The sequence below is a fragment of the Dermochelys coriacea genome, chromosome 10, assembly GCF_009764565.3.
Source record: "Dermochelys coriacea isolate rDerCor1 chromosome 10, rDerCor1.pri.v4, whole genome shotgun sequence".
Lineage (NCBI taxonomy): Eukaryota > Metazoa > Chordata > Testudines > Dermochelyidae > Dermochelys > Dermochelys coriacea.
Window position 1 is genome coordinate 69,145,060 of NC_050077.1, and position 138,133 is coordinate 69,283,192.

The 138,133-nt window shown below is 41.6% G+C and overlaps 3 protein-coding genes and 1 long non-coding RNA gene across 4 annotated transcripts; 3 read left to right on the forward strand and 1 right to left on the reverse strand.

The window, feature by feature from the left end:
- The first annotated feature begins 9,079 nt into the window (after window positions 1-9,079).
- TMC3 (transmembrane channel like 3) lies at window positions 9,080-46,976 on the forward strand. The gene is made up of 23 exons (XM_038420814.2): window positions 9,080-9,181; window positions 11,710-11,876; window positions 13,239-13,382; window positions 15,302-15,377; window positions 22,931-23,012; window positions 25,150-25,256; window positions 26,147-26,245; window positions 26,348-26,490; window positions 28,455-28,602; window positions 30,017-30,060; window positions 30,220-30,367; window positions 31,300-31,409; window positions 31,575-31,653; window positions 32,167-32,421; window positions 37,229-37,357; window positions 38,315-38,382; window positions 38,629-38,757; window positions 40,592-40,702; window positions 41,357-41,482; window positions 43,204-43,282; window positions 43,483-43,525; window positions 44,746-45,031; window positions 45,737-46,976. The coding sequence occupies exons 1-23, from the start codon at window positions 9,080-9,082 to the stop codon at window positions 46,605-46,607; spliced, it is 3,546 nt and encodes a 1,181-aa protein (XP_038276742.1). The 3' UTR covers window positions 46,608-46,976.
- A 1,704-nt stretch (window positions 46,977-48,680) lies between these two features.
- Window positions 48,681-57,453, forward strand: STARD5 (StAR related lipid transfer domain containing 5). The gene is made up of 6 exons (XM_038420764.2): window positions 48,681-48,871; window positions 49,840-49,889; window positions 50,031-50,163; window positions 51,088-51,205; window positions 56,276-56,369; window positions 57,033-57,453. Exons 1-6 carry the CDS (start codon window positions 48,782-48,784, stop codon window positions 57,178-57,180), a joined length of 633 nt encoding a protein of 210 aa, XP_038276692.1. The 5' UTR covers window positions 48,681-48,781; the 3' UTR covers window positions 57,181-57,453.
- A 6,728-nt stretch (window positions 57,454-64,181) lies between these two features.
- IL16 (interleukin 16) lies at window positions 64,182-113,222 on the reverse strand. The gene is made up of 18 exons (XM_043493619.1): window positions 112,838-113,222; window positions 96,285-96,393; window positions 93,293-93,435; window positions 89,920-90,030; window positions 86,906-87,020; window positions 84,061-84,134; window positions 83,758-83,974; window positions 82,613-82,730; window positions 80,031-80,163; window positions 78,990-79,077; window positions 76,986-77,464; window positions 73,864-74,002; window positions 71,560-72,727; window positions 69,791-69,974; window positions 68,108-68,209; window positions 66,674-66,926; window positions 65,243-65,368; window positions 64,182-64,687 (listed from the first exon to the last, which is right to left on the reverse strand). The coding sequence occupies exons 1-18, from the start codon at window positions 113,201-113,203 to the stop codon at window positions 64,482-64,484; spliced, it is 4,131 nt and encodes a 1,376-aa protein (XP_043349554.1). The 5' UTR covers window positions 113,204-113,222; the 3' UTR covers window positions 64,182-64,481.
- On the forward strand, window positions 91,820-101,780 carry LOC122456044. Its single transcript, XR_006274661.1, has 3 exons — window positions 91,820-91,842; window positions 94,543-94,721; window positions 101,074-101,780. It is a non-coding gene; the product is annotated as an uncharacterized LOC122456044 (long non-coding RNA).
- Window positions 113,223-138,133: the final 24,911 nt, after the last annotated feature.

Here is a 138,133-nt window from a genome sequence, read left to right on the forward strand (position 1 = left end):
AAACCAGTTGGAGAACACTTCAATCTCTCTGGTCACTCGATCACAGACCTAAGAGTGGCTATACTTCAACAAAAAAGCTTCAAAAACAGACTCCAACGAGAGACCGCTGAATTGGAATTAATTTGCAAACTGGATACAATTAACTTAGGCTTGAATAGAGACTGGGAATGGATGAGTCATTACACAAAGTAAAACTATTTCCCCACCCCACCCCCCACTGTTCCTCTGATATTCTTGTTAACTGCTGGAATTAGCCTACCTTGCTTGTCACCATGAAAGGTTTTCCTCCTTTCCCCCCCCCCTGCTGCTGGTGATGGCTTATCTTAAGTGATCACTCTCCTTACAGTGTGTATGATAAACCCATTGTTTCATGTTCTCTGTGTGTGTGTGTATATAAATCTCTCCTCTGTTTTTTCCACCAAATGCATCCGATGAAGTGAGCTGTAGCTCACGAAAGCTTATGCTCTAATAAATTTGTTAGTCTCTAAGGTGCCACAAGTACTCCTTTTCAAATTGCTGCTGGAAGCATTTCCAGACACGTTCCGCATTTCCGTTGATTCTGAGGCCTGGTCGGGGAGTTACTTGCAGTTGCACGGGCTCTCTAGGAGCCACTTCAATATTACCCCTCCCACTGAGGCTTCTAGTATTCTGTTGTAACTCCTGCCTGCTTGGTGTGGCGCTCTGTCCCCCTCTAGTGGCGCCTAGCCCAGCTAGAGATTGACGAGTCTGCTACAGGCTTAGCTAAGGGCCATGTGGCTTTTAGTTCATGCTGTAGTGACTCAGACACTAGGCTTCAGAGGTCCCACTTTCGATCCCGCCTGCCAGACTCTGTCAGCGTTACACTGTGCCTTCCACCACCGGTGCCACGTAGTATCTTACTGAGGAGCAAACCAATTTCAAGATAAATCCTTTATTGGGAACAGAAACTAAGTACAGCAATACGGTAACAAAACTTCCTTCTCTTCTCTGGCTGTAGCCTGTGACTGCCCTGTCCTGGGCTCCTTTGTTTTTGCTCCCCAGCAGGAAGTGTAGGACGGATAGCTCAGTGGTTTGAGCATTAGCCTCCTTTAAACCCAGGGTTGTGAGTTCAATCCTTGAGGGGACCATTTAGGAATCGGGGCAAAAATTGGGGATTGCTCCTGCTTTGAGCAGGGGGTTGGACTAGATGATCTCCTGAGGTCCCTTCCAACCCTGAGATTCTATGATCTCTGTTTCTTGGAGGACTTACCCTACAGCACGCTGTTAACCAACAGTTCTCTACCAGATGCTGTTTGCTGCAATGGACTGAGCACAGGGATGTGAATAGAGGGCCTGGCATCTATGCACCATTACTGTGCCACTAGCTTCTTTGCTCTGTCCTACCAATGTCAATGTTTGAGAGATGCTTTAAAAGTAGAGTTAGCTTTATGAATCTGAGCCACACCCAGGGCCAGTTTTAGGAGCGGTTGAGCAGGGTGGTTATCCTGGGCACCAGCTTCCACTGGGCACTGCCTTATTGCTGTGCTGCTGAGCTTTCCCGCCCCCCACCTTCCCCACCCCTTTGCTCCACTGATTCACTGGCTGTTTTGTATTTTGCTGAGCCGCTCGGGGGACTATCACTTTCTGTACTGACTGGGAAAACAACTAGGGCAGCTCCAGGCTATACCACACTCCTGCTGAAGTAAACTCCTCAGCTGTACTAAACTTCCAGACTTGAGTTAGTTCCTCAAAGCTAGAGCAAGACCCTGGCTATTCTGAGCTTCCAAACAGTCTTGACGCTCTCAGGGTGTGAGCAGGTTCCTGGTTAAACCGATGTTGCTCCTCCCTCTTGCAGCACCCGGTCTGGGAAGGCATGGGGTGGGAGGGCGGTTGAAGAGCCCCTGGAGCTGTCCCCCCTTTCTGGGAAGGAGGAGAGGGGAGTGTGCTGCAGTCCCCCAGGTCTGGGAAGTGGGGGGAGGAGTTGAAGAATCCCAGGAGGACCAGAAGTGAAGCTGGGACAGGTGCTGTGTGGTGACAAAACTGATGGGAGGACTGGGGACATGATTAATTGTTGGGCAGGGGACAAGCAGATGTGGGGGTGATAGTTCCTGCAGCAAGAGCCAAAATCACTTTACCCAGTCGATGTTAGAGAGCAGGTTACACTAATTTTCTCACACACACACGAAGTTCAAAAATCAAAAGACAGATTGAAAACACAATATAATTTTTATATATATATATAGTGATTTTAGGGGGGGCAATCACATGATTTGGTGAGGGGACTCGTGTCTTTTTGACGTCTTGAGGTTGGCAATACCGGTAAACCATTGTTCCAAACTGCCGGTAGTTTCTCTAGGCTAAAACTAGCTTTTCTAATCTTAGTCCTACCCACTAATGGGTTTTGGCGAATCATCTCCTTCCACCTAACCCAAAAAGGAGTCTCCCAAGCAGCTAGCAGCAAAAATCAGTTTTACTCAACTCCAAAAAAATGCCACTGGCACACTACTCCACTGTAAAGGTGTCTAAATTGCTATTATTTCTGAATAAGGGGAATCAGAAAGAGGAAAGGAGATACCCACCCTGTAGCACAAATCCTGCAGTTGGTTTCTATTTTCCTATTCCTGTTTGGGCCGCACTGAAGATTTAAATTGTAAAAAACACCCATTTACCTTTACACAAACCAGCTGTCTGGGCCTTCACTCGCCTTGTGAGGCCTGTTCTATCACACTGACTGTCAAAGTTAAGAACCCATTTTAGCTATATAAATCAGTAAAATCATCTAAGGATATGTTCTTCTGTGGGCTCTGGATCAAGTACCAAGTAAATGGAAGGACTCCCATTAAATGGATGGCCTTTAGATTGTGCCTGAAAGGAGCTGACTGGCTAAAGCAGTGTACCAATGGCAACATATGCAAATACAAAATAAACCTAATGTCAGTATTTCTTGATAGTTTTATGCAGTAAAGTTCCTACAAATGTTTAACAGAGTTTGTTTGTTTGAAATCTTTGCTTATGTGGTTTGAAGTTAAACCTGATAGGTGGTGTTGGACATTTTAATCATTAATGTGACTATATGTGGACACACATTTGAAATTTTTCTCATTTCAGAAGGTAGGTTTTATTGTGGTGTTCAAATTGTGCTCTGTCTTTTGCATACCTTTTTGAAAGCACCTCTACTTTAAGTTAATGTGAAACAAACAAAACAATTAGGTCATGAATTTCAAAATCCTAATCAGAGGTAGTGCGGCAGCAGTTGGCTATATCAGCATACTTCACAGAGAACTGAATCACATGTGACATGAAATCAAGCATTTTAATTTCTTTGCATGTAGTTATCTAAGGTGAACAGCTTGAAATCTATAATATGCTGCATGGAGTTTTGTGGAGGCTTAATTGAATTATGTTGGTAATGTGCTTTCAGAGACATATATGTGCAAATATTTTAATTTTCAAAATGAGAGCAACAGATAAATATCAGAATATAGCTGGAATAAATAATACTAATGGTTTTCAAATGCTTAGCTTGTGGAGGAAGGGGGGCTATTCAGCATGAATGAAAATGGCAGAATCTGGCTCCCAATAACTAGTCACTGACCAAGATGGTCAGGCAAATGACTAAACATAACATAGGAAATATACTTGAACTGACTTCTTATTGCCCTTAAATCATAAAATTAGAGGCTTATCTAGCAGCACTACAAACAAGTTGTGGCTCAGGCTCATTTACAATAATGTTTATGAGCATAAAGGATTTCATGGGCTTTTCTGGCATTCAAAACAGTCCTCTTGTTTGCTCATTCCAGCTGGAAGGAGGTGATAATCCTTCTAATAGCAGAAAAGGAAGTGTGTGTTTCTGTCCTGATATACTTGTGACTCTTGGCTGCTTGTTTTCATGCATCCGATGAAATGAGCTGTAACTCACGAAAGCTTATGCTCAAATAAATTTGTTAGTCTCTAAGGTGCCACAAGTACTCCTTTTTCTTTTTGTTTTAACCTGATTTATGTTCTGATACATAGCTATGTAGTCAGGAGATTTTGGTGTGTTGTGAATTAGTAGCCAAACAAGCATGCTGTCCCCAGGCTGGTGGATTTACGTGCAGTGCACATGGCTTGATGTGTCAGAGTTCTAACAGTCTCTGTTTTATAGATTTCATTATTGAGAATATTAAAGTGTAACATAAAGAAAGTCAATATAGACCTCTTGTTGGGGGTGCAGTGGGAGGGAAGATTATGGGAAACTAGCAAGCAAAATCCTAGTCCTCCAGAGGGTTTAGGGGAGGTGTGTATCAAAGACATTCAGGGCAGTACTGGCCCCAATAAATTCACCTTATGCAAAAGTAGAAAACTGCTACTTTCCTTTATAGCTTACTCAAAGTGGTTTCTGCACTACTGATTTTTATTGCACATTGGTGCACTCAGGTATTGTGGACATCTAACATGCATCATAAAAGGAGGATTAAAGGGGATGGAGTGGCATGTAGTGGAATGATTTTACAAGACGGGGTCCTGAATGTGGACATTTATTTACCCCATGGTGGGGATCCAGTTTGTGTGTGTGTGTGTATGTGTGTGTCGCTGATTTTCATGGGAGCGCCACACAGGAAGCAACTGTGGAATTGGGCCTCATTGTGGAAGTTTTTAGAACACAGGCAATCCTTTATCAAACCTGGTCCTTCCCTGTCTGGTAAAGAGTGTACAGTGAATTAAACCAAATTCATTTAAATTAAACCATAAAACCTGCTGAGTAACCCAGTTACAGACAATAAATTATGAAGCCTGTGACAACTTAGCATTTGGCTTACTTAGCTGTGTGCTGTGTTATGTTTGTAACAATGACCATCAAAACGTGACATTTCTCTGCAAGCCTCAACACTGTAGATTAGTCGAGGGCATGAATGAAAGCAGGCTCCATGCTGTACTCTGCAGCAAATCTAATGGAGAGAACTTAATGTTCTGTCTTGTCAGAGGATGCAAATAAAATGTAAGTACCATGGAATATTGATTTATGAAACTTGAAGCCTTACACCCCATCTCGTACAGAGCTTTTATGGAGAAAAAATACCGAGTTAGGAACCAGCAGTATCTTTTCCTGCAAGATTTTTTTTTTTTTTTAAGTGGAAGGGCCAAATTGAATCAGTAAAATCTATTGATTTCAGGGCCTGTGGGTTCTAGTTTTGTTCTCTTTTTATAATTTGATCCAGATCATCTGCCAAGCCTCATCTGAGTGCAATTCAAGGGAAAGACTATCAAGGAGCTATTTACAGCTCTCAGATCCTGTGACTAGTTTTTCCCCAGCCTTAGTCCCAGCAGAGTTTGGCCTGAGGCCTGTTCTACATTCCACCACTGGTAGAAAATTCCTAAAGATGCTAAAGGAGAAGTGACAAAGGCATCAGCTATGAAAGTTCTGCTCAAGCTGGTGGCTCTTCTGTGTCAGAGGAGTTCCCATCAGGGGAAATGCAACTAGCTCCTGCTCCTGTTGCATTGCTGGAACAGCACAACGGGATTGGCACAAAGTGCCAGCATTTGGTCCCTAGTTCCCCCAATATAAGGCTAAATTGTATCAGGGTATAAATAATGGGCCCCGACCTGTTCGTGTTCAAGTTACTTTAAAATCATTTTAAATAATTTTGTAAAAATTGTAAATCTATCAGTATAATGAATATCACTCCTCTTCCAAGTGCATGATTGTCTGTGACAATAAATGAACTGATCATCACTGTTATGAAAACTATGCCAATACAAAAAAAATGTAAATCGGGTAAAGCACAATGTATTTGTACATGAAAAGTGCACTATAAGAGCTGAGTGCCATATAGATGAACTGCTTTTTAAATAAAATGTAAAATGGGTAAAGGCTGTGGCTACAGATGTTTGGTTTTGATATCTGCCTTTGCTAAAGCCTGGGGTTTATAAGGTCTTGAAGTTCTTAAAGCAACAGCAACATCCCCATCTATCCCCTACCCCCCAATTATTTATGCTCTGGGAATATGACTTTATTTTAAAACACGGTGGTTCATTTCAATTGAATGGGTGGGTTTTCAGAGGCCATTTTAGATTCAGTTTATCATACAGGGAATATATTACATAAAACATTGTAGCACATAGGGAAGTCCAAAACAAAATCATACATGTGAATGGCCCTGAACATTGGGGAAAATGTGGCCCCAGAGTTAAGCTTTGTGCCTCAGGCCTATCTGTGGTAACCTGCCACCCTTGGAAAAAACATTTAACATTCCACCCTTGGAAAAACATGACACCATGGGGAGAAGGGGAAAGCATTTATTTCTTGAAAAAATTATACTGATTTCTGTCTAAATGTAAATTCTATGTGGTTATTATATAGCCCCCATTATGGTAGTATTTAAGCACTTCGCACTCTTTTTAATGGATTTATCCTCACAACACCCTTGTGAGGCCGGGCAGTGCTGTTTCCCCCATTTTACAGATAGGGAACCAAAGCACAGAGAGACTTGCCCAAAGTCGTACATGAAGTCTGTGGAGGATCAGGGACTTTAACCCAGGTCTCACAAGTCCTAGGCTAGTGCCTGAACCATAGGATCATTTATTTTAAGGCAGACATACATTGTCTACGTATCATATAGACAAAATCAGTAACATGCCAATTAAATGTATTTAAAAACTGGCTCACTGATAGATCTCAACAAGTAATTGTGAATGGAGAATCTTCATCAAATGGCAGTTTTTTCTGATGTGGGACCTTCTCAGCCCTATGATGATCAATATCTTTAGTAATGATTTGGAAGATGTTGTTTGTAAAGTCTGAAGATGACACAAAGATTGATATATCTTGACTTTAGTACGGCTTTTGATACTGTCTCGCATGACCTTCTCATAAACAAACTATGAAAAAAGAAAAGGAGTACTTGTGGCACCTTAGAGACTAACGAATTTGTTAGTCTCTAAGGTGCCACAAGTACTCCTTTTCTTTTTGCAAATACAGACTAACACGGCTGCTACTCTGAAACTAGGGAAATGCAACCTAGATAGAGCTACTACAAGGTGGGTGCAAAACTGGTTGGAAAATCATTCCCAGAGAGTAGTTATCAGTGGTTCACAGTCACGCTGGAAGTGCATAACGAGTGGGGTCCCACAGGGATCAGTTTTGGATCCGGTTCTGTTCAATATCTTCATCAATGATTTAGATAATGCATAGAGAGTGCACTTATAAAGTTTGCGGAGCATACCAAGCTGCGAGGGATGGCAAGTGCTTTGGAGGATAGTATTAAAATTCAAAATGATCTGGACAAACTGGAGAAATGGTCTGAAGTAAATAGGATGAAATTCAATAAGGACAAATGCAAAGTACTCCATTTAGGAAGGAAAAATCAGTTGCACACATACAAAATGGGAAATGACTGCCTAGGAAGGAGTACTGCGGAAAGGGACTGGGAGTCATAGTGGACCATATGCTAAATATGAGTCAACAGTGTGACATTGTTGCAAAAAAACCCCATAATTCTGGGCTGTATTAGCAGGAGTGTTGTAAGTAAGACACAAGAAGAAATTCTTCTTCTCTACTCTATGCTGATTAGGCCTCAACTGGAGTATTGTGTCCAGTTCTGGTTGCCACATATCAGGAAGGATGTGAACAAATTGGGGAAAGTCCAAAGAAGAGCAATAATTAAAGGTCTAGAAAACATGACCTATGAGGAAAGATTGAAGAAATTGGGTTTATTTAGTCTGGAAAAGAGAAGGCTGACAGGGGACATAACAGTTTTCAAGTACATAAAAGGTAGTTACAAGGAGGAGGGAGAAAAAAATGTTGTTGTTTAACCTGTGAGATTGGACAAGAAGCAATGGGCTTAAATTGCAGCAAGGGCAGTTTAGGTTGAACATTAGGAAAAACTTCCTAACTGTCAGGGTGGTTAAACACTGGAATAAATTGCCTAGAGAAGCTGTGGAATCTCCATCATTGGAGATTTTTAAGAGCAGGTTAGACAAACACCTGTCAGGGATGGTCTACATAATACTTAGTCCTGCCACGAGTGCAGGGGACTGGATTAGATGACCTCTCGAGGTACCTTCCAGTCCTATGATTCTATGATTAGATTGGTGGAGCTGTAAATAATGACAGCTCAGTTACACAGAACAAACTGAATTACTTGGTAAAACTGTGCTCATTCAAATAACGTGTGCTTTAATACATCCAGATGCAAAGTCATACATCTAGGAACGAAGAATGTAGGTCACCTTTACAGGATGGGAAGCTGTATCCTGTTCAACAGTTACTTTGAAAAAGACTTAGAGATCATAGAGACATCTAGGTCAGCTGAAGTTCTGGAACAGTGCTACACTGTGGCACTGCAAAGCAGCTGGATCTGAGGCTGAAAATCTAGCCCCATATTTTCAGTTTATCACAGTTATAAGAAATCAGTTTGACTGTGCTACATTTGTTGCAATGCATCACTTGTGATGCCTTCCATCTCTTTAAGTGCTCCTCTTCACACTCTTGATTTGTGCTGAGAGAAAAATGATTTCTAAGTCTGCAAAGCAAAGATACTGTAGACTGCCCCTCTATATTTATGTTCTTCATGGTGCCTTGACCCAAAGGAATTAAGGTAAAGAGGAGCTGAGATTTATCTTCAGTACAAAAAGCACTGAATTCTCCTCAGATACGTGTAGATGGCTTTCACGGATGGTACTGGAGGACTATACCCATATAAACTCAGGCACTTTTCTAGAGAACTGTGTCCTGCAGCTGTTAATGCTGTAACCCAGGGATCTCTTGGTGCCACATGGTAAAGGGCACCAGAGTGCATCAGGGATTCCCCTGGGTCTGGTATCCACAGAGTAGTTCACCAAAGAATATCATGAAATGTGTCTAATGAAAGCCTCTGTCACACTGGTCTTCATACTCAGGGTAAAATATATGTATGAATAAGTTATGTGTGTGTACTGAAAATTATGTTCTTAAGGTCTGCGACAAAAAGGTGAGAAATGGGTTTCTTTCAGACAAGAGATGTTTATGTATCTGTCTGTCAACATATAAATTGAGTATTGTATGGTTCACAATGGGCACTCATTTACAGTCTGAACAAAATGCTAACAAGTAATTGCACAGTCTCCAGGGTTGATGCTAGACAGAAAAGCACAAATGAGGATGGCGATCCTGGTTGCAAATGCAGACAATGGATTTTTGGACTATAACAGGAAGGACAGAGCAGAACTCTGGATCTTTCCACTGAGGAGGCAAGAGGGCAGCGTGCTTGTTTCATGAACAGAAGACCACAGCCAAACCTGGTTGTAATACACTGGCAGAATTTAGGGTGAGCTTTTGCTTTCTGTGACATGACAATGTCTTATTAGTTAAGTTTAGAGTCTAGAATGCATCCTATGATTTTGTTTTATTTGTCACCCTTTGTTGCCAGTATTTCTGCTTACTACCATTTGAATTTCTATTTTTTATTAAATAAATTTATACTTGCTTCCTCTACAAACAAATCTACATGCTGTGTGTTAAGCAGAGCTGTGTTTTGTGGTGTGCTGGTCCTTTTTGGAAACAGAGGATCTAGGAAGTCCGTGTGTGTCCAGTGGATTGGGGCTGGGCATTATAGAGGGATGGTTGGAGGACTTGGGGTTGATGTGTTGCTATCATTAACTTGTAAAGCAAAAGCGAGACCTGGGAGGCAGGCTGGTGGTGTTGGAGGACTGACACGCAGCAAGCACAGATAGGGCTTTCACATGGTAAGGTCAGGTAGTAGCTAGGTGTCTCATAACTGTGGCATCACAAATGCCATGTTATGTTTGTATGATATATTTACATATATGTATTGCACAAGGTGCTTCTATTAATGTATGTATTTTGTTAGGCTTGCTACTGTATCCTAGGTCTGTGCTGATATGAAATTGAATCCATTGGGTCCATGACTGATGTGATTCCAGAGGATAAATATCAGAGCTTACTTTTTAACAAATAGGCTAAATAAAAGGTGTGATCCTAGATTCCTGAGTAAAGCCCTAGTCATAACTCTGTAAGGGTAGGGTGGGACAGAATCCTCCCTCCTTCCCTAGTTGGGAACTTCTGGGCATTCTTCTGCAGCCACTGCTACAGCACACAGGCTGCTGTAACAGCCATGCCCAATGCACATCCACCTACCCAGGTGCAGGGATTTTGGCCAATGGATCCACATAATTGTCTAGGTCCATTCCACAACCATTGCTACTGTGATTACCATGGGCCGTGTTTGGTAGTTTTCTCCCAAACCTTTTCTGAAATTGTAAAGAGGCAGGAAGAGTGCCTGTTGTTTATAGGTGCCTTGATCGCTGAAATTACCTGCTTTAGGAGTCAGTTTAGTCATTGCCTAAGGCTTGTCAGACTGGTGAACTAGGTAATCCTCTCTCAGCTGTTTCTATCAAATGCCCTATAGACTTTTGTGCTTTGGCAGTTCTAACTCCTACACCCAACGGCTGTGTTAACATGATAGGTTTTTGCAGCCTGAAGTCCAGAAGAGAGGGAGGATTCTTCAGTAGATCGGAGTCTATTTCCATTTTGCTTGAGTCTTCCCCAATGGGAAAAGTTCAAGATCCATAAGTTATGTGGGAAAAGGAGATCATATTTTCAGCTGTTAGTAAAGACAAAGAAAAAATGTTGACAGCTCTATTTTGCCCGAGGCCCTCATGCAAGGTGGCGAGGCAGAGACTCTTGCAGCCTGTCAGTGCATTTGATTGTATTACTCAGATGTTAATATGAACTTGTGCTTTCACCTCAGTGCAGTGTTGTGGGTTCTGGCCCTTTAAGGGTATGTCTGCACTGCAATGTAAGCCCAGGGTTAGTAGAAGCCATTTGGTTAATGAAAACCAGGGTTCCAGGTGAGGTTTGAAGTCACAACTTCAGCATGTCTCTACTCAGCACCGCTCTATAAATACTAGGGGGTAGCCAGTTGAGCCACTGGAGCACCCTCACCCTTAGCAGACCCTGGATTTGTTAACCTAGGACTTGTGAGTCTACACTCATTTGTAACCTCAGGTTAGGAATTGTTGAACCCTGGGTCCCAACCTGAGGGTTCAGCATCTGCACTGCATTATGCAGGCCCGCATCCAACTACTCGTATCTCAGACTTCATAGCACCCTCCCAAAAGGAACCGTTTGTTCATGATCCAGAGTGGAAAAACTTGACTCTCCACCAAACTTGACTGTCCAGAGGACATAGAAAGTCGGGCCGTGGGATTGCAGAATACTTTTAGTGGACCCCCAGAGCATGAATCCAATGGGGCTGCATCTACACTGCAAAGCAACAGGGCTTGAACACTGGGTCCCAGCTTGACTCAAGCTCGGACCCTCTACCGCTGGGGGCTCCTGGAACCCTGGGGTCTGAGCCTAGGGTTAGCACAATTTGTGTGTAAACAAATGGGGTGGAAGTGGTTAGACTTCAACCTGGGTTTGAACCCTGGGTTTATACTGCAGAGCAGACATATCCTAGAGATTAGACACTATCATATGTGGCAATGGCATCTGTGCTCTGGATTTTGGACTGCAGGATGCCCAGACACACTCTGGGAAGCTAGGTAGAATGCCTGAAGGATACCAGACTGAGCATCTTGTGTACTGCCACTTTAAGACTATCTATGCATTGTCAGGTTTCAGGTCTTTCCCATTCTTAGGAGCACCAGATGCAGGCGAGTAGTGTTCTGCTTCTGCAGGGCTCGGGAGTCATTCTGTGCTCTCTAGTTCCAGATAATAAGGCTTGCTGTTTAAGGTACTTCACCCGTGAGCCTAAGTCTTCCTTCTAGCCTTCCAGAATTCCATCTGCTGCAACTGGAGCTAACACAGCTTCAGGTATTGCCAGAATGACAACAGTACGTGGGTCTGCTGCAGTGAAAACTACAAAGTCCTGCAAAAGGCAAAAAAGTGTGAGGCAGCATGCCAGCATGTACACATACAAGGAGCCACCTCACAGGTGAGAGATTTTCTTCTGTTCTACTTGTAATGCAAATTGGATAAAACTATTATTGATCTGGGTGAAAAGAAGCATCACCCCTCTAATTTTTCTGCTATAATCTATCCAAATGATGAATAAGAACATGAAGAGAGAGAGGAAACCTTTCATTATATTTTTCCTTAAATCCTTTTTTTTTTAATCGTGTTCCTTATAGGACCAAAATCATTTCCAGTGAGATGATTTCCAGTGAGGATTTATTTGAGTGATTCCAAAGGTATCACATTTTTCAGCAAAGCTGCAGGGAAGTTTTAGTGGGTGTCATTCCCAACAAATGTAGGAAGCTGATACAAAATTTTTGGTTTTGTTTCATGTAACATTGCAATTCTGTTTATATAAAAGAAAATCTTAATTGCCGGAGCTCCCCTGTAAGCATGAACATTGTTTGTTCTTCACTTACAGTACACAGTATGCGTTACAGACAGGGACTGAGATCCTTAGCTCCACTGTTTAATTTGTAATGAAAGAGGTGTCGGGGTTCAAGTAATTTTTTTAAACATTCATAACAGATGCAGCAAGCCCAGAGGTGCCAGGGCTATGAACTGCCAAGCCTAGAGGTGCTGAGGCTCAGTCTTGGCAAGCCCTAACACAAATTAAGCACTGTTTAGCTCAACAAATACAGTAACAACATCAGAAAAAGATAATTGTCTGCAGAAGCCAGTGTCTGGGTACGTCTCATTTTCAGGGATGTGCTACTCTTACGGTGCCCCTGTAACAGGGGGTCCCACAGTTAATCCCCAGTACTCGCAGTGTGGAGGATTGAAGGGCTAAAGCACTCTAGGCATTTGTTGTCCCCATTTTAACAAAGAGACACTGAATCCTAATCACAATCAAAGTAGAAGGTAGTGCTGTTTATGGCAAATACATTTGTATTAAGTGCACTTGCTGGAAATGTTTACATAGCACTTAGTTCCTGAAAAATATACTGAGGACAGGACAGCATGGTGTTTCAGCTGTATGGTTTGAAATGTGGGGAACTAGAGGGTTTGAATTCCTTTTGAGGGATACAAGGGTACCCCAAAATGCTTGATACTGAGTGCAAGCTGGTACATTTCAAAGGCAAAAAAAATTGCTCTTCAGAAGTATTTTTTTGAGCTACAGGGATAAATGTCATCTCTGGCAGTGATATTCTAAGAGTAGCCAAGGAAAGCAGTGACTCCATCTACAGCAGAGAAATCAGCCCAATCCTCCCTCCAGTTTGGTGGGCTCCTGATGTTATGCTGTTGTTATAGACTGGATTGTATATGTGTCTATTCTTTGCAATAGTTCTGAATGGGAATAACTTGTTTTGTGTTTGTCCCCCATGGGTCTGGGTCTCTTCAGTAACTCAGGTGATGATAATGGAGATTTAAATGCTGACAGCAATGACCCAGAGCAGATCTTCCAGAATATACAATTTCAAAAAGAGATCATGGCAAACATCCGTTGCAGACCATGGCCTATGAGACACAAGCTGAGGGCACTCAGGTAATAGAGTTTTCATGGACACTTTCAATCCTACCATTTATTGCTGCTTTTCCAGCTCTCACAAATTTGTTAACCTAAATTAGGTGTGAGCATAGGAATGGTTTACAATTGCCAGAAAATCATGCAGCAGCTATCTTTCCACTACTCCATCATAGAGTAGTACAAGGTTGAGAATCATAGGATTTTGAAAATTAAAAAGCTTCTAAAAGTTTATTACAGCTCATTTTTGTATGTGTTCATTGAACTTTGGATCAGGCCAGAATAGCTTTGTCTTTCTCTTTGCCCAGCATCTACAGGGTGCCATAGATATCACACAGCTCTTCATTCTTTACCATTTCAGCCTTGTTTCCGCTCCAAATTCAGAATCTTTGTATTGTTGGTTAGTGGTGATCAGAGATTTTCCTGAGCCATCTGGAATATTAAAACTATTCAATGATTCTGCATTAGAATGCTCAGGAAGGACCACTGAAATGTCACCCTATGTATTGTACATTCTGTCAAAGATACTCAGCAATATGTTATCAGCCAAATTCTGTCCTTGTGCTCTGTGAAACACTGTCAAAAACAGCAGAACTTCCCACGATTCAGGAAAGCTGTGTTTGAAAGTAATGAGGCGTTGGTGGAAGAGGGAACAGAATTTGGCACTTCCGCTTTTAAATTGTTTCAAATACCAGAGACTAGTGCCCATGTTTGCAGATTAATGAGGTACATGTAGACTGTTAACAACATGCAATGTAGTATCATCATGACAACAAAGTTTAAAGCCATAAGTGTTAAAGGTTCCAAATTTGAAACACAGTATAAAAGTTCATAACTTTCTCCAATATCTTATCTAAACTGCATCAGTCCTTTCACTGTGCATTCCATTTGACTTTTGTTTCCCCTTCTATGAAATCTCTCCCTTGTCACCTCACTGTGTGCTGGAATGGCACTTTACTAACAAGGTAGGTTCATTTTTCTGCCCATCTTTGCCTTGTCTTAGGAAGCAAAGGGGGAATTTTCTCATATCCCTGGAGTGAGAGTCCATAATTTGCAGCTAAACCCGAGTCGCCGTCATGGATGAGCAAATGCCTTGTTCCTGTCCTGTCTGACTGCCTATGGCCCCTATTCAGCTCCCACGAAAGTAAAAAATTCCCATTAACTTTAGTGGAAGTAGGATTAGACCTGTATGCATATCTTGAATAATACCTCTGATTAAAATGTTACCAGTAGTTTAATATTAATCAATTGCTATATTGACAAACCCCATGCTTTAGACTATACTTTCAGGAGAAGTGTTGGTATCCACATAAACTGAACTGAATGAGGTATTATAATGCTTTTACTCTGAGACAATTTAGGTTACATTATTACAGAAAAATTCTAAAAACCAGGGATCAGGGCACAAGAAAAAATTTTACTGACGCTCTCCCTAAAGTCAGGTTTCAGAGTAGCAGCCGTGTTAGTCTGTATTCGCAAAAAGAAAAGGAGTACTTGTGGCACCTTAGAGACTAACAAATTTATTAGAGCATAAGCTTTCGTGAGCTACAGCTCACTTCATCGGATGCATCCGATGAAGTGAGCTCTAGCTCATGAAAGCTTATGCTCTAATAAATTTGTTAGTCTCTAAGGTGCCGCAAGTACTCCTTTTCTTTTTTCTCCCTAAAGTGAAAATCTTACATTTGTTTTGCAAACTGTTGGGATCTGATCCTTTGGTTCTTTCTCAGACAAAACTCCCATTGATTTTAAATGGCTAGCAATACTCTTATTTTAAGGAAATGAAGTTTTGCCTGAGTAAGGACTTCAGGATTGGGCAGGTAGTTTGTTGTGACAATATTTCCCATTACTTGGCAACTTTCATTTATGCGTGGTATGGCCCATGTTCAAAGTGTAATAAGATTTTTGGTTACATGAAATGAAGATTCTGTTTTCCTCTGCAGACAAGCTAAGGAGATTGTATTGAAATATGAAGGCAGGCTCACTAGAACAAGAGGTTACCAGGCAGCTGGTGCAGAGGTATGTCTGCTTTTCATTAAAACTACAGCTCTTTCCTATAACAATTATCTGGAATTCTCATTTACAGAAGTACCTATTTTCTGTGAAACACTGCTCCCCAGTTCAAGAATTGTATGGAAGAACTATCCAGTTATACGCTTCTTTTTTCTATTAAGAATTTAGTAATTACATTTTTGCAAATTAATTTGATGTATGAGGGATGGGCCTCGTTCCGGTAACATGAGTATTTTTTCTTTTCAAATACTCCAGCAAATAATGAGTGTCTGCCAGAAGGTTGGTGACGGGAACAGGAGCCAAACAATTTGTATTCTATAAAGAGTTGTTGTGCTGAAGTAGGAGTCCGAGTACAGTTGTTTAGTATGAAGAGTGTTTCTGCCTTTTTGTTTTCAAGGTAATGTTATGAACACTTATGGTAGAGATCCTGTGGAAAGATAGTATGTGATCTAGGGTTGCCACCTTTCTAGTGACTGGTAACCAAACCCTCGAGGCCCAGCCCTTGCCCTGTCTCTTCCCCCAGACCCCGCCCCTGCTCCGCCTCTTCCCCCAAGGTCCTGCACCTGTCACTCACAGGGTCTTCACCAGCACGGCCGAGGCTGCTTTGTCTGCCACCTGTGGGCTGCACAGGGCCACGCGCCACCACCAGCTGCATGAGCAGCCTGGATCTGGAGGCGACAGCAACTGATGTTGCATTGCCTCCTTCCTTCCACTTAGGGTTGCCACCTTTTCCACAGATCAAAAAAAAACAGACAGCAGGGCTTGTCAAATGGCATCCAGGGACACAGGCAGAAACCCGGACTGTCCAGGTGAAAACCAGACAGGTGGCAGGCAACCCTAATATGATTGTGTAATTAAAGACTGTATCATAATGCATATGCACAAGGAGACTGATTAAGCAACATCCGTTCTGGTATTTCCTAACTTTTGAGGGCTTGCATTTACAAACTTAATAATGTGCTTGTACTTTGGGGCGGAGTGTGCATGAAATAGAATATAAAATGCAGTACAGCCAACTAAAATTTGTAAAGCTAACTATTTATCTTTTGTTCTATCAACACATTAACAACAGTACTTTAGCTTTGCTCTTATGTCATCAGAAAAAGTTGATAAAAAATACAACCTTCCTGGATAGTGGAGATTGTGTTTTATTCGTCTGTCTGTGAGGTCAGGCACATGAGTGCACGCACACACACATTAGACATTATGAGTGAAGTTTTGCCATTGACTTCATTGGGGCCAAAATCTCACCCGGTTTGAAAGATTTAAGTGCCTAAGGACTCTGAGCATGCAGACAACTGCTAAATTTCACAGGTTGGACTCATCATTAGTTAATACTTGCTATATTGTAACAAATTTTTGGCTTTCACTTTATACTTCACAATGCCTTCAAAATCGGTGGGTATCTCATCTAATTATCCATGTTGTGTGTTTTTACTTGTTTCTGTTCTGAATACATCTATATATTTCAGAAGTTAGTTACCAGTAATTATTGTGTTTGGCTTTGACGGCTATGAATTAGGGAAAGTAGAAAGTCCCTTTTTTTTTAAAGGGTTAAATTCAACAGCAGAAGCGAGAGAACTGAATTGTTCCTTAAACTAGGGAGACAGGTTTTTTTTCCAGAAGAATATTGACCGATGGCCCATTTGGCAAACCATGAAATACAAAATAGGAGCGTTACACCACCAAAATAAGCATTCACTGGTTGAATATCCTGAGAGAAGGATACTTAATTAGCAACTTGTAAGAGTTTACTAACCCTTCCGTAGGTTTTGCACCCATCACCGTACCCATATTTTTTAAAAAAGAGCTGGCAAATGGTATGTAGTAGTATTTTCTAGCAATTAGATGAAATCACTTCTAAAGTATTGTTCATTATGATTAAAACTAATAAATCAATGTTTGTTCATATAAAAATTATGCAGAGTCTTGACTATGAAGATGAAAATTATTATTCCTTTTTATTCAGGTGATCAATATGCAGGATTAGAAGTTATTTTTTTTAATCAATGCTACTTGAGGCTTTTTCACATTGACATCCAGATATATATAATTTAAATATCTGCAGTGCAACCTGTACAAGTTGCTTGATCCCTTTCTCTGCCTTCCAATTAAAGTAGCGACTTTGGTGCAGTTCATAGCATCTGTGAATTCTTGCAATAACACCTTAATAGCATAATAAAAATTAATTAACTTTGACCATGTAGATTGATGCATTTATTAATTAAAAGTTTGCTTCTGCTTTGGCTTTAGCAGATTAGACTATTTGTAATATATTGACATTGCCATTTGCTAATATATATATTCATTCAAAATAACAAGATCTACTGTAAATTTGTGTTTTAAAATGACTAATGTACATAAATGTTGTTGTCATCCTGAAATTCAATAATCAACAGAATACACAATATTTCTCTACTTCAGTCTAAACAGAAGCAGATAGCATAAGAAAATGTCTATGAAATTATCTTGAATTACCTGATAAAATACTGTACTTGCATATAGTCAATTTACAATAGATAGTAAAGTTATTATTCATTTCTGAATTAAATAAGAAAAGTTATTATAATGTTTTGTGAGTAGAGGTTACTGGCATGAAATAATCTGAGTGCATATTTAAGGTTATATTTTTATTTCAAGGACTTTCAAAATTTGTCCTCAGTTACACACACAGTGACTTGTGCAGTCTTATTTGCACATGCAAATGCCATTGTGTGTGAAAAATATACCTATTGTCTATGAAAATAATTAGCCACACACAAATTAGAGAGTGAATTGAGATCCCTTTGAAAATGTGTCCAATGCGCTCAAAGTAAATCATCATACATAGAGTTGAGACCGTGTGATTACGCTGCAGTTCAGTATTAATGATCACTGTCTCTAAGAAAAGGAGTACTTGTGGCACCTTAGAGACTAACACATTTATTTGAGCATAAGCTTTCATGAGCTACTCACGAAAGCTTATGCTCAAATAAATGTGTTAGTCTCTAAGGTGCCACAAGTACTCCTTTTCTTTTTGTGAATACAGACTAACACGGCTGCTACTCTGAGACCTGTCTCTAAGAAGAATTAGGACTTAGCTCACAGTTACTTGCTCTTATACATTTTAAAATTAGGTGTTGTATTCATTCATCCAATAAGAAATCTGGTTTGTTATTCAGTAGGATTCCTTAATAGATTACAGGTTTCAGAGTAGCAGCCGTGTTAGTCTGTATTTGCAAAAAGAAAAGGAGTACTTGTGGCACCTTAGAGACTAACTACGTAAAAGAATAAATGGACACAAATCAGACGTGAAGAATTATAATATTCAAAAACCAGCTGGAGAACACTTCAATCTCTCTGGTCACTCGATTAGAGACCTAAAAGTGGCAATACTTCAACAAAAAAAAACTTCAAAAACAGACTCCAATGAGAGACTGCTGAATTGGAATTAATTTGCAAACTGGATACAAGTAATTTAGGCTTGAATAGAGACTGGGAGGGGATGGGTCATTACACAAAGTAAAGCTATTTCCCCATGTTTATCGCCCCAGCCCCACCCCCCACTGTTCCTCAGACGTTCTTGTCAATGGCTGGAAATACTACATGCCACAAGGGAACACAACAGTGGTTCCCTTAACCCACCCAGCAATATCGTTAATCTATCCAACTATATCCTTAACCCAGCAGAAGAATCTGTCCTATCTCGGGGCCTCTCCTTTTGCCCCTCCACCCCCACGAACATGATACAGTTCTGTGGTGACCTAGAATCCTATTTTCGATGTCTCTGACTCAAGGAATATTTCCAACACACCTCTGACCAACATATTAACCCACAGAGACCTTCCTACCAACACTACAAAAAGAAGGATTCTGGGTGGATTCCTCCTGAAGGTCGAAACAGCAGACTGGACTTCTACATAGAGAGCTTCCGCCGACGTGCACGGGCTGAAATTGTGGAAAAGCAGCATCACTTGCCCCATAACCTCAGCCGTGCAGAACACAATGCCATCCACAGCCTCAGAAACAACTCTGACATCATAATCTAAAAGGCTGACAAAGGAGGTGCTGTCGTCATCATGAATAGATCGAAATATGAACAAGAGGCTGCTAGGCAGCTCTCCAACACCACTTTCTACAAGCCATTACCCTCTGATCCCACTGAGGGTTACCAAAAGAAACTACAGCATTTGCTCAAGAAACTCCCTGAAAAAGCACAAGAACAAATCCGCACAGACACACCCCTGGAACCCTGACCTGGGGTATTCTATCTGCTACCCAAGATCCATAAACCTGGAAATCCTGGACGCCCCATCATCTCAGGCATTGGCACCCTGATAGCAGGATTGTCTGGCTATGTAGACTCCCTCCTCAGGCCCTATGTTACCAGCACTCCCAGCTATCTTCGAGACATCACTGACTTCCTGAGGAAACTACAATCCATTGGTGATCTTCCTAAAAACACCATCCTAGCCTCTACGAATGTAGAAGCCCACTACATCAACATTCCACACAAAGATGGACTACAAGCCATCAGAAACAGTATCCCCGATAATGTCATGGCTAACCTGGTGGCTGAAATTTGTGACTTTGTCCTCACCCATAACTATTTCACATTTGGGGACAATGTATACCTTCAAATCAGCGGCACTGCGATGGGTACCCGCATGGCCCACAGTATGCCAACATTTTCATGGCTGATTTAGAACAACGCTTCCTCAGCTCTCTTCCCCTAATGCCCCTACTCTACTTGCGCTACATTAATGACATCTTCATCATCTGGACCCATGGAAAAGAAGCCCTTGAGGAATTCCACCATGATTTCAATAATTTCCATCCCACCATCAACCTCAGCCTGAAACAGTCCACACAAGAGATCCACTTCCTGGACACTACGGTGCTAATACGCGATGGTCACATAAACACCACCCTATATCGGAAACCTACTGACCGCTATTCCTACCTACATGCCTCTAGCTTTCATCCAGATCACACCACACGATCTATTGTCTACAGCCAAGCTCTACAATATAACCGCATTTGCTCCAACCCCTCAGACAGAGACAAACACCTACAAGATCTCTATCATGCATTCTTACAACTACAATACCCACCTGCTGAAGTGAAGAAACAGATTGAAAGAGCCAGAAGAGTACCCAGAAATCACCTACTACAGGACAGGCCCAACAAAGAAAATAACAGAACGCCACTAGCCATCACCTTCAGCCCCCAACTAAAACCTCTCCAACGCATCATCAAGGATCTACAACCTATCCTGAAGGACGACCCATCACTCTCACAGATTTTGGGAGACAGGCCAGTCCTTGCTTATAGACAGCCCCCCAACCTGAAGCAAATACTCACCAGCAACCACACAACACAATCACTAACCCAGGAACCTATCCTTGCAACAAAGCCTGTTGCCAACTCTGTCCACATATCTATTCAGGGGACACCATCATAGGCCTAATCACATCAGCCACACTATCAGAGGCTCATTCACCTGCGCATCTACCAATGTGATATATGCCATCATGTGCCAGCAATGCCCCTCTGCCATGTACATTGGTCAAACTGGACAGTCTCTACGTAAAAGAATAAATGGACACAAATCAGATGTCAAGAATTATAACATTCAAAAACCAGTCGGAGAACACTTCAATCTCTCCGGTCACTCGATTACAGACCTGAGGGTGGCTATCCTTCAACAAAAAAACTTCAAAAACAGACTCCAGCGAGAGACTGCTGAATTGGAATTAATTTGCAAACTGGATACAATTAACTTAGGCTTGAATAGAGACTGGAAGTGGTTGAGTCATTACCCAAAGTAAAACTATTTCCCCATGTTATTTCTCCCCCCTCACCCCACCCCCCACTGTTCCTCAGATGTTCTTGTTAACTGCTGGAAATGGCCCACCTTGCTTGTCACCAAGAAAGGTTTTCCTCCTTTCCCCCTCCTCCTGCTGGTGATGGCTCATCTTAAGTGATCACTCTCCTTACAGTTTGTATGATAAAACCCATTGTTTCATGTTCTCTGTGTGTGTATATAAATCTCCCCTGTATTTTCCACCGAATGCATCCGATGAAATGAGCTGTAGCTCACGAAAGCTTATGCTCAAATAAATTGGTTAGTCTCTAAGGTGCCACAAGTACTCCTTTTCTTTTTGCGAATACAGACTAACACGGCTGCTACTCTGAAACCTGCTGGAAATGGCCCACCTTGATTATCACTACAAAAGGTCCCCCCCATCCCTCCCCCCGCTCTCCTGCTGGTAATAGCTCACCTTAAGTGATCATTCTGGTTACAGTGTGTATGGTAACATCCATTGTTTCATGTTGTCTATGTATGTAAATCTCCCCACTGTATTTTCCACTGAATGCATCCGATGAAGTGAGCTGCACGAAAGCTTATGCTCAAATAAATTTGTTAGTCTTTAATAGATTACATAAACACTGTGATGCTGCCTTAGTCTGGTGGTAATTTCTGAATCTGTTTAAAATTCTTTGCACTCATAAATTAATCTATTCTTGCATTCTCTTTCTGATGCTTACTTTACTTCACTAAAGTGTTTATTTTCCTTGTCACAGGTTTAGTTTATTCTTATCTTTCTTATTTCTTGTCTAAGGGCCACAGGGTGCCCTCAGTCACTTTTGTGCAACTCTCCTTGAGTTTATCCCTGATGTTGTTCTGTAGATGGAATTTGAGCGTGAGAGAGAGCAATGTTTGCATCTCTCTAGAAGGAGAGTCTCCACAGAGTAGGCAGAGGGGGCAAATAAGGTATGATCCCCTACATCAAAGCAAAATAGATCTTTTTTGTTCTGTTGACCTACACGTTCCACAGCAAAGCTCTTACCATGTAGGAGATGCAAGTGTAACAATTCTCACCAGCAGTGAACTTGGAATCTTGAGCACTGAAGTTCAGGCCTCTACCATTTGAGTTAAAGGAGTAACTGCATTAGCTGAAAGCAGAGGTAGGGTGTTATCCTCATTGTGGACACAGACTTTAGAGGTATGTTACATGAGGAATTCCTTTCAACTTAGAATGTAACTCTTATGCAAAGCATTAAAGGTTCTGTACCGCTGTTAATATATACCTCTTCAGACAAATAAAGTGCTGATATATTAAAATATATCTCAGGTATATTTCAAATGGGTCTAAATTTAAAATATAGTGTATTTTTGTGTGGGTACCCTCATTGGTTGTTCCAGATATTAAAAGAGTGGAGGAAAATGCTCTTTGTATGTATTCTCTTAAGATCTTTAAAACTTCTCTCTCATATATCCATGTGTGGTTTAGTGGTTAGAGCATGCACTTGAAAGTTGGGACTCCTGGATTCTGTACCTGGCTCTCTGACTTCTGGAAAGTTTCTGAACTGTCCGTCCCCCTACCATGACTCAGTTTACGCATCTTACGTACCTCACAGGAGTGCTGTGAAACTTTTTAGTTGGTTTTTATAACATGCTTTCTGATGCTAGATAAAAGATGCAACACCTGGACAAAATACTCTGACACTTTTTTGATAATTATTGCTGTATGTGCAAAAGATACAAATCTCTTATTTCTGTGCCCTTTTCTTAGCTCTGGAAGAAGTTTGTTCGGCTTGCATATAACTTTATGGTAATCTTCATTCCTTGGGAAATGAGAATAAAGAAAATAGAAAGTAAGTATGGAGATTTAGTGGGATTGTGCAATGCAAACCAAGCTGAAATACTAGGCTTAAGGGTTATGTTTGAACTCACTGAATTAGTGAAATATATAACAATATTATAAAAACATTCAAAGTTTCATCAAAGTCATGTGGTTGTCATTATAAGTCAACATATTTATTACTCTTGATGTGTTAGATACCACATTCGTTTGTCAGTCATAGTCTTTAGCGATACTAGTATGATGTTACTACAGTGTGGCAACTATAGTTTAAAAGGCCCTGTAGTGCTATAAACTGCTGAAGTATTTTTGCAATACAGACATAGGACCAAATGTCTGTATTGGGTCTGGCCCAAGATGTGCTCAGCACAGGACATGGAGTGGGAAAGCTGGATCAAAGCCATCTATCCAGCCATTTGAGCTCTGGTATAATTTAGACAGTGTCAGTTCAGGCCACATTTGCTTTTGACTCTTGTCCATCCGCGACCTGCCTCTTACATCAGCAAGCTGGGAGCAGATGTCACAGAGCCAGCTTTGTAAGAGAAATTCTCCTAAATCAGAGAATCTCCACTTGCCCTGTCAGAAGCAAAGGGAATGGAGCCAGGAGTCAAGACCTCACATATAGTCTATATTTAAAAATTAAACTTTCCCTGCAGTGTAAAGTGCTTTGAGATCTGTGGATGAAAAGCACCATATAAGAGCTAAGTATTGTGATAGACCACCTGTAATAACTATATTAAAGGTGGTAAAAAATGGAAAATATATTTTCCTGACAATGTTCACATCTAGCTCTAATCTTGTTCTAAGTGGAAGGGATTTTTCTGTATTGCAGATATTTTCACGTGGATAAAAACTGCTCCATAATTATGACAATTTATTGGCAACTACTGTATTTATTTAGCTGTAAAATGAATGTTCAGATCAGACCATTCAGACTCTTTACACTGCTCCCTGTTTGTAGCAGCTAAGGGAGCCAGCAGTGTATGTACCAGTGAGCTCTTCCTGCTCCTTCCAGGTGATAGGCAAACATTCTCCTGTCTACATGGTGTAGTACTCCCTCCCAACATGCAGTGAGCACCTAATACAATCTGCCCCCACCCCACACTCCTAGTTGTTAAAACCCTTCTGACCTTCTTGAAATTACAAGCACCCTGACTGCCCATTTATCCGCTTCTGCATCACCTTAATGACCAACATTGCTGACCCAACCAGTCGTGTGCCGGGGTCCCTACTCCCACCTATGTAATGGAGATTGTGGCTGTCAGTCTGAGGCCCCATGTGACTTGCTTTGCACAAAGCCTGCAATACTTAGGACCAATTGTGATGATCTGGACAGTGGTGGAAATCATAATTTTTGTGTAATAAAATTGTAAACAAAGAGGGCCTGATTCTCTACTCCTTAATGGTGTTATGAATTATGAATAGTTCTGCTGTAGCCAATGAAGATGCACTGTGAAAATCAGAATTGGAACCACTATTTTCAGTACAGACAAAATCAGGAGATACTGGAAATATCACATTTTAAAAAAAGACTGATCTTATTAAATTTCCAGCCTGGTTTACAGACCAAAATGGTTTGCATAAACTTAAGATGAGAATTCTTAGATGCTGAACTAAACAGGAGAGATTAACTATTACTAATAGCTACACATGCATTTTGACACAAGTTTCTGTTTAAACAGCAGATAAGAAGATATGTATAGCCTGAACCAAGAAGATTCCTGTGATCATAACTACTTCACTGTAAATATTTATTGTGATTTTTAAACCTATGAATAGTAGGTTTCAGAGTAGCAGCCGTGTTAGTCTGTATTCGCAAAAAGAAAAGGAGTACTTTTGGCACCTTAGAGACTAACAAATTTATTTGAGCATAAGCTTTCATGCATCTGATGAAGTGAGCTGTAGCTCATGAAAGCTTATGCTCAAATAAATTTGTTAGTCTCTAAGGTGCCACAAGTACTCCTGTTCTTTCTATGAATAGCAGTTTATATTACAGTGCTGTATATTGATGCTATAGCATTTTCTCTGTCTTGATCTGTGCATTGCAGAGAAGGAAAAGTTTTTTTTAATGATCAAATAATGCTTCATTAATAAGTGATACAGCTTCTGACAGACTTCACATTTGATGTAAGTATTTCCTGTGGTTTCAGGTCATTTTGGATCCGGAGTTGCCTCTTATTTCATCTTTTTGAGATGGCTATTTGGAATCAATATTGTGCTTACCATAATGACAGGAGCATTTGTGGTCTTACCAGAGGTTAGGACATAACTCCAATATCTATAGGACTGTAGCATTTCCCTTCCTAAATTAAATAAATGTTCTGCTCAAAGGCATAAATGATTTTTTTCGAGTGTACAATTTAAATTATTTAAAATACCTTCCTCTGTTGAGCGTTATTTCTGCCAGAGGAGAAGAAACACTTGCCATTAATGTCTCAGATGACATGACATTATACCAACTGACCAATGTAATGTAGATGTTTCTGATTGCTGTTATAAGGGACCCAATCCTGCAAGGTGCAGAGCATGTGTTAAACACCCGAAGCTTCTTTTCACTTCATCTGGAGAAATCGGAGCTCAGCATCTCTCAGTTTTAGGCCCTTAGAGCCTGATTTTCAGATGTTCTGAACATCCACAACTCTGTGACACTTCAGCTGGAGCTCTGTGTGATTGTCTGTGCAAACCAGGCCTTTAGTGTCTATATTTTCTTATTTATAAAGAGAAAAATCTAGCACACCAATATAAAATATAATATAATATAATATAATATAATTAATTATAATTAATAGGAACCAGGTTTTAATGTACATCAGTATAAATTATTTAAAAATTGATCTTCTCCATACATTAGACTGTGCTTTAATAGCTCGTATGTCTATACAGTAATAACTTACCTAAAAATTAGACTTCAGGGGCTAAATTCTGCCATCAGATATACATGGCCAACACCTATTGATCTCAGCAGGAGTTGAATGCAGAATTTGTCACTATGCTTCTAGTTTAGGAGAGTGAATGACAGTAATAGTACTTCTGATACTTCCCCTCAGGTAGGCAGTTTGTTGCAGCTTGTTTCAGGCTGTGCTTGACAGACCATGTGATAGAACTGTCTGCTTTACACCGTTTTTAAGATCTTTCCTCTCTTATCAGCTCCTGGCAGGAGCACCATTTGGAAGCACTCTCAGCAAGACCATCCCAAAGAAGCAGTTTGCATCAGCACAGGACCTGGACACCATCTGGTCACTGGGGGCAAGGCTTGAAAGCACACTTCATTGCTTTGTTGCATGAATTCTTCATGTGTTAATTTAGTCAGGTGTGGGTGCTGATGTTGACTGTATGTTGTCTTTGCAGGGTTATCTCCAGTACTCTGTTTTATTTTACGGCTACTATGGCCGAGATCGGAAGATTGGGAAAGCTGGGTATCGGTTGCCCCTGGCTTACTTCCTTGTTGGAATGGCAGTGTTTGCTTATAGCTTCATCATCCTCTTAAAAAAGTAATGTTTCCCTTTTATTGGTGTTTGCTAGAGATATATATTCAGGCTATCTGAATGATATATTCTTTCCCCTTCCTCAAAGAGTTCCTCCTGTATTTAATTCTGTAATTCCTGTATTGTATCAAGCCTGCTAATATCAGAGAGGAATCTTTACTGGTAGATTAAGGACAGGACCGGGATCCAGGAACTCCTGAGCTCTAATTGTAGCATGTTCTTTTGCTGTCACTTACCCTCTCTCCTTCAGCTTCCCTGTCTATAAAATGAGGGTAATGTTTAGCAGACTCTAGGGGTGTTGGGAGCGTTATATAGTTAATGTCTGTACAGTAGACTGAAGATGTAGGGCGTGATTTTCACTGAGGGCTTTATGTGGCAAGTATTATGACAAGAAACTTAAACTGCTACCTGTACATTTTCTGTCCCATCCAGTTAAATACAAATATAAGAATGCTGTCATAAAACTCTTGGTATTGCTTGAACTGGAACACTGCACAGTACTCAAATGTGGGCCTATTTATTTCCTTTGTTATTTAGGTAGAAGGAATGGAAGTAACACAGGCAAGAGAGCCTGCCAGTGCTGATCATAAATCTAGAAATGTGCAGTACTTAGTGGGGCAAGGTCACTTTATCCTCTCTCCATTCAGTTTCCCTTCCTCTCAGGGTAACTAAAATTGTCTGATAAGTTGCAGCCCAGGAGGATTTTTAATATGATAGCTGTAATAGCTGTGTCAGACACAAAAATTATCACTCTTTTTTTCATTCGATGTGTTATTTTAGGTCAGGATGGTCAGTGTTTTGGACACTGGTTCACACAGTGATTACACATTCAGGTTCTGGATGAAGTTTGCTTTTCTCTACCTACAAAGGGTGCTGCCTTAGGTCATTGACTCTTTGTTTGCCCATCTGTTGTGACCCTTCTACCCTTCTACAGTTCTTATTAGCCTCTGGTAAGCCACACCAGATGCACATTGTATTCTGTTGTGTGAAACATCTGCAGAATACTACATAGTCATATGATAATGGCATACGCTGGTAGGCCCATATGGCTATTACATACCCAGATGGGCCAAATGTCCAGAGAAAAGGAGGAGGTGACTGAATTTCTGACTGCTACACTGATCCAATGAACACATTTGAACCAACTATTGGTTGTACAGTAAAATTCTACCTATTTAATTATTTTCTATGATACTTAGAGAGAAACATGGTCTCATTTAATGTATTGTACAGCACAAACTCATATTTAATATTCTGAAGAAAACAGAGCACAAATGTCTTTGATTAAAACAATTTAATTTATTTTCATTTGTTAGGGTAGTTTTTTTTTGTAATGATCACCTAACTTCTTTAAAGACCTTAAATTGATTTATTACATCCTTAAGAAGATCTACTCACCTGAGATCGGTGGGCTATTTTTTAAAACAGTAGCTGAGTAAAGTATCACTAGTTTTTTCATCTGACTATCTGTTGTCTTTTTACTGTGCCATCACTATTGTTATCTGCATTCACAATAAAGAATAGCCATCGATCCTGTGTAAGATCATCACATTTTTGCCAGGCTCTCTCGATCATAGTGATAATGCTCTGACATTGCTATGACACCTTTCCTCCAATCAGATCCTACACAGGGGTTTTAAAAGTGAATTTAGTCTGGTAAAAGGTATAAGATGGACAGCCCTTGAGACTGAAGTCTTCTGTCAGACACAGGCAGCAGTGCACGTTTTTCCATACTATCCAACCAATGTGCTTCAACTCTGAATTGGAGTATGCATTCCTATGGACAAGGAATAGTTCAGTCTCTGTATCTTTCTCTGTTCTTAGGTTCTCTATTGAGATTGCCAACAAAAATGCCAGTTAATTCCAATTTTAGTCATTTTTGTGGTATAGACACCTGTGAACCAATTCACATCACATAAACCGTCACACATTTACAACAATTAACATTTATTGTTATTATTCTTTTCCAGAATGGCAAAGAATTCAAGAATGAGTCTAGCAAGTGCCTCTGATGAAAATTATACTTTCTGCTGGAGAGTGTTCTGTGCTTGGGACTATTTAATAGGAAATCCAGAGGCTGCAGAAAGCAAAGCTGCTGCAATAGTTAATAGTATCAGGGTAAGCATTTAGACTCTGAACAAAAGCATAGTTTAGGTCTATTGCTTTGTAAATAGCAGAGTGGTTTTTCATCCGTTCCATTCCATACTATTTCTTTCCTATTGTGCATTGTTTATTTCTGACTCTGATTACCTAGCAGAGGGCTAGTATCAAATATCTTATTGCTGCTTCATGCACTTGATCTGTGCGCCCAACTTTCACTGATGACATGAGTTATGGTTAACAGACATGATATGTAAATTAGAGGTTCACGTCACTTTGTCACATGACATTTTGTCAACAGTGTCATTCCGTTTCATTTATTGTGTGATGTTCCAACAGCAACGTCTTAATCCCCATTATTACATGTGTTATTTGGAGTTAAAAACCTTGAGACAAATTCATCCTTGCTGCAACTCTAATGAATCTTTGAATCAGGATCCTTTTAATATCCTGATAATATGCTTTTATATTGTACTTTCACCAAAATAGTTCAGGGGCATTTTATAACTAGATCAACATTAAAAGCTGCATTACACATGAACCTTTTCCATTTAGATTTTTAAAAACAGACACAGCTTTCCTAATATCCAGAAGTAATTGATTCCATAACCTTGGCACATCATCACTAAAAGCCCTTTGTCCAAATGACTCCAAATTGTCTAGGACAAACCAATAAACAGTTTGATTTGTATCCTAAACACTGGGATGATTTATGCTGATATTATTTTGTAACATCTACATGTGGCTGTTACGTGCCTCATGGGAAACATGCAAGTGATGTATGCTGTGTTGTTGTAGCTATGTTGGTCCCGGGATATTAGAGAGACCAGGGTGGGTAAGGTAATATCTTTTAATGGGCCAATTTCTTTTGCTGTGAGAGACAAGCTTTTGAACTACACTGAGCTGTTCTGAAATGCAAGCTCAAAAGTTTGTCATTCTCACCATCAAAAATTGGTCCAATAAAAGATATTACCTCAGCCACCTTGTCTCACACAGGTGATGTGTCCTTTCTCTGAACAACTCATAATCTAAGGGTCCCATCCTACATTAATATCTGCTAGTGGGGACCTCAGGTTCAGTCCAATTGAAGCAAATGAGACAACACGACCCACAGATCCACATTAGTGAATCCTAGAACAGGACTGGGATCTAAACAATGAACATATTAGAAAGGAGTGAATACAGAATATGCCAGGAAAGAGAGGGTGATAAAGTTCTTAATGTCTTTGTTCCCCCAAAATCTCCTTTACTGCTTAAACCCACAGCATGCAGTACTCTTATTAAGTAAAGAAGCACAGAGCCGTATGTCAGCTGTTCCCTAATGCAGTGCAGGATCTGGCCATATTAACTTCTATGGTTTGTAACGGGTAGAGGAAATGTTTATTGATTTTATTAAATGCTGCTAAAATGGTAATTCTGTGTTTCTTTCAAGGAAGCTATATTGGAAGAGCAGGAAAAGAAAAAAAGCAAAAACCTGTATGTATACATGGCTGAGGCTATTTTCAAAACCACTGTTTAAATGCAGATATAACATAATGTTGACCTATTTGTTTTATGACCTAAAAAAATATGCAGGAAACACCTACTTGTGCAAGGTGGCCCATCTGTAGCATTTGCTGTGTGACTCTTTTCCAGGGCTGTGACAATATGCTTAAGGATTATTGCAAACATCCTTGTGCTTCTCTCACTTGCTGGAAGTATTTACATCATTTACTTTGTTGTGGATCGATCCCAAAAATTAGAGCGCACTAAAAAGGAACTGACGCTTTGGGAGAAAAATGAGGTACAGTATGTCAGCTGTATTTGACCTCTTTGTTAGTCTGTAACTGTGCATTCTGGTTAGAGTTCTGTGTTCTGCAAAGCCTCTTGGCTGGTTACAAATTACTGTTGATTTTGCTGATATTTGTCCATAGTATGGGGAAAAACTCGGCCCAGCAGCCCCTCAATGGGTATAGAAGAGCCATGGGATTACTCCTGGTAGTAAAGTTAAACACATGCATAATTGTTTTCAGAGTCAGAGCCTTAAACCCATGAAGGAAGTGTGCACTTCCTATGCGTCATGGAGCAGAATTCTGCAAGGGTTGATTGCACTGGAGTTTTAGGGCTGCGAGATTAGGTCAGGGGAGACGTGGGGGTGGAGCTTCTGCTACATGGATCCCCTGCACAATTACCACCTCCACTGCACAGCGAGGGGTTCTTAGTGGCCACAGCGGGAGTGAGGATGCAGCAGTTCCTCAGGATACAGGGCCTGCAATTCTACTTGACCCTTACATGGGCCGCAGAAGGAGAAAGATCTTTGTGCATCCACATTAAGAGCCAAGCAGATGCTGGTCCATGGGCAATAACAACTATTTCAAAAGCATTAGCTTGAGGATAGCAACTGATGAGTAAGATCTGAGTAAGATCAGAGAAAAACACTCTTCAGATTTCTTATTGTTAATATAAAAGTAATACTTCTATAATAACATAAACTATAATGTAGTTACTAAGGTGGGAAGCTTCTTAGCAATATTCCAGATCAAAAATCAAAAAAAGGTCACAAATGTCCTTACTCTTGTCAATGACACATTTAAAAGTAGAATTTGCTGAGTTATTGTAATCACCACTAAGTATTTCTAGTGCATCGTCAAGATTTCAATCAGCAAGCAAAGAATTCTTCAAATACCAAAGAAGGCTACAAAAAAGCATCATAAAGACTGTCTTTCTATTCTGTAGGTGAGTGTTGTTGTTTCACTAATTACTATGATTGCACCCTCTGCATTTGAACTTGTGGCAGCACTAGAGATGTACCACCCTAGAACCACTCTTCGCTTTCAGCTTGCCAGGTACTAGGCATATTCAGTATCAAAGCAATTTTTGGTTTGTTTGGTGGGAGGAAAGAAATGTACAGATGACACATTTTACTTCAGCCAGTGTAGAACATAAATAGAAATCTTCAGAATAATCCTGCTGGATGACTGTCCCCCATATACTATGCTTGTTGTTTTCAGGGTTCTCGTTTTATATCTGGGAAACCTCTACAGTTTAATTATTGCTCTGTTGGATAAAGTGGACAGCATGAGTATCGCTGTAAGTATTGCTGCTATTATTATGTGTCTTAAAACTAGCTAATTTGACACATAGAACTATTATTGTAGCATATTTAAAGTCCAAAATAAATTTGTTTGAAACCAAAATATACCTATTGAAATATAGTAGAACTCTGATTAGAAGATCAGTTGTGGTATTCATTTATAAATCTTTTCAGTCATCTAGAAATTCAGATCCATAGGGATGCTGATAAATAACAGATAGCCATTCTGTGCATCGTTTAACTACTTTGGTAAAATAGGCCAAATATTTCAACCTGGTCTAAAATCAACTTCCTGTTTTCTGCCTACAAAATTAGTAGATCATTTGCACATACAAATCAGGAAATTAGGTGCCTAGCCACCTAACTAGTCCATGAAATTACATGGCTGAGCACATAAATGGGTGCCTTTGCAATTTTGGACACATGGACATCTGCACAGTTTTGCAGGCAAATGGAGACCACAGCTGAAAATGTAGCACTTAGACTAAACTTCTGTTCCATTCTTTCAGGAAGCTGAAGCTAACAGCAGTGCAAGTAACTGGATAGATTCTACCAGCTTCTTAGCCACCAGAACCCTTCCCGAAGAAGACAACTTATCTACAACTATCCCTGATATACGAATTAGGAGAAACAGCACATTGACTCTGGAAAAGAGTCATACTCAGAACTACACTATACCTGTCATGCTGGTTAACCAGACAACTTCCTATCCCTACAACATGCAAAGTCAGAAGGATCAGTGCTGGGAAACATACGTTGGTCAGGTAAGTCTCTTTTTTCCCTATTAAGAAAAATAGACTAAATACATTGCTTTGCTTTACTAACAAATTAAAAAAATCACATGGTGGCGTTATATTCCTTTCCAGAGACCTTATCAAGGCCAGACGTAAGAATATACAGAGTGACATGGATCTAAAATAAGTAGTACCTGTTGTCTCTCTGACCAACTCTCCCATTCAATTCACCTGGTAGAACTTCTGCCCTTATACAACGACAGCCCACCTGATTTACTATTTATATGCCAGATTCAAAGACAGAAAATCCAGCTGTTGAATCAGACTTGACTTAGCCAGAAATTGTGGGGGCACAGAATGGGGGCTCTCTCATCCAAGCAGGGCATCTCTGAGCATGCAGAGGAGCATGAATCCCCCTGCATTCAGTCATCACCACAGCAGGGTGGCTGGGCGGAGTCCCTGCTGGGAATTCCCCTCTGGTATTTGCAGCCCTGCTGGGTGCCTGACAGAGATACATTAGTGGGAGCTGGAATGAATAAGGAAATCTCATAGAAAACCCCAGGTAACCATTGCCACTTACTTTCAAGATTTTAAATTAAAAAAGTAAGATGAGTGCCAGACCCCACCAGTCCTTGTTCAGGCCTCATAGTTCATAAGTGCCTACCCTACTCGGGCAACTGGCATTTCCCTGGGGGTAAAAGGAATTCCTGGGTGGCATAGAGGGCATTTTTGGACAGTCCAGGACTGGAAAGAGGCAGAGCGCAGCACAGCACACTGATCCGGTGATGGCCAGCCGGAGGAACAGTCCCTAGGGAACCTCTGTAGATGATACCTTAGAGACTAACAAATTTATTAGAGCATAAGCTTTCGTGAGCTACAGCTCACTTCATCAGTGAGCTGTAGCTCACGAAAGCTTATGCTCTAATAAATTTGTTAGTCTCTAAGGTGCCACAAGTACTCCTTTTCTTTTTGCGAATACAGACTAACACAGCTGCTACTCTGAAATCTGTAGATGATGTAACTTAGATATTTGTTTCAGACATTAGGAGATTCTACATTTGACAGGGGGTGGTCTCTAATCAGACTGAGGGTCAAATCAATGGAAAGATGGCTTGGAGTCCTTCTTCCTGCTCCAGTTATAGATCCTGCATTGAACACAGCTCAGCCTGTTGCATCAGCCTGTGCTCAGCCTGCACACTCAGACCTGGTGCATCAAGCCCATAGGGGTGTACTACTGTTCATATCTTGTTTCTTAGGGCTTATCTACACTTACCAAGGGATTGACGATCAGTGCATCAGCGGCCGATTTAGCGGGTCTACTGAAGTCCAACCCGCTAAATCGACTGCAGATTGCTCTCCCATCAACTCCTGTATTCCACTGAATCGAGAAGAGTAGGGGGAGTCGACGGGAGAGCATCTGCCATCGACATTGTGTAGTGTGGACCCCGTGGTAAGTAGATCTAAGCTACGTCAATTTGAGTTACGCTATTAACGTAACTCAAATTGAATAGCTTAGATCGAATTTCCCCTGTAGTGTAGACAAGGCCTTAGACTGAGCAACCAACCAGCACATACTCAGGATACTGAGAGCACATTGCAACTAGAACTGAGTAAAAATTTTGCAATGAATTGGCCTATGGGCAAAATTTGCATATTTTCACATTTGGAAGGGTGTGGCGGGGGGGAGTTCCACATGTCAGTAGCAGTGCTGTGAAAGTCTGTCCCGGGGCCCAGGTTGGTTAGGGGATGGACCAAGAGGAGGATCTGATCTTTCCACCATTTTCTCTGTCCACTTTGCAGGGATGGATGTGCATGTTATTATTCATTATGCTTTGACAGTGTTTCTGTGTTGTGAAATGTCCTTTTCTTTCAGAGCTTATACTCTAAAGCCCTGATCTTGCATTCACATCTGCACTGGAAGACCTCTGCAACTGTGCATAGACTCAGAGATCCACCCGGACAGATCTGAATGCAGGATTGAAACCTAAACCAATCAGGTGATTGTGCACATGCACATTGTCCCATGTCTCTGCATGACCTATTCATTCTGTTCTTTAAGCCAGAAGGGAATTAGATGTTCTCCCAGTACTTCACACAATAGGAAACTTGTTTTCAAACCCCTGCCAGTTCATCAGTATGGATGCATGTGGGGGAGAAAAGAGATGTACAGTGTGCAGATGTGCTTGTTATTGCAGAAAACTATTTGTCCTGGGATGATGGTTGTTGGTAGATTGCCCCTATGAGAGATTGGGATTTGAGCATTGTTTGTAGCCCTTATTTTGGATTGATGATGATAGAACAAAAATACTAAAGGGAAATTTGAACGATCTCTTCTCCACCCACCCACCAACCCCCCAAAAGGTAATTTAACTCCATTATGTCTCAATGTGTTTTGGTCTCAAAGGGCTTCATTTATCAGTGCCACACTTCCAGTCTGGTGGCCTGAACTTCATTGGATTAATGGGCCTCTGCATTGTTTAGCCCATTGTTCAAAAACAACATAAGAAGGGCCATATTGGGTCAGAGCAATGGTCCATCCAGCCCAGTATCCTGTCTTCTGACAGAGGCTGGTGCCAGATGCTCCAAAGGGAATGAATGGAACAGGGTAATTATCAAGTGATCCATCCCCTGTCATCCAGTCCCAGCTTCTGGTAATTAGAGGCTTAGGGACACCCAGAGCACCAGGTTGCATCCCTGAACATCTTAGCTAATAATTCATCCTCCATTAATTTATCTAATTATTTTTTGAACCCAGTTACAGTTTTGTCCTTCACAACATCCCCTGGCAATGAGTTCCAGGGGTTAACTGTGCATTGTGTGAAGAAGTATTTCCTTATGTTTGTTTTAAACCTGCTGCTATTAATTTCATTGGGTGACCCCTGATTCTTGTGTTATCTGAGGAGGTAAATAACATTTCCCTATTCACTTTCTCCACACATGTCATGATTTTATAGACTTCTATCATTTCCCCCTTAGTCATCTCTTTTCTAAGCTGAACAGGCCAGGTCTTTTAAATTTCTCCTCATATGAATGCTGTTCCATAACCTAATCATTTTTGTTGCCCTTCTCTGTACTTTTTCCTATTCTATTCTCTCTTTTTTGAGATGGGGACCAGAACTGCATACAGTATTCCAAGTGTTCCATTCCAAAACCATGGATTTATATAGCGACATTATGATATTTTCTGTCTCTTTATCTCTTGCTTTCCTAATGGTTCCTAACATGCTGTTCGTTTTTTTGATGGCTGCTGCACGTTGAGAAGACGTTTTCAGAGAACTATCCACAATGACTCCAAGATATCTTTTTTGAGTGGTAACAGCTAATTAGACCCCATCATTTTGTATGTACAGTTGGGATTATGTTTTCCAATGTGCATTACTTTGCATTTAACATTGAATTTTCTTGTCCAGACACCCAGTTTTGTGAGGTCCCTTTGTGACTCTTCACAATCTACTTTGGACTTAAATATCTTGAGTAAATTTGCAATCTTTGCCACGTCACTGTTCAACCCTTTTCCCAGATCATTTATGAATATGCTGAATTGCAGTAGTCCCAGTACAATTTCCCTGGGGGATGCAGCTATTTACCTCTCTCCATTCTGAAAACTGACCATTTATTCCTCCCCTTTGTTTCCTAGCCTTTAACCAGTTACTGATCCATGAGAGGACCTTCCCTCTTATCCCATGACTGCTTTGTTTGCATAAGGGCCTTTGGTGAGGGACCTTGTCAAAAGCTTTCTGAAAGTCCAAGTACACTATATCCACTGGATCACCCTTGTCCATGTGTTTGTTGACCCCCTCAAAGGATTCTAATATATCGGTGAGGCATGATTTCCTTTTACAAAAGCCATATTGACTCTTCCCCAACAAATCATGTTCATCAAGCAAGAACTCTTTATTTAAAAAATAACAAAAATATTGGGTTCTTTAGTCTGGTTTGATCATCTGGGGCAAAATTCCCCTTCTGGATTTGTCTGGCAGATCTCTATTCTGGTATTCTCCTTGCCCTCTGTGTATGCAGCTCCCAATGAAATCATTAGGACCTGCACTCTTGTAGGGTGAAGAGAATATTGATGTCATAGTGTGTTACTCAGCCAGTTTAGTGTAACTACATCCTACAGGTTCTATTTTTTGTCTTGTGTTTGGGGACAGTTGAAAGATTTGGATGATTGGAGTTCTTAGAGGAATGAGGTAGTTATTTATAATTGGTTGACTTTTTAAAAAAAGTATGGGCCAAAATTGTTTGGAACTGGAGTTTTCCTGTTTAATTATGTGTTTGAATTTTGTATTTTTTAAGACTCTGTTAAAGTCCCATGCACCTTGGATAGCCATGCACAGCTACAATTGTAATAATAAATAGATCCAATGTGTCTCTTTCAGAGCACTGTGATCTCATCTTTAACTGGTTATGCTCTTGGTATAGAGGCAGTATTTCTCAGCACTAATAAAAAATGCATTAAAAACAACCATGTACAATAAATCCAGAAGCATGACTGCTATAGCAGAAGTGAAAAACTTTGTTAGTTAATAAAGATAACTTTTCAAAACAGACAGATTGAGTCATTAAAGAGAACGTTCTAATCCACTATAACTAGTACTTTATCTGATACAAGCAATAAGCAGCATGATGAACGCTGGCACCAAACGTTTGCCCTTCCTGGAACAGAAACATGTAAAGAAACATTAAAGCAGGAAAAACTAATTGAAGTGTACATTATAGATTAAAGGTATATTACATCAGGATTGTAAGCATGAGTCAAGTGCAAATATGTCTAGAGCTTTATGCAAATCCTTTGCTTTGAACATGACTCAATAGCTTGGTACAAACTGTGTTTCAGGAAATGCTGAAGCTGTCAATTATTGACATGATTTTCACAGTGGCAAGCATCCTGCTAATAGACTTTTTCCGTGGACTATTTGTCCGATACTTAAGTGATTGCTGGTGCTGGGATCTGGAAAGCAAGTTTGTAAGTACAGACTTTTATTTTAGTAAAATCATTCTGATGATGAAAATTGGACAGACTAAGTCTGTCCCCTAAGGCCCTTGAGTTCATCAGTCGTTTCTTTGACAACAATTAGGTTATCCATATGGGCACAGCAAGCCTAAGGCTATATGTACACTTCAAGCTGGAGATGTGATACTTGCACTAGCACTGCTCAAGCTAGTGCACTAAAAATAGAACATTGCGGCAGCAGCAGGGGCTAGTCACCCCGAGCGTGTGCCTATCAGAGCATGCTAGGTTAGGTACTCATGGAGGCTAGCCACTCACACTGTCATGGCTACACCCTGAGCTAGCTCAAGTATGTCTCCTTGAGCTGGGAATCACACCCTGAGCTTGAAGTGTAGACTTGTCTTAAGGGCATAGGTAGGCTGAATTTAAACTGGAGGGCACAGAGCAAACAGTGAGATTACTTCAAGCTCGCTGCCAGCTGTGGCCAACGCACTGACTCCCATATCGTACTCATAATGAGATCATGGATCAGTCCCACAGTCAAAGATGACTAATCAATGGACCTTTTGAAAATGGAGAGAGTGGGTGGCTTCTAACTTCCTCTCCAGCTATGACAATGCCCCATGAGATATCAGGTGATGCAAGACACAATAATTATAAGCACACAGTCCTGAAAAATAAAGATCACAGTAAGTAATGCTTGGCTAGGGAGCAGCTGTTGCCATGAAATCTGATATACAGTCTTGTCTTTAGCAGCTAATTTAAAAAGTGGAGTGGAGTGCAATTAGCTTGAGTGTCCCCACCCCCCAAGTGCAGGTTTGACTACATGCCTGCTGCATGTCGAAGAGCGATACTTACACTGGAGATTTCAGAGTGCAATCTATTCCATGAATTTAGACAGGCTCATATTTTAGATAGTAGATATTAAAAATATTGAAACAAGTTGCTCACCATTCATTGTATTTCTTGTAGCCGGAATATGGAGAATTCAAAATTGCAGAGAATGTGCTACATTTGGTCTACAACCAAGGAATGATTTGGTATGTAATATATATATAAGCATTTTTCTTGTCCTTGGTTGGTTACCAAGATAATTTATTACTTAAACCTCAAACTCACCATATATCCAAATAGGAGTTTAGTAAGGGAGCATTGCATGATTATTAACATTTTCACACTGATACAACATGAGAGGTTATTTAGAACTACTCATATACCTTATTGTAACATAACTAAAATTGATTGGAGGTGTGTTGATTACTTTGAAATTACATATTTCTTTCTAGGATGGGAGCCTTCTTTTCACCCTGCCTCCCAGCATTCAATGTTCTTAAGTTGATTGGGCTTATGTACCTGAGGAGCTGGGCTGTGTTAACATGTAACGTACCACATCAGCAGGTTTTCAGAGCTTCAAGGTTAGTTAAAATAAAGACAATATTCAATGTAAGGAGAAGAAATGTATTATCTGACTAAATGAAATGAGTATCCTTGAATGCTGGAAATAAAAAGTAAAATTAGATTTAATATATTAACTTTGAGGCCTTCAGCAAAAATCAGTAAAGGAAAATATAGTAGTGAAGAGAGGGAGGTAGAAAGCAGCATTGTATTGGAGAGAATTATCAAATGAAAGTGCATCACAAGGGCATAAAGGGAGCTGTGTAGTTTGGGATTTGTGATTGTACACAAAACCTTTCACTTCTACGTCAAAGGGTCAGTCAGTTGTGACCGTAAGTTATTACTGGATGCCTGTTGGGGTTTGAATCCGGCCCTTTAAGAGTAAATCATATGGAGTATCCAATTTATAGAGTAGAGTAGATGCAGCTTATACTATCAAAAAAGTGTTTTTGCTGTATAGCTTATACTGGTTTCCACAGTAAAATAAGCTACACAAGCAAAAGCATTTTTTACATCAGTATAACTGTATCTACACAATAGAGCTTTTGTGGGCATAGAAACATTGCAAAAAAAAAATAAAAATCATACTCCAAACTGTCATTGAATTCAATCATTTAAGTAAGTGTTTGCAAGATCGGTGCCTTAGTGTTTCTTTATGTATAGGGTCCTTCCAAATTCAATCCATTTTGGTCAATTTCATGGTTATAGGATTTTAAAAATCGTAAATGTCATGATTTCAGCTATTTAAATCTGAAATGTCATAGTGTTGTAATTGTAAGGACCTGATCCAAAAAGGAGATGTGGGGTGGGGGGCCACAGCATTATTGTATGGGGTGTTGTGGTACTGCTACCCTTACTTCTGTATTGCTGCTGGCAGCGGTGCTGCCTTCAGAGTTGGGCAGCTGGAGAGCGGTGGCTGGGAGCCCAGCTCTGAAGGCAGAGCTGCTACCAGCAGCAGCGCAGAAGTAAGGATGGCCTGGTATGGTACTGCCACCCTTCCTTCTGTGCTGCGGCTGACAGGGCTCTGCCTTTAGAGCTGGGCGTCCAGCCAACACTCTCCAGTCACCCAGCTCTGAAGGCAGCGCAGAAGTAAGGGTGGCAATCCTGTGACACCCCTAAAATAATTTTGCGACCCCCCACTCCAATTGCCTTTTGGGTCAGGACCCACCATTTGAGAAATGCTGGTCTCCCCCATGAAATCTGTATCGTATAGGGTAAAAACACACAAAAGACCAGATTTCACAGTACGTTTTTCATGGCCAGGAATTTGTTAGGGCCCTATATATATATATATATATATATATATATATATATATATATATATATATACACACACACACACACATTTATATATATACTATGAAGTATCAACTACTGTACCTTACGTTACACAATAGTCTTATCTTTGTTACATTTTTTTCCCACAATAATACCTCAATTTCTTGACAAAAGATAAATAATTAAGGATTTTTTTTCAAGTCTTTAAAACATGTCAAAAATAACATGTTCTTAAGATCTAAAAATAAATGAATACCCAAACCTTCATAAATATTTTTTAAACAGAACTTTAAAGCAACCTCAGTTTTTGCAGTGTGGATACTATAAATAGTTATCTGGATGTATAAGTGATATCTAGAGAACACAGCAAATAGAATTTTGATTATTAAGAATCTGCGCAAGGCCAGTGTGTACAGACTGCACAGATTTATTTCCTGACCATAACAGAAAACAATATTGATGTTTCAGAAGCGTAGCTCTTGCACTTGTCGGGTTGATGTAGATTTGTATCCTGCACATTGGCTCTGGTTGTCTGTATCGTTAATACAACATGAAAAATGTTATGTTTTCTTGCAGATCTAATAACTTCTACTTGGCTATGTTGCTCTTTATGTTGTTCTTGTGCATGTTACCAACAATTTTTGCTATTGCCCGATATAAACCGTCTTTAAGCTGCGGTCCATTTAGGTAAGTTGTACTGAAATAATAACTGTAGAGAGTTGTTAGTTCTCATGTCTCAATAAATTAAACAGTTTTCAATGGAAATATTGCTGGATTACCGACAAATAAAAGTTAATTTGATGTCCTACTTATAATTAATATATGGTATCCTACTTATGCCAAAAATGTCTAGTTCAGACATAAAATGGTGTTAAACTACCAGGAATATATACAATGGTATCTGACCCAAGTCTTTTAATCTGTTTTATCAACTGCAGACATTTTGTCATTATCTGCATAGTTCAGTTGTCATATGTTTGCATGATGTAATGCAATATACTTCACAGCATCTCTGAACATCAAGAACAAAAACAAGGAGGAGTCCTTGGGGCACCTTAGAAACTAACAAATGTATTTGGACATAAGCTTTCGTGGGCTAGGACAAAGTATCTCAAGTCAGACACCTTCAAACTGAGGCACCCAAAATTGGTGAACACTTGGAAATTCTGGCCATATTTTAAAAATAGATTGATGCTTTTCAATTTTTCCATTGATTTCAATGGGAGCTGGATTAGTCATAATGGTCTTGCATAAAAATATGTTTTATTCAATGCAATATTACTTTCAAATGATAAATGCTGACAATTTTCTTAGAGTTCAAATCAACTTTTTCCCCCTTAGTGGACAAGAGAAAATATATGATATTGTGTCTGAAACAATTAAAGCAGATTTTCCTGTATGGTTCAACACAGTGATTAATTATATCAGCAGCCCTGTAGTTGTCCTCCCTGCATTACTACTTTTGTTGTAAGTATTTTACATTTCATAGTGATATTACTCTGTATCAGTACTGTATCTATCTGTAAATAGTTAAATCTTAATAGCTGGGGGAAAATATTGCATGACAGTAATTTTATAAAACAAATTGGAAAAGTCTTGTTGAATTTATGGATTAGGGATCAGTCGGGAGTGGGAACATGCTTAAAGCATAACATCAAATGTTTAAGATAAACACTTCCTCCTTCCATTAGTTTCACTGGAGTGAATCCTCTTAAATATTTGATGGCATGATATGGCCATTTGTTTTTCAGATTCATATGAGCCAATCTATGTTAGTCTTTAATTTAAGCAACAAAACCTAGCACAACAGCCCTTTATAGGTCCAGCAAAGGCCAGTAGGGGTAAAGTGTTGAGAGACAGTTGACAACCATTGCCAACGACGTGGAATACTGGGTTTGCTCTCCCAGTGTTCAGTACAGTATTCAGTAAGGTTACTTGCTGTCAAGGCTTGGCCTAATAGTAGTTCTATGAGCTTTCCAGACCTCTCTTTCTCTTCAGGAGTGTCTCAGAAACCAGTCTTCTGTTTATTATTGGTCAGTAGTTCAGTATATGACTGCATACAGGGCTCAATCTGTCATCTATAGAAGCTACTCAATCATCCTGATTACTGACAGGATAAATTAATTATCAAGGCCTGCTCTCAAATGTTAATTTAATATAGTTTTCTGCAGTCTCTCCAGTCCTTTCCACCCCACTCCTTAAATAATCAAATCTGGGAGTTGATATTTATTTTGAGCTGTTTGAAAGATGCATCACTTTCACAAAATATCATTCAGCCCATATTTTCTCCTTCATATTCATTGGATATGTTCATTTCCTATGATCAGGCCTGGAAAAAATTAACCTGGTCACTTCATTTGAGCCAGGCAGATGGGCATTTCCTAATTAATAACTCCTCTTCTGTTCCCTTAAAAGATCTTTTGTACCTTATCTCTGCTATTGTTTTGCTTCCTATTAGTTTCCACCTAATATCCTCATTTGATTTAACTCTATGCAGTCAGGCAGGATAACAACAAGCAGGTAAACCAAGGTGTATATGATACTCATAAAAAAAACCCTCATAACACCTTTCTCACCCTCTGTGGAGAATGTGTATAAGAGAAATATCCATTGCATAGCAAACACTTCACAATGTGCAGAAGCATATTATACTAAGTTGCATTGTGCATCAAATATTCAAACCTACTATGTTTTGTATGTTGTCCTCAAAGCTGCTGCTATATTCTACCCATCTCCACAAAAAGAACTTAATTTTGAAAGCTAAAAGAGAAGGGGGAGGGAGAGAATGCCACAATGTGCATTATTTTGTTTCTGTGTGCAGTACTCAGAATGAAGGTCCAGATTCTCAGCTAGTGTGAATCAGAGCAGATCCATCTGGTCCTAAGTATGTTAAACAAGAAGGTGGGATTTTTTGCACATGAAAATAATGCATGCACAATTGAGAATGTCTGTTGAAAATTTAGTTTTTAATGTCACCTATCTGTTAAGATGTGAAACTCCAAAGAATTAACTGCTTGACCTTCAAAAAGCTTGTTTGTCTTTTGCATCCCTGTCCCAATGCAACGGAAAAAGCTGGAGAGGAACTGAACTCATATTCCATTTCTGTGACATGTGAGCCTTTCTGAAAGAACATTGCTAGGAATGTTTCAGATGTGATTCACAGATAGCCCTGTGTTCCTCTCTTCTAGCATGTTAATTTATTACCTGCAGAGTATTGCAAGGTCATTAAAATTCACCAACAGGCAACTGAGAATGCAGATCCAAAGTGTAAGTACTGATTGAAAGCATTTATTACACACTTCTTGGTGGCTTTTCACAAAGCACTAATCTTAACTAAAATTCTAAAGTTGATTTAAGTGTTTTGTATCATAAAACGAATCCTGTATTCATACCTCTTATTTGCTAACTCGTTTGCTTTCTAACATCCAAACTATTAATCATCCATATATATATATATTTTTTTTTAGGAAAGAACTGAAGACAAGAAAAAGGTGGTTCACATAGCAGTAGGTAAGTTGGGAGCTTTTATAAATACATCTGTAAATAAAGCATTTGGCCATTTTTATCTCTCGTATGCACAGTAAGTACAAATAAAAAATATATTGGGTGCAGTATAAACCTGCTACTTCTAGTGTCAGTTTTAGCATTAGCCTAGCATTCACTGTAATTGTTTTTATCCTATGAGGTGATTATGCGATGAGGAAATTATTATACATTTTACAACTGATAATAAGTGAAATGTGGATCTCTTCAAAGACCTTCTAAAGACTTTAGGTTGCCTAATTAAATTAAAATCATGGGGCCAGATTCTGCTCTCATTTATACTAGTGTCAATCTGTAGTAACTCATTGGCTTAAATGGAATTTCTGTGGATTGACACTGATGTAATGAGAGCAGAATCTGGCCTAACTAGTTTGAATTATTAATGATAGACTAGCAAAAGAATTTAAATCTAGATGGAATGTTCAGTTTCACCTTTATCTACTAATTACTGTGCAACAATGCTGGTAGTGTTCAAACTTATACATTCATGAAACCCCTCATTCAAAAATAATCATTTCTTACTGGGCCAAGTCCAACAGACACATAAATGGTGGTATATGCTATTAGTTGGGTCAAGAAGTAGGAATGTAGTATGCAGAAATAGTATACTATTTGTAATAGAGAATATAGTATACAGTAAATTAGACTAGTATGGTTGGGGTGGGGGGGACCTCAAATTCAGCTTTTGGCATTGGTGGGTGCAAATGCCACTGAAGTCAATGGAAGCTTTGCCCACTTACATTAGAGTTTAATTTGGCCCAGCTGCTGTTAGTAATGGTGCAACATAAGTTCAACTGATGCTCTTGGGAAAAGACTGCCTTATCTTTACATCCTCCAGTTGATTTCTTTTTCTGTAATCCTCATTTCATGGATTTGGTTTGTAAATTACACTAATTTTGCATGCATACTAAATGCCAAATCAGTGCAATTTACAATACTTTTGCCACTTTCAACAATTTTCTGATCAACAAGCACCTGACATGCATTGGGCACCATCTATCTGGCTGGGTTCTTATACTGATTCCAATCACCACACCATCTCGGTGCTCAGTGCTAGTCTCCACTGAATTTGCCCAGAGGATTCTATGGGAGCGTCATCCATTTACTGCAGGCTGAAGTTGAGCCCATTTGTTTTCCTTCTTAAAGGTCTGACAGCTCAAGTTATAATCACTCTCTGCTTTTTCTAGCCAGAATCCAGAATCGAGAGGGAAATGACAAAAGACCAGAGCATGAGAATGACCTCACCAGTCAGGAGTCCTCAGCTCGGTCATCAACACCCCGAAAGAATGGCAGCGTCTTGAATTTTGAATCTCCAGTGACCAAAGGCAGCAGAATACAAACAATCTCACAATTCTTACCGCAAGCTGATATTGTTAGGCCAGCGAATATAACTCCAACAACTCCAACCCCCTTAACACCAACTCCCACTGTTCCTAGCGTACAGAAGCGTAGAATTGAGCAGGTTGCAAACAGGTGAGGCTGTCTCCTAGTTCTGAAATGAAATGTATTTCAATATGTCCATGAAATACTTGTTTTTACTTACAAAATTTGTGTAACCAAATTAACTCTGTCACGAACAAAACATTGGCAGAATAGTTTTTAAAAGCAGCTTTGCTCATAATGTTACTGGGCTACTATGGAATGGTAGCAATCACCTTTGATTGCTAGAGTGGATTATAGTACTTTTGTGCGGATATAGTTTATAAAGTTCCTAAACTCGTTTAAAGATAAAACCCTCCAAATTACACTACATTAAAAAGCAATTCAAATAGGATATTCTTTTCATGAAATTGACAAACATAGTAAAGGTGAAGCAACATGTCTGAGGATTCTCTAAGCCTTAACGAAAATTAATTGTTACATATTTTGGATGGCTTTGTGGTTAAGGCATTTGCTTGTTGCTTAGGATGTCTGAGCTGGATTTCTTTCTCTGCCACAAATTTCTTCCGTGACCTTGGGCAGGTCACTTAAGGCCAGATTATAAATGAAACTCACGTTGTCGATCACTTGCTCACATGAGTAGCCTATTTGACTCCAGTAGGACTTGTGTAAGTAAGGGATTCACAATCTGTCCCTAAACTTCTGTGCCTTAGTTTCCCCAGCTGTTTAAAAAATTGATTATTTACCTTCATTGCAGGACTATTTTGGGGATAAATATGTTACTTCCTTTTTTTAAAGGTACTCAAGTGTTGTACATGGAAGTGCAAGTGAGCTCTGTAAAACAAAGCCCTACACTCCTGTGACTTTCAAAAAGCGTGTTGAAGATGTTCATTCTGAGCCTCTTTTTAGGAAAGGTATCCAACAAGTAAATCCAGACACTCTTGGGGCAGGAGCTCCAGTTTTTGTGGGACGCAAAGTGCCCACCACACGGTATTTTATTGTTAACGAACATGAATCCCGCAAAAAGCTTCTCCGTTCCACTTCCCGGCTCCCAAGGCATTTCAGAATGGAGGAGTCAGGAGACATAGTTGAATTATATCCAAGGAACGTCAGAAGATATGTGGTTCGAACACCACACAGGACATACTTCCCTCACTTCAGTGAAGAGGAAGAGGAGGAGGAGGAGGAGGAGGAATTAAGGAGAGACTTGATAAGCAGATCCTACCGTCCACGCTCACTCTCAGATCTTCGCCCAGCATCCCGGTTTTACATTGGTGAACGTGTGGACAGTCAAATCCTTACTGGCAAGGATCTAGCTAAAGTGCACTACAAATCCTGGGATGATGGCTTTGAGCTAGAACGAGAGAGACCCCCACATTCCTACAAAAAGTCACACATGAAACATGTGGATCTTGATCAGCACTATCCAGAGCATCATGTGAAACCTAAATCCAAGCATAAACTCGAACAATCTCTAACAGAGTCGGATTCCATTTCCATTGGATCCAGCAGTGATCAGCAAACCAGCAGCAACGACCAATACATCCAAGTCATTCATAGTAAGGAGAAATATCTGAAATCTGGGGCAAAGCTTACCAAAAAGAAATCAAAGACCAGTGTTGACCTAAACATGTCTGAATCTAATGAACTGATATGTTCAAATGTCTAGGAAAATGCTCCATTTGTTTTGTGTTATGAACATATGTAGTTGTGGAGACCTTTTGGCTGCCATTTGAACCACAGAGGACTGTTGAAATATAGTCTTCTGAACGACAGTATATGCGACTGCTTGATGTGGAGAAAGCATTATTTAGCTTTCTGTTTAATTTTAATTGTACCCAAGTTAAGTACACATCACAGATGCATTACAAAAATCTGGAGAAGTATTTCTGCATTATTGCTCATTACTATACAGTAAAAATATATTGTAAAAATCAAATATGTACATGGGGCACCAGGAATAATTAAACCCATGCAAAAGTATGTCAGGAAGGTTTATTTTACCTTCTTCTAGCTCTCAAATATGTGCATAATCTTTCCAGTCCCAACTGATGATGCCATAGTTTGAAGATGTCTGTGTTATCCTAGGAAAAGGATATCCAGCCCATCTCTATGAAAATAAAGGCTTCGTGCCTACCGTACATTTTATAGTTGTGTGTCAGTCTAGCAGAAAGCTATGCTGTAGCTGGAACAGAAGTTATTGGCATGATTCAGAGGTTACTGGGTGAGGTTCCATTGCCGGCTTTATGCTCGCTCGCTCCCGCTCCCACCACCCACCCACCCACCCCTCCCTCTCACACACCCTCTTTTCCTCTCTCTGTCACACCCCTCCCTCCCTCTCTCTCTCTCACACCCCTCCATTCCTCACACCCCTTCCTCCCTCCCTCTCACCCCCCTCCCTCCTTCACACACACACACACACCTCCCTCCCTCCCTCTCACACACACTCCCCTCCCTCACGCACCCCTCCATTCCTCACCCCCTCTCCCACACACACACACACACCCCTTCCTCTCCCTCCCTTCCTCTCTCTCCCTCCCTCCCACACCCACACACACTTCTTCTCCCTCCCTCCCACACACCCACCTCACCCTCTTTTCCTCTCCCTCTCTCTCACACACCCCTCCATTCCTCACTCACACACACCCACCCTCTCTTCCTCTCCCTCCCCCTCCCACACCCTTCTTCTCCCTCCCCCCCACACACCCCCCACCCTCTCTTCCTCTCCCTCCCCCTCCCACACCCTTCTTCTCCCTCCCCCCCACACACCCCCCACCCTCTCTTCCTCTCCCTCCCCCTCCCACACCCTTCTTCTCCCTCCCCCCCACGCTCTCTTCCTCTCCCTCCCACACCCTTCTTCTCCCTCCCCCTCCCACACACCCCCCCACCCTCTCTTCCTCTCCCTCCCCCTCCCACACCCTTCTTCTCCCTCCCCCCCACACCCCCCCACGCTCTCTTCCTCTCCCTCCCCCCCCACACCCTTCTTCTCCCTCCCCCCCACGCTCTCTTCCTCTCCCTCCCCCTCCCACACCCTTCTTCTCCCTCCCCCCCACGCTCTCTTCCTCTCCCTCCCCCCCCCACACCCCCCACGCTCTCTTCCTCTCCCTCCCCCTCCCACACCCTTCTTCTCCCTCCCCCCCACACCCCCCCCACGCTCTCTTCCTCTCCCTCCCCCCCCACGCTCTCTTCCTCTCCCCCCCCCCACACCCCCCCACGCTCTCTTCCTCTCCCTCCCCCTCCCACACCCTTCTTCTCCCTCCCCCTCCCACACACCCCCCCACCCTCTCTTCCTCTCCCTCCCCCTCCCACACCCTTCTTCTCCCTCCCCCTCCCACACACCCCCCCACCCTCTCTTCCTCTCCCTCCCCCTCCCACACCCTTCTTCTCCCTCCCCCTCCCACACACCCCCCCACCCTCTCTTCCTCTCCCTCCCCCTCCCACACCCTTCTTCTCCCTCCCCCCCACCCTCCCTCCCACGCACACACCCCGCCCCTCCCTGTCCGCACGGGCCAGCTCGGGAAGAGGGGGGCGGGGCGGGGCGCGGTGCTGGGGGCGGGGCGAGCAGCCGGGGCCGCGCGGGGAGCAGCCCGCAGGGACCGAGCCGCGTCGCGCCCGCCACGCCGGGGCGCTGCTAAGCCGCCGCCGCCGCCGGGAGCAGAGGCTGGCGCTGGCGGCCCGTGCGCTGGGGAGGCCCGACTCCCTGCGCCCCTCCCAAGGCAGCGCCATCAGGGGAGTGGGAGGCGCGGGGCGCCTATCGGCGAGAGCCCGGCCCCCCCCCCCGTGGGCGGCGGCTCCTCCTCCGGCCGGCCCGCTGGAGCGCCGCAGCGGAGCCCGTCGCTCGCCATGGCTTACCAGGAGCGGGGCCGCTCGCTGGCGGACACCGTGCAGCTCTACCGGAAGGAGCCGAGCGGCTGGCGGAGCTGTAAGCGCACGGTGAGCAGGCGGGGCCCGGGCTCCGGAGCGAGGCCCCTGGGGCCATGGCGGCTCGGCCGCCCTTTCTGCCCCGGTTCTTGTTCCTCCCTCGGGGCAGGGCGGAACCGGTCACTGGTTCATCAGGGCTCGGCCGCCGGCGGGCGTTGGGTCCCCGGGGCAGCGTTCAAACCGTGGCCGGCCCCGCGGGGTTCTGGGTCCCGCTGCTGCTCTCTCTCGCTGGTCTTCCTGGGTGCCCATCACCCTCGTGTCTGGGCGCCAGTGACAAACAAGGCTCAGTGACTGGGGGACTTAGTCTGCCGGGGGCTGAGCGCCTCCTACCGCGGCCTGGAGTTGTTTCCCAGATTTCTGACTCTCCTGGTAAAGTATTGGCAGCTAACAGGACTTTGTTGCGACAGTTCAGACCTTCATGCAATTCTGCTACCTGTTAGCTCTGAGGGAGGATTTGTAATTAAAATCCTAGGAAGTTATTTTATTTGCCAGCCCTTTAGATGGGTCAGTAATCACTGACCAAGAAAGCGAGCCAGCACAGTTGCCAAGTTTCACGCGATAAATAAGCACCCGGACTTTCACAATAAGCCAAAAATCAAGCCAGTCCCATTTCAAAACAAGGCCAAAACAAGCCAGCCCCTAAGAACCCCAACACTCTATGTGACTAGATTCCCCCAGCATGCAGTCTGGAAGCATGGTGGGCCCACTGTGCACCCCTGCTTCCCCCCGGCCCTGCTGCCAGGAGCCAATCAAAAAAAAAAAAAAAAGGAAAAAGTTGCGACAAGCTACAAGCCAAACAATCTATAAGCCAAAAACTAGCTAACAAACAACTCACAAGCCAATTAAACCAAAAACAAGCCCAATTTCTGCGTTTTTTTAACGGGTTTGGCATGTCAACTAGCTAGCTGTGGCAAAGAGATTAGCTTGTTAATTGATACATGAAGTCTGAAGGCTGTCTTCGCTTATTTCACTTTTGATAGAATGAAGTTTCAATTTATTGGAGACCATCAGTTGAGTTTTCTGGCAACATGTAAGTAAGGTATTCAAAAATTACGGGGGTGAGGGGGGGGGTGTCTGTGTGTGAGTGAATGAATAACTCTTGCCTGTTAGGGGTAAAGGAGCAGGAGAAAAATGGAAAGTTAATTTTAGTTTCATGTTTGTTTTCCTACAGATACAAAGGAGATGGAATAGTCTCTGCAAGTCCTGAGGTTGTCTGGGAGTGCTTAAAACCAGAAGCTGGTGGACTTAGAACAAAGTGGGACCAAAATGTGAAGGACTTTGAGCTGATTGAAACTATTAGTGATGTAAGTTCCGTGAAAATGTTAAGGAGCAATGTGGTTAAATTCCCATCACATCACGTAACTCCAGAGTTGTATTGTTTTATCATGCTTACTCTCATAAGTGTTCATAATATTTTAAACAATAGTTATTGGTAAAAGAAGGTAAACTTAAAAAAATAAAATATACACATCTTTGTTTAACTAATGAAGAGGTTTATCACCACCCAACAAATGCAGTCATTTATATATTTAACTCACAGCCTTTAGTTCAAGGCATTTTGCCTCCACAGCACATACTGCATTGAACTCATCCTGCCTTTCTTCAGTACCTAAGCACACCAGCATGAGTGCAGAAAACATTCAATTGAATTTCAGAGTCTTTTATTTTTATCAGCTTGTGAGAATCTTCACGTTACTTAGAATTAAATACAAAAAGATACATTTGTAAACCACTTATGATAGAGTCTTCCATTCTGTATTTACAGACTTGTCCAGCTTATACAAACATTCACCATTGTGGTGGAGCAGATGTTTAGATACAAGGGAACTGTGTTAAATTTCCTGTGGGATAACAGATCTATGCACCAAGTTTGATGCAACAAAGTTGTTATCTCCCTGAAATTGGAGTTTATAAATAACTACATCTATGAGTATATCTGTGGGCGACTCTCTTCTTAAAGAGCATTGTGTTGCTTGTTCTTATGGCATTGGATCCACCTCTCATCACTCCATTTTTCCCGTAAAAATGCCCTTGAGTCAAGACTTAGTGGATACATTTATTCACGCTAAATAGTAAGTTATTCTACAAATTTGTGCAATTGAAATAAATGGCACTGCTTGTCAAGTAAGCATGATAACAGATATCACAATCTCTTAATTATGTTAAAAGCACATCACTGCATTTATGTTACATATACAGTGTAATTTAACGCTGTTTGTATTTTGTAGACTGTCTCTGTATGCAGAACTGTTACCCCATCAGCCTTCATGAAGATTATTTCTCCAAGAGATTTTGTAGATGTGGTGCTAATTAAGCAGTATGAAGACGGGACTATAGCATCTGCTGGTAAAATAGTTAAATTTCCAATCCATTTATATTATATTGTATTATATTTTATATTAATAGTAAGTTAGTGAATATAACTGAAAATCTTCCAGGATATATTCTTTTTGTTTTTCAAAATATATATGTTTGTTGCATATACAATAAAAATCTTGGTCAGAAGATGCTTAGTCAATAGTTATTAGAATGCATTAGTGCTTAATTACATCATTATATATAGAATATCAGCAATATTTACACTCTTCAGTCAGTGATTATACCATTTGCCTATTGTTCTTTTTCACAGTGTCCTTCTGAGAAGGAATAGATACTTCAGTTAGTATTCAGCTGTCTAAATTTTTTAGAGCTTGTAGAAGTGCCTAAGAAAGTCCCTTTGGAGGCATTGCTTCTGATCACTTCATAAGATGTACCGAAAGCTGTTAAATTTTGCTTAACTAAAGCCAGTGAAGAGATGTGCCCCTAGAGTACCCCACTAGTGATTAGTTTTCCTGCAGAGAGCAACTATTTCAAGCTGCTGCTACTAGGTGCATATATTCATCTTTCTTTCTTCACGTTCATTTACATCTTTCATTAAGTCTTAAGTCAAGAGTGTCAATGCCCCACAATGCCTCTTTGGATCACCAGGCAGGAATCTCTCTCTCTCTCTCTCTCTTATTATAGATAGATATGTGCAGTGAGCCCATACCTTCCCAACAGGCCAAGAGAGGGACATCTTTGTGAAATGCATTTATCTTACTTTTAGATTAAAGTGCAAGCAACTCAAGTTACTATTAAAACACTGTGCTGCCATAATACTGTACAAGCCCAATAGATGATGTGACACAGCTCTGTCCTTGCCTCCGTGGGTCCCATGTTTCCTGGCGGATTTCGCTAGCCTCAGAGGCTCACTGTGACCCTCCATGTAACCCTTCTTTAGAGACAAGGGTCACAGTCTACTGAGCCATTTTCATCATAAGCCAGCGAGGGAGGTGAGGAGAAGTTATTCTTCCTTGCACAGTCTGTTGTCTCCCAGTCTCAGCAATTAATCAGGGAGCAAAGGTGGGGGGGGAAGCCCAGGCCCACCCTCCACTCCAGGCTCCAGCCCAGGGACCCTAATGGTATCAGCTATGGTAGCTGACCTTTTAGAAACATGACATGTACAATTCCCTGGGCTGCTTCCCCTACAGCAGCCCTCACTTCCTCAAGCTCCACTTCACCTTACCTCAGGACCTCCTTCCTTGTGCCTGATATGGTGTGTACTACTCAGCCTCTTCAACCGCACAACTTCTTCCCACAGTTCCTGACATGCACACCCACCTGACTGGGAGGCTTTTAACTAGTTTCAGCCAGCCCCTGATTGGCTTCAGGTGTCCCAATCAACCTAGCCTTCTCCCTGCCTTCTGAAAAGTTCTTAATTGGCCCCAGGTGTCTTAATTGACCTGGAGCAGCTGCCATTTCACTTATCCTGGTACCAGGGATTTGTTTAGCCTGGAGCTAATATATCTATCTCCCACTACTCTTCCATAGACATCTGGCCTTGCCCTGTCACATATCCCCCCCTCCCCCGCTCAACGCCATAGAGTTGGGCAACTTGGGATGCCAGGCAGTATGCTCGTGACAGACCATCAGCATTGCCATGGTGGCATCCAACCCTGTGCTGTATGCGGAACTGGAATGGTTAGAGGGATAAGAACCACCTGGTGACCCTTGCATTCTTTTCTTTATTCCGCTGCATTCACTGGAGGGGTGCATGGTCCGTCACAAGAGTAAATCGCTGGCCTAAGAGGTAATAACGCAGTGTCTCCATAGCCCATTTGACAGCAAGGCATTCTCTCTCGACTACTGCATATTTATATTCTCTTGGGAGAAGCTTTCTGCTTAGGTAGAGGATTGGGTGTTCCTCTTCTCCCACCATTTGCAACGGAACTGCTCCCAACCCCACCTCGGAAGCATCTGTTTGTAAAACAAATTCCCTATTAAGGTCCGGGGCTATGAGTACGGGGCCATTACAGAGGGCCGTCCGAAGGTCTGTAAATGCCCCCTCTGTTGCGTCGGTCCACTTTACCATGTCTGGACCTCAGGCCTTCATCAGGTCCGTTAGGGGACTTGCCCTAGTGGCAAAGTGGGGAATAAACGGTCGGTAGTAGCCTACCACGCCTAGGAATGCGCAGACCTGCTTCTTTCGGGTTGCCTGGGGCCAGTTTTGAATTGCCTCTAGCTTATTCGTTTCGGGCTTCACTATGCCCCTTCCCTCAATATATCCCAGGTACCTAGCCTCTGCTAGCCCTATGGCACATTTAGTGGGATTAGCAGTGAGGCCAGCCCGCCTTAAGGTGCGCAGTACTGCCTCAACTTTCTCCAAGTGGGTTCCCCAGTCTGGCGTATGGATGACGACACCATTTAGGTATGGAGCTGCATAACTAGGATAGGGGCGCAGCAGCTTATCCATGAGGCACTGGAAAGTGGCTGGGGCCCCATATAGCCCAAAAGGGAGGAAGGTGTACTGGAATAGCCCATCCGGGGTAGAGAATGCTGTCTTTTCTTTAGCTTCTTTGGTCAGAGGAATCTGCCAGTACCCTTTTGTCAGATCCAGTGTAGTCAAGAATTGGGCACTACCCAGTCGGTCAACCAATTCGTCAATGCGCAATGCGTGGTATGGGGTATGCATCAAACTGGGATATTTCATTCAGTTGGCGAAAGTCATTACAGAATCTCATGGTACCGTCAGGTTTAGGCACTAGAACAATTGGACTGGACCACTGACTGTAAGATTCTTCAGTAACCCCTAATTCTAACATTTTCTTTACTTCGGCCTTGATTTCCTCTCTTTTGGCTTCCGGGATTCAGTAGGGTCTCAATGTTACCTTGGCTCCGGGGATCGTGCAGGTACGATGATAGGTCTCAGTCCGGCCTGGTTTTGCAGAGAACACATCTCTGTTGCAATTAATCACATCGGCTGCCTCGATCTTTTGGATTGGCGTCGAGTCGGATAATATCCTCACTTGCTCATGTAAGTTATCCTCCTGGGGAAGGATCTCCTGCATGACTAATCATGTCTCTCAGTCGTGCCAAGGTTTTAGGAGATTGATGTGGTAAATTTGCTCCGACTTCCAGCGGCCTGGCTGCCGCACCTTATAGTTCACCTCTTCCACGGCTTCGATTATTTCGTAGGGTCCCTGCCACTGGGCCAACAGTTTACTTTCTGCTGTGGGCACCAGTACTATCACCCGATCCCCTGGTTGGAACCGTCGAAGCTTCACTTGGTGGTTATAATGGGTTCGTTGGGTCTCCTGTGCTCTCTCCAAGTGTTCCCATACAATGGGCGTAACTCGGGCTATCCGATCTCTCATCTGCAGTACATGCTCAATTACGTTCCTTCCGGGATTTGGCTCCTCTTCCCAGGCTTCTCTGGCTATATCCAATATGCCCCGAGGGTGGCGCCAATATAGTAGTTCGAATGGAGAAAAACCCGTGGAGGCCTGCGGAACCTCCCGGATGGCGAACATGAGGTAAGGCAATAGGGTATCCCAGTCTTTCCCATCCTGGCTCACCACTTTCCTGATCATGGCCTTGAGGGTCTTTTTGAACCTTTCCACAAGGCCATCTGTTTGTGGGTGGTATACAGAGGTCCGTAGGGCTTGTACATGGAGCAATGAACAGAGATCTTTCATCAATTTGGACATGAAAGGTGTCCCTTGATCAGTTAGTATTTCCTTGGGTAGCCCAACCCGGGCAAAGATCTGTACTAGCTCCTTAGCTATTGTCTTGGAAGCTGTGTTGTTGTGCAGGGGAACAGCTTCCGGGTACCGGGTTGCATAGTCCAGTACAACAAGCACATGTTGGTGGCCCTGAGCTGTCTTCTCTAGGGGCCCTACCAGATCCATGGCTATCCGTTCAAAAGGAACTTCTATTATTGGAAGAGATATCAAAGGAGCCCACAACTGCGGGCGAGGGCTATGTAACTGACACTCCGGACAAGAGGTGCGGCATCGCCGGACATCTTCATGTACTCCTGGCCAGAAGAACCTCCGCAGGATCCGTGCCTGGGTTTTCTCTACCCCAGGTGTCCTCCAAACAGGTGACTGTGGGTGAGACTCAAATATGGCTTTTTGATGTTTTCGTGGCACCAGAAGTTGTTGTATCTCTTGCTCCTGCATTTGCAGCACGCGGTACAAGACATCTTTCTTCACTATAAAGTAAGGTCTGGGACCCTGGATTTTCCCATCCACGAGTATCCCATCGATCTCGGCCACCTCTTTCCTGGCGTTATCATAGCTGGGTCCTCCACCTGGTCCCGCCCAAAAGTCTCTGTCCCGGGACTAACCTGCCCAAGCTCCCAGGGGCCGGCTTCTGCTTCTTCCAACGGCTCGCCGCCGTCATGGCTGGGGGCAGCTTCTGGCTCACCTTCTGTGATGGAAGTTTCTGTGTTGGCTGCTCGTGTCCATCTGCCTACTAGGGAGGTCTTCTGGTCCTGGGTCAGGATCCGGGTTCCCAAGGCCTTTGCGGCCTTCCTCTCCTTTTTTGTCTTCCGGGTCTTTTGGGGGGCTGAGAACAGATCCTGAGAAATCTCAGCGAACATCATCTTCCCACAGCTCCTGACATGCACACCCACCTGATTGACTGGGAGGCTTTTAACTAGTTTCAGCCAGCCCCTGATTGGCTTCAGGTGTCCCAATCAACCCAGCCTTCTCCCTGCCTTCTGGAAAGTTCTTAATTGGCCCCAGGTGTCTTAATTGACCTGGAGCAGCTTCCATTTCACTTTTCCTGGTACCAGGGATTTGTTTAGCCTGGAGCTAATATATCTATCTCCCACTACTCTTCCATAGACATCTGGCCTTGCCCCGTCACAATGTCTTTTGAAGTGCCTTGATGTACAGTCCGTACCAGCAGAAATCATTCCTATAATGCATGCAGTACTTTGATTTATAGATTTGATGCCCAGAAAGGAATTTTATGATCACCATGCATAATACAGGCCAAAGAACCTCAACCTCAAGAATCTTAGATTAGCTTTCATCGTAAATGCTTGTCAGCTGGTGGTGTTTACTGTGGTAGAAAACTTTTACTGTTACAGTGATTTTTTTTTTCTTATAGCAACCAATGTGGAACATCCACTCAGTCCTCCCCAACCCACATACGTGAGAGGGTTTAATTATCCCTGTGGCTGTTTCTGTATACCTGTTCCAGGGTAAGAAGTCTATTTGAATATTACATATGCTGTACTTGAAAGTCCTATCCATCGCTATCGTGTGTGTGTGTGTGTGTGTGTGTGTGTGTGTGTTAATGTGCACCATTCAATAAAGAACCCTCTGGCAGTTACTGGTTTATATCTGGTTGTGGCTGGGTAGACATTGTCATTAAAACTGAGTGATGTTCAGTGCCCTACGTGAAATGAGTTAGTCTCTTTTTTCCATTTCCTAGTGGACATCTGTTAACATTACAGAAACTATCTCACAGTGGGTATCCTCATTGGCATTTTTAGCTGAAAAGCCAAGGATTAAGAATCTGACTCAGTAGAGCAAATAAACATGTGCTTAACTTAAGGTATATGAGTAGTCCCACTGACTTCAATGAGACAATTCACATATTTAAAGTTCCGCACATACTTAAGTGCTCTGCTGAATCATTCCTAAATTAATTGGGAAATTTACTATCCTTTCCTTGTAGGGGTAGGTAAAGGCACACTGATGGGAGAGTAATTGGGAAGTTTACTTTGTGCCCATTCTATGGAAAAAGCATTGAAATATTTGTCCACAGATAACGCATAACCCAAATATAAGAAATCTTATAAAGTTCTTAATATTTTACACTTCTGTTTGTAAGATGACTTGCACTTGTGTTGTTTTTCCAGGGTACCAGACAAGACCCAAGTCCTTACTTTCTTTCAGACTGATCTTGGTGGCTATCTTCCCCAGACTGTAGTGGACTCATTCTTTCCGAGCAGCATGGCTGGATTTTACAGAAATCTGTCCAAAGCGGTAAAGACAGTGAAAACTTGACCAGCATTTTCTCAGAGGAAATACGAGTCTCGTTGCTGAGACTTAGAAGGGAGGGTTAGAAAAGCTATGATTGGTGGCATTATAGATTAGATTAAGATAAAAATGGAAGAAATGATGGGATCAGAAACTGACCTACAATGCCTTTCTAACAATATAGATAGGTAGGAAAGTTAATGTGGGAACAGTTCCTGGTCTCAAAGTCCATTTTTAATTTAGGATTTATTATTTTTGTACCTGCCTTTCTGTTTAAAAATGCACTACCTTGTGATACTGTATTTTTGTAACTAAGTGACATTATTCCAGCAGTATTCTAGAGGAAATTCTGCTGCCCCCTCCTGGAGGAGAAGCCACACTTCAGGCCTGTTTATGATCATACTTCATCTGTTTCAGAGTAGCAGCCGTGTTAGTCTGTATTCGCAAAAAGAAAAGGAGTACTTGTGGCACCTTAGAGACTAACAAATTTATTAGAGCATAAGCTTTCGTGAGCTACAGCTCACTTCATCGGATGCATTTGGTGGAAAATACACCAAATGGTATTTGGTGGGGAGATTTATATACACACACACAGAGAACATGAAACAATGGGTTTTATCATACACACTGTAAGGAGAGTGATCGCTTAAGATGAGCCATTACCAGCAGGTGTGGGGTGGGGGAGGAAGAAAACCTTTTATGGTGACAAGCAAGGTAGGCTATTTCCAGCAGTTAACAAGAACATCTGAGGAACGGTGGGGTGGGGGAGAGAAATAACATGGGGAAATAGTTTTACTTTGTGTAATGACTCATCCATTCCCAGTCTCTATTCAAGCCTAAGTTAATTGTATCCAGTTTGCAAATTAATTCCAATTCTGCAGTCTCTCGTTGGAGTCTGTTTCTGAAGTTTTTTTTGTTGAAGAATAGCCACCTCAGGTCTGTAATCGAGTGACCAGAGAGATTGAAGTGTTCTCCAATTGGTTTTTGAATGTTATAATTCTTGACGTCTGATTTGTGTCCATTTATTCTTTTACGTAGAGACTGTCCAGTTTGACCAATGTACATGGCAGAGGGGCATTGCTGGCACATGATGGCATATATCACATTGGTAGATGCGCAGGTGGTTCCAGGTGCAGGGGCAATGGGACTCTGCAGAGGGTTCCAAGTGAAGGTGGTTGGGGCTCAGCAGCGGGTCTGGGTGTGGGGACTCAGTGGGGGGGGAGTCTGGGTGTTGGAGGAGTGGGGCTTGGGGATCCAGGTACAGCTAGCTGGGGTTCAGTGGGGTGGAGGTCGGTGTGGTGGGCTCATCAGGGAGATTCAGTTGCAGGGGGTGGTCTGGGTGCAGAAATGGGGGTCTGGATGCAGGGGTTTAGATTCAGCGGGGTGAGGTTCGGGTATGGAGGGTTCTGGGGCATCTGGGTGTACGGGGTGAGGCTTGGGGGGCAGTGTCTGAGTATGGGGGGTTTGATGCAGGAGGCTGGGCAGACGGGAGCAGTTGCCTGTACAGCGACCCCTCCCCTGCGGCTGCGGAGTGATGCAGGTAGGAAGCAGGAGAGGATGCTGAGCTTCCTACAGCCAGGGAAGGTTTCTGGGGGTGGGTCTTGCAGCTAATCCTGGTTCAGGGTAAGAGCCACTATAGTGATTTACCTCTCCACGAACTGCTCCGGGTGCCTGAAGTGATGTGCCTGCACTGCTAGGGAAGGGTGTGTGACCACTCTTGCAGCTTCCCTTTGCTTTCCTGTCAGAAAGTCATTTTTCTGCAGGGAAGCAAAGAAATCTCCAGGGGACATGAATTGTACGCAGTGGTGCAGAATTCCCCCAGGAGTAAAACCAGGAGCAGCTCTGCTGAAGTCAATGAAGTTCCACCAGTATAAGTGAGATCCAAGGGAGCCCTGTTATATCTCAGATTCTACCTAATGACCCATATGAAACAATGTTCCTTTCTGAAGGGGGAGAGCTAGCTCCTTTGCTACTGACATCAATATAGTTTGAGATATTACATTGGGACCAACCCCAAAAATGGGATAGACCACAATAAATTGGGTAGGTGAGAACCTATGGACCCAATCATTCTAGACTATAAGGGCCTGATTCAGCATGCACTGAAGTTCAGCTGAGTTCAGTGCTAATGTTAAGCATATACTTAGGTGTTATGCTGAATCAGGGCCGAATATCCTCAACCAATTCACAGATCTCTGGGCCTTGTCCTCTCCCATCATCCCCTTTCTACCAAAAAATTCTGATTTACAAATTGTCAGAAACCAAACTGCACTGACATAATGGCAATAAATAAAGAGATGTATTGAAGCATTTTACTTGTCATTTTTCTAACTGCATTTGAAATGATCATGCATTTGAACAATTTTCCAATATGTTGTTGAAAGTGTTGTGAACTCGTGAATCGTCCTTTCTGTAAAGTGTTACGGACTAATCTTGACTGACTTGTTCATAAAAGTAAGACATTCTTGTTTCCTTCTCCAAGATGGACACACCTCAGGGCATATTTTAGGAAATCAGCTATTTATGTAAAATACAGTGATGTGTGCAGTCTTCAAAGATATTTATGTATTTGGTTACTTAGGTAATGTCAGAAGTTATTATAAACAGCATACTATTCATTTATCCTTTTACAAAAGAAAAAATGATCATTTGTGATTGTGGAGTTGGAAACATGTAAATCAGGTTGCAATTGTAATGCTTTTACTTTATTATGTATTTAATTATGTTAATACATTTAAATTTCTGTTCATGTGTTGTGGTTTGTGGGACATTTGTGTACAAATATTTCCACTGTAGTTTTTAATGTATGTAATAGAATTTTAGGGAAGGAGGGTTAAATTTAGTTTCTTTTGTGACTGAGATTTTTAAAACTTGCCAGTGTGTGTTGCAAATTAAATAAAATATTTTCTGTTTCACATTTTTGTTCTTCTGAATTATCCTTTAACTCTGTCATAGTGTCCCCTCAACTCCCATTGCCAATGAGACTTAAAGGAGCTCTGCACCTTTCAAGATCGCTCTGTGCTCTCTTGGGGCTTTAGGCCAAATCTGTGAGGTTGGGAATGCCCGTAGCTGCTCAGACACTATGGAGATGGCTGCAGGATGAGGTAGATATTTTAGTGATGGGGGTGGGTACCCAGCATTTTGCAGGATTGAGCCCTTCAGCTGTTGTCTAGTCCTGGTTTTTTTGTTTGTTTGTTTGTTTTTAACTTAGACTGCTGCATAGTGCAACTATGAAGAATGACAAGTGCTTCTGTGAGAGAGAGGTTTGGGACCCTGTGCTGCAAAGGCTTATGTTCGTGCTTAACTTTACACACCTTGAGTAGTCCTACTGACCTCTCACTGTGCATAAAGTTAAGCATGTGTGTAAGTCTTTGCAGGGTGAGGGCCTTGTGTTTTTTAAGTACCCAAAAGATCAAGGGTTTATCTAAACCTTAGGCCTGATCCAACCACCTTCACTCATACCTGTAGTCCTTTTGAGGTCAATGGCATTACACATGAGTAAATATTACTCAGATGGACAGAACCAGAATCTGAATAATTTAAAGGATCAGTCCTGTGAGGTGCTGAGCACACTCGGTTCAATAGGATCTGAGGGTGTTCAGCCCATCACAGGACTGCTCCATGAGCCCTCTATTCTGCCAAAGTAGGCTGGAAATTTGTAAGTACTGGCTGTCTTGTAAGATTTCTGGGACTTCCTGCTTTTGGGGGAGACTGGAATACTGGGAGACACTTCGGTTTTACATGGGACATTGGCATTCCTGCTTCTGGTCTCTGCCAGAACCAGGAAATGCAGAAGTTCAGAAACCTAAAAGACTGGTAGCCAGGAGAGGGAGGAGCAGACAGGTGATCAGAAATTATTACAACCTTTGAAAAGCTTGGTTCAAGTTTTGGATGATTTTTTTTGTTAATGACTAAAGATGATGCTAGTTCAGGCCACCCTGTACAAGGACTGTTATCTAATACAATCTCTCAGGCTTTCTGAGCAAGGCTGTGAAAACCCACAAAAAGAGTTTGACCTGGCTTTTGCAGACTTGAGCCAGAACAGAACTAAAGAGCTCAGGGCCTGCTTCACTGTACAGCTGCTAAAGTGACCACTGATTCAGATTTTTCGTGTTACTTGTATCAGTGGCTCTCAACCTTTCCAGACTCCTGTACAGGAATCTGATTTGTCTTACGTACCCCTGAGTTTTACCTCACTTAAAAACTACTTGTTTACAAAACAAACAAAAATACAGAAGTGTCACAGCTCACTATTACTGAAAAACGGCTTTTTCATTTTTACCATATAATTGTAAAATAAATCAATTGGAATATAAATATTGTACTTACATTTCAGTGTATAGTATCTAGAGCAGTATAAACAAATCACTGTATGAAATTTTATTTTGTACTGACTTTGCTAGTGCTTTTTGTGTAGCCTGTTGTAAAATTAGGCAAATATCTAGATAAGTTGATGTCCCCCCTAGAACAGAGGTGGGCAAACTACAGCCCGCGGGCCAGATGTGGCCCGCGGGACTGTCCTGCCCGGCCCCTGAGCTCCCAGCCGAGGAGGCCCTTCCCTGCTGTCCCCCCTCCCCCGCAGCTACACCGCCGCACAGGCAGTGCGGCTTGTGCCCGCCCACCTCCCCGGCTTTCTAATAAGCCTGTCCTGTTTCTCTGAGCGGCTTGGGGGGGGATGGAAAGGGGCGGGAGGTCCTGCGGTGCAATTAGGGGACAGAGGGCGGTTGGATGGGGTGGAGGTTCGGGGGTGGGGTCAGGAGACAGGGACAGGGGGTGTGTGGTTGGGGTGGGGTCCCGGGAGGGGCGGTTAGGGGATAAGGAGCAGGGGGTGTTGGATGGGTCAGGGGTTCTGAGGGGTGCAGTCGGGGCAGGAATAGGGGTCAGGGGCCAGGCTGTTTGGGGAGGCACAGCCTTCCCTACCCAGCCCTCCATACCGTTTTGCAACCCTGATGTGGCCATCAGGCCAAAAAGTTTGCCCACCCCTGCCCTAGAAGACCTCTGTATTCCCTTAGGAATACGCATACTCCTGGTTGAGAACCACTGATCTGTATGGACAGCTGCTTTAAAAATGTTGATCCTCCTGTATACACACTGCGGAAATGATATTTACTTAGAAGTGGCTAACCAGATGAGATTTCACATTTGGGGAGAGAGAGAGAGGGCGCTAAACAGGAAATTGTAAAATATGTACTGTGCAAAAAAAAGGAAATCATGACTTGACTAGACTCTTGTATTGCTTATCTTCACATCGCCTATTGCTACAATATTTCTTTTGGCTGTTGATTAAAGAATAACAATTGCTTTTGCCCTTTAGGATTAACACTATGGTATGTAATAATCAATGATCTTAATGTTATGTCCCTATATTAACAAAGCAGGTCTGAGAAGACCAAAAGGCAAAGAGGCATTGTCTTGACCAAACTAAGCAGCAACTTTAATCTCTCATAAGACAACTCTTTGGAGCAAGGACTGTCCTTTTGTTCTGTTTATACAGCATCTTTCTGATAAGACCCTGGTCCATGACTGGGGATCCTGGGTGCTCTGATAATACAAATCCTAGTGATAATGCAGTGTTAGGTGCATGTACACAATAAGAGACTTATTTTGAAAACTTGGGGCCGACATATGCAAAAACTTGTCTCCGTGTTTAAGGCCATTGCATATTTTAAAAATAACAAAACCTCTTAAAATTCTACTAGCAGTGGTAACAGTGGAACAATCCGTGGTTGGTGCTGCTTTCAGCAACATCTCTTTAAACAAATGGGGGGAAATAATTGGTCTGTTGAACCATGGATTCTGATGCTCTTAGGGGTTTTGTTTTGTTTTTTGGTCATTCGTATTGGTCATACATTCATTTACTGTATATGAACTAGCATGAATCACAGAATTTGTTCCCCTCTTGTCTTTTAGTTTTAGCACAATAATAAATTAAGTAAATAAGTTATGGTTGCATTAACTTTTTGTTCGTTTAAATTCTATTGTAAGTGATAGAAATATATAGAGAAGATCAAGGAGGTAATATCTTCCAGGGCACTGTACTAGTAGGTATTGAAGACTGGTCAATTTTTGGGTATACGTACAAACCCTGACAAAGATTCTGTAGTACGCTATCAATGTTTACACAGCACTCTCCATTTGAAGCAATGGCATGCCTTGTGTAACCATCAATGCCAGATCTGTCCCCAAGGTATTTAGTATTTCCAGTCACCAACTGGCTCAACAAGCCTTAAATCCCATAAGCAATCATTGATATTTTCATTTTAAATACTAATGTAGTGATGTTAAAAATTACACAAACTATATATTCAGATAACCAGGTTCAGGTCTAAATGTCCTTGTTGCTCTGGCCCAGATTTTTAAAAGCATTTAGGTATTGCTTTGCTGAGTGTTGCAAGGCCTAAGTGACTTAGGAGCCCAAGTCTCATTTTCAGAGGTGACTTCGACACTTAGGGACCCATTGACTTGTAATGAAATGTAGGCTGCTAAGTGACTTTTGATGACTGAGGCTCCTGCATCATTTAGGCATTGCAGCGCTGAGCAGAGAAATCCCTGAATGCCTTTCAAAATTCTCAGCCCTGCACTTAGGATATTTTTAATTCACAACACAATGCCTGGGCATTGTGAGGGCTTTTCAGATTCTTGTTTCATAGTAAATACTGTGCTGTGATACAATGTTCTTCAGATGCATGTGCTTAATTTCCCACTCAGGCAAATGAGATTTGCATCTATATTAGCTTGATTCTCTACTCTGTCCGATTTAGGGGTGGGGGCGTTGCAGGGAACCAGTCACAACTCCAGGCTTCAGAGCTGCTTGGCCACTAAGCAAATGATTGCTGTCCATGTGCTGGAAGCTATGGGGAGGGAGATTTAGGAGCCAACCATTTCTATTCTGCACCCACTGTTATGCAGTCCCCAGCTAGGGTTTGTGGTCAGTCTCTGGAGCAGGACTGAGACTCTGCCCTACGGTTTTGGCCTGTTTCTAATTTTCATTAAATTTGGTGGTTAAATTAACTTTGCACAGTAGTCTGTGACACCATCAAATGGATTTACATAGGATAGAGAGTACTGCAATTTTCACACATTTTATTACACTCATTATATTAAGACCTTTTTTTAGCATTCTACAATTTGCAACAGCTGCTTATGAATATTGTAAAAGGAATTGTATATCCTTCTCTTATTCTGGACAACTTGCTTTGAGATTGCAAAGAGACCTGTAAAACTTGCTACATGCTTATCTCCACTTTCACAATATTGGTGCTGTGTTGGTAAATGGCTTTAAGTAATGAAGTGTTATGGGTGGGTTTGTTTTAATACTGGCAGCAGTTTCATACTTCTCCTTGCAAAGTTTCAGATGATGTGGTGGTAACAGAACTTGGATTTTTCCTCTTGATGACAGCAGTGATGGGCCCATCAGGTAATGCCTTGATGATATTCCAAGCTTCAAAACGGGTGAGTCCTTGCATAACAGTTGTGTGCACTTGCAGTAGCTCATCACCAGGCTGAACAGTGTTGCTCTGTTCTGGTGCAATTCCTGTGGGGAGAGAATGAATTTACTTAAGTTCTTCTGTGTGGAGAAATCTTTGTTGTTGTTGTAATTATGGATAGCTGTACTAGGATATTACATGGAAGATGTGCACATCTGATGCACAAATGGGAGAATCAAGTATTTGCCACAGTGCAAATGCAGCGATCTCTAAACCACTGAACATATTGTGGACAAGTGCCCCCTCTTTTCATTTCCAGGAGGTATAGCAAAAGCGCACTCTGCGTCTTTGGAAGGCCTCAAATGGATTTCAGACCTTTCTGCTAACTTGTAAATGTTGCCATTTCCATGCAAAAAAAGAAGTGTGTTTCTGTATAAATGGTATAAAATGCGTCTGGTCTAATTCCAGAGCAAGGAATTCATCCTGCACAAAAAAATGTAATGCTGCAGTTTCAATAAAAATTATCCTGGGCTGGATCCTCATCTGGTAAAGATCAGTCAATGGAACTACTCCAGTTTACTGCAGCTGAGGATCTGACTGTGAGTGTGTGTGTATAATATATATATATAAAAGAGAGAGAGAGTGTGTTTAAACACCTCTACCTTTAAAAATCCTGTTGATGATGATGGGTTTATCTCCATGGATGGAGCCTTTCCCTCCTTCCAGACTGAATCCTAAGCCAACAGGTGTCTTTTCCAGAGTTACAGTGCAGATTGTGTCTTCAGTTGCTGGAAAGGAATAGAATGGTATCGGAGGGGGTACAAAATATTCTGAAAAGTGAGAACATCTGAACAAAGAATGAGTTTTTGTTTGTTCAATTTTGTATAGGCATGTAAATGATAGAGCAAAACAAGGCAGAAAATGACAATTTGCTTCATCTTTTTGGTCACCGTAAAGTTAATTGCTCCTACAGAAGGTTATGGCGGGGGAGGGGGATGTATCTTTTATGTATTGAAATCTGAGCCTAATGAAAAGGTTGGATTTAATATAAACGGCATTTTCTTGAATTACATAAACATGCTAGAGACACATTAACATTTCCACATACTGTATATATTCCAAAATTAAGTGTTCAGTACAAGTGACCTGATGGTAATATTAAAACTAATATTACCTAAACAGCCAGTAATGTTTATTTGGGGTATGTAAATATGATTACAAAACTCTGACTTCTGAAAAAGAAATCCTAAGAACAAAGATGATTCTACAAAACTGTATGTCCTCCATATGTTTTGAATATAGCCAGCTGGTGTGTTGGAGGCCAGAGTATGATTTAGGTAATCTGAAGAAAGTATCCTTTCAAATAAAATATTTTTCACAACACAGGAACTTTTAGGGGCTTGAAATGAAAGTTCATTACTACTCACATGAGTAGCCATTATACATACAGTTAGTCCTGTTAACTATGCTGGACATTATCTGAATTTTTTCAGAACCTCATTTTGAGGAATCTTGCTTTTTGGTGTAGTTTAGTGAATTATGTAACGTGTATATATAACTTCTTAGTAAAACTAACAGATTTATAATATCTTTATTATTGCATTTTTCCAGCATACCTTTCCCCCACCAATATTAATTGATTTTTTGTTCATACGCAGCCGAGCCCCAAATCAGCATCTACCACATAATTATACAAAATAAAATAGCATATGTTGTTTTGCATGAAATTGTCAATATTTTATGTTACAAAGTTGCAACTCTGATTTATACTGAAGACTGCATAGATTTCAATCTGTAATTTCATAATGATTATTTATATATACACCTAGAATCCTGATCCGGCTGATAGATTTTGCAGGACTGGGACTTAGGACAGCAGAGAGCAGTATCAACTGAGTAACAGGTTGTTTAAAGCCGACTTCCCGGATTTTTAAACAGTTGTACAACTTTTAATCACAACTCCAATATTTGTCTAGATAAATCCCATGCAACCCTTTGTAAAGGGCAAGGATTCTGTGGTGGTGAGAACAGGGAGGTATATAAATATCTAGATAGGTAGTGGATGTGATTTAATGCAGGATTAAAGTACTCACTAGCTTCTGTTGAGGTTTCACTTTCTGTAGAATACGTAGTAGAGTCAACTGAAACATTAAGACTTTTTTCTTCCTCTTTAGCTTTTTTAGTCACTACGACAGCTTGCCTTAGTGGTCGAGCCTGGCGCATGATTGCCAAGGCATCATTGTGAGTGGCACCTTTAAGAGACTTTCCATTAATGGATAAGACTTCATCTCCTTTCTGGATAGTTCCTTCCTGAGATGCTAGTCCATTAGGAAATACTCTGTGAACCTATTAGAGACCCCAACCACCACAAAAAAAAAGAAGACGTGACTAAATCTCACAGTTAGTAAAGTTTAAATGTGACACATTTTCATTTCTTAGCAAGAAAGAAAGCTGATTTTTAAGGATCATGTATTGTAACTGTTGTGGTAGAAGCCTATTAAGATGCAGGAGATACTGGATGGCTTGTAGCTGGTACCACCTTATGCTATCAACCATCAGATTTCACAGAGTCTAACCAGGTCAGTCATCTTGTCCTAAACCTGCACCATTGACTTAAAGAGAGAGAGAGAGAGAGAGTTAGGAGTCTGAAAAGAGGGATTGGTTATTTAGTAGGTGACCATCTTCCTCTGAGTCCATGCTAAATCTATGCTGCAGTAGATATTGTGCTCCTGAAGGCCTTGATCACTACTGATGATTAAATATCCCATTGCACTTAAAATAGGCATGTTAATCCCAGTTTTCTGGCAACATTCCATTCCAGTTTGCTAATTATCTTCTGCAACCATAAATTTCCATTTAGATATTCATATTCTTTTCCATTTCCTGCCCTATGCTGCTTATGTAGGGTTGCTGGGTACTGTTAAGGAGCTACATTTTTTAAAAAGGAAGTTCTGAAAAATTGGAGTGGCAAAATTAATTCCATTTTTCTTTTTGTCACTGTAACTTTTTCAAAGTTCAAAAAGTTCCAGAGTAGGAACAGGAAAAGTAAAACAACCTAGATATTGTTTGTTTGTTTGCATAAGGTGACAAAAAGGGGACAACCCAAAACTCTGAAGAAAAAAATTTGAAAACCGAAATGAAATGACATAACCTCAATTCAAAATTCAAATTTTGTTTCAAAATTTTCCATTTGAAATATTTTTCTGCAGAAAGTGTTAATTTTTGATGAAACCCCTTTTTTATGAGAGAGAGAGAAGATTTTGCAGTTGAAACTACATTGGCCAGCTCTAATTTTCTAATATTTCCTTGTGTATAGACTGTTACCATTCCCACCATATTCTTATTTTCTCTAGCCTTGAACTTGCCCAGTTCTTTAATCTGTCCTCATAGGTTTTAGCTTCCAAACCTTTTCCATTTTTGACGTTCTCTTTTCAACCCATTCCATTTTTTCTGCCACCTTTTTTTTAGACTGAATGCTTATTGTGGGAGATTTTATGTGCTTATTTTATGAGAGTGATGCTACTTACAGTAACAACTTTGTTTTCTAGATCGATTCCTCCTGCCAGGCTGAATCCAAGACCAGCATCTTCTTCTTTATGCAAAATTGTAACCTGAATATCATCAAATTGCTAAACACAGAAAAATAAAATAATTTCAGATACATCCTAATATAATTCAAGATTACTAGAAGAACTGTATATTTTCTCCTGTATCCACTGTGTATTCCGCAGTGGAACTTAGATGGCTAAGACAAACTCTGTATTTGTTTTTATTTAATGGGCTAACTTCACCTTGGTATCATATCTTATGAATGAGTTTGTGTCTAAAAGTTTTGCTGCTTCAGTGAATGTGCTCTAAAGATCACTGATCACTACTGAAATAGAAATAGAAAATATTATTGGCTCAATGGTGAGAGTTATGAACATGGTCTTCTAACTCTGAGAGGAAAAACTTTTGTTATCTACAACTCATCCTACTCAATGAATAATGGTCTGTGGCTCAAAAATTACTTCTAAGCCTGGTTGCTATTTTTAATGTACATTTTGCTAACATTTTAATTGTAACAATAGCCTGGAATGAGCTGTTTCAGTCTGTTACCCTTTTAGATTACAGTTAATATGAGGGAAAATATCTTTTTTTAGTAGGTTTCAGAGTAGCAGCCGTGTTAGTCTGTATTCGCAAAAAGAAAAGGAGTACTTGTGGCACCTTAGAGACTAACAAATTTATTAGAGCATAAGCTTTCGTGAGCTACAGCTCACTTCATCGGATGCATTTGGTGGAAAAAACAGAGGAGAGATTTATATACACACACCAAATGCATCCGATGAAGTGAGCTGTAGCTCACGAAAGCTTATGCTCTAATAAATTTGTTAGTCTCTAAGGTGCCACAAGTACTCCTTTTCTTTTTTTAGTAGCATATACTACAGTGTTCTTAAGGATTCAAGTATAACACTTTTTCTTAAGAGAAACTGATTAATTGATCTTCACTTGTCTCATAATAATGTGCTTTTCAGTAGCTGGATGCATAGTTTGGTTGACAGGCCACTGAACTAAAAGTGAGAATGCCTGGATTTTATTCGCCACTCTTCCTCTGTTTATGATGATCTTGACTAAGACATTTAGACCAAAGTCTTCAAAAATGTCCACTGCTATTGATTGCTCAAACTTGAGACAATTAAGGCCTGATTTTCAGCTCTTCTGAGCTCCCACAACTCCTTTGAGTCAAATGGGTGTTGGCTGCCTCTGAAAATCAGGCCTCTTTAAGGTATCTCTAATTGTGTACCTAAAATTGGTGCAAACTTTTGAAAATGTTGGCTTTGCCCTCAGTTATCCCATCTGTAAAATCAGGCTGATAATTCTTAGCCATCTTTGTAAAGTGAGATTTATGGCTGAAAGAACTGAGCATTATTATTACATATTGATACTGGTGTGTTCATAAAAATTTCACATAGTAAAGATTAAACAGTAGCATCCGCTCCTCAGTTAGGCTGTCTTTGAGAATAGTAAAAAGAAAAGGAGTACTTGTGGCACCTTAGAGACTAACAAATTTATTAGAGCATAAGCTTTCGTGAGCTACAGCTGCTTATGCTCTAATAAATTTGTTAGTCTCTAAGGTGCCACAAGTACTCCTTTTCTTTTTGCGGATACAGACTAACACGGCTGCTACTCTGAAACCTTTGAGAATAGTGTGTACAGAAAAATGGACTTACCTTTAAGGTAGCCTCATCTAGTGATTTTACTTCTTCTATAAGCTTCTTTAATTCTTCAGGGGAAAGCAGAGAGATGACTGACTGCCCGGACACACCAGATGCTTGAGATGAACAGTGTTCTTGTTTCTCTTCCTCTTTCCTGCTGTCTGTTAAACTCACAGTATAGTCTCTCAGTTCAGAAAGCCTTTCCCATTTTGAAAAAAGAAAAAAGAAACATTAATTTGTGATAGCAGCTTCCACACCATGGCACAGAATAGGCAATTCTGGAATCTTCATCTTTTGATCATACTAGAGTTTACCTGGTAATGGGCCAAGTGGTTCAGATCTCTATTTATTTGTTCCCAGTAATATCTACTGTAACATACCAAGAGGTGGCAGGGCTGTCTCAGTAGGGTGACTAGATGTCCTGATTTTATAGGAACAGTCCCAATATTTGGGGCTTTGTCTTATATAGACACCTATTACCCCCCACTCCCTGTTCCGATTTTTCACACTTGCTGTCAGGTCACCCCATGCCTCAGTGATGACATGCTTGTGTGAGCATTCACATGAAGGAATAAGAACTCTCTTGAGTCTTTGCCCCCTGCTCAAATTGAACCTTCCCATAGCATTGGAAAAAAGTTCAGATAACTTTTATTTTTCTTTTTTAACGTGACTCTGGACTTCCCAGTTATACCTGGGATTGGAAATGGGTATCAAAAGTACCACTCTCTTGTGAGAGAGGTTGTTTTCACTGTGTTTCAAATTTGAGCTAGGAAATACCCATCCCACTTTTGCAGTTACAAAAGGTTCAGATAAGTACCTGAGAGTGCAGATGCTTATCCAAACCATAACCCCAAGGCCCACGACATTAATTCATCACAAACTATAACCTTTGCAAAAGCCATTAAGCACATAGCCTCCCACTCTTTATTTAATGACACTGTCATATCAAACTAGCAGCACAGAAGGCATGTCTGCAAAACAGAGACTAGACTAAAAAATTTTCTGTACAATATATTTTGTATTACATACTGGAACACCCTTGGAGAACGTGAGGCAAGGTTTGGGAGGTTCATATCCTGCTTTTAAAATAACTTCCACAACATTTTAATTCTAGTTTATTTAGCTAGTCTTTTCTAGATTCCTCACCTAGTTAGATATTTATAAAGTATTATGGAAAAAACAGTTATTAAAAAATCTAATGTTGATAACCTGAGCAGGACAAATCCTTATAAGAGGCAAGACCTCTCTGGTGCAGTGCATTGTTTTGGGGAAGATATGGAACCCCTGCTGGCTACTTCATCTGGTGTAGCAGCAGTCAGACCTTCTCCTTTACTGATCCAAAAAAACCATCAATGCACCAATGCGCTAATATAATAGCAGAACTTGGCCTGACATGTTGGCAAATTGGTAGCATTGAAATAAAGAGGTAGGAGCAGCTATATGGACTTATTCTTGAAACTGCCTCAATATTAGGATTAGCAGTATTGGGTCCATTCTTCTGGCTCCAAACCATGGAGAACCTAGGGATATTTTTCTGTGGCTCAAAGAAGCTGGCAGCATAAAAGCTTAAAAATCTGTTTTTATTAATGGCAGAATGCATTCAGCTGATCCTTTACATTCCTCTGAGGAGTTGTTAACTCTGTCTACACTCTAAGCAACCTATACTCCTATCTAAATTGTCTGAGGTACAGACAAATTGTTTTGTGCAGTGTGTGGTGAGGGGAAGAAGCTAGTCTATTTACCAGCACTGCTTTGCAAAAGTTAACTTTAATATGATATCTTACTTAAGGGAAAATCCAGTGTCTGAATGATCACTCTCGCTTGTAGATGAGGGAGGGGTCCCATTCTCTTCTACGGAGGGCTGAGATGATGCTTCCAATGTGCTCCATGGATTGTTCCCAGAAAAGAGCGGTGACTGAGGAAGGCAAAGCAAAGATTTCATTAAAGCAGATGACACTTGATTGCTGATGGAATAGATTTTGCTGTATTTTTCATCATTTGTCTTCATCATCTCACAAGACTGGTTAGCAGTAAGGGGGAAGCTTCGTGTTCTTTGGCTCTGTGCTTTTGCTACTGGACAGTGAAGTTCAGTGGCTTGTGAAGATAGTAAATCCAAGGAAATTTCAGTACTTGTGCTGTTGCTTCTCTTTGGACTAGGAGCGAGTGCCTCTTTGGGAGAGCAGGAGCTATGTAGGCTGAGAGTCTCGACTGTAACCACAGATGGAGTTGATTGCAGTTGACTGTTATCAGAACCTTCATTATAAATGGCTTGGTTTAAATGAACTGCAGGTGATTCTGGCTCTTTTGGACTGGGAGAATTTTCTTTCCAGACTGATGGCTTTGGGCTGGGAGAATTTTCTTTCCAGACTGATGGCTTTGGGCTGGGAGAATTTTCTTTCCAGACTGATGGCTTTGGGCTGCGTTTTCTGTTTCCTTTTTCAGGTGACTGAGGAGCACTGAAAGTTTCAAAGGAGTTTATTCTCTGCTTTATTGATGATCCTCTGGGTGAGGCCCGGGATATATTGGAACCCCGTTCTTTGCCAGAAACACTCTGGAGGTCAATGGAACTTTGATCTGCCCGTGTGTTGATATCTGAATTTCCTTTCTTCAAACCTTTTAGACTTTGGCGAAACCAGGCTGGTTTAGGTGCTACTGGAGGGCCCCTTTTCCCAGTGTCACTTTCATCTGAGTTGTGTGCTTTTGAACCATCTGCTTCTGCTTCTGATTTCTGCAGCACTACGTCTGGACAGCTGGGTCTTTGATTTTCTTCATTTGTGTTGTTCTTGGGGTCCAACTCTAAGTGACTGCTTTCTTCACTCATAGTAGGATTAAACAAGCTTTTGATGCAATCAGAAATTCTAACCCAAGGGTCTTCTGCTGTAGTATCAAGACTGTAATCTACCCATGGTTGTCTTCTAAGTACAGGCCTTTGTATTGATGGGATTGGATTTCCTGTGTTGTAGAAACAATTATTATACATAAGCTTTCTTTTAATTCCCTCCATATATCCCTTTCCATGCATTGCTGATGCTTCACTGCCTGTGGGCTTCTCTATACTCAAGCCTCCAACAGGTTATTTAAGGTTACAACTCTTAATCTAAAGTTCTGCTTCATTGTGGCAAAAGCCATCTTGTGCTGATACTGGATTTAGCTGCAAACCCAGGCTCTTTGGGGATGGCCACTTCCCTCAAGGGACATGTAATCTCTACAGGTAATGCTGTCTCCTGACATGCTGGGACACTGAAATCATTGTGCATGCTCATCACTATCATGTTAAAATATAAGACTAAATTTATGTCATCTCAATTACAGCAGATTGCACTAGCTGGTATCGCAGCAGATAAAAAAAGATATTCTTCCCTTTCTGCATTTTAAAACGTGGTCTTTAAATATTCTCTCTCAGAGACCTCTCTTTGATTGATGTGTCTGCATGTCTCTCCAAATGGTTCTGTGCACTTTTCTAGTGTATACCATTTTCTCTTTGATGTAGGATTTTTTATATATCACAGACTTAGTAAACCTCTTACTGACTATTGGTGCAGAGAGGACAGTGGTGAAGGTTTGGGGGTTTTTTATGATGATTTATTTCAGTACAATGAAAAGAATAACTGCTCAGGAAGTGTTGCCATTTTAAATACTACTCGCTACCTTTTCACTAACAGAATCAACAGTGCATGTACTTCACATTAATTATCTATATTACATGCTGTTCAGTTTTGAAACGATAAATCAAAAATGTCCCGTGGTACATGCTAAAAATAAAATTCAGTAACACTCAGTTTTTAATATAAACAAATAAACAAAGTATCATCTGAAAACAACTAGTGATTCTTATACGCCTATTACCATTTATTCTCTTTAATAAGAGACAATCCATTCATCTTCTTTTGGTGTCATTCACACTTCGAGTCAGAGGTAGTTAATGCACAATTGTGTAGAAATTTGTCTGTTCACCCAGTAATTTACCGTTTTGCTGCCATCTGTTTTTTAAAGATGGAATTAAAATGAATGCAAAACTCATTAACCCTGCTAAATATTTTATGCACTCATAGCGGTTGCTTTTGAAGCAAATGGAATGAAATACCTACCTGGGTTTGCTTTCCTCTCTTGTTCTCTGTCTGTTGACACTGCAGCTGAGTGTTCAGTACCTCTTGGTGTTATAGAAGTTGCAGAGAGACTGTGGGTTATAACTGTTTTATTTCCTTGTAGCAGCAGGTCTCCTGCTTCCTGTGGAATAAACAGGAAATAGAACCATGTCAAAATGTAATTGCATAAACCGCATTATATATGAGCATGTAGAAAAATGCTCTTCATTTTCTTGTTTTTAATCTGAGAATAAACATAAAACTGCAGAAAGACTGATTTGTTCTGTGCTCCAGGAAAGGGAGCAAAATATTTTATGTATGCCTGTAAACAAACTGGAAACATTTTTTGTTAACATCTCAAATTTCGATCGATTGTGTGTATGTTGTGTACCACAATAAAGCAAGATATTGGCTGCTACAATTTTAGACTTCTAAAACCAGCCACACAGTAATCTCTTGCAAATCAGTTAAGCAAAGACAGAAAATGAACTGTCTAGCTTCTGTCTTTATTTTACACAGTGCTTTTCTTTGTGGGTCTTTTACAATTTTGTGTTTGGGTGTAATGAGCCCAATTCGTGGCTGGAACTTCAAGACCTTTTCCCCTTTTGTTCTTGGTTGGAAATGCAGAATGAGAGGTTCTGTTTGAGGTCACAGTAGATGCTACTCAAGAAGCCATTAGCAGATGCTCTAGAATTACCAGATTATTATGTAACTCATTAGACTGACCCCCCCAACCTGGTAAGGCAATTCCCATCTTATCATGTACTATGTATATATATACCTGCTACTGTATTTTCCACTCCATGCATCTGATGAAGTGGGTTCTAGCACGCGAAAGCTCATGCCCAAATAAATTTGTTCATCTCTAAGGTGACACAAGGACTCTTCGTTGTTTATGTAACTAATGTCACAAAGTTACCATCTGCCAGAGCTACAGGGTTACTCACAGGAATCATAAACAAGCAAGAGAGAGAAATTCTGAAACAAAAGTGAGATTACCCTGTAAACATCCAACTACTTGGCAACTCTTGAGCATTCTGACAGTGATGGGGTTCGCACTTACCCCTCACTATTCCAGTAAAGAGCTTACCTCTGTCAAGTCCCTGATCATTGCTGGCCTTGATAGTCTCAATCTGGGCTCACTTTCTAATCACCTTCTGAATGGCAGCACCTTGTGTTCAGTCACCAAGAATGACTTCTATCTTTTTAAAATGGCATTACCTAAACTCGCATCTCAGTGTGAGCTTATCCCTCACTTGAGACCACATCATAATAGTGCAAATGGTTAGAGTAATAATGAATGATTTGAATAGGGACAGAAAGTAAATTATCCTGATTCAAATTCATTTTAAGCATTCCAATGCAACTAGCTTTGCATTTTAGTAGCTTTGCATCTTTCTTCCTGTTAGGAGCTTGATCTTGTGTAACACTGCACACCCAGATCTTCAGTTGAAATGAAGTGGCAATTCAGAAATATATGATTGGCTCCAACTGATTGTGTGCTCCTGGCTGGTAGGGACTGTATCTACTTGTGTATTGAGACAGTGCTAAGTACACTGCCAGGGCTTTATAAATAATAGTTGTGATCTGTAAAATATTACAGTTTAAAGTACAGCCAACATTTTAAATCACATAATTTTGGCTTGAAAAAAGTAAGCTCACAATCTGCAGACACCACACACACAACTGTGAGCAGTACTTCTCAAATTGAGTAATATGACATGTTTGAGGAATAAAGGAAAATAGAGAAGGGCACTAATAAATCTTTCACTTAATTATCTGAAATACATTCTGAAAAGTAGTAACCTTGTTTTCCATACAGCCACCTGCCTAAGAGCCATCAAAAGTCTTTCCAAGGAATCTTTCTTTGAGTGCATTAAATTTTGCTTAGTGCATATTGATCTCAGGATTTCTTTTGTTCCCCTTATAACTGCAGAATCACAGTTGCAGCTTAATAACCAAGAATTGCATTGTTTCTCGGCTCAAATAATTACTTGCTTTAAATGGGACCTTGGAGAAGCTGTTTTTCCTTGTCTTAGCTGTTTTCTCCAACAAAGCTGATTTTATAGTAGCTATGGATATGCATGCATGTATTTCTATTGCACTCCATCTTAGATGATAGGACAGAAGTCTTATTTTAGATGCTAAGCAGAAATGTCCTATTAGTTAGTTTTATACTATACTTTAGCCAAGGCCTTTACTGTTGTGTAGGTTTATTTTCGATTGATAAGCCTTGAGCTAATGGTTGCTCAGTTTTGCTTGTTTCACCTGGCACTAAATTCTGTTAAATTCTACTAGACTATTAAACCCTGGGTAAATGGGTTCCTTTTTTAAACAAACCACAACTCAGTTTCCATACACACATAACAGAACTGTTCACACGTATGCAAATTTGCTTCTTTGTTTCTGTTAATTCTTTTGGGGGTAGGAGGGATGTACATCTGATTGTGTAGAGTAATTAACTTCATTTTAAAAGACTTCAAAAGAGCTAAATTAATCAACAAATAGGAGAGAGAATTCATGGTTAGTTTAACCATATATCTAAAGCATTTAGGCCCCGTCTACATTAGGGATTTTGGGCAAACTGTTCCCAGTGTTACTAATACCAATGCATTTCCTCCAGTGAGCGTGCTAGTGTTGTGACTGTTTCATATTATTGTTCTTGTAGTTCACTGATCTCACTATTTATGGAATGGCTTGGCTCTGAATTTGGTGTTAGGGAGTAACAGTAACTATACTGACTTAACAGTAGAAGTGGTGCAAGCTCTCCCAATCCTGGCTTGCAGTCCACTGCTGTTCTCGTCCCAGAGACTGCCAAATGCTCTAAATTGTTTTGTACTGATGAGGGAAGTTCACTAGGGGACTCCAGTGAGAACTCCACATTCATTCTCACTCCTATCTGCATTTGGATTTGAACACAGTTTTTCAGACGTGAAGGACAAATGCATTACAGCACTCCTCTGCCTAACGCCCCTCATTTAGGGGGGTCCTATTTAGAACTGAGGTTCAAACTTCACTAAACAGATAACATATCACTTTACCTTCCAAATATAAGAAAATTCTAAAAGAAAAATACCCTGCTGTTTTTCCTAAAAACCCTGAGAACTATGCAGGATTTGCCTCACCTGAACATTGAGAGAAGATGGGCTCCCATTGTCTTGTAGCATAGGCTTCTCTTTCATATCTGTGTTACACTCGTCAGTGTCTGTACAGTCTTGTTTAAAATACTTTCTTGGTGGAGGTTTGGGCTTTGACGATTTAGGTTTTCTAATAAGAATCTCCGTTGATTTTTTTATGTTCTGAAAGGGATGGCCTGCTTCGTTGCCAGTGGGAGGGGAATGGTTCTCCAAACTGGTTCTGGACAGTGAATCCAGCAAGCCAGGCTGTCTGGTAACTGGTACATCAATGCTGTGTACTTTTGCCTTCATGTCAGCAAGCTGGTATGGGGTGCCATTACTGCAAGATGACCTGGGGTTGTAACTACTGTCACTGCTGGAACGGGTCATTAGCTTCTGAGATCTGTGGTTGCAATAAGCAGTGTTCTTCTCAATATGTTTTTCATGCTGGTATCTGCTATGCCAGCTAGTTTCCAGTCTTTTAACACCTGTATCAGCAACATGATTAAAATATATAAAATGCAGCATATACCTTGATGAAAACATTCAGATACATTCAAATCATTTACTTCTAGGGTTGTAAATCAAATCCACTGTAAAACTAAACCAGTTGAGTATAGCAATCTGATCAGCGGAAAGCATTTGTGGAGGCATTTTAGATCAAGGAATCATTTAATTGTTGGACACAAACAGTACTACCCCCCAGATATACTGTTCTCCCATACAGTTTGCTATTGGTTCAATCTATTAACCCCGTTTGAGAAAGAAAGGGAAGGCAAAACGTATCTCGTATTATAAAGCATTGCGATAATAGCACTCCATTTTGGAACATGGCAAGTAGCCCTAAGGGGAACCGAGTGTTCCTTTGCCAACAAGGGAAATGGGATGCTCGTTCCATCCTTAGATAGGCTGCATGTTATACGAACACCACATTATTTATCTGCTGACATTGGGTCAGATAGCTTCAGCCAGTGACGGGGGGTTAGAAAGTCTGAACAAGCCTCAGAGGAAGTAAGCACAAGAAAATGTAATGGTTAAGAAAAGTGTGAAATGAACATTATCTAGTCTGTTTCCGACAGGAAGTAAGTCAGAAACAGAAAGTGAAATCACAGTGAAAAAGTTTCAGTAGTACAATCCCACTAAAGTTTGCAACCATGCCACCTTTTTGAAAATTTCACCCCTTGTCACCCATGCCATACCTTGGGCCCAGCATCTGAGTCTATCCCTTTAAGTCAAGGATGCAGCTCTTCCAGGAGCCCATCAATGATGCTCCATCAATTGAACGAGAGTGTTACTCAGCCATGAGGTTGATAGGGCTGGACACTGTCCACCCCTAGAGCCAAACCTGTTGCCTCTGCAATAGTCCAAGTGTGGGGATCAAACCCAAATTCAGTCCTCCCAAATGGCAGAGTATTGCTCTGGCTGTTCTTATCAGATAAACAGAAAATTCTTGTGAAGCGTTTTAAAGGCTGTTTTCAGTCGTGAGAAAACAGAGGGCAGGATGTGAACTACTGAGTACAGCAAGAAGAGGGAGGGAAGCCAAGGAAGCATCAGCTTCACTGGGGTTGAGTCTCAGAATGTTTGGAGTATGTCTACACTACAGCTGGGAACAAGCCTCCCAGTCTTAGCTGGGCTCAAGCTAGCATGCTAAAAATAGCAGTGCGGACATTGTGTCTCAGACAGAGACTCCGGCTAACAACCCGTGCTCAACACTACCACACTGAGCCCAGTCTCTGCCCAAGCTGTACCATCCACACTGCTGGTTTAGTGTGCTAGCTTCAAGCCCCCATAATGCAAGCCTGTCTACATGAGCTGCAGTGTAGACATACCATTGGAGGTCAACCAGGTGTCTTGAGCTTTTTACACCAGTCTCTGGCAGTATGTCTCAGGATGGACTTCAGTAGTACAGCTCTATGATCTTTCCTCCTTCTTTTTCTTCTGCTCCAGGTTACTTAACTAGTCTGGTATCTCTCTCAACGCTAATGTCTCAGCCAGCTGAATGAATTCCCTTACCTTCAGTATTCCATTGTTGCCTCTCCCTTCCAAATCTGTTGTTTTCCACAGCTTGTGAAACAGCTTCCTTTAGCTGCTGTTCAGATACCTATAAAATGTCATGTCATTCTGGGTCTTGCAAAGCTCACCAAAAGATTTGCTCACCACACAACTCTCCATTCCTGCAAACCCTTTCTCACAAAAATAGTCCTTACTCAGGCAAGTGGTCTCAATGAATTTAATAAGCCTAAGCATGTGAGCAAGGATTACGTGAGGAAGGGGTTGCAGGCCTTTAATTAGTAATATATATTCAGTACAGTTGAAGCCTCTGTATTGACAATTTAGATAAACAGGACATTTTTCAAGAATAAAGGGTAGCTTATCCATTGTACAAGACGCAAAATTCTGGGTTTGCCATTATAAGGTATCTGGATGGTGTATTTTTTTGGTGCACCAATTAACTCAGTAAATAGATCTAACAGACTACTAGAAAACATTTCTGAAAAAAAAATTCCCATAAGGACAAAACATTTCTTTCATATCACTCAATATAATAGCAAGAATTGGCTGAGTAAAATTCAATCAAATCAAAACGCTGACTTTTAATTACCTTCTGGGAGAGCGGCTTAAAATCAGTACTATTGAGTTTCATATTCTAGTCTTGGTCTCTATTTCATCTTTCCCGGTTCTTACTCCTCAATGAGAAGTTTCATTTGAATGTGTTTCAGAAACTCTTGTTTTCTAAGAAGCACATGTTGTATATCGTTGTTCCTGAAAACTTGTTTCTTTACCTTGTTTATTCAAAGCACATGAACTTTCATGTAAGACACCCTCTTCACTGATCCTTGCACCTCATATATCTCTATACATAAGACAGCACACTATTTTGAATTTAAATATCTTGGGTTTGTACCTTATCCTATATCTTAGGTAAAACCAGAGGTACTGCATGGACATCAGCACATTATTTGCCAAACTGATTTATACCAATTCTGCTACGAGTATTAGTGTTAGTTTGTCAATATTTGCTTTATTCAGAATCAAAAAAATGTGGAATGCTACCTGTGGATCAGGGTGTCTGCTAATAATAATCTGCACAGCACCAGGACTGCAGTGGCTTAAAACAGCATAAACTTCATTAAGTGTCATATTTTGGACTGGTGCTTCATTAATTTCTATGATTTCATCTCCACACCTACAAAGAGATAAAAAAAAAATAATCCAGCAAGAGAAGCAGACTTTACATTGTTATTTCTAGCGTATTGTTCCCTCTTGACTGTGACTGTGCAAGAAACATACATTCATGTGGTTGAGCTTTGTTATGGTTGCAGATTAAATTAGTGTGTTTCACTGGGTCCCTTCCCTGAAAATGGAAAGGGAATCAGCACTGAGACATGACGTTTCCTCATTTGTGCATTCTCCGTGAATCTGAATTCTCTGCATTTTCCACTGTGCATGTTTTGTATTATAATGGCAGGACAGACAGAAAATGACACAGAAGGCTGGCCTGTTGTGTACTGTCTACACCCACAACTTCCTTCCCGCCTATAATGTAGCATTTCACTTCTTGTTTGTGAAAAGTCTACTACTTCTACTGAAAGGGCAGAAAGGACAATAACAGTGCTTGAGACAAGCTGGGTGAGGTAATATCTTTTACTGGACCTACTTCCAATGAATGATATGACCTCACCCACTTTGTCTCTCTAATATCCTGGGACCAACAACACCGCCACATAATACAGTGTCTGTCCTTTATGTTAAATGCAGAAGAGTAACTTTTTAATAATCAGCTTTTAGATACTAATTATTGGAAGCTCTGTCCACTGTTGAACTCTCAGTCTTTCCTAATGAAATTCCAACATGGCACAACTGGGTACTATCATGCCCTCTCTCCCCTCTGTCCCAAACACGCACATGGGTGCTGAGGGTTTCAACGTTTCAATTCAAATGTTGCAGAACTTGCAGCATTTTCAGCTGGGCTTCCAGGTACATTCAGGGTGCAGAACAGGTGTTAAAACAAAAATCCTTTGAGTTCTGCACAACTCTAAATACACACAATGTACCAGGTCCTCCTAACATTATTCTCTGGCAATGAAGCTCTCAAATCTGATGGGATAAATTTCTGTTGGTGCCAGACACAATAAAGCTGTATTTCTATCATACAGTTGGGGATAGAATTTGGGGAACATGTGCAAGACCCTCTGCAATGCCATCTGTACCTGGGAACACTCTGGGTGCACACAAGTACTGGGCAGGGGATGGGAAGAAAGGGGCAAGGCCAGTGGATCAGTGACTATACAGATCTTCTAGTCCTTTCTCCTGGAGCCAGAGATGAAAGTAAGCCGGTACACCTGGTACGGCATACTGGCAAGAGCTTCCCCAGGTGGCAATTTAAAGGGCCCGGGGTCCCAGAAGTGGCCCCTTAAAGTGCCACCAGAGCCCTGCTTCCGGAGTCCCGGGGTAGTGGCAGCGGCCAGGACCCCCAGGGCTCCAGTGGCGATTTAAAGGGCATGGGGCTCCGCTGCAGTAGCGGCGGCTGGGAGCCCCTGGCCCTTTAAATCCCCACCAGATCCCCGCCACTGCTATCCCAGGGCTTCGGCAGCAGGGCTCAGGCAGCGATTTAAAAGGCCTGGGGTTCCAGCCACCGCTACTGCCCTGGGCCCTTTAAATCTCTGCCAGCTCCGGCAGCAGGGCTCTGGCAGCAGTTTAAAGGGCCTGGGGCGGTAGCAGCGGCTGGACCCCTGGGTCCTTTAAATCACCGCCCGAGCCCCGCTGCTGGAGCCCTGGGGTAGTGGTGGCAGCTGGGACCCCCGAGACTCCATCGGCAATTTAAAGGGCCCAGGGCTCCACTGTGGTAGCAGCGGCTGGGAGCCCCTGGCCCTTTAAATCACTGCTGGAGCCCCCAGCCACCACTGCTACCACTACCACAGCCAGAGCCCGAGGCCCTTTAAATCTCAATTTAAAGGGCCCAGGACTCCAAAGGCCCCGCCTTTTCCAGTTGAGGCCACTCGCTTTCTGGTTGAGGCCATGCCCCCCTGCTCAGGACTCCAGCGTACCGGTAAGTCCTTTAAGTTATTTTCACCCCTGCCTGGAGCAGGGGAATAAACTGGTCCCAGAAATGATTCCTTCCATCCACCCCATCTGAAGGCCCAGATACTGCAAAGCTCATTTACTTGAACTTTGTGATGGAGAGAGGGCAGCATTTGGCCCCATGACAGACACTGTCAATATTTAAGTCAGTCTGAGTTTGATCCTCAGTGTTCTCATGTCTCTCTTTTCATTCTCAGTTCCTATTTTACTGGATTATATTCATAGATTATCAGGGTTGGAAGGGACCTCAGGAGGTCATCTAGTCCAACCCCCTGCTCAAAGCAGGATCAATCTCCCATTTTTGTCCCAGAACCGTAAATGGCCCCCTCAAGGATTGAACTCACAACCCTGGATTTAGCGGGCCAATGCTCAAACAACTGAGCTATCCCTTCCCCCATTCTTGCCAGCTCATCCCCGTTCCTGTATATTGCAATATTTAGACTCCTGCTTGGAGAGATGAGAGCTCCATCTGAGATGACAGAGCTTATCTGGCAGGGGAATGTGAAATTTTCATTCTGAGAGGTTCTTTGATAAAAAAAAAACATTCAACACACCTGAGCCTCCCATCCATATGAGCCACGGAGCCCGGTGAGAGGGAATGGATAAATATCCCGGAAATGCACTGGGAGTAAGGGACACTGCACAAGCCAATTCCTAGACCGACGCCAGCTTCTGAAAGGGTTCATCAAAAAGATGCATAAGAAATGTGAACACCAAAATAATTTGGGAGTACTGTTTCTAAACAGTGGCCGCAAAACACGCTTGTTGAAAACAGCCATATCCTTGCGGTTTTGCATTTTCCACAGGCAAATGCAGGGTTTTTTTGTATGTGTAAGGGAGGATGCACACAAATGTTGCTAGCCACATTTGAAAATTTAGTTCACACATTCATTGTTAGCATCTGGCAGATACAGTGCAATGCAGCTCTATTTTGCAAAGGCTCTCTCATGCAAACTGGATCCCAGATCATTTTACAATGAGAAATAATAACAGAGAGAGGGAGAAAAAATAAGACGGAAATGTGGTTGTGTGTAGCCTGAAATTGTTCTCTTTTTTGTTTTCTGTGCAAAACACCTTTAGATTTGTAAGAACTCTTCCCCTTTACAGAGACAGCAGCCATTGAGTTGATACAGAGTTGATGCAACCTATGCAAGAGACGAGTCACACTTATTTACTTTTATTCTTTGTTTTGGTGCATCCTGTCTTCTAAACTAAGTCATTCTTTCAATGTATGTGATTGCTTTTTGTGTATGGAAAAACACAGCAGTTAGGGGAAGAGACAAAAGAAATAGCTGTTTTACAAAGCCATGAATTTTCACACTGAAATAGAGAGTTTGTATAATTAAGAATTAGAGTTGTGTAATGTGCTTAATTAACTGAGTTTGAACACTCAGTGAGTGGTGTCTCAGAGGGATTTGCCTTGTAAGGGTGTGGGGAGAACTGAAAGTGTCAATCTAGTGCCTGAGTGGAACAGTGGGTGGAAATATGGTAGGCGAAAGATAACAATTGATAGATAGCTTGGCAGGATATCATGGTAGGCACTGAGTCTGTATTAGGTGAGTTGAAAAAAATAATCTGTGCAAGCAGGGGAGGAATTAGGACAGAGTGAGGACAAACATGCAGAAAGTAAATGAGCCATCAGTTTGTGAATCAATGTCTTGTTCCATGTATTCCTTGTTCAGTTTATTTTAGCACTTACCTTTGTTTAAGGAAACTTCCATTATGACCCTGTCATTGGGCTTTGTGGTGCTTAATGAGACGGCAGCACCATCTGAACTGAAAGAGCTGTTTTCCTTAGTTATCCGAGTGCTGGAGCTCAGAGACCGACATAAGTGCGACGATAGGTAGCTAGAGGCAGAATACGGGGTGCTAAGGCTTGTCCTGACTGTAAGGGTGAGGAGACCCTTTTTGGCCTGCTAGAAAATAAAAACAATGAGTGGGCTGAGCTCACGTGCACCTTTTGTGTAAAGACAGAAATTGTGCTATGAGGAGAGTGTGTAACCTTGAATTTTTGTAAAGCATCATAATGTGTTAATCCGTACATTGATTCTCCATTCAGTTCCAGAATTTCATCACCTGTTTTAAAAAGGAATAATTAAACTGTGTTACTAATTGCTATTACCGAATTGTGTGAGAGATAAATAGCCAAGAATGATCATGCAGTAATGCATGGAGATGAAACTATACCACTTATAGCACTGATTTCACTGGGACCAGATAGAGTCCTTCAGTGAAATTAAAATGCTGCTCTAAATATTATGTGCTCTAAATCAAATGTGTGAAAATTAAGTTAATGTTAGACTCCTCCCCGATACAGGAAATTATTGGATTTTTACATTTTTAGTATTGCCAACTCTTGCAGTTTTATCCTGACTAGATATTTTGGATTGGGGCTTTTTTCCCTGCTTCATGAAAAGATACAGTTGCCAACTGTCTAATCACACAAATCCAAACACCCTTGTCCCTGCCCCTTCCCAGAGGCATCGCTCCTACTCCAACCCTTCTCTGAGGCCCCACCCTGCTCACTTTATTTCCCCCACCCCAGTCGCTCGCTCTCCCCCACCCTCGCTCATTTTCACCGGAGTTGGGCAAGGGGTTGGGGTGCAGGAGGAGGTGCAGGCTCTGGGCTGGGGCCGAGGGATTCGGAGTGTGGGAGGGGACTCTGGCCTGAGCCTAGTGCAGGGAACTGGGATGCAGGAGGGGGTGCAGGGTGCAACCTCTGAGAGGGCATTTGCATGCTGGAGGGTGCTCAAGGCTAGGGCAGGGGATTGGGGTGTTGGAGGGGATGAGGGGTGCTGCAGGCTCTTGGAGGGAGTTTGGGTGCAGGACAGGGCTCCGGGCTGAGGCAGGGGATTGGGGTATGGGAGAGGGTGAGGGGTGCAGGCTCTGGCTGGATGGCACTTACCTTGGGCAGCTCCCAGTCGGTGTTGCAGTGGGCTAAGGCAGGCTCCCTAACTGCCCTGGCCCCATGCCACTCCTGGAAGCAGCCAGCACATCCCTGCAGCACATCCCTGCAGCCCCTGAGGTGGGGGGCAGAGGTCTCCACATGCTCCCTGAGTGCTGACTCTGCAGCTCCCATTGGCTGGGAAATGCGGCCAATGGGCACTGTGGGAGCAGAGCCTACCTTAATCCTATTGCACTGCTGACTGGGACGGGAGCTGCCCGACATAAGAGGGGTCAGGGGGCTCCATGCACTGCTCCCTCCATTGGCCACTCCTGGAAGTGGTAAGCATGTCCCTGCAGCCCCTGGAGGGGAAGGGAGGAGGCTCTGCAAGCTGCCCCTGCCTGCAGGCATCACCCCTGCAGCTCCAATTGGCCGGGAACTGCAGCCAATGGGAGCTGTGGAGTCGGTGCTTGGGGCACGGGCAGTGTGCGGAGACCCCTGCCCCCCTCCCCAGAGGCTGCAGGGACGTGCCGGCCACTTCAGGGAGCAGTGCAGAGCCAGGGCAGGTAGGGACCCTTGCCTTAGCCCCGCTGCGCCACTGGGCTGCCCACTCGCAATTTTTCCCTTTGTCAAAATGGTCACCATCTCCTTGTGCCACCCACAGGGCTGAAGCCAGCAAGATAGATAGAGTCTATCTGCTTGTGGCAATCAGGCTGTCCTTTATAAAGTTGGCTGCCACCTCCTGTTTTGAATGAGACTAAGGCCATTCCTACAGGCAAAATGACTACCATTTTATGGCTCAGGGGACTAGACAGGACATATGGATTGCAAGGGGCAGCAGAGACTCTGTAAAAAGTGGATGGGGGAGGGGAAGCAGGGCATTGGCGACAGCAGGTGGCAGATTTAGGTGTTCAGTGGGATGTCGGGGTGCAAAGGACAGTAACAGGGTGGGAGATGGAGAGATGGAATGGCAGCTTCCCTAGCTTGGGTTTAATGATGGGTACGGGGAGTCCTCTCCAAGCAGCCAGGGGAAGGCAGTGTCACCATGTTGCCAACTCTCATGAACTGATCATGAGACGCAGAATTTTGGCACCTGTTGGAGGACCTGTTGCAATGATGCCAGGAGCTCCTCCAATCCCATAATTTTCAGAGAGGGCATGTGGGCAGAGCTCTATACAAGAGCCTTGGAGCTGAGGACACAGACCTGCCCTGTCACTGAGCCCTGCCTTCATGTATAGCCCTAGAGCAGAGAGAGTGTCCTAGGGGAGGGGGAGTTGGGGAAGTGCTGCTGCTGGGTCCCAGACACAGATGTGTTGCTCTGAGGTCAGAGCACTAAGAGGAAATGGATGGCAGTTCCCCCAGTGAGGCTTGGGTAAATGGCCTCTCCATCTGAGCAGCCTGGGAGAGGCATGCATTTCTGTGGTCATTAAAGCTTGCCTTTTTCAGCTTGAAATGATCACATATCCACACTGGAAGAGGAGTAGAGGGAAGTCAAAAGAACGCTAAACAACATGATCAGATTTTTTTAAAAAAAAAACCCACCCTCCTGATTTTGTGGGGTCTGGCTGATTATTTTTGATCTCTTGAGGTTGGCAATACTGCAGGTGAATGGCTAAAAACTTTGAAATTTCATTGAAAAATGGGGGTTAGGGGGTAATCGCAAAAATATTTGATGTCCCCACTTCAGTTTTCTGCCTAGTTCTATTTACAGTGGCCAAAAAGGTAACTGAGTCACTAGCCTCTCTTCTGAGATTGTAAACAGAGGAGCCATGCCAATTAGAATGTGGATATTTGTCATGCAGGCGATTAAATTAAAATACCACCTCATTTCACAGCAGTCACCAAACAATCTTCAGGGAAAAACAACTTTCATTCACAACCAACCTGAGCTGGCTTTGACCCTTATGTCACCAATCCCACAAGCAATCCGATCCTCTTTTGTTTTACATTTTAAATGTCCTACCTTCTTGTAACCTTCCATCAGCAGCAGCAGCTCCACCTGGAAAGATGGTCTTTACATAGATACCAATGGGCCCATAAATGCTGTCCTTCCCTCCGACAATACTGAAGCCCAACCCCTAAATTATGAAAGAGAGTCAGAGAGAGAGAGAGAGTGAGACCATGTTTATTTCTCATAATGGTTATATTATTTTCCTTTCTGTACTAAGATGCTACATGGGCAATAAAAATTAGCAAAATTGTATGATGGACATTAATATGTTCATTACAAGATTTAAAAAAAAGGTGGATATAGTGATCCCCAACTTAAAATTTCAGTTAAATATCTTCTAAGTTCTTCTTTATAAAAGTCACAAACAATTAATTTGATACTATATATGCACTGCATTAGTAACATCTGATGATTAGAGCATAGGTTTAAGTTCCTACCACTAACATAATGTGTGGCCTTAGATGAGTCACTTAACCTCTTTTGTCTCAATTTCCCGACCCATAAAATGGAACTGATATTCACCTCAGAGGGATATGCTGAGACTTACTTCTGGGGGAATTCTGCAACACTGCTCACATGCAGAATTCATGTCTCCCACAGGTTTTTTTTCTCCACAGAAAATACATTCTGCCAGGGGTTGCCGTGGCACCAGAACAGAGGGAAGCCAGTTCACCAGCCACAGGGAGGCTGCCAATAGGGAGGACAAGAGGCTGCCTTTCTCGCAGCACCCTGCCTGTGGGACCAGGTGAGGAGGCGTAGGGTATGGTGGGAACAGACAAAGCAGGGCAGATGGGCCTGCTGGGGTTCTGGGATTCTGAAGGGGTAGCTGCGGGGGACATACTGGGGCAGAGGATGAATGTGAATAGGAGTGCAGGATCATGAGAGCATGGGGGTGGCTGAGTGTGGGTGCAGGGACAATGGAGGCGGGAGGTGCACAGGGGGATGGTTGAGTGGTGGTGCAGGGACACATGAAGATGGGGGAGGGGTGCATGGGGATTGAGGAGTGGGGGGCAGAGGTTGCATGGGGGCAGAGGGACACATATAACAGGGGGAGGAGGATGCAGGGCCACATGGAGATGTGGAGAGAGGGTGGTTGAGTGGGGATGCAGGGACACATGGGGATGGGGGAAGATGTGCTTTACTGAATGAGAGAGGCTAGGGGTCAGACAGGATCTGCATGGGGGAAGCGCCCCAACTCCCTAACAATCTCCCCCCTCCCCAAAAAAACCCTGTTCCATACTTCTCCAACTCACATCCAACAACCCTCCAGGTTCACTCCAGGCTCCTTCCCAGCAATTACTTCCCTCTCCCTCAGCACCTCCATTACCCCTGAGTTCCTCAAACCCTTTGCACTGCTTCTGAGGTGGGAGGGAAATATGTTTTATTATTGTAGTTTAAATGAATTATTACTCAAAGTTTTGTATTAATATGCCTAGTAAGGAAACTATTTGTCAAAAAAAATTGAATTTTTGAATCTTTTTTGTTATCTCTGTTATCTCTTTTTTGTTATAGACTTACTTGACAGGCATTTTGAAATAAATTGAAATTGGTGTGATTATATTGTATTATTTTGACCAAAACAATAAGCAGAATTTTGCAAAATTTTAAAATGTTGTGCCCAGAATTTTTAATTTTTTGGCACAGAATTCCCCCAGGAGTAGAGACTGTACTTAATTACTATTTGTAAATCAACTGGAAATCCATGGATGAAAAGTGCTATAGAAGTGCAAAGTATTACACACAATGGGGCCCTGATACATGACTAGGGCCCCTAGGTGCTACCGTAATACAGATGATGATAATAATAATTTATTTTATTGAATTCCACAGAGGGACTTTCTGATAGTAGTCACTACATCTGTAATAGACATTGTTATTTAGAAAAAGATCTTAATTAGAGAATTTACAGGCCTAAAAGGCTTCTGTTTAAGTTCTAGCTTCCATATTTTATGCATCCCAGTTACAAATGAAAATCAGTCAAAAAATAATCACACATGCTAATACAAATGTGTGGCCAGACAGAGAGCAAAAACAACCCTTTGGCATTTTTATTTGTAAGAGTGATAGCAATTGCCTTCTCTCTGTCTTGCTAGATATGGTTTGTGTAAATCTAAGTTTTGTTTTTGTGCATGTGTACATGATTTTACCGAGGGTCTTGCTTATGTAACTATGCTTTATCACCGACTGCATCTTGTGGAGTTTCCTGGCTTAACAAATCAGGATGATGCAAGCTGCAAAGCACAGTTTAACTAGATGATATAAACAAAGTTGGTAATACGTTGCCACAGAGAACATGCTCTAGCTACTGTGCACACATGCAATTCCCATTAGCCTCAATGGCAGATATGCACGTGCATGGAGAGTGAGTCCTCACTTAGAGTACAGTAGATGTGCTATGAAATACTGCAAAATCCGAATCGAGCTGAAGACAAATTGCACTAAAGAGCCAATCCTGCAAGGTGCTGAATTCCCTCAATTCCTTTTAAGTCAGCACCTGACAGGATAGAGTTCAGCTGTAATCTTGCTGTGTGAATGTTTGGTGTTTGTGAAAGGTAACAAATCAAAAGGTTCTGGAGGCTGCAGTCCTTTATTTACCTGGAGGTTAGATACGGCACAGGCAGTGCATTCTTCCCCACACTGCCAGTCCACCACTGTCTGTCAGCTCTAACTTGGAGGGAGCATCTCTAGAAGGGAGAGGCTAATTCAGTCTCCAGACCCCATTCAGTCAGTGCCCCTGGTTGTTAAGAAGGATACCAGTGAATGTCAGCTGTTGGTGGTGATTGTGTCCATTAGGAACTGGCCTGTGACCACCAACACACGACACAGACCACCAAACCGTCAGCAGAGGATGGTGATTTTTAGTCACTGGCTGCCCAGGCCCAGATTGGAACTGGCAACCCAGAGGTGAAAAGCTCCCTGTCCCGTTACCAGTCTCCCTGCACCATTCGCTCCCCATTGGATATGTACCTTTATACTGGGGAAGGTGAGTAGTGTTCTGTTTATAGTAATATACACAAGCATCTCACCTTCCCTTGGCCTTTCATCAAAACAATGTTTGATATTACGGAAGCCTGTGAGCCACAAGATGTATGCGTTAACTGAGCAGTGCTCAGTGATCTACAGGGTCTTGAAACAGCCTGCAAAGAGAAAAATAGTTTTAATGCAGTGCCAGGCATTTGTTGTACATACCAGATGAATGTGTGCAATTGCTCTGTGAGAGTATAGTCTTCATGGAACAACAGAGATCCCACAGGCAGAATGTGTTGGGTTTTAAAATGTTTGTTTGCATGATTCAGACAGCTCATTTCTCCTGGACCCAATGGGCTACAAAATTGTCTGGAACATGTCCTGGTACTTTGGTCTTTTTTCAGATGCATAGGATATTCAGCTAAAACCCTGAGGTCCTTGTAGACTATGGGCTTCATTCTGAACTTGCTTAAATCATTTCTATGCTTGTCTAGCTACTGTGATCCAACCAGATTTAGAATCTAGACCCTAGAAGTACTCTCTCATATTTGAGTCATATTATTTGTGTTGGCATTTGATATTCCCATGCCCAATTTATGTGGTTGCACATTTGGGTCACGACAAGCACTGTTATGTAAGGGCCTGAGTACAGCAGTGTGAATCCAAATCATCTCTGGATTTCTATTCTTATTATTTATTGCTATTACTCAAAGCTCTAGTCATAGACCAGGACCCCACTGTGCAATCCTGACTTTGCCATTGACTAGCTCTATATCCTTGTCATCATTTTTCTGCCCATTTCCTTTGTCATCAAAGGGTGAAAATAATATAAACTGTTACCCATAGCATTTTGTTGTTGTACATTATTAATTAATGCCACTATAAGTGCTTCAAAGATGTAAACAGCTACATCCTGTGATTAAGTAGTAGTACAGAATTCTTCCAGTGAAAGAAGTAGTTCCGTTTTGCTTGGATATATTCAGTGAGAAGCTGATAACCAATTTTCAAGTAGTCTGCTTCCCTCAGTTTAATAGATGGTGGATTTCTTAATTTGTTTCCAGCCCATCAGGCATGACCAGTTTTAATATGAGTCTGTATCTGTAGTGATATACATGTAAGCAGGGTCTGAATGAGCTCTCCCCAGTTCATTGCTGGATGTCAGGGTAGCAAGACATAAGGGGCAGACCATATTTGTACAGACACACCTACTCTGCCTAGGTGTTCAGCAGACAGAGCTGCTTTGCCAAAGTGATCAATTTTGGCAGGTTTGGGGTTACAACCCACGCTGAATGCAGGGGTATCCTTATTGTATGAGTAAAGGGCAGCAGAACTTAGTACTGTATGCCTTGACTGAACCTTTCTTGCTAAGCAGGCAGTAGGGATGCAAATCCCAGTAAAGATGAGAGCGGATGGGGACTGGTGCTCCTACCTGGTGGTGTGCGCTCTGCCTAAAGAGTCCTAGGCTCCATTTGACCCTCCCCTCTCCAGTGTTTAAAGACAAAGCGGATTGGACTTGACTGAGAGGCCTTGTTTCTGTTCAGTGATTATTAGAGCTGAAACTGCTGATGAGCAGGTCTAGGAGCTAAGCTTTGGATGTGGGGTGGGCACAGTGTGGCAGTGAAAGACAATGAAGAGGGAGCAGCACCCAGGTTCCCAGTTACCCAGTGAAATCACTGAGAGCAGGACTACGTTGGGGGACCCCAGAACACGGCAAGCCGCAGTGGCAGTGACAGCAGTGGCAGAGATGAGTGGTGGTAGAGGTGGCAGCAAGCGGCCAGTGATGGCAGAGGTAACAGCGGCAGCAAGCAGCAAGCCGTGGCAGCAATAGCAGCGGTAGTGAGCCAGCTAAAGAGGCAGCAGCAGCAGCTAGGGCATGGCTTGGTGCCCTGCCTCCCCCTCCCCTCCCACACCATGGGTGGTGGATAGACCCATGTGAACGCACCTCTGAACTCCGTGTCTTTGCTGACTAAGGACAACCAACTGTGAGTGGGGAGCAGCGGAGGGAAGGGGGAAGGGCGCATTGAAGGGACGTATGTTCGTTCATTGGAGTGTCACATCATGCGATGGGAAACTGATGCAAAGGACACCGCTCAACGTACTGGGGGTGGGTGTTTGTTTATGGCTACATGCTTTTGAGCGGTGGTTGGGGTGTTTTCTCATATGGTTGGTTCCCTTTTCTTTTTAATACAAGTTTTTCTTTTGTTATACACAGACTCAGTGCTTGCAACTGGGGTGGTATTGCCTCTTAGCAGTGCCCAGGGATGGTGTTTAGTTTTCTCAGATTACTGGGTGGGGACTTAAGCCACTTCTGTTTTGTATTGTTCAGAGGAACCCCTAGACATTGAACCTTGTTTCTGCCAACTCTTGCTGGCAGAAAGGTCACATACATAATGAAGACTTCCTATATGAACATTAGCACAAAGCTTATTTAAGCACTGAATCAAGTTATTATCTAATGCTAAGTATGCATGAAGTTCAGCAGGGCCAGAAGCATCTGCAGGGAAGCTCAGAGTTCTGATTTTCTACAAATTTGTTTATGCAGCAATGTGAAACTAACAGCTGAATGAGGATCTAATGTATGGAACACCCATCAAGCATTCAGCTTCTGCATATGTCAGGAAATGAGGCTTGAAAGTACATGAGAATAAGCTTATTCGTGCAGTATCAAGAGAGAGTTAAGAATGTGAATATCTGGGAGACGGCTGTGTAATGCCAAAAATATACTCAGTGAAAGGTACATCTCCGTCAAAACCCTGGGCTGTAGCCCATCTTCCATTAGGGATCTGAGATATGTGCAAGTTTATACACAGTTTGTTGAAACTCATGCCCCTAAGGAAGGGCCTGTGTAAAGCTCTTCAAGGTGCAGAAGCATTGCAATTTCTATATGTGGCCAGCAGGGTGGATCAGCCATTCAGGGGGCCTCTTCTGCTGTCACAGTGGCCGTGCTCTCTCCTACTACAAATAGGTGAGAGGGCTATGGGGGTGACCAAGGGAAGGGACAACAGCATCCATTCTCCTGTGGATCCATTGTAGCTGGAAAACGTGCATAGGGGATGATCAGGAGCAGCAGCTGCTGGAGAAAGGACAATGGAGGGGCTCTGCTGTCATAGAGCCTTTCCTCCATCTCTGGACCTGCACCTCACACAGTCAATTCAGTGTGGCTTTGTGCAGGTGTGGGGGGGAGGGGAGAGTAGGCAGAAAATTCACCATCGGGAGGGCATCCCTTTCACTTGGGATGACCCGCTGGCAGGGAGCATGGCTGGAGCGACTGAGAGATGCACTGATTCACTGTATCCCTTGTGCAGTCTCCAGTGGCAGGGCCCCTAAGGCAGGAAAGCTTTGGCAAGAAAACTAAGTGCAACTTAGCTGGAGTGTTCTTGTTGAGCCTGATGAATGTAACTTTCTAGTGGTGTGATTTCCTGTTGCACTTACCGGACCTCTTCCTACCGAACAGTCTAGCTGCTGAGAGAGTGACTTCCGGTTACTGTAAAGAGAATTGGGCTGTCTGTCTCTATACGCTGTTGATTTCTTTGTCACTGGATAGTCAATTTCCCCTATCCAGTAAGGATTTACACCTACAGGAGACAGAAGGCATGACATTGTATTTTTCATGACCATTAGCTTCAAACACTTCTGCATCAAACACTTGACTTAATAAATTCCATTTAGAAAGATTTTTCAAGTTGTAAATATAACTGCCCCAGGCAGTGATGGGATTCCCTGAGCCACCATTAAGAACCAAACCTCACAAGCTTCAGTTGCACCCAGTGACTTTACACTATCAACTGCTGGGCACACACAGCTAATAGAGAGAGTTCTGCACGGCAGACACATGGGGCCTTGTTCAAAGACTGCCTGCTGCACATACATTCCATTCACTTTTATGCACAAGCTTCTGCATCCATAAACCTCTCCCTCCATATCAAGGGCTCGTTACAAGGGAGCATCTTAATTGCATCACATGATGCACTGAGAGCAAAATCAAATTACCCCGAAGTAAAGAAGACAGATACAGTTATCACAGAATCAAAGGGGATACAGATGAAAAGACCTGTTAGCTGAGCCAATTCCTCCTTCTGCCAATGCAGGGTGAGACTATTATACGCATTTCCCCACTTTCCTTGAAAGACTATTCCACAACCTAACAGACTTCACTCTTCGGCAGACTTTTTTTAGTAGATACAGGTTTTCAAAAGACACTAGGCTGGCTGTGTATTTTTTTCCACAGCAAAATCCTGGGCGAAAGGTTGTGGAAATCTGCCCATTGGTGCACCGTGTCTACACGGCTCTGCTCCATTGAGGGACTTGCACCCAGCCTGTGCTACCACAGTGGTGCTGGCCAAGTTGTGGGGGGAGGAGAGAAAGGAGGGGATGTGCTGACTCTGCAAATCCCTAGGGCAGCCTCTGCCAGTGTGGGATCCTATGAAGCCCTGACTGCAAATTCAAGCTCCATCCTTGGGAGAAGCAGCTGAGAAGGACAGCGGTGCAGACACTACCTACACTTCCCCAGGGGTGAGACCCTCCAGGACACAGCAACCCCAGCTGTCTTAGAAGGGGGTAATCAGGCCCAACCACCTAATGCTAGACTATGTGTCCACAAAGGGGTTCTGCTGGCATAAGCTATGAGGAGGAAGATCAGGCAGCTTGTACTTGGATAACGATGGCATTTCTATCTGTTACAGGCTTTCACAGTTTGAATCACTGGAGTATACTTCTGTTCATGTCACCTATGCCAAACAATCATAGGAGGCCAGAACCTGATCCAGGCTTTCTGGCTATAATAAACTGCTGCATCAATGACCACCCTCTGGCCTATGCCATGTCTAGTAGAAGGAATATGCAGTGCTGGGGGACTGGGCAGGTAATTCACCTGTTTAAAATTTTAACATGCTGACATACAGAGTATAGGATTGGGTTTTCTGGCTCTGCCCTGTTTCACTACTGCTACCCTTGCTATATTGTTTCTATGCTTCACCTATCCTGGTATACAGGCACATCTGATAAGGATTTCATTTTATTACAAGCTATTTCAGCTATTGCACCGCCTCATAAAGTTTCTTTTCTGTCTGTTTATATCTATCTTTGCATTTCCAGTGCGCCCATTGCTACGGTATCTGGGCAAAAGTGAAACGTCTCCTAGAGACTCAGCTAAGTTGTTAGTTTTAACTGTTTCACTCGAAAGGCCATGTTGATTACATTCAATGGAAAACAGACAACTGCATTGTGAATAATCATCTCCATATGACAAATATTTTACCAATGAAGCACAAAGTAAACTGAAAGGGCTCATTATTTGGGGAACATGTATCACTAATCTGTACATTTGATTAGAGAATAGATACTGTACTCAGCCCATCTGAGTATCCCGGAACATTATTATTTTTGTTTCCAGGAATTACAACCAGAAAGGGAGAGAACATCATAATGTAGTTCATAAACTTTATGTCCAGATGTCTCATTTAATGCAAACATTTAACATAGCCTAACACTAAAACTACAGCACAGAAATTAACACTGAGTTAAAGCGACATTCCCAACATAAAACTGATACATTTTAAAATGTCACTGCCCCTATTACTAACAACACTTGAGAGTATGGAAATATAAATAATTTTAAAGATCTAATATATTTCTCAGCATTTATGCTGCTTGTTTCCTTTTTGCATTTTTACTCATTCTCTCCAAGGGATCTTCAAAATTGAACCTACAAATCAGCTCATGTACATCTTTGCACATAAACACAGTGGATGAAATCCCAATCCTACAGAAGTTAATGGGAGTTTTGGCATTATCTTCAGTGGAGCCAGGATTTCACTTGTGTACCAGCATACATCAAAATGTCAGATACACTGTGTGTATGTGTGTGTGCAAATAGCTACACAATGAAATAGGTGTGCCCATATTTGTGATTACAAATCTGGGAGGCACACTTGTAAATGTTACCCATATTAAAGACGTGTTTATAGTCAGTTGCAATACCTTCTTCTCAAGTATTGGTATATGTTGCCTTTGGGAATGATAACACTTAAGAGGAATGTTTAAATTAAAAATGATTTTTTTAAATTACAAAAGTATTTTTGTTAATGTTAATTTTAGTAAAAATCAACCAAAGCTTTCCCCCACAAAAAAATAGTGTGAACCAATTCAGAGTACCTTTAAAATATGCAAAATGGTGTGCATATGTAAGTATATACATAATTTTTATGTACAGGGATCATGACTGATAAGAATGCATGGAGATCTGAATCCATTCTTTAATATTAGCTTTTCATGTACCATGAGTCTTACAGAAGAAACTTTAGTTAAAACCCTCCGGAGTAAGGCTTGGCAAAAAAAGCTGTTTCTTTCAACATCATATCATAACCTGAGAAAGTTTCATGCATTTAAATTTCCCAAGAGAATATATTTCCTCTTAGAAACTTACTGGTTGAATTACTGCGAGTCCTTTGGCAGCTGGCTTTAGAGTGCAGAAAACAATTAGTTTGTATTTCCATTTTAACAGGCCTTTCATTACAGACACCTGTTGAGGATTCCTGAAAAGAGACCCAGAATATTTTAAATACAAATCTGACCAGCTATGTTTTTACTGAGAGTGCTAATCACTTCACTAAGTGCAACAACAAAAACATGGAAGTTAATCTCAATTTTCAAAAAAAATTCTCACAATTTAGTTTGCACAGACTTCAGCCTGGATTTTAACTTGTATCTCAGAACTTGGGGAGGAGAGCAGTTTATCTGGCATAAATGGAATGATAAGGGATGGTGGTTCTAAATTATTTGTTTGATCACGTTTCTTTCAAAACATCAGAAGTAATTGTAACTTACGTAATAACAGGTTTCAGAGTAGCAGCCGTGTTAGTCTGTATTCGCAAAAAGAAAAAGAGTACTTGTGGCACCTTCGAGACTAACAAATTTATTTGAGTGTAAGCTTTCGTGAGCTACAGCTCACTTCATCAGATGCATTTGGTGGAAAATACAGTGGGGAGATTTATATACACACACAGAGAACATGAAACAATGGGGTTTATCATACACACTGTAAGGAGAGTGATCACTTAAGATGAGCCATCACCAGCAGCGGGGGGGGGGCAGGAGGAAAACCTTTCATGGTGACAAGCAAGATGGGCCATTTCCAGCAGCTAACAAGAACATCTGAGGAACAGTAGGGGGTGGGGTGGGGGGGGAGAAATAACATGGGGAAATAGTTTTACTTTGTGTAATGACTCATCCATTCCCAGTCTCTATTCAAGCCTAAGTTAATTGTATCCAGTTTGCAAATTAAACTACTACATGCCACAAGGGGCCACAACAGTGGTTCCCGTAACCCACCCAGCAATATTGTTAATCTATCCAACTATACTCTTAACCCAGCAGAAGAATCTGTCCTATCGCGGGGCCTCTCCTTTTGCCCCTCCACCCCCACGAACATGATGCAGTTCAGTGGTGACCTACAATCCTATTTTCGACGTCTCCGACTCAAGGAATATTTCCAACACACCTCTGACCAACATATTAACCCACAGAGACCTTCCTACCAACACTACAAAAAGAAGGATTCTGGGTGGACTCCTCCTGAAGGTCAAAACAGCAGACTGGACTTCTACATAGAGAGCTTCCGCCGACGTGCACGGGCTGAAATTGTGGAAAAGCAGCATCACTTGCCCCATAACCTCAGCCGTGCAGAACACAATGCCATCCACAGCCTCAGAAACAACTCTGACATCATAATCAAAAAGGCTGACAAAGGAGGTGCTATCGTCATCATGAATAGGTCAGAGTATGAACAAGAGGCTACTAGGCAGCTCTCCAACACCACTTTCTACAAGCCATTACCCTCTGATCCCACTGAGAGTTACCAAAAGAAACTACAGCATTTGCTCAAGAAACTCCCTGAAAAAGCAAAAGATCAAATCCGCACAGACACACCCCTAGAACCTCAACCTGGGGTTTTCTATCTGCTACCCAAGATCCATAAACCTGGAAATCCTGGACGCCCCATCATCTCAGGCATTGGCACCCTGACAGCAGGATTGTCTGGCTATGTAGACTCCCTCCTCAGGCCCTACGTTACCAGCACTCCCAGTTATCTTCGAGACACCACTGACTTCCTGAGGAAACTACAATCCATTGTTGATCTTCCTAAAAAACACCATCCTAGCCACTATGGATGTAGAAGCCTCTACACCAACATTCCACACAAAGATGGACTACAAGCCGTCAGGAACAGTATCCCCGATAATGTCACGGCTAATCTGGTGGCTGAACTTTGTGACTTTGTCCTCACCCATAACTATTTCACATTTGGGGACAATGTATACCTTCAAATCAGCGGCACTGCGATGGGTACCCGCATGGCCCCACAGTATGCCAACATTTTTATGGGTGACTTAGAACAACGCTTCCTCAGCTCTCGTCCCCTAATGCCCCTACTCTACTTGTGCTACATTGATGACATCTTCATCATCTGGACCCATGGAAAAGAAGCCCTTGAGGAATTCCACCATGATTTCAACAATTTCCATCCCACCATCAACCTCAGCCTGGACCAGTCCACACAAGAGATCCACTTCCTGGACACTACGGTGCTAATAAGCGATGGTCACATAACCACCACCCTATATCGGAAACCTACTGACCGCTATTCCTACCTACATGCCTCTAGCTTTCATCCAGATCATACCACACGATCCACTGTCTACAGCCAAGCTCTACGATATAACCGCATTTGCTCCAACCCCTCAGACAGAGACAAACACCTACAAGATCTCTATCATGCATTCTTACAACTACAGTACCCACCTTCTGAAGTGAAGAAACAGATTGACAGAGCCAGAAGAGTACCCAGAAGTCACCTACTACAGGACAGGCCCAACAAAGAAAATAACAGAACGCCACTAGCCATCACCTTCAGCCCCCAACTAAAACCTCTCCAACACATCATCAAGGATCTACAACCTATCCTGAAGGACGACCCATCACTCTCACAGATCTTGGGAGACAATCCAGTCCTTGCTTACAGACAGCCCCCCAACGTGAAGCAAATACTCACCAGCAACCACACACCATACAACAGAACCACTAACCCAGGAACCTATCCTTGCAACAAAGCCCGTTGCCAACTCTGTCCACATATCTATTCAGGGGATACCATCATAGGGCCTAATCACATCAGCCACACTATCAGAGGCTCGTTCACCTGCGCATCTACCAATGTGATATATGCCATCATGTGCCAGCAATGCCCCTCTGCCATGTACATTGGCCAAACTGGACAGTCTCTACGTAAAAGAATGAATGGACACAAATCAGATGTCAAGAATTATAACATTCAAAAACCAGTTGGAGAACACTTCAATCTCTCTGGTCACTCGATCACAGACCTAAGAGTGGCTATACTTCAACAAAAAAGCTTCAAAAACAGACTCCAACGAGAGACTGCTGAATTGGAATTAATTTGCAAACTGGATACAATTAACTTAGGCTTGAATAGAGACTGGGAATGGATGAGTCATTACACAAAGTAAAACTATTTCCCCATGTTATTTCTCCCCCCCACCCCACCCCCCACTGTTCCTCAGATGTTCTTATTAACTGCTGGAAATGGTCTACCTTGCTTGTCACCATGAAAGGTTTTCCTCCTTCCCCCCTCCACTGCTGGTGATGGCTCATCTTAAGTGATCACTCTCCTTACAGTGTGTATGATAAACCCCATTGTTTCATGTTCTCTGTGTGTGTATATAAATCTCCCCACTGTATTTTCCACCAAATGCATCCGATGAAGTGAGCTGTAGCTCACGAAAGCTTACGCTCAAATAAATTTGTTAGTCTCTAAGGTGCCACAAGTACTCTTTTTATTTTTGTAACTTACCTGAGGACTAGTATGGAAATACATGAAGTTTAGAAGTTACATTCAGGATTCTAAGTAAAAAATGAGTCTATCTCCCTCTTCTTCCCCCACCCGCAACAGACTTACAAGAATATTTTCATTTCTTGGTAACTCTAGATATGCTGGTCTAAATATCAGATGTGACTAGTGGTTTGATTTTAAAGGGCCCTGATTTTTGGAGGGTAGATGATTAGCACTTTCTGAGAATCGGGCCCGTTCAAGGAGTTCCAAGATAGGCACCCAAAATCACTTTTGAAAATGGTGGCCACTGTGTTCAGCATTTATAAGCTTTCAATTAAACAAATTTGTCCAAAATAGTTTGGGAATTTAATGGGAAAAGTAAATGATTACACCCAACTAGGAACCCCACTCTAAGCATACTTTAAAAATAAGAAGTTTCGTCCGTCTATAGATCTAGGCAATGCAATTTATTGCAATTAATAGGATGTACTGAGCCCTATCAGTTCTAAAAGAATGATAACTGTTGGCAGTGTAATCATACTATAAAAGGGTACTAATTGCATGGAAAAACCTCTCTCAGTTAAATCATTGGGGAAATAGCTATGATAAAATCACATGTATGTAACAAACTATCACTTTGCATAAAAAGCCAACCAAGTTTTATTCAAGAGAATCTTGCAGGGGTTGAGGAGGCCACAAAATAGGAGCAGGGTCTATATGTCATAAGATGTTGAGGGCCAACAACAAGATGTAACTTACTTCTTGAAGTCTAGTTTTAGTAGAGCTGTTTGGCGGTATCCTATCACAGTGAGCCACTGAATGATAACGTTCCTCTTCAGCAGCAAGTGGCGCCATTGCCAAATCATAAAAAAATACATCCTCTTTCCAGCCTGCTTCCCCTAGTGAATTCTTTAGAATAAGAAGTACAAAGAAGAGTCTGAAGGGTGCATTGTGAAACTGATTTTATAGGTTTTGGCTAAGCAGCCGGTTCCAGAATCTCATTTCCAAAATGTTTTCTGTTAACTTTTAGTTTTATTTTTCAGCCAACATATTGTATGTTTTAAAGTGCACAGTGGGACCTAACCAGGCTGAAGCTATTGGCTGCTACCACAATATAAATGTTAAATATAGTCTGCCTTATAAAACATAAGTCCTCTTTGATTTTGAAAGGAAAAAGAAATAAACCCCTGATTAGAATCTAACAGACCTCATGGTGATAGACAATGTACAGTATGAAGATGCTAAAAAGAGGCACACTCTGGACAGGACTGCAGACTTCAGTTCTCATTTCTCTAACTAAGCCTGTACTAGCTACGTGAGTTTCTTGGGCTCTAGATAACTGAACTTTTTTTTCGTTTACTTTTAGGTCCCAATCCTGCAATGAACACCTGCGTGAACACCATTGACTTCAAAGGAGCTCCATGCAGATGCAAGACTGGGAAGCACCTCCATGGAACTCACTGCAGGAATGTACCTTAGGGCTTGTCTACACAGTGCTTCAGTCTGTAATAGCAGGGTATAAATTCTAGTGTGCACTAGTATGTTGCACACTAATTGCCCAGGTGGACCCTGCTGGCGCACACTAAAAGTTCCCTAGTCCGCATTAATGTAGTCCCATTTCAAACACTACTATCTTAATGTGCACTAGACTGTGTCCAGTACCGTCTGTCTTCATGTAATTTTTGCCTACATGCTATTTGCTTTTATCAGAAAGTGAATGCCCTGTCCAATCATTTATTCTGAGTCTCTCCTACAAATTATGAAAGTAGGGTTTTAATTTAAATGAATGCATATATGTAAAATGTAACAAAGCCTCTGACTTCCTTTTTTTTTTAATGACTTTACTATATGACAGATTATTGGGAGAGCAGCAAGGACTAAATTAGGGAAATACAACCGGCACCACTCAGATGTGTGCTTGTGGGTAGGTTAAAACCATGAGATCTGGATCCAAATGGTCCACCCACAAAATATCAAAGGGCTTCCACTGAAAAAGGGCTTGTTTGTAATATTCCTGCCTCTCTGTCCTGTTAATGCTACCTCGTGCTCTCTGATCCCCATTGCAAATCCTAGCACTCTCCAATCATAGAATATCGAGTTGGAAGGGACCTCAGAAGATCATCTAGTCTAACCCCCTGCTTAAAGCAGGAGGGATCCCCAATTTTTTTTGCTCTAAATGGCCCCCTCAAGAATTGAACTTACAACCCTGGGTTTAGCAGGCCAATGCTCAAACCACTAAGCTATTCCTCCCCCACTAAGCTATTCCTCCTCCCACTCTGTAGCAGTGGGTCCCACAGCTATAGAGCCTTGGATCCAAACTTGGTGGGTCCTTGGCCCTTTCCCAGCCCAAGTCCTGGATTCATGGATCTTCCTTTCATCCACCCCAGCTTTGGTCAATCTGTGCATAGAAAACACACAGTGGTGGCATATGTGCTTGTGAAAGGAGTGACTGTATAGTCCCAGCTAGAATTTCTAAGGGCTGATGGCTCCCCATAGTCTCTTCTTGTCCTGGAAGAGCTACACTGAAGGTTAGCAGACTTAGACCACATGAGGTTTGGGGGAGAAAAAAACAAATGTTCCAGATGTTCAGTGCACTGATTCCTCTTGTCTTTCAGATGAACGCTGTTGAAATGCCATGGAGATGTGGAGTGGACCACAGCCCTCACACTTACCTTGTTAGCAATCACCAAATTCACCAGGCCTGTTGCTGATTGAATGAGAGATTCAGCCTCTTTGTTGGTGAGCTCATTAAGTGATTGTCCATTTAGTGTTAACAATTCATCCCCTGGGCTTAGACGACCATCCCTTTAAAACAAACACACACACACACACACACAGTATTACAGACCCAAGAACAATATAGTATAATTGAGATTGTTCTTGGTGTCTCTCCCACAAAGGAGCCACATGAAATCTCTCCTTTCCCCTGCTACCTTGAACACCCTCATGCAGGGGCTGGCTACAATCACAGATGGCTCCCTGCTAGCACTCCTTAGTGCACAAGACATCCGAAAGAGCTCCCTCTTCCCCCACCATTCTAAGCTGTGGAGAGGACTGTATACTGTGCTCCCTTAAGAGAACCCAGGGCCATAATGCCTTCCAGTACTTCTGGTAGCATGGTAGCCCTTACCAAGGGCTATTAAAGAGGGGACACCATTAATCTTTTACAATGCACAAGCTAGCATCTTTCTAATCAATGATTAGATAATGCATAGAGAGTACACTTATAAAGTTTGTGGACGATACCAAGCTGGGAGGGGTTACAAGGGCTTTGGAGGGTAGGATTAAAATTCGAAATGATCTGGACAAACTGGAGAAATGGTCTGAAGTAAATAGGATGAAATTCAATAAGGACAAATGCAAAGTACTCCATTTAGGAAGGAATAATCAATTGCATACATACAAAATGGGGAAATGACTGCCTAGGAAGGAGTACTGCAGAAAGGGATCTGAGGGTCATAGTGGATTGCAAGCTAAATATGAGTGAAGAGTGTAACGCTGTTACAAAACAAGTGAACGCTATTCTGCAATGTTGTAAGGAAGACACAAGAAGTAATTTCTCCACTTTTTTAAGGAGATAAAAGGTTGTTACAGGAGGAGGAGGAGACATTGTTCTTGTTAACATCTGAGGATAGGACAAGAAGCAATGGACTTAAATTGCAGCAAGGTCAGTTTAGGCTGGACATTAGGAAAAACTTTCTAACAGTCAGGGTAGTTAAGCACTGGAACAAATTACCTAGGGAGGTTGTGGAATCTCTATCACTGGAGGTTTTAAGAAAGGGTGGACAAACACCTGTCAGGGATGGTCGAACTATTATGTAGTCCTGCCTTGAGTGCAGGGTATTGGACTAAATGATCTCTCGAGGTCTTTCCAGTCCTGCACCTCTATGATTCTATAATCCTTATTTGCAATTGACATTGAGAAGAGTTAGAGCTGAGCATGGCTGTATGTTTTATTTCTAATATGTTTATCCATTTCTTCAGCTCAGTGCAATGTAAGATGTTTCCTGTGCATCACTGCGTTCCTTTGGATTTAAGATCTTAAAGTGCAGCTGGTGTCAGAAGATGGATCCTTCAAAAACCATCAAGTTAGTCCATAATAATAATTATAAACCAAGTACCTGTGGGCAGCACCCCCATTGATCACTTGGCTGACTGTGAACCCTTTCCCAAGAGAAGTGCAGTTGGGGGTTCTCAAGACTTGGATCCCCAGGCCATCATTTCCCGTGGCTATACAAAGCCTCCAGATGCAGCCATCCTGGTTCAGGAAGATGAAGACAAAAACTCTTTATTGCACCAAAGTAAATATGCAGAGAATATTTAAATTATTTACAGTTTAATTTTTTTAAAGAATCAATTTTCTTGTTCCTAGATCCAGATTATTTCTAAACACAAGAAAAGTAGAAGCTGAATGCAGCTCACTTCTGGTTAGATGCTGTTGTGTGAGACAAACATCTCAAACAATTCTTCTCCATGGGACTGCAATGACTTCTGATTACCATAGGAAAAGATTATAGTATGATGTGTTTTGCAATGAAGAGGCAAGAGAGCAGCTGACAGATTTTGACAATAGGGATGTGTGAGGTTTTTTGCCCAAGCCAACTGGAAGGAAAGGGAGAGATAAAAATAGTAAGTTAAGTATGCTGGGACACATTTATACTTGAAGTCGGTGGAGTATTTTTCCCTCTGTTTTATTGATACAGTTAAGTGTTTTCTCCTTACTACACTACAAGTGGTTAATGGTCCTGTATCAGAAGTATCAGCCCACCCTGGGGGAACAAAAAGAGAAAGAGTGAGAGATTGAATTCCAGAAATATGTTAATAATAATCAGCCCCTAGTGGCAGTAGAATTAAACTGCCATGTTTACTTTGTTAATTTGGCTTTATGCACTGCTGAGAAACTCATGTGAATACAAGGGCAAATGTTGCTTATAGAAGCATACCTGAAATTCACTAGGAGTCACTCATGCTTCCAAAAACTAATGTGGATCATAGGGTCTGGTGAGATTCTTGCCCTAGGTTCATGGCCAAATACCTACAGCCTGGTAAAGCCTGTGCAGTTGGCAGTGCCATGGGCTGGGACAGCTAAGGATAAAAACGGTAGTGGCCGTATGGTCTGAGGAGGCGCCTGAACAATGTGTGTCTCATTTTATATTCCGAATTCAGGCTTGGATCTTGCAAACCTTTTATCACAAAAATACTTAGTCCTGTGACTAGCCCCTTTGAAATGAATGGAACTGCTCACGTGAGCAGTGATTCTTCGTACGAGTCAAGGCTTGAAGCATTGAGCGCTTACATTTGGAGGATTTTATTTTTTCACTCATCAGGGCAAATTTTCAGCCAGTCTCAAGCTCCACTCTATTTAGAGACACCTCCCCCCCATTGAAACCCACATGCGGTCGTGCTCCGTTCCCCAACTTGTGCACAGGACTTAGATTCCCATCATGCAAAGACAACTGCTTGATTTCCAGTTGAGTTAGTGGAGCTCCATGCAGGTGGCCGCATGGGTTTTTTTTGCAAGATCAGAGGCTTAGATTGTAAATTCTTTGGGGGCAGAGACTTATCTCAATATATGCTGTCCACATATGCAATGGGGACACTATCCTGACTCGGATTTTGAGGCAGGTGCTACGGTTATTTAAATGTCAAATAATAATAATAAGAGGTGATTTGGATATTTTTCTGGGCACAATCATTTGTATGCATTAAATTAGTGATAATGCAAAACTGGAAGCTAGTTCTTTTGTGTGTCTCATGAAAACTAGATAACAGCTATAATTTTTGTTTTAAATCCCTTTTTTAACCCCATCAGGTTTGGTTAATTTTCAGTTTAGCTCTATCTGTCAAATATATTAGAAATTAATTTTTGCTGGAGGGAGGTGTAGCAATTCGTATGTGTTGTCCGCATTTGCAATTTTGAGTCCCCAATATAGAGCATTATATTAAAATCCAAGTTATAGCAACATGACATAAAAGCTGACCTTTAAAAAATAAATATTAGACTGGCCAGTGTTACAGCAGCCAATTTGTTTAGGCTTTGCTCTTTAATGTCTTTTATTTCCTGTCTCATTTATTATTTTATATATCAAAATGCTCTGCTGGTGCTTCCAAAAGTAGAGCAGTTATTAGTTTTGCCCCTTTCTTTAATGTGTCCTGTTGGGTTTGTTAGGTGACTCATAGCTCCAGGCCTGGCAAACGTAGAGAACTTGTTAAAATAAAGTTGGCAGGTTTGGTGGGTGGGCAGGTGGGTTTCTCCTAGGGCACCAGACCGAGTCATTACTGGAATGTATGTTTAATGCATGTCGGTTGCCAATGAATAAAAAAATCTTTCACTTATAGGCAGCTTTGCCGTACCTTAATGAAGCTGGTGAAACATGTATTTCACATCTGTTCAAATTTTATTGATCCCAAGCATGCAAATAAAATGAAGGCCTTTCAATAGTGCACTGTTAGTAAGATTACATTTAAGCAAAAAATCTCAGTCTGAAAGAAAAATCTAAACCAAAGGAGTATCGCAGGATCTTTTTGGAAACTTTTGTGTATAGATTCAGCTGATCTTTCATGCTTTTCATTTTGCAACCAATTTTCTTCATTCTTGTCATACCAAAGGCCAAATCTTAGGATATTTTTATCTCTGCCATTTCTGAGATTTCCTTTTCCATCACTTTCTCATTAGATGTTTCTAGCTGAGAGTCCTGTCTTGAAACATCTCCTTCCAGATGCTGTTTTGAAATAAGTGTAACCATGACTTCACTGGAAAACTGAAACACTTTTGTGCACTCTGAATGTAACTCACAATAGTTAGATTGTCTGAAATGAAATACATGGCTGCACATGGGTGATTCAAGGAAGATCTGGTAATCACTTAATCAAGCATATGATGATAACCTGATTGACTCTGTTTAAAAAACAATAATAACAATATAGCAGTGAGTGCTTAGGCTTCTGTATCCCGCTGAATACTAAAGAGCTGTGATTTCTGAGTCAATGACCGATTAAAAGAATAGAGCCTTTCTGAATTTTCTTCCGGAGAAATTGTATTATGTCAATTTTGAAAAATAGGGCCAGAAGCCTCACTGGTGTAAATCAGCAGAGCTCCATTAATTTTGATATGTTCAGCTGAGGAACTAGTCCTTTAAAAACTTTTAGACAAAATTCCATTTATTTTCCTAGCATCTGTCTGGGAATTCCCTTTGAAATTAATAAAGGTACCAACTGGTACCTGTGAAAAATCCATGGGCTAGTGGAACTGTGCCATTGGAGGTGGCCACCCCTCTCCTGCCCTCTCTGTTTTACCTTCTTTTCGCCAGTTGCCCTCCTTCTCGGTAGTGAGATTATGAGATCAGTGGTACATGAATTAATCCGCTGATGCAACAGGTGGGGCTTGGGATTCAGGTTCCCACAAAACCCTGGCTATGGCTAGTTGATGGATAGAGAAACGGCTAAACAGATCATGCAGTATAAATAGATCTGTCTATTCATCAACTATCCTTAGCCATGTTTTTCTTGAGAACCTGTCCTACCTGTTGCGTCACCCACTTCCTACATGTCACCTCACACAACAAGTTTAAGAGATAACCTGTGTCTGATCTCACCATCCCATTTCTGGGAAGGGCAGAAGGGAGATGACAGAAAGAGAGAGAAAGCACAAATGAAGAAAGTGAAGGAATAAATACAGCCTCCCTCCCAACCAAGCTTGTCCAGCTGTCATGCCATAACCCTGGTTCTGAGACATCACAGTCTTCTGCCATGGAAATCGTCCCATCACAAAGAATGGGTCAAATCATCCTCTTCTCGAAAATGGGAAGTTAACAAAAAATACGCCTGGATGATGATGCAAAAAAAGTGAGTTGTTTTTTTCTCTCAGGCATGAGAGATCGAGGGCCACATGGAAAAGGCCAGGGGTATGGTTCTGGAACCACACGGAACCCTACGATCCACTGAAATCCTGACTCCAGTCTTTTGGCTGTTGGGCATTCACACAGAAAATCTTCCCCTCAACATTGCATGCTGTCCTGGATACCCCCTCTCCCTCAGTAGCCCTATTGCCATGGCTACTATTACAGTGATTGGGTGTTACATGCCACTGCCCAACATGGGTGAGGGTGGCATGTGCAGAAGAAGCCACATATCATAATGTAGTGCTGCCAGAAGCAGTAATAAAGTAGAAAGAGATTACTGCTTGAAATTGCTTGGGTGCCCAAAGGACCATTCCAGCTCGGGTGAATGTCCCTGGTCCCACCCATTCCTCACCATGACTGACTTTGTCTCTGATTTCTCAGTAGCCCTATCAGATTTACCCTTCTTCCACAACTTTTGCCTGAGTGTCAGTGCACCAAGTGTCATCAAGAGCAGAGAGGCTGTAAAGCAGATCTTCTTATTTACACACCAGTATCCTTACCATTTGGTGCACACACGGAAAGCCAGGAAGTTACTTTGAGCAGCACATCACAGGTGAACGCTTTCAGATAGGAGCATTCTTTCCCAGTGATCATCCCACTCAGCGATGTTATAGACTACCAGCCTTTGGCTTGCCATTCCATTTTCTTTGTTGCTTTTTTAGCCAAGGCCATAGTAGCTTGAGTTGTCTGCACTTTTAAGTACTGGATGTGTTGAAAGATCACGGCACACCCAGTAGAACTTACTTAACAAATCCTTAACTTTTGTAACACATAGAAAGAGAATTCCAATGAGTGAAAGAGGTCAAAATAGCCCATATCACTAGCCTCCCAAAGCTGCATTTTCAGACAGCTACCGACCAGCCCAATATTTAATGATCTTAGGATTCCCTTGTCTGACATCGGAGATTCACCAATGCTAGACTTTCAGGCCAGAAGGTCCCCTTGCAATTATCTAGTCTGACTTTCTGCATAACACAGGCCATAAGATTTCTCATAGGACCATCCGGATGAAGATCGAGGTGCCTTCCTCTCTTGGTGAATACTATTAAGAAAACTCTGAATACTATTCTTGCCATGAGAGTTGATCAAAAATAAAAAGATTATGTAGGCATCTAGAAGATTTGGAAAACATTTTCATTCCATGGCATTTCCAAATGCATCAATTTTCATTTTCCAGACAACCTTTTGTATGGATATATATTTTTATGGAGATACAGGGAAGTTTGTCTCAGACAATATCAAACTCGCTTAGAACATAGCTTCATGCCAACGACAGAGTAATCAATGAGGGACCTTTGTTTCACCCCAGGCCCATCTACCCATTGGGAACATAGAATTGCATACACCCCAGTTTAATCGCTGAGCATGCATTCTGAAATTATTAACGCTTTAGTTGCTGGGTTAAAATAATCCCCAAAATGCATACTGGGGACTAACCGTGCTTTGAATGTTCCTCCTTGAAAGCAAAGGCAAATGGTTGAGAACCATAATGTAATCAGAATGTCAAAAGAACCTTTCCATGATATTTCTGTTTGAATTTACATCAAAGTGTTTGTTTATTTTCATAAGAGGAATAAGTGCCCCATAGTGAGACCATTGCACAAATTACAGTTCCCAGGATTCATTTGAAACTCAGCCACCCGGTATCAGTTATCAGAATTGGCACAGTAGACTGAAAACGTTGTGACTTTGCCTAGAAATCAGTTATGAAGTAAACCTAATACACAACACTGTCTGCTACTTTATAATAATACACATATCAGCGTGGTGAAGACTGTATGTAACCTCACACCTAAATGCTGTGTTTTCTGCACTATTGTTGCTTTAATAGTACAAATCACTAAGATGGAGCTGGGATAATCTACATTGGCACAAGTCACTTTTTACACTAGTGCCAGTGTCTGCACCAGGAGGTCCTGATTTGCATTGTGCTCAATTTCTGTTTGTTAAATAAGATTCTCAAATGAAAAACATTTTAGAAGAGCAAAGTAGTGGTAGTATTCTCTGTAAGCTCTGAGGATAGGACAAGAAGCAATGGGCTTAAATCGCAGTAAGTGCACTTTGGTTGGACATCAGGCAAAACTTCCTAACTGTCTGGGTGGTTAAGCACTGAAATAAATTGCCTAGGGAGGTTGTAGAATCTCCATCACTAGAGATTTTTAAGACCAAGTTAGACAAACACCTGTAAGGATGGTTTAGATAATACTTAGGACTGGTCTTTGCTACGGGGAGATGGGTGCTGCTGCAATCAATACAGTAGGGATTGATTTAGTGGGTCAAGTGAAGACCCGCTAAATCGACTGCAGACCACTCTCCGGTCAACCCTGGTACTCCAGCTCTTCGAGAAGACTAAGGGAAGTTGACCGGAGAGCGTCTCCTGTCGATGCAGTGCAATGAAGACACTGGGGTAAGTTGACCTAAGCTACGTCGACTCCAGTTACTTTATTCATGCAGCTGGAGTAGTGTAACTTAGATCAACTTACCCCAGTCATGAAGACAAGCCCTTAGTCCTGCCATGAGTGCAGGGGACTGGACTAGATAACCTCTCAAGGTCCCTTCCAGTCCTATGATTCTATGATTCTGATGCAAGTTGCATACTATTCTCAGGGTCTTAGTAAGCTGTCAGTGTGGCCCTCGAGACCACAACAAACAAAACAAGCCATGTCTTCCAGGGGTAACAAGTGTTGCCTTAGTTTCCACACTTCCGCCTACTCAGAACTGCTCTGTTTTGACAAATGACAAAGACCCTTGTAATTCTTCTATTATTCTTGTTATGGTCACTGGTTATCAAAATTATTTCTATGTAATATAAATGATAGCTGTAATCAGATCATGGCATTTCCTATTATACTTAATGTACTGTGTCGATACATAGAACTTGCCAAGTATTTGCAACAAGAGTATGTACCTGAAACTGGTTGCTTGAAATAAAGTGATGCTGGAAACACTGTGTAATTTAATCAAAGTGTGAACACTAATGAATCATACACAAACAACAGGGTAAGGCTCAGACAGGAACATGAATTCTTCCACTGCTGGGCCTGGAAGGAACTGCTGTTTGAGAGTTCAGTGCTCTGAATTTTTGTGGAGAGTGTTCACACCTTCAGGGTCATGGGCACCAGGCATACGGCTGCAGGTATTGTAAGGTAGAAAACTGATGGACTAACACAGTAGTCTGGCACAGCTGTGTGCCTCAGTAATGTAACAGAAAAATGGATTCTGATTCCCTGAAATGAGAATGGGCCATGCATTGACTAGTGAATTTCTGCAGCTGATTATAGAGAGCAACAGAGAGCCTGACGCCCTGGGACCTGAAGAAAATCACTGACTCTCTTCTTCTGGATATTTGAGGATAGGGGTTTTAAGAGAGGGCCAAATGCTCTCTAATGCATGCTGCACTAAGTAACCGGTTATGACAGACCAGTGTGACAGAGAGGGGATGTATCAGTCCCTGCACTGCATATTGCAGAGCCTCAGCTAGATGACACAGACGGGAGAACAAGGTACATGATGCCAGCATCTCTGCTCTCGTAGGAGGAAAAATGAAGACTTGATGGCATCACCATGATTCCACACAGTATACAGAAGGTTAACAAGTGCCACCAGGGGACACTTACATTGCTAAAGATGAATTAATGTGTAACTGTTCTCCAGCGGCAGTAGCTAACCGGACTACCATAAATTCAAGGCACCTGGATTCTCTGACTTGTCTATCTTTGGTAAAATGGTGAGAAGTCAGATGCTGGGAAACCTGGTGGCAGTTATTGGAACTCAGGGTGCTTTGGGTTTGTGGATGGACGAGCTGCAACAGCTAACAAGCACATGAGAATGCACTGTGCAAGGAAGATAGAAAGGAATCCTTTGGCTGGCAGAGGCCAGCAGCCTCCTTTCATTTGCAGAGTGAGCTCACCAGCCAAAATGTGGCATGTTTCCATGCTGGAGGAAGGGTGTGGTTTTGCAGAGCTCCATTGTGATTGGGTGTCTTTTGGAGCTGGCTCAATTTAAGTAATTTTTTTTCTTTCCATTGGAATGCAGTAGAATATTCCCCGGTGGGGTGGGGGGGGGCTCTGTTTTGAGACTGAAATGTGCACTATATTCCCCTGATTTCCTTTTTGTCAAATTTGGGCTATGTGCTGTGATCATCAGAGAGAAGCTCAAGTGGCACAATGGAGATTTGGATTCAGAGTTTGAACACCATAAGCATTACTTGATGTTTGGATATGAAGTTTTGATTTGAGCCCATTGCTAAAGAAGATATGCAAAAATGAATGGAAGGGATATTTAATACAAAGGAATCAGTTCCCTCATACAGGTCAATATTTGTATCGCTAAAATGCATATGATTTAATAGGCATTAGGATACCATGGAGGTGACCAGCTATAAATTACCTAGATATATAATGTATATTTAGTTCCTGTCACCAAGAAGGTTCTCAAAGTGCTTTAGACTTTACTAGCTGAGTGGACAGACTATGTACCTTATATTAGCAGATGCTTCACTTATGCCTGTAATGCAGCCACCTCTGGGATGAAACAATGTAGCTGCTTACCAGCACACAGCAACAATATACACCACCTTAGGACAGAAAGTGACAAAATATGCAGCATCCAACTGAAATTGTAGGGGGAATTTATTATAGGTATCCAGAATGTAATCACTCAATTTGAAAAATGGCCAGAATGGTGGGATTACTACATTTCCTCTAGATAAAAGCAGCATCAGTTTTTTAACAACCAGTGGTACTTAGGGTCTCACTTTTATATCTGTTAAGAAGGTGACATCTCTAGCAACATAGAGTCTACATCCTTCAAACTCAGACAGATCATTTGCCTACTGGATCACCTGAGTTTCCCCTAGTACTAACCCAGCTGCACCTCACTTAGCTTATAAGATCTGACAAGAGCACTGTTTAAAAATGGTCTGTACTGTAATGACAGCTTCCTATTATGACAGCTGATCTTCTGCATTCCAGGTAGCGTGCATCTGCTGTGTTGCTGAATGCACTGAGTATGGCTTAACATTCCACTGACTTCAATGGCATGTCAGTCAGCAGAGTGCAGTGGAGAGACCCTGCAGCCCTGGAGGGAGTGTAATACACTTTCTATGCTATTTATGCCGAGTTGGAATGCTGCTGATGATCTCCGAGAATCAGTGGGGGGGTCTTCTGTGCCCTGAGATTCATGAAACCATTGAAACATAAAATAAACAATAGTCAGTGAATTGCCTACCTGGATGAAGAACTTCCTTCTCATATTCTTGCAGCTTTCACTTCCATCATCTTTGGACTGGATCATGTTGGTGATCACAAGAGGATAAGGAGTGCTGTCATCCGGTTCTGAAGTGCATAGCACTTGTAGTCTAGGGCAACTGTCAATTTTCTCTTGATCCCAGTTGGTAGAAATCTCAATGGGATCAGGGCATTTCTCATCTGGACTTGACCCATCATCAGTATCCTTGGCATTACAGAGTATAAGTGATCTTGAAATGGAGCGAAACTTTTTTGATTTCCTGCTCCCAACTCTACTCTGTCGATCCACCTTCAGTGAGCTGGTGATGCTGCCTTTTTTCCTCTCATGTTCCCATTTGTGTGGCATGACAGTGCCAATAACTTTCTCTAGTCCTCAGCAGCTAAATATCCTCCCAGAAGAGAAATATAAAAAGTGAGTTATAATTGGCCTCGTCCTATTTCCCCTCCAAATAACCTACACTACTGAAAAGTTGTGATGAACAAATTGAGTCAACAGAGCCTTTCAGTCCACTAACAACCATGTGATGTCTTATGACTTGCAACATTTATTTCTGTGCAGTCCTGTACTAAATTCTCCTTCACCTTTTCATTCTCTTCCCATGCTCTCCAAGCACAGAGGAGTGCTTTTAACAAATGTTTTTGAGGCTTCCGTTGTGTTGCTTCTTCCTGGTTTCTGCTGAATTTGCAGGATGAAATCCCAAATTGAAAAGAAGGTACACAAAAGCACTGTTCTATCCTTCAAACTCACACAGAAGGAGCGGCTCTGCTTGCAGCCTGATTTATGACAGCGTTGTAATTCAAATAGGATTAATCAAATTGTTGAGGTTAAATTCTCTGCCTGGCACATCTGATTTGTAAGTGGTTTAGCTAAAGTAGATCTTGGCCATGAATAAGGAAGGAATGCCAGGCTGGAGTGAAACACATACCTTTGGACAGCTAAGCCCACTTAAAAGAATCTGTGTATAATTGCAAAAAAGAGATCCATTGAAGCCATTTAGATGTGAATACCTGATTAAGGATTGAACCTCAGAAAAGAATACAACTCCAGCATATGCAAAAATAACCCATTAAAGGAATTATTTTTTCCACTGTATGTTTCTGCATACCAAATCAAAATAAAATAGAGCAGAAATGCCACGGAGTAGCAACGTGACATAAAAATTGGTACTTTATAAAATGAATATTAAGTAAAGGAATAAGCATATTAGAAAAATTAAGAAAAACTGGTCAATAAATTTTCAGCATAAGCATTTTCCATCATAAAATGCAAGTTAGTTGAAATTATTATGGTTTTCAGGAGCATATTGATTTTTGATGGATGAAAGCTTAAATGAATCATTCTGACTTTCTCATTTCATTTTGATAATATTGAAACATTTTGTTTTAACTTTATCATCTCAAGTAGTTTCATTTATACTTTTATAGTATATCAAAGTATTAATTTGAATCGTATATTTAAAATTATATGTTTATTGTTATATATCATTATGTTTGACGTTATCTAAATGAAATGTTTTGACCTTACTGAAACTAAATGATTTTACATTAGTGAAATAAAATGTTGCTGATCCTTAATTTTTTTGAATTTCCCATTTCACAGAAAATTTTGACTTTTCATTTCAAATCTGAATGAAAACAAATTTTGAAATGTTGGAATTTACTACAGAACAGAAATTCTGTTTTCTGGTCAGCTCTAGTAATAAACTTATGCAATTATACAGGGTTTATTTCTCCTGTTTTTATCTTCCTTTTGATCTGTTTATTAAAATGCACAGGTCCAGGAAGGTTATGGAATGTAGTTTACATTAAATTGAAAAGCATATTTAAAATAAATCTTTTAAAGTCTGTAGCTTTGATCCATGCAATTTGCACAATATGTTTTAGACTGGGATTTATTTCTTTCTCTCTCTTTTAGTGACTCTAGTGCTGGTTAAAGTTGTAAAACTGGCTGGAATATCTATTTAGCCCCTGAACAGGTCCACCCTGACCAGGAAGGAAAGCTCTAAGAGGGTGGTTCAATCTCCATGTTCCATTCAGTCCTTAGTATCTCTGCAAGTGCTAGCAAAGATGCCAGGTAATGCTAATTACGATGTAATGAGTTGAGGATTTTGTTGGACATTTTTAAAAATAATGAAATATTCTTATTATGAATGTTTAATAGCACAAAGATCACGGACAGTGCAATAAAGCACAGAAAATGTATGCACAGAGAGATGATACTGTGGGAATGCTTCTCAATGGGCTGAGTTTCACTGTTTACAAGCACAAATTGCACTTGAAAAAAGGTGCAAATTTGCACCTATGTTTTTTGTGTCAGCAAATTAATTATGGGTGTAAGTCATAAGTTGCATGTTACAACTGAGATTTCTACCCACGGCTCTGTTGGCTTTGCAAAAATGTGGGTGCAAATTTTGCACAGGCAAATTGCAGCCGCAAAAGGGAGACCAGCCACCTGAAAATGTAGGCTTGTAAATTTTACACCAAGCCACCTCCACTGTATAATAGAACCCTATAAGACAGCCTCAGGATCACATTCCTCTCCTCTACCCCCTCAGACAAATACCCATAAAAACCAAACCAAACCAAACACTGAGGAAAAGAAGGAAAAATGAATAATGTGTAACAGAGAACCTGAGCAAAAAAGCTATACGCTGGGAAATATGTAGCTTCTAGAGGTGTACAAGATCCAGTCTGCATCAAAGTTTGTTTAATTTTGTAAAAGAAAAACAAACACTGCACATAGCCTTTTCATGAGAAGCAAAGAGGTTCCTTTATCCATCATTGAGAAGTATGCTAATACATATGGTCCCTTGAAGAGATTCAGGCATTTTGATAGGTGATACTCTTTTATAAGAGTTTAGGATAATTTATTTTCTATCATACTACTAATAATAATATCCTTCTGCTTCACAGTGTCTTTCATCCAACAGGATCCCAGAATACTTCACAAATTACATACTAGCACTATGTAAGAGATTTTCCAAAGGAACGTTCTTCCATCAGAAAATGCCGATTCATTGAAATCAAAATGTTGTGTTGGAATGTGTCGATTTCAATGAAAATTTTTATGGAAATCTGCCAGCTCTTCTGCCCACCTCCCAGCTCTTTGGCAGCTCTCCTGGTGTGCTGGCACAGAGACTGGGCTCCCTGGGCTTCCAAGCTCTCTGGTTTCAGTTTTGAAGGAATCTTTCAGCATCTAATCCTAATGCAGGGCTGTACCTCCCAGCTCTGTACTCACGCAATGATTTACCTCCCCTAGTTTCCATTTTCTGTTGAATGGAATCCTTCTCTATGAATAATCCAAGTACCTGTCTCCTCTTATTGCTCAGAGTTTTGTCCAAAAGGATCAGCTGAGTGAAGTTAACAAGGGTCTGGTCAGTTTCAGGGCTGCTATTCAGAGGCGGACACTAATGAAACTGACAAGAATCAGGATCATTTCAGTTAGCAGCTGCTTGGGAAAACTAGAAGCCAGGCAGATGGAGGTACTGGGGTTATTCATAGAGAAGGCTTCCCCAAGCTCTGAGATACCAAGGAACCAAGGGGAGCTGGGCCTGAAAATCTTTGAAAAAAATCCATTTCTGTTCTTCCAACATGAATTTTTTTGCTGTGAAAAAATTCATAGATCTGTTTTTTGGGGTTTTTTTTTTTTGAAACAAAAAAGCCCCGGGACAAGCTCTGACTCTTATAACACATGACAAAGGAAAAAAGGCCTTGATTTAGGAAAGCATGTAAGCATGTGCACAAGTCCCAAACACATACTTAAAGTTAAGTACATATGTAATTGTTTTGTTTTGTTTTTTAATGGGATGCTTTCCTGCCTAAAAATCCGCACAAACAGTAAAACGTGGAACTCAGTAATCCACCTACGTCAGAATAAAAGAGGCTATTTAGGCATAGCTAGATAGACATGGGGAGGCAGGACGGTTGCATGGATCAGTAACCTGTGTTTTGTTCTCAGCTCTGACGCTGACTTGCTGGGTGACATTGGGCAAGTCACTTCACCTCTCTGTGCCTCTGTTTCCCAATCAGTAAAATGAGGCTAATGATACCCACCAGAATCCTCTATTTATAAAGCACATTGAGATACATGGATTTAAAGTGCAATGTACTATTGTTAGTCATAACTTTAACAGCCTAATCATATCTAAATAACAAGAAAATATGCACAACAATCTAATTAATTATCACATCTGCAGTTTGTATTACATTTTTACATGGAATAATTTGCATTAATTAATGGTAAATGACACCCACCCATATTATTGTGTAACGTCTTTTGGGGGTTGTTTTAGTTTTGTTGATTTTTGGTTAAATAAGACGTTTTCATTGCTGCCTCTGGTGTAGAAATCAGTCCAGTTGCTACTTTTTGACATAACAAATCCCCATTAGGACCTCAATATGTTAAGAAATTAATCTTGAAAAGTTCATGATAAAGGTTACATTTCCAGTATGTTTGAGGGTGTTTGGACGGAAGGAAGGACAGACCTTTTATAACAGATGAAAGACAGAAAGTGGGCTTGGATGAACAGTATGATTGATAGGGCTTCAGGTATCTCAAATCCTGCTCAAGTAGAGATACAGCTAGTTCAGGTGCATCCCCATAACATCAGCATAGGAAGCAGTGTGTCTAACCTGCTCAGGAGTGCAAGTAGGCTGGTACGCTCTAGTACGCAGTACCAGTATGAGATTTTTAGTAGGTATGGGGTACCGGAAAGACTTGGGGAGGCTAGAATCCCACGGGGGGGTGGGGGGGTGGAATTGCACTCTGCTCCTTAAAGGAGCAGAATGGGGCTAGGAAGGGCATTCATTCTTTATTTGGATCTAACAGCACAATACATATGCCAACTAACTTAAACAAAGGCTTTGTTTAAGTTTGTTAGCATATGCATTGTGCTGTTAAGTCGGTCAGGAGTCCTCAAGAGGGAAAGGGAGGGGAGGACAGAAGGTGTTTAAACAAAAGGAGTACTTGTGGCACCTTAGAGACTAACAGATTTATTTGAGCATAAGCTTTCGTGAGCTACAGCTGTAGCTTATGCTCAAATAAATCTGTTAGTCTCTAAGGTGCCACAAGTACTCCTTTTCTTTTTTGCGAATACAGACTAACACGGCTGCTACTCTGAAACCTGGTGTTTAAACAGTGTTTTTGATTCCTGATCCAGCCTCTGGATTATGAACATATACTGATAGGAGCATTCTAACCAAGGGACTGAGGACTTTAAAATAATCTGGAGCCTTCATATTTCCTTGATCCTTTGCAGATGGACTTATGAATTGGATATAGTACAAAGACTGTTCTAGCCTCATTGATTGCTGATTTCTCCCTTGCAATGGACAAAGATCAGATGTCTGCTGACTTTCTCACATGAGTCAGCAGCCTTTGATACCTGTGGTAAAAGAAACATAGCCCTTGCTTGATTGGTTTTGTTCTTTCCTCTCCAAATGTCAAAGCCTGTTCCCATTGAATTCAATAGCAAAACTTCTTTTGATTTCAATGGGAACAGGATTTGGCCCCAAGAGATCAGAGAATGTGATTTTGATCAATTGGTTATCTGTCCAAAGACAGTTCTCATGCATGTTCTGCCAGGCTGGTTTTGATTGCCCTTCCTGTATGTCATGCTGAGGAAAATAATCAAACAATTTGGGCTGCAGTTCTATCAAGGTGCACATGGCACACACATAGTTCTATGATTCTTTTCCATCAAACCCAGATGGTGCAGCATCTTTGCTTTCCTAGTGTCTGGTGGAGAGCAATACTTAGGCCTTGTCTACACTGCCAAATTACAGCGCTGAAACTTTCTCGCTGAGGGGTGTGAACCGCCCCACCTCCCGAGTGACAGTGTGGACGCACTATAGCACTTTCCATACTGCGCTCCCCAAGGGCTGGTTTAACTCAGAGCGCTCTGTGTGCATGGCTACACTTGCAGATGTAGGGCGCTTTGAGTTAAACACACCTTCGTAGAGTGCAATACGGAAAGCGCTGCAATCTGCCCACACTGACAGCTACAAGCGCACTGGCGTGGCCACATTAGCAGCTCTTGCAATGGCCACAGAAAGCAGGGAATTGTGGTAGCTATCCCAGCAATCAAGTGACTGCAATGTGCTTTTCAAATGGGGGGGGAATGGAGTGTGACAGGAAGTGTGTTGTGTGTGTGTGGGGGCGGAGAGAGAGTGGGTTTTTGGGAGCCTGAGAGCATGTCAGCATGCTGTCTTGTATGCTGCTGCAGCATGCTGTCTTGTATTGCTGTCTTGTAAGTTCAGACAGCAGCAGACCCCCTTCCCCTGCCTCTCAAGCAACATTCCACAGTAATGGTTGCTTTGTCCCAGAGCGGATAAGCAGCCGGCTGTCAGAAATGGAGCTTTGAAAGGGTATATTCGCATTCCTGTAGCCAATTCCAAACAATGACAAGAGTGGCCACTTGACTTAAGGGAATTATGTGATGTTTCTGGAGGCTGATCAGAACGCAGTAATGCAATACCTTGTTCACACTGACACTGGGACGTTTCAGCTGAGACGGACCAAGTGTTATGCTTCTGGTGAAGGTGGATTACCAGGAGTACTCCAGCTGCAGAGTCCAGGGGCTCTAAGTGCCTTGCCAGTGTGGACGGGTATGGAGTTAGGGCACCCAGGGCTGCTTTAATGCGCTCTAACTCGCAAGTGCAGCCAAGCCCTACATCTGCAAGTGTAGCCATGCCCTTAGTTTGGACATAAAGGAGGCACTGATAGTGTGTTAAGGGAAAGTGGGGTGATGGTTCTTCCTATTCTTTTTCTATTTAAGAAGTTTTCAATTTGGGGGTGCTGCTGGATCCTCAATGACACCTGGGAGTACAGATGGCACCAGGGGCCCAAAGTATCATTTTACAACTGCATCTGTTTAACGGATGCAGTTGTAAAATTTTAGACAGGTAAGGGGAGTGTCAGAGGGGATGGGGAGTGCGTGGGTGTCCCGGGCTGGGGGCGGGGTGGGGAGGAGTCACATGGAGGGTCATGGAGGGAGGTCACATGACCCCCCCTTGTGTCCCTCCCATGAGAGCAATACCATCAAGAAATGATTTCTACTTGCACCATTGAACTTGCTGCATTTTTAAAATGAGAACATGGAATATGCATCACAACTTACCTCCAGATGTTCAAGGCCTTTCAGATAAGATTGGTTGCCCTTAAAATGTGGAATCAGTGCTTCCAGGAACTCCTACGGTATATTAACAATAATAATATTAGGGATAGGTCTGAACCAAAAACTGAGATCTAAACAGCTCTGCACTAGGGGACAGTTCAGAGGCAGACAACATCTATTGTTGAAGGGTTTCAGTGTTTTACAAATATTTACTAAATCTCCCCTCCCCGCAAGAAGTAGTTAATTAAACCGAACCTCTCTACAACTGGGTAAACTGAGCAAGATTAATGGCCAAACTGTGGTGCACCAGAGTAGGGCCCACCATGAGTGAGGATGGAGTGGGCAGCAGAAGCCCCTTCTCTGCTCCAGCACACCCATACAGCAAGCAGCCATGCCCCTGAGCACATGCCATACTAAATGCCCTGAAAGGGGCCTCTCTCTAGGAAGCTGAGACTAGGGAGAAGTGTATAGTACACCTACTGAAAGGGGCAGGACATGTTGCCTAAGCCCCACTCTCCCATCACTTCTTAAGGAGTTATGCCTTATGCAGAGATAACATCTCCCTTCTTCACCGCATGGACAGTAAAACTGCAAGCCTCTCCATCCCCAGTGCTCCTTTGCATCTCAATACCAAATTGAACCCTACAAGACTTACCCAATATCACACAGCAAGTCAGCGGCTGAGCTGAGGATAAAACCCAGGAGTCCTGATGACTTCCAGTCCCTTGCTCTAAGCACTAGATCATGCCCCTACTCCCAGCTTTTACCAAAGCAATATTGTCTGTAGAGCTGCTGCATAAGTAATACAACAACGGTAGGAGGCACCAAAATGCACTCTATAAGCTCTCTAATACAAATGTCCAGAAAGCAGCAATGCAAGTGCCAGAAGATCCTCATGAATCATCGCCATCTTCCACCAAATTTAATTCAGTTTTTTGTGGGAAAGGCCAATTATTTCAAAGCCGGCTCCCAAAACCATTTATCTTTCCCCTGGTGCGCTTGCTGCTTGTCATGTTCTCTGGCCATTCCGGTACCTCCAGCCCTCCTGATGGAAGCTGTCTGTGGTTTGTAACTCAAACCAAATGTTACTTCTTTTTTCAAGGGTTCCCCCCCCCTCAGTTTTATGTTAAAAAGCTCTCTGTCTGTCTTCTGTAAACAATATGCATAATTTTTGAGTAGCATCCATTTGGTTCACATTTTTGGTTGGATATTAAACCAAGCATTTACAAACGTAAATAATTTGGAGTCGTTCCCGGACTGGATGGGAATCCTCTGCTGTTAATGAAACAGTGGAAAAGTTAGATCTATTCTTTATTAGCAAGAACATAAAGGCTTTACGTTACTTAGTACTAACAGCATAAACTCTTGCATCACATTTTAAATCTCGATCCTGTAAGCTTTATCAGTTTTGTTACTCAGCTTTACCATAAACACTGAATGACCACAGAAGTCTAGGGCTTCCAGCCAAGAAGGAGAACTACCTTTTTGTTTTGGTAAAGAGCAAAGGCATTTTGGAGTACTGGATTTACTGTGCAAAGCCTGTAGTAATTATAAAATTAAAAAAATGATGAGAACTTACAACAGAGAGGCAGAAAAACCTGACTCCTGCAGAAGGCTGTTTTTCTTCATAGGCCTGGCAAAAAAACAGTGAATAATTGAAAACACACCCTCATGGTCACATGACTTAGTTCTAGTAGTTTGGTTCAGTATATTGGAATGAGACTATTGTTTCCTAATTGACCAAAATGTCAGCAGAGATAGAAAAACAAAACCAATGAGATACACATCCAGGAAGACTGTTCCTGACTCTCTTGCAGCTGTTCAATGAAGACAGGCTTTCCAGGATTTTGTCATTCCCTCTACCCTTTCTTTTGAATAGCCCCTGGATATACTGGGGCTTTGAGCATGTTACACCTCTTGAGGAGGAGTGGAACCAAGCTAATTGAATGCAGGATTTCCTGTTGCTGGCCAGCTCAGCCAACACACTTCTCGTAATTTTCAACAGTTATGTTACATGTTAAGTCAATAGGAATTTTATAGGCCACTTCCTTTCCAGAAGCAAAAATAATATGGGACCCTCCAAATATTGATTAACTGAAGCCACTGTGAGTCTAAGTCCCAATTCCCTCTCTTACTCCAAAGGGGGTATAAACTGAATGGTCCATATGACTAGCATGTTCCTTTTGCTTTCATGCTGGCTCAGATGCACTGGCCAGCGCTGGGGGAGAAGCCAAGTCCTTGCCCACCTAAGCCAGCTTTCCCTGTGCATGATGTCCCAATAAAAATACCCAATGGCCTGCGAGAACTGATTTTTAAACAGTTATTGTTTATTTGATACAAACTTTAAATAGCAAAGCTTATTTAGAGGCCTCATTTTTCTTCTTGACTCTATAAAATGTACATAATATCAGAACCAGAAAAATTTAAACAGAAGCCTGAATTACCCTCTCACCCCTCAGTGTGGTCCCTCAAGCTCACACTGTCACTGCCCACAACTTATTCTGTGGATACCTACTGGAGAGGACTCCACTGCTATCACTTAAATGCCTTCACCGAAGAGAGGTGTGATTTGAGTTTAAAAAGTTACTGGGAAATGGTACCATGTTTATTTTCTGTCAATGACTTCTAGATCAAAGCTGCTCCATGTAGGTAGGAAAAAGGGTTTCTTTAACTTCCATCCCTGCTGGGTTCATACCGTGGAATGTGAAAGTCAAGCTGAATTCTTTCCTGTCTGTGCAACAGCCCCAGTAACCCTGGCCCAACTTTATAGGGGGTGCTAACTCATAGTTGAGGTGTTCATCATGAAAAGAAAAGCACCCAGCTTTGCTTTCATGTACCAGAGTAAGTTTGCAGGGCACCAGTTAGCTAAAACATCTATTCACTTGTAAACAGAGCAAATATGATCTGGAGTCACTGAAGGGCAACAAATATGGAATGCCACAATGCTGCTTTAAAGTCTCATTTTGGAGAAGACTCATGTTTTAAACTGACTAGTGGACACCAGATATCAAATTTCTCTCCTGTAAAAATGTAGAATTAGGGAACTTATCCTTCCTATTATTTAACCAAAAACCACGATGCCCTGTAATACCTAAATCCTTGCTGTGGCATGGGCAAAGTGTGTTTGAATAGAGGGATAGCATCAGCAATACTATAGATGTGAAAAATCAATAAAAAAACTAACCAGGTACACACAGTTTCTCATGCATTTTTACAATGTGGTGCACACGTGCTATTGGTAAGGGATGCAGAACTCATTCATACAAAATCTGAACAGTCTCAAAGTTTTTCTCCAAACACAGGCCAAACTGGAATCTTTTCTGAGGCTCCAAAATATCAGAAATCTTTTTTTCCTTCCCTTCTCATTTTCACACACCAGTGCACTTCCTGACCAGGGGCCAAATTCTGAGGTCCCTAAGTCAATCGGAATTTTGCTCAGTTAAGAACGGCAGAATTTGGCCTACTGCCAGGCAGCAGAAACATAAATATCATGAGCGAGGCTGCTGCTCATGCTGTTTCTTTCCATCCCTTTTTAATATCACGTTTGTTCAGTGCACAGTGGTGATGGGAAAAGTGAGCTGTTAGAATGTACAAGGATAGAAAATAATACCAGTGTTATAATGCCATTGTCTATCTTCATGGTATTCCCTGATATTGAATCCTGTGCTTGGGTCTTGTTACACCATCTTTAAAAAGATTATAGTGGGAGAATGGCACTGAAAATGATCAGAGACATGAATTCTGTATGATGGGAAATCGTTCAGTACAGAGGAGGTATGACTAAGAAGTGACATGATAAGCAGTATAAAAAATAATTAAGCGTATAAAAAGGCTGCTCAGTAGATCCTATTTACCCTTTCTTGGAATACAAGAGAAATGGAATGAAAAGGCGACAAATTTAAAACCAATAAAAGGAAACAGATTTTTTTTTTATACAAAGCATAATTAATATGTGGAACTCATTGCTACAAGATGATGTCAATGCCAAGGGTGAAATTTTAGCCCCTTTGAAGTCAGTGGGGAGTTTTGCCATTGATTTCAATGGGGCCAGGATAACACCTTATGAGTGTAGTGGATTTTTTTAATTAGCTGTTCATATGATCAGAACTAGCCAGTTACACTGGTATAAAATATATAAGGAATACCAACCCCCTTGCCTTGGAACAAAAGCAAGCCTTGTCTGCTGGGATGGGAAGACATTCCCCCCAGGCATGTTATTTCATAATTGTCTCATTATGGAGATTAGCCACCTTTCTGTGAAGAATCTGGCATATGTTCCTTTCTCCCAAACAACTTTTAAATGACAAAGAGCAATTTCCTCTTCATTGCTATTGGTACAGGCCTGAATTAGTCACTTTTGCCATGATTATTGCAGCCTTTTCTGCGCTAGCTTCCCCATATCCCACTGCTGCCCCCTTGGTCCATCTAAAACGTAGCGATATAAAAATTGCCAGCCTGAATCAGACCAGTCCAATAGCCTGTTGCTGACCGTCACTAGCATCAGAACATGTAAGCTGCACTAAGCAATTCTGGGATCACATGCTTCCAGGAAGTTTCCTACCCCCCCCCCACCTTAGTTAGGAGCTGGCTGAAATATGAGGGCATATATCCCTTCCAAAGCGCTTCTTTGTTTTTAACATTTATTATTGTGACTGGATACTCTTTTTATCAGAGGAACGTGCAAAACCCCCATGGGTGAACAATTATTGTTTAGCCTGCCCATCAGGCAAATTCCTTCCTAATACCTGTCACTTGGTGGTTTGCTTATGCAGTGAAGGATGAGGAGAGCTATCTCTTCCAAACACACAATGAATCCTGTGTACTGGAACTATAATTTGCTCTTTTTTTTAATCCTGCTAAGGTCTTGACGTCAATGAAATCCAGTGGCAATGAGTTCTACAAAGTAATAATGCATTGTATAGAAATGTATTTCGCTGTAATAGTTTTAAAATCTCTGCCTTTCCAGCTCGTTCAGTTCTTGTATTGTCAAAAGTATTGTCCTCACCTCCAAGTCTTTGTGGAATTTTGCTTCCACTTATCTTTGTACTCACTTCACCATGTATCCCCACTTGCTCCTTTACCTTTCTCCTTTTGCCTCCTTCTCTTACTCTGAGCTTCACCCTTCCTTCCAGATCATCTTGTATGGTTGGAGCACCCGCCCTCTTCTTCAGATCCTTGAAACCCACCTCTTTTGTGAAACCTTACTACCTTGAGCCTTACCGATTGTATCCAGGCCCTCTTGTTATTGAACTGTTGCTCTGTGTTGACCACGTGTTGTCTTTGCCTGAGTTAGGTTGTAAGATCCTTAGAGTATGGATCTTGTCTTTCTGTGTTTTTGTGCAATGCACCATCTATACTTACGGTGCTGTATCTGATTTTAGGTCTTTCTCTGGTGGACAATGTTGCTTATGTTTTAGATGTACTATCTACAATGCTGTTTTTATGGAGCATAACATTTTTGCTGGAGAAGACGATTGCTACCAAAAGAGCTCATTCCACACAGAGTGCTGCTGCATCACCTCCAGGCAGGATTATGCAGCCCTGGGTGAATGGGTTAATCATTGTGTAGGCAAAATGCGCTGGTTTAAAAAAAATAGCACATGTTTGATGCACATGAACTACATGAATGATGCATTGGCCATGCATGTGACTGAGAAATACTGCAGTGAGTGTTTGGAGAACATTGACTGTGTGGGATGTTGAGATCCATGGCATGTGGGGTATGGCAGGAATGTTATCCTTTTAACACAGAGAGGGGTGTTTTTTAAAGGAATATTTGTATTTATTTATAGATCATGTGTAAGAGCTTGGAGGTGGAGTAAAGAATGCTTGCATGTAAGTATGGCTTAATGCTTGAAATCACGCAAAGTCATTCGTTTCATTTCGATTAATTGATTCCAAGGCCAGAAGGGACCATTGTGCTCATCTGGTCTGGCCTCCTATATGACACAGTTCTAGTCACTAGTAAATAGTTGGGTGCTGAATGTAGCATCCAACTATTTTGCAAGTAATTGGCTAGTATCATAGAGTATATAAATTACTGCAACTCCAGAACAGTAATAATTTATGTGAGTTCTCCTGTTCGGGGATTTTTTTTATTTTTTTTTATGACTTTGCCTCTTTATTCCACATTTCCAGTCATATAATGTTGCTTTTTCATCTGACCTTGCTTTCCTTTTGATTTATATGCCCCTGAATGGCATACCAAAATAAAGGGCCCTTGAGGTGGAATGAAAGGGGGATTATCAATTGCCAACAAATGTGATTTATCGGGAAAAATTATCATGTGAAAGAAAAATGAACTTTCTCTATCTGCAAAATCACATGAAAATGGTCTCAGTATTTTTTAAGGCTTCAGTATAAAAGTTGCATTTAGGGCCAGCTATTATTACATTTTATTGTAGGTTCTGGCTGGCTTCTGGCACCTTTACTGATATGGAGTTAGTCCCTACTCCTCAAGCAACCCCATTGGAATGTCTGGGAGTACTCAAGAAGTGAAGAACTACTCCACATGAGTGAAGGTTCTGGAACCTGTCCTGCGCCAGAGCGCTCTGATATCAGTGGAAAGATTTCCATTGGCTTCAATGGGCTTGGATCAGACCCAAACACAGGTAGTACATACTACTGTATTTTGATTGGAGGATTTCTTTTAAAAAAAATTAGCATTATCAATTATTTCCACCCTTTGGTGAAGAATTATGCAATCCCCTGCCCCTTAAGTGTCCGTGACTAGGTAAGATGAATTTACTGCATCTGTGGGAGCAGTTGTTATTTCAGCTGCAAGGGCTTAGCAACAGCCACCTTTTGAGTCTCTGCCATCCTGTGTGCTTGGCAAAGGTAAAGCTATTTTATTCAGCTTCTTCTTCTCTGCATTAAATGAGTCTTGAAACCCCTTCATATTTACATTGCTTTCCTTTCTCTCCGACACCATGATAGCCATAAAAAGACTCAACTTGTATGATTTTGTTTGTGGTGTCAAAGATTTCAATGGTGGGTTTTCTTACCAACTAACCTATTCAGTCCAGAGGCTCTAACGCCAACTGGTATCAGAATACATAACACACACATAACACACTTACATTATAGTTAACAATATTGGCTATCAGATAAACAACTGCATAATAAGGTGCAGAATGTTGTGACACGATTGCTTAGTGGTAGTGCTGGCTACAGGGACTGGATTACAACAGTGCTCCTGAGATTCCATTGGCTTCTGATCTGCTCCTGGGTGCAATTGACTATGCTGATCTTTAAAGCCCTGCATACTTTGTCCTAGCCTTCGAATGATTGGCTCTCTCCCATGGCCACCATGACATTTGAGATCAGTTGATGCATTCGTGCTAGCAGTACTGAGATTTAAATATATCAAAGCTCTTGGCAAGGAGTTCTGAGTTGAGGGTTCTTGACTTTGAGAATTGTTTTCCACATTGGTCCAGCAAATCCTGAGCATAAATTTTGGGGCACAGTACAAAGCCCATCATCAGTTTACACAGACTGGAGAGTGGGAAGTGGTATCATTATACTTCCTTTACTGCATGAGCCTACATGGTAAATATTTTACTAATTTTGTGTTGCTATGATGACAGCAGTTTAAACATTGAAAACTAAACAATAATACTATGTACGTCTACATCATCTTTCATCTGAGGATCTAAAACAAAGTAGGTGTGATAAATCCCTTTTAACAGACAAGGCATAGAGAATTTAAGGCCAAACTTTACTAAAGTGTCCTCTAATTTTGTGTACCTAATTTTTGGGTATCCACTTTGAGACATCTATGGTCTGAGTTAGGGAGCACCCATAAGTTCAGGGGAAGTCAAATGGAGCTATAGGTGCTTGGCATCTCTGAAAAATCAGGAGTTAGTAATGTTATCTTAAGCTGGACAGTCAAAACAGAGGCCAATTTTGACAAATTGGTACTAAGTGACAGCCCAAGATTACCAACCGTATTCTAAAAAATATCTTCTTGTTAAGGGTAAATGGACATATAGTATCACTCCAAAAAGTAGAGAGTATACAATATATATGCATGGGATAGAACAATGCAAAATGCAGCAGGAGTAAAAACATTGGTTCAGATCCCTTGCTAGAGGTGGGGGGGGGGAACCTGGTGTAAAGAGACCATGGTGTGCAGTGACAGCGCCCCCAGTGTAAATAGAGCAGCTGTTCAGAGCTGTGTGGGGTGCTAACAGCACCACAAGGCCAAAGCAGCAGCCAGGGATTGGTACAGCATAAGGGCATTCTTCCCCCCAGCTGTCTTTTCCAACAGCCATAACCTTTTCACTGGCAGCCGGGAGAGATACCAGAGGATCCTTTACATTGACTCTGTACCACCAGAGGGTTTTCTTTACACTGGGGTGATCCTCCTAGCACTGGCTATCCCAGCTCTGAAGCCAGACTCCACTGACAGTTCTGCCAGTATATAGTTAATATACTATCCTGTACGCTTTTTCTCTAGATTCATAGTGTATGAAGTAGTTACTAATAAGACTCATAATAAATGGAACTATCAAGTGAACATTGTATTAATAATATTGGCAAGATTCCAAGTCTAGGGATTTTATTTATAGCATATGGCTAAACAAATATGTCTCTAATTTGAGGCTGAGATTCTGGACCAATTTACCGATTTCCTGCATCAGATAACATTGCACTCTGATTCAAGTAAGTCGTACATTTGGACTTCTTGCTTGGAAGTATTCTCTGAGAATGTGATGGATGAGCACATTAAAGTTTAATTTTAAAAGGGGTTGCAAATATATGGCTGTTTTAGACAGGATCAGATACTAGCTTTGTCCAATTCTCACTGAGGCTAAAATATGCTTGTATTTTTCAGCAGTTTCTTTAAAGGAAAATAAAAATCTTTAAAAATGTAGACTAAACATAGTTCAAATTAAATCAGATTCAGAAATGATTCAGAAAAAGGCACTGGGTCTTAACAGAAGCTTAACAGAAAACCCCCTAACTTTTCCTCTAAATCCTGCTCACTAGGGTTAAGTACCAGTGAGAAAGATGATTTATAGATTTACAAACCCATTTACATAGTGGATGATATAATTTTTTGTTTTGTTTCTATTCTATTTCTCATAGTATTATAAGCTTGAAGAGGACTTGACAGCTAAGGAAAGCTTTCATTGCGGGAAAGTCCCAGCTTTTAAATACACTTGCCTGGGAAAATATTGTCCAGCAAAGTAAGAACATCCTATTTTGCAGGTATTGACTGGCTAAATAAAGAAAATGTTCCTTTTCTATCATGAGACTACTAATCAAACAACAAGCAAAGATGAGAAGCTATATCACTCCAAATTCCCCCTATCGCTTTAAAATAAGATATTCATTACAGTGAACAGAAAAGCAAAAGCACAAAACTCATATGGGAAGAATTGCCCCTGCCTTTATGTTTTATCTATTTACTCTTCTCATTAAAATTGTCAAAGAAAAACACATTGAAAATGAAACATATTTGCATCTTCAAACAGCAGAATAAACACTACTGAGACCCAAACAGTTTGGAATAAATATATCACTTACCATTGTCAAATATCAAAAATATCTTCTTATTTAGGATCATTATTGTAACACCTTGGATGTAAAATATGCAGCTGAGTCCCTTCACAGTATGTTAAATACTTTAAAAAATAAAAAATACACTGTAAGTCCAGGGTGTTTGGATATTTGTAAGTCCTAAGCATGCAAAATGACTACTCAATATAACAATTTTTCCTCAGCAGAAAATGCCTTTACTATTTGCCAGCAAATCTTTAATGCTTTAGACTGGGTATTTCCAACTACCGCCCTACTTGCTAGGCAGATGTGTATAAAGGAGATGTTATTTCACTGAATCAACCACTGAGATCGTAACCCTTTTCCTGTACCACAAACAGAAATGTAAAACCTCAATCTTTCCTTTGGACTTTAACTGACTTGTCTCTGTTGTAAGAAAGCAAATGCAACTATTCCAAGGTCTCCTATATGGAAAATGTGTTAAAATGTTTTAGATCATCTTAGAGCTTCAGCTACTCATTCCAGCCACTCATTAGTTAACTGACCCTTGCTGTGTTTATGTAAGTGCAGGGTACAAATACAACACCTAGACTCATTGCCCAAAGTTGAAATGATTAATTTATTACTCTTTTTACAAAAAACACACATACAGAGAAAGAGAGACAGTGAGAGAACACATAGTTCTCTTTTAACCTGAGTGAAAACTCCTTTCATAAGGTCTAAAAGGGCTTCAGGAGACTGTTCTTTGGGAAATAAAGTCTGTATAGAGGATAGCAGAGTTTGGCTTAAGGGGAAGCCGACATCAGCCTAAAGCAAACAAAGGGAGCTGAAACTTCCCTTTGTGTGAGAAGAGAGAAAAACTGATCATGATAAAAGAGGTGCAAATGTCATTTTTATCATGTCCCTACTGAGGGGGTTGTTTGTTTGTTTGTTTTGTTTGAGACAACTGCAAATTCTCCTGTCATTTTAATGGTTACACAGTTGGTTAATTTTTATTCAGATGCGCTTTTGTGTGAGAAAAATAATTATTCCCCCCCAACTAGATAATACTTCAGGCTTTTCATCTTCAGAGCACTTCACAGTTATTAACTAATCAATCCTCATCATAATTCCCAAGGGGAAAGCAAGACAAAAAGACAAAGGGCCTTTATGCTCAGCCCTGAGTAAGGAGTGGTATATAGGACTGAGTCACAATTCCTGCCTTGCTCTCTTCTGGCTCTGGGGAGATGGGCCAGCAAGATATTTCACTCTTCTTGAGGGTGCAGCTTACTACCCTCTTTTGCCAGCTATTGCTCCACCCACAACATGCACTCTTCCCACCCACTTGCTTGGAGGAGAATCAGGCATTGAGCCCTCCTCTCCTCTCCATGTCCCAGACACTATCCAGTTAATTCTAAAACAGCTACACAGAGAGGGCCTTTTCTCTACCCTACTCTCCTATGTAGTCACATTAAATAAGTCAAAATCTAGCCCTAAATGACTTAAGGCCACAGACAAATTCAGTGTGTCTGGACTAGAATTAAGTCATTCCTGGCTCTCAGTCCTATGTTCAAACCACTATTCCATATGCTTCTCTAGAGAGGGCAATAATGCCATTTCATGGCATAACTTTAATTTTTTTTTTCATTTTATTGGGTTTAGGATGTATTAGTCATGTGTCAAGGACACAGCCTATCCCTGATCTGAAACAAGCCTGGAATTCAGCAAATCTCCAGATCAACAAAATAAAGTTCACAAAAGAAACAGTTAAACATTCTGACTGGCTTCCCTTCGTCACAGAAAATGCTAAACACATATGTAAGTTATATAAAACTGCATTGATTCATATTTTCCCCTCACAGTTTCATAGCCCGGGGTGGCGGAAGGACCTTGTGACATCCTCTGGGCACTCCAGGGCTTGGTAATAAAAATAAAAATCCTGGGCAGAAAACAACGCTGTCTCAAACTACACCCACCCCAGTGCCGGACAGATGGATTTCCCAGTTTCCTCACTTACGCTCAGCCTAAACAATGTTAAATTTACAAATCTGACAGCTATTTATAGCAAACATATCTACTGCAGCAACCAAGGAGATGGGTGGATATCGCTGGTTATAAGCCAAAGGACAATTTTTCAGCCAGGCATGTGTGGTCATTAGCCTAGAAGCTGACTACCTGAATTAACACCTAATATTAACATAAGGCCCTGTACATAGACAAAAACTGAAGCCCCAAGCTTTTCATTTTCCCCAAGGTAAAATGGTCTTTTCTTTCAGTTTTTCTAACTTACCATTAATAATATTTATTAATAATAATGACAATACGCTTCACTTTTCATCCATAGATCTCAAAGTGCTTCACACAGGTGAGTAAATACCATTATCCCTGTTTAAAAAATTGGTAACTAGAGGTGTAAAGAGATTGTGAGCCATATTTACAAAAGTACCTTAATGTTGAGTGCCTCAGATTTTGGCATCCTTTTAAAACCTGGCCCTTTATAGAAGTTTGTCCATGCCTTTAATAGTTTTCATTGCCCTCTTCCAGGCCATTTCTATTTCTTTTCATAGATAATGTGACCAGAATTGAACTAATTTTTTTTTAAAAAAGAAGAACGTACTATTGATTTATTTTATGGTGTTCTACTATTTTCAGTATTCTTCTCTATCCAGTTTTTAAAACAGCCTAACATCTGATTTGCTTTTTTTGACCACTGCTGTGCACTGAGCAGAAGTTTCCATTAAGCTGTCCACAGTAACGCCTAAGTCTTTTTCTTGAGTGGTTAATTTAGAAACCATCAGTGTATATAAGTAGTTCAAATCATTCCTCTCAATATGCATTACCTCATCTTTACCTACATTGAATTTCAACTGCCATCTTGTTGGCCAATCCGTCCCTTTAAAACTTTTCTAGGTTTGCCTTTCCAAAACAATTGTCGATCATCTACGAATGTTGCTGTCTGACAGTTTCCCCTTCGCTACCCACCGTCCCCCCCCCCCACATACTTACAGGCGCACATTCCAGATAACTGGTGAACACATTAAATAACCCCAATCCTAGTACAGATCTTTGGGGCATCCCCTTATTAATACACTTCCATTTTTTAAATGACTGTATAGCCATACTCATTGTTTTCTAATTCTTAACCATTTTCTAATCTATAGTAGTAAGTTATCTCACCCTACGGTAACTTTGTTTCCTAAACTGCCTCTTGTGAAGGACTTTATCAAAGGCTTTTAGAAAGTACAAATCAAAGAACCAGTAGGTAGAATTATTTTGCCACTATTCTGTTGACTCATTCAAGGAACTCCAGTAAACTGGAGAGGCACAACTTTCCTTTACATGTATAAGCAGAGGGATAGGTGTTTATTATAAGCAGGAGAATATCGCGTAGAAATAGGGAAGTGTCATTATCACTCTACAAGACATTAGTTAGACCATACTGTATCCAGTTCTGATGTTCACACTTCAAAAAAGTTAAGAAATTGGAAAGGGTTCAGAAAAGAGCTATCAGAATTATCTGAGGTCTGGAAAGCATGGCTTGCCATGAAAGATTAAAGAAACTCAGTCTATTTAGTTTATTCAAGAGCTGGTTAAGAGGTAACTTGATCCCAGTCTGTAAGTACCTATATGGGGAGAAAATTTCTGATTGTAAAGGTTGCTTTAATTTAGCAGAAATATATAAAAGTTTCAGTGGTTGGAGGCTGAATCTTGACAAATTCAGATTAGAAATATGGTCCAAATTTGTAACAATTAGGGTAATTAACCATTGGAACAACTTACCTAAGGATGTGGTGGATTCTCCATCGCTTGAAGTTATGAAATCAAGACAAAATGACTTTAGAAAAGATATGCTTGAGCCTGAACAGGGCTTGTTGCAGGAATTACTGGCTGAAATTCTATGGCCTATGTTATGCAAGAAGTCAGACTAGATGATCATAAATGGTCCATTTAGACCATAAAGTGCTATGAGCTGTGCTGGTTTCTCCCTATCGTATTGTATTCATGTAGGCATTTTATATCTACATCTTTAATTCCTGTTTCAACTCATTTGCTTAGTACTGAGGTGAGGTTCACTGATCTGTAATTCCCAGGTTCACTTCTAGCACCTCTTGTAACAATAGGTGCAATGTTTCTCAATGCCTCTGATGCAACAGCTGATTTTAATGCTCAGGTTATTACAGTTTCAGTTTCCTCGCTGGCAGAGTGACTCCTGTCATCCCCAAGAAACCACTCTATTCTACAGGGTTAAAACTCCTCAGATTTGGTAACAGCCTTTGGGTCAAACTATGACAAAATTGCCTCCTGAGCAGCCCTGCTCATACCTCTTTTAAAACTGACCCTGGGCCCCAAGCAGTACAAGAGATTCTCTTGCCCAGCTATACAATAGTTCTCTCAGGCTGATACTACTATGATTATTAGTTATTTAACATTTCTGTTGAGGTAGCGCTGAAAGGCCACAACTAGACTGAACCCCAGTCTCTGTACAAACATATTATAAATTATGATCTCAGCCCTAAAGAGCTTCCCTGGACATTTATTCTACTCTGTGCAATTTGTCACAGTACCTGTATGCGTGCATTTTTATGGCAGATGATTCCACTGTATTGCGGTTAAAGCTCTTGTAGCCATTTGAGTTGGAACATATTTCAGTTTGATTCTCTACTAAGAGGATTCACTTCCTTCAAAACCCTGCAGCTTTGGGATTGGAGGTGTGGGGATAGATGCTGTTTTCAGTTGATACTCTGAGTTATTCGGACAATGGAACTGAGAAGCTGGTCAAATTGGGCAATGCTCTAAATCTTTTGGGGGGAACAGTTTTACCTGGCTAAAGACTGGTTTCCTCTGCCCAGCTGAAGCCATTGATTGTCCTTTGTTAGGTGTGGGTCTGATTATCCTTTAGTCTGCAGGCATTACATAGTGTTGGGCATTAAATATGGATGTAAACAAGATTTAATTTTTATTCAGTTACCTATGGTTTATCATACTGGGATTCTTTGGGATGGTGGGAGCTAGATGACTGCAGGCTATTATTAACTGTCTTGCTGCTCCCTTTTTATGCCTGAAACACAATTATTAAGGTGAACATTTTTATTTTGTTCAAGGAGATAAAGGAATTAAAACAAGAAGGCATACTTGTCTGGTTTTGAAGGAGAGTGGATTTGTACCTCATACATTGGTGAAATGATCATCATTCATTCCTACAGGGTAAGTTACCTTACCTTCATTAAGCTCTGATGGTCAGTGTCATCTTTATGTCCATGTAGCTGATGGGACTGCAAGTTTAAGCTATTCTGAGCAGCTTTAATTTGTGCACCTACGTTCAAATATTTTGTGTTCACGCCTCCTTCTGAATGGCTCTTCCCCCCTTTTCATGACTATGTCAAGTTTTGGACTCCTTCATCTCACCCAGCCAAACATCCTCTTGAATGTCAGGCAAAATAACCCCGGCTGATGAATACTCACTTAATATAAGTGACACAGGAGTATCACCATTAGTGAGTTACTCAGTTCATTTTTAAAAATTGCTCTCACCCAGCATGTAAGTGTGCTCTGTTTCATACAGCAGCTTTAAAAAATATCTCTAGTCTCCTATGGTTGCAGATAATTTGTTATTGTTCATTATACCAATTCTGAATTAACATCTTTATTTACAGTATGAGCCCTGTGTTATTGCAGAAAATCCAAGTGTCATTGCAGGTTACATGGACTGAACAAAAAAAACCCTTCACTGCTAGTTGGCCTTATATAATGCTTAACTTCTGAAGCTAAACAGCTTACAGTAGTGTTGTGTAAGAGACCTAATGTTCAGTATAAATCAACTTTTCCTGAATTCTTTTTGTGATGAATGAATGCTCTGTTCTGAAAAAATAATTGCCTACAGGGAAAGGTTCCATACATACCCTCTGCAGTGCAAACAGCTGGTCCCCAAATCCTTGTAAGTTAATTTCATAGAGAGCAGGAATTTGTGTTGGTGTTTCAGTATGTTATGTAAAGTCCAGTCCTCTGTAGAAGCCATTCACTAGTTCCAAAGTGTCTCACTGTTTAAAATCAGTAGCACTTCAGGACAAATTCCATAGCTGCCTAACCTGGTACCATCTGTTCACTTAGTATAGGGAAGAGGAAAATGCATAACTGCAAACACTTTCAGAATGCTGCACAAGTTTCACTGTAGCAGTGAGAACAAAAAACCATGTTCTGACAAAGGTCTAATTTATAATAGTTATTCAGCTGACAGCATGGAGCCCGTTTAAAGATGTTAGCGTGGATCTGAAAAAGGAGGAACACACGGACAAAAATAGAAAAGATCCAGAGAAGGGTGACATTTTTGTCACTATAAAAAATTAGCCCAAATCATCAAGGTTTACCTGATTTCAGGTCAAAACCACTTAGCTGACCACAAATTGACCAGAAATTTGGCAGCCTTGGCCCACATTTCAGGTTTGATACATACCAGTGTGTCATTAGGAAGGTTTTGAACAGCTCTGTCTCATTGGCAGAAGAGTATCATGAGCAACACAAATCTTTAGGGAGGGAAAGCAGGAATGCTATCCCAGCAGTAGCCCACCTAAGCAGGAATGCCATTTAACAGTCACTTCTCTCTTAGGTATGGATTATTAACAATAGTGATGCCCCCTTCCTAAGCATGTCCTGAGGAGACTTATCATATTGAATAGTTTAGAAGGAAAAAAAGAAGGCAATTCATATGCTGGACCCAATTCTGGGCTACTCCTCAGCTCCTTCATGATGCTCTGTTGAGCAGGACTGAAAACCAGCTGGATCTCTCCACTGGTGAATACACCTGACATAAGGAGGATCCCTCAATAGTGTAGGACTGACAGAATGACCCTATGCTCCCCGTTTGCAGACCATGGAGCAGGAGTGTGCTAGGGGAAGAAGCAGACCTGGAGCAGATTGGTACTGGGGAAGGAGAGGCTGAAGCTAGAGTGCCCTGTGCTTGGAATATTCTTCACTGCCATATATTCCTTTGGGGACAGTTACAGCCTGGGCATAAATTAGAGTAGCCCCAGGGATGCTCAAGCTTACATTGGGAGCCTAAACTAGCCCATGGCAGTGTCAGAATCTAGAAAGTGTAAAGGTGGCCTAAAGCCACATTTCTGCACTCCCCCCCCCCCATCCTCCTACAGGCACACCAGACTGAAACAGAGTCTAGAATCAGGATCGATCTCTCTCTCTCTCTCTCTGACATACTGACTCCTAACGTTTCCAAAAGGAGACTTATTAGTGTTTTTAAATGAGAGAAGGGTATTACACTCAAGGGAGGGAGAGAGAGTCTTGCACATGTGCACCCACACACGTCTAAAGTCCAGGTTTTTGTTGTGTCAGTGTTAAAATACCTACTCTCCCAAACTATCCACAAGTCCCAAAATGTGCTTGCTTTCTTGTGGTCAATTTCACTCACTACTTGCAAGGCTACAGTACATCTTGGGTGTTCTGGCCAAGGCTGACACTGCCAAAATTGTCAGCAAAAAGTCAGGAAGAGACAGAAAAACTTGAACTGGAATACAAGAGTTTTTAATCTTTCACCCACTACTGAAAGCTGCGGCTGCAAGATGAGGAAGACCTAGACAACCCAACCAGAAGAGGTAGCAAGAAACCAGGAAGAAAGGATAGAGAATGCTGTCTGCTGTGGATTTCACGAATTGTCATGTTTAAGTCTTTTAGAGACCGTATAATAATAACTTACATGCTGAATATTGTTTTAAAAGTTTAAAGGCTTGGCAACTGTTGCCAAGAAAACAAAAGCCACTAAAGCCTTGATACACCTCATTTCTTAGCTACTTTGATGTCGCCTCTATTGTGTTGGAGGGCTCTATAAGAACTATGGGTGAAATTTTCAAAAATACTGACATGTCATTTTCAAAAGCTCAGGAGCCTAACCTTCATTGAAAGTCAGGCTTTGTTTACACTGGCAACTGAATGACAAAACTTTTGTCTTTCAGAGGTGTTAAAAAAAACAATCCCCCCTGCAAAAAAACTCCCAAAAGTTTTGCCAGCGACAAACACCAATTCGAACAGTGCTTTGTCGGCAGGAGCGCTCTGACAAACAGTGGCTGCACCGTATGCCTTTTAGCAGCACGGCTGTAGCAACACAGCCGTATCACTAAAAGCTGCATAGTGTAGACATACCTCACACACTTAGGTTTCTAAGCCATTTTGAAAATGGGACTTATGTTCCTAAGTTTCTTAGAAATTTCTGAAAATTGTACCTATGACTATACACATATATAACCATATGTGACTCTTATTCCCTTTGGTAGCATTGTCCACCCACAGGGACACCCATGGGGTTTTTAGCCTAGCAACTCCCATTAATGTCAGTGGAACCTGTGTAGTCAAATCTCAGTACATCACACTGAGAATTTACCAGCTGATAGGGCTTTATGTCAGGCTTTGTCTACACTGGAACAACAAGGCACCGGGGTTGGACGGCATTCATCCTGAGATGCTTAAATATGGAGGCGAAGAATCAGCCATCTGTTCGCTGTGCAACAAAATATGGACAGAGGAGAAAGTGCCGGAAGAATGAACCCTCGGTATCAATCAAGTTACCAAAGAAAGGCGATCTAAACAATTGTTCAAATTGGAGGGGAGTAACACTTCTATCTGTCACAGGAAAAGTATTAGCAGCAGTCCTCCTGAACAGAATGAAAGGAAAG

Coding starts and splice junctions, on each gene's coding strand:
- STARD5 (XM_038420764.2), top strand. CDS start 48,782: ATGGCTTACCAGGAGCGGGGCCGCTCGCTGGCGGACACCGTGCAGCTC. Junction 48,872..49,839: donor GGCGGAGCTGTAAGCGCACG/GTGAGCAGGCGG, acceptor CACTTTTGATAG/AATGAAGTTTCAATTTATTG. Junction 51,206..56,275: donor CGGGACTATAGCATCTGCTG/GTAAAATAGTTA, acceptor TTTTTCTTATAG/CAACCAATGTGGAACATCCA.
- TMC3 (XM_038420814.2), top strand. CDS start 9,080: ATGGCGATCCTGGTTGCAAATGCAGACAATGGATTTTTGGACTATAAC. Junction 38,758..40,591: donor CAGGTTTTCAGAGCTTCAAG/GTTAGTTAAAAT, acceptor GTTTTCTTGCAG/ATCTAATAACTTCTACTTGG. Junction 43,283..43,482: donor TGAGAATGCAGATCCAAAGT/GTAAGTACTGAT, acceptor ATTTTTTTTTAG/GAAAGAACTGAAGACAAGAA.
- IL16 (XM_043493619.1), bottom strand. CDS start 113,203: ATGCCACACAAATGGGAACATGAGAGGAAAAAAGGCAGCATCACCAGC. Junction 83,975..84,060: donor ATGCTTTACAAAAATTCAAG/GTTACACACTCT, acceptor TTTATTTTCTAG/CAGGCCAAAAAGGGTCTCCT. Junction 82,731..83,757: donor GGAAGTTTCCTTAAACAAAG/GTAAGTGCTAAA, acceptor GAACCCTTTCAG/AAGCTGGCGTCGGTCTAGGA.